The 144,179-nt window shown below is 46.0% G+C and overlaps 1 protein-coding gene and 1 long non-coding RNA gene across 5 annotated transcripts; one reads left to right on the forward strand and one right to left on the reverse strand.

Moving 5' to 3' along the window:
* Positions 1 to 4,070: 4,070 nt before the first annotated feature.
* Positions 4,071 to 76,140, reverse strand: CNTF (ciliary neurotrophic factor). 4 transcript variants are annotated; one of them, XM_075349148.1, is made up of 3 exons: positions 76,042 to 76,140; positions 17,305 to 17,486; positions 4,071 to 5,571 (listed from the first exon to the last, which is right to left on the reverse strand). In XM_075349148.1, exons 2-3 carry the CDS (start codon positions 17,401 to 17,403, stop codon positions 5,089 to 5,091), a joined length of 582 nt encoding a protein of 193 aa, XP_075205263.1. In that variant the 5' UTR covers positions 17,404 to 17,486; positions 76,042 to 76,140; the 3' UTR covers positions 4,071 to 5,088. The 4 variants fall into 4 exon arrangements, with proteins under 4 accessions (XP_075205263.1, XP_075205262.1, XP_075205264.1 ...); XM_075349147.1 differs by lacking the exon at positions 76,042 to 76,140 and adding an exon at positions 70,136 to 70,203; XM_075349149.1 differs by lacking the exon at positions 76,042 to 76,140 and adding an exon at positions 59,750 to 59,847.
* On the forward strand, positions 59,910 to 90,821 carry LOC142311079 (uncharacterized). The gene is made up of 3 exons (XR_012754238.1): positions 59,910 to 60,012; positions 84,698 to 84,816; positions 89,759 to 90,821. It is a non-coding gene; the product is annotated as an uncharacterized LOC142311079 (long non-coding RNA).
* Positions 90,822 to 144,179: the final 53,358 nt, after the last annotated feature.

The raw sequence follows: 144,179 nt of genomic DNA on the forward strand, positions 1-144,179 counted from the left end.
CTCCCCAGCGTTGAGCTGCCGGAGGAGCCCTTGGTTGCCCGCTGGCGCTGGCCCGTCGGGTGTTTGGCCCTTGGCGGTGGCGCTCACCCGGTCTCGGTGGGCTTTTGCCTTCTTTCGGGACTTGGTTGTGGATGAACCCCTGAGGTCCGGCCAGCAATCAGTCAATTTGCCTATACTCAGTGGCTTCTAAGCTAGGACAAGGTCTGAGTACACTTCTTCTGTTTCGTGCTCCGGTACACATTTGGCTCCCCGGTTCGGGACCGGCGGGCTCCAACCCAAGCCCGGTCCGTACGGTTCAGCCAGTTGCTGCACTGGTACTCCTGCAGACGGCCACCACCGCCTGCCTGCCTTATGTTTTCCAAGGGGCCTAGGCTCCTTACCCGGGTCCCTGACAGTTGCTCTTCTACCACTTCCCTCTCTCAAAACTTATCTGTCTGAACTTCCTGCCCCAGGACAGGTGGAGGACGAATCATGAAGTCTTCGCCCTCATTGGGTAAATTACCAGGATGCTTGAAGCTACTTTCCGGAATAGGGTCCACGTACCCTGCCGTGCCCTGGCCCCTGCCCAGAGATGGCTCAAGGCCGCCGGCTGCCCTTCTCGGCAGTTCCGTGCCCCTTAACACGATCCCCTGTGACCGGGGTTCCAGCTCCTACCAGGCCCAGACCAACGTCTGCCACCTAGTAACTGAGGATCCCAGCTCCTAACCTCCTCCAACTAACTTGTGACCTCTCCTCTTGAGAGTCACCACACAACTGACTGCTCCTGACACTCCTGACCCTCCCAAACCAACCCCATAAGTGGACGGCCCTATTCCCTTCAGGCTACCTATTGGTGTGTCTGGTGGGTGTGGTGCAGAGTGTTTCTAGGATCTTTGATTGGGTTGTTCTTAGCAACACCAAAGGCCAGGGACCCATAACCAAGGAGGAGATGGACACCATGCAGAAGGGCAGATTGCACAATGTCCTGTGATGACCTGATAGGCCAGGGCATCACAATTATATATCATCGTGATGACTGTGTGCTGCCCTGGCGCAGACCGGGGTGCTCGTATCTGGGGTGGTCGTGGCTCGAGGGGTCCAGACCCAGGCTCAGCAAAACACTCCAATCCTTGAAAGGGGATTATTTACAGGGGAGAAGTTCGTGACACCACCTGCGGGTTGCGGTAATGGGAGTACCGCCACTGCTGGAAGGAGTACTGGGGCAGATGGTGTGGAGCAGCATGGTGTCAGTCCCTCTGCAGGTAGGGAAGGCCCCGGCCTCTGGGGTTTGGTGGATTTGGGAAGGCAGGGTGCAGGGATCAGGGTACTCACTGTGGTAGTTGTGGTGTTGGATGAGGTTTATAAAGTAGACACACACACTGGAGGTAAACCAAAGTTTCTGTGTACCACTGTCAGGTATCCGCTTCCACCGGTGTCACTTGGTAATCCGAAGCCTGCCTCCGTGCACAATTTGTGGTCTCCCGCTCCAAAATCGGGGTACTAGTGCAACGAGGGGGATAGGACTTTCCCAATACACAGTCCAGGAAATCCCAAGCGTGAACCCTGAGAGCAAGTTCACTCCGTTAGCCATACGGGTGAGCGGAACCCGACTAGTTCTATACTACAGGGGCCAACCAGTAAAGAAAGTGCCAAGGAAAAGGTCACAAGCTAACAAGCAACACATCGGGCACGGGATCCCAGGGTGCTTGCTCTCTGCTACAGCGGTGCTAAGGATTCCAGTTTACAAGTTGTTGGTATCAGCGTTATTGGACTGAGTGAGTACGCAGTGACCCTTTCCTCCCCAATAGTGCTCCCCTCTCACTATCACCAAGCCCCGGGGCACTTCCCCCTACCCACGGAGGGGTTAAACACCTGGCTGCCATTCCATCGCCGCCGGGTGCTCCCAACAGCAGTGGTGGTACTCCACCTTCCCACCACCGTGGGTGGCGTCACAAACTCTAACCACAAAATCCCCTATAAATACCCCCTTTTATTTTGAGTGTCCGCGCGACCCCTTTCGGGTCCGGAGACCCCTCGAGCCACCGTGGATCCGGATCCGAGCAGCAGCCCGGCTGCTGGCGTGGGGCGGTACGTAATACTATAGAGGTGGTTTCTAATGGTTGGAGTTTGCTTTATTAGGTGTAGTGTTCAATGGTTGGTAGATAGAACAATACACACTTGCAGAATCTGTTTAATGAATTTTATTTAATCAATTATAATCAAGATGCAGTCACTAATTTTGCTTAGTGTTATAATATATGTGGTAATCAATTTATTTTTACTGCTGCTACATTCTGTCTTGTTCTGAAAGTTTCCTCTATTAAATACATCCAATATATCCAATCTTTACTCATATGCTATTTCATGTGCTATTTCCTCAAATACATAAATCCATACTGGTCCTCTTCAGATCAGCTAGAAGCTAATTAGTTTATTGCATGCATAATTACAGTTATTGTCAATTTTACTTAGTTTAAGGTTATGTTCACATGCAGCGTTTTTTATGCTTTTTGAACATGAAAAAAGCAAGCTACGGTCCAAAAAAATGCAACATAAATTATGTCTTATTTTAATGTGTGACTATTTTTATCTCTATGGTAAAAAACTGCAGTAAAAATGCTGAAAGAACTGATAAGTAGAGATGAGCGGACTCGCAGATAATCGGGACCGGCGGGTCCCTGCTAAAAGTTTTTAAAAATCTGGTTCCGGTTCTGGTCCGGAATCCGGTACCCATATAAGTTTATGGGAGACCAGAATCCGGTGATTAAAAATGTTGATGGAAGGGATGGGGGGATAGGAGCACGCAAGGTGTACTCACCGAAGCTCCGTCATGGCGGCAACCTGCTTCCAGGTCACACATTCACTTCCAGCGCTGCGTGCATCTAGATTGTGCACTAAAAATAAAGGTAGATGCTAGAATGTACGGGCTCCTTCCAGGTGTGACGTAATTTGTCACGTGATTGGGGGGGCATGTTCAAAATGCAGCCCGATGTTTGCCAGACTGAATAAACATTCTTTTTCTAAGTCCAAGTCAGACATGGAGTCGTTTAAAGTAGAAGCGGGTGTCTGGGGGTAAGATCCCTAGACAAGGGGTTGCAGGGGGGGACAAAGCCCCCTTGCATTGTTATAGAAGACAGGAAGAAACACTGTGGACGCAGAGATCTACTCATCCTGAGCCTCCTTGTTCATGATTGATAAACCAGGAAGCTCAGGATGAGCAGATCTCTGTGCCCGCTCACACACAGGAGTGATGTACATTTAGTCATGAACCGGGAGGCTCAGATGAGCAGATCTGTTCATCCTGAGTCTCCTGGTTCATGAGATGTGCATCACTCCTCTGTGAGCGGATGTAGAGATCTGCTCACCCTGAGCCTCCTGGTTCATGAATATATGTGCAGCACTTTAACAGTGACAGTGCTGGCAGGGGGATGCGGGCTGCACTCCCTGACCCCCGGCCGCCACTCTCATTGTGAAAGGGATAGCGGGATGTGGGGCACAGCCCCGTACTTTAAGCCAGAGTGCTTCAGGTCACCAGAGGTCATACTGAGGGAACCGGGTATGACCACCAGTGAACTGAGTGATGTCACGTCTGCCAGCTGGTCCTTCTTGCCAGTGTTTCCAGGAGCCTGGAGAGACTGGACATGTTTTCGGTCTCTCCAAGCTCGGATGTAGCAGAGCCAAGACCGTCGTGGTTTTTTGGGTTAATAAAGTGGTGAAAGAGAGTGTTTTTTTGTATTTTATTCCAAATATTTTTAAAGCTTTTTCTTGGGGCTTGTGTATTTCTTTTTACTTATAGGATTGGTGATTGAGGTCTCATAGACCGCTTCCTATCAATAATTTTGGGCTTTATCACAGTTGTGTGCTGTGATTAACCCCTCATTACCCCAACTGCCACCACATCAGGGCAATGGGGAACATCTAATGGATGTGACAATCTTGGGCAGCTACAGGTTGCTATTTTTAGGCAAGGGGACCTCATAACAATAGGCCTCCCCATTTTGAGAATACCAGCCCCAGCTGTCAGCTTTATCATGGCTGGGTATCAAAATTTAGGGGGGACTGCATGCCGGTTTTTTAAATTATTTATTTAAAAATAGTGAAAAAAAGCCGCATGCGGTTCCTCTTATTTTGATACACAGCCGTGAAAAGCGCAGGGCTGGGGGCTGCACTCTGTAGCCATATGCTTTATCTGTGCTCAGTATCATAATATGGGGGACCCTATGCCAATTATTTTATTTATTTATTTTTATACCACGATACTGACCTGCAGACAGCGCCTATGATTGGTTGCAAGCAGACGCTGTCACACAGACTGGGGGACTTTTACAGTCCGGGTCCGCTCATCACTACTGACAAGCTATGTTTTTTAAACATGTACCACTGGTCAAAAACACAAGGAAAAACTGTGGGAATGAAATGTTAGAGATCACACTATTTTGCTGTTCACATGAAAAATGTATTAAAAATCACATGAAAAGTTCTACGTGACAACAAGTCCTTTTAGTAAGGTTGTCCATGCCATAGACAGAATTTAAGATCAGAATTCTAAAATAATTTTACTGCAATACTATAGAATACTTTACTTGAAAAAATAAGTCATGTCAAAACTGCACTGCCTATAATTAAAATTCTGTTCTGAATAACAATCCTAATACTGATTCATCTTTATAATGTCCACAGTGCCACTTTTCTCATTTTTGTTAAATTAGACATTAATTTTATATAATTTATCTATATTGCTATGATTAAAGGAATTGTTCCCTACTTTGATACTGATGACCTCTTAGATAATCAATTTTAGATCAGAGGGATCTATCAACCTCATGGATCTTATCCTCTTGAATAAGTGCTGAGTTCTTGTCAACGAGCACTAAACAGTGCACAAGGTTGTGCCTCCTGCTTCCTCCAGTGGCTATATCTGGCCGCCGATACTGATGATCTAGTCTGCAAGGGACAAACTATATATATATATATACTTTTAAAGTGATTGGATTTACCTCTATTTGATTCCCTGACATACGCTGTGCAGTGTCAAACCTACTTCATGCCTTCAGTTCTATTCTAGCTTCTCCTTCATTCTTGATCCTCTGCCCAAATTCAACCTAAACGTCACTGTTCACTTGTTTCTGTGGACCTCACAGTCTTGATGGCCAAGTTCCCCCTTTCTCTATGCAACTTTCGCAAGTCTCTGATGCTTCTCACTGCCCAGATTGCCAGCTCCCTCAGAACATGATAACCCCTGACTTTCCTATCAAATATTCCTCCTACTGCACTATCCATCTCATCTACTCCTTCCTCTAGTGTTTTCTCTAGGCCCATTTCTGTTCCAAGGTACTCTAGTTGGGACCTCAGGGCTGACACTTGTGCTAGAATGCTATGAAGACTACTATGAAGATCATCCTCTCCTTGCAACAGGCTGTCGCCTTGTTCTTCTATCACGCTCATTAGTCTTCTCTCGAAGTCAAAATAAGCAGTTATATTAGCAAGTAGTCTCTCTTCCATTGCCATCTCTGCCCAGGTGGCTGAATCCATGGATGAGTTTCCTCCAGGAAGATCATAATGAGTTAAACTGTGAAGTCCATGCGCTTCCACCTGTGATAAAAAATAATTCACATATAAACGTAATGTATTGTAGATCATGCTCTTAAAGCAGTGTTTCTGAACCTGCAAGGGGATATATGCATAATGACCAAGCGTACACTGCAGAAGTCAGGAAATGGCTACTTGTAAACAAGGACAGGGAGGATGATTGGAGCATCGTTGTGTGCTCTATGGGGGATTGAAGAGGTGAATGATGTTTCAGTTTTAAATTTTAGCATTTTAATAATTGCAGCCGTTTTATTTTTTCAAGTTGATTTGCTACTTTCCCATCTGGTGTGACATCTGTTAAGTCATACCTCCCACCTGTCCCGGATTCAGCGGGATTGTCTACATTTGAGGGCTCACTCTTGCAGTCCCACTGGTCACTGCTTTTTTCCCGGGCTCCTTCTTTCAGTTCAGTGAATAGATTAACTCAAGAAGAGCAGTGCATAAATTAAATTCTCATTTGCTCTGATTTCCCACAACAGGACTAAAACTCATGAGTTTGTGAGCTTTTTGTCCATAGGCAGCAGCTCTACCTTTTAGCCACTGCCTGTACTGATGGGTATAGGCGGATTTGGTAATCCTGACTTGTATTGCAGGCAGAGAAGCAGACTATTCAGCTACATAAAGATATAGCTAGATATATACTGAATTTCTACTTAGAAGAAGGAAGAAGTCAAATTCTTTTTTCCCTATAAAACTACCATAAAGAAATTAGAAAAAAAATGACAAACCATTTCAGCATTTAGACTTCAAATCAGCAAACTTTAATGGTCTAGTTTAGGGAGAATACCTTTGTAGGTTGAAGGTTGAAAGTTATCCTTTATCTATAGGGTGGGGGATAACTTCCAAATGCTGAGGGTCTGACTGCTTAGACAAACAATGATACCAAGAACAATACTCTTAAGAAAAATGTATGGACATAACAAAGGTGGAACAGTTGCACCTCTGCTTCTTTCATTCTCTACGGCAGAGTTCCCCAACTCCAGTCCTCAAGGCACACCAACAGTGCATGTTTTTAGGATTTCCTTAGCATTGCATGGGTGTTGGAATGATCACCTGTGCAGGTGATTAAATTATCACCTGTGCCAGGGCCGGATTAAGGTTGGTGGGGGCCCCTGGGCAGAAAATCTGGTGGGGGCCCCATAAACTTTAACATTTTTAGCCATAACAGTAGAGCACGAACTGTAGCATTTAGATATAAATCCAATGAACATTTATCTTATCCTGTTCTGCCACATTCAGATTTACAGGACTACAATACAGATACAGTCCAGGATCACTCACAGCCGTCACTTATACACACAGTACAATACAGACACAGTCCAGGATCACTCACAGCTGTCACTTATACACACAGTACAATACAGACACAGTCCAGGATCACTCACAGCCGTCACTTATACACACAGTACAATACAGACACAGTCCAGGATCACTCACACCCATCACTTACACACACAGTACAATACAGACACAGTCCAGGATCACTCACAGCCATCACTTATACACACAGTACAATACAGACACAGTCCAGGATAACTCACAGCCGTCACTTATACACACAGTACAATGCAGACACAGTCCAGGATCACTCACAGCCGTCACTTATACACACAGTACAATACAGACACAGTCCAGGATCACTCACAGCCGTCACTTATACACACAGTACAATACAGATACAGTCCAGGATAACTCACAGCTGTCACTTATACACAGAAAGTAGAGTTACTCACATATTTTTTTATTCATACCAATGTGAAGGCAGCCAGGGCCGGCTCCAGGTTTTTGTGGTCCCCGGTTGAGTCTCAGTGGGCCCCATCCATATGCAGACACGCACATACAGTCATACGTACATATACATATTTGAAGACAAATTCACAAAAATACATTTAAACAGACAAATATATGCACAGTCATATACACTGACATACATGCAGACACAGATGCATTACAGGTGTTAATATGGAGAAGTCACAAGCAGCATCACTCACCTCCCCTGCTTGTTTCCGTCCAGCTCCTCCAGGACATGTGGCTGTGTTGCATGATGGCCATCACTAACAGACATGACTGCACACCATGCACACTGACAGCACTGCTGAGCAAAGAGAAGAAAAAAAAAAAAAGAAAAAAAACCAGCTAACCCTTTCAGGAGATTAGAGTATCAGCCAAGAACGGTGCACGGACTTTTGGTAGTTAGACCTTACTACCACGAATTGCAGGGAGGAGGAGATAATCCAGCATCCAGTTCCAGAAATTTAAAACATCAGATTTTATTCAAAATTTAATTAAAATTCCTGTGTGTGTGTGTGAAGCAGAGCTGAAGAAAGATGTGTGTGTGTGTGTGTGTGTGTGTGTGTGTGTGAGAAACAGATGTGTGTGTGTGTGTGTGTGAAGCAGAGCCGTGTGTGTGAAGCAGAGCTGAAGAAAGATGTGTGGTGTGAAGCAGAGCTGTGGTTGTGTGTGTGTGTGTGTGTGTGTCAAGCAGAGCTGTGTGTGTGTATATATGAATCAGAGCAGTCTGTGCGGCACCCCAGAACTATATGGGTCCCCCAGAGCGCAAAGCCACCCATCCCAGTAATGTGTACGCCACCAGAGCTGTTTGCCACTCCAGTAACATCTATGCCCCCCCCAGTAAAGTCTATGCCCCCTGCCCCGCCTGTAATGTATATAATGTAGGCCCCAGCCCCTCCTGTGATGTATATACAGCAGTGCTGTCAGTAGGGAGGAGGAGATAATCCAGCATCCAGTTCCAGAAATTTAAAGCATCAGATTTTATTCAAAATTTCATTAAAATTCCATGTTCCATGGTTGCATTAAAAACGCATCATAGCAGGTGTAAAAAGGGAGGACGCGTTTCGGACGTATATGTCCTTAGTCTAGATAACACTAAGCAAGAATGACATGTTACTATAAAGATTTAGAACAGGAAGTAGGAAAACAATCAAGTCGAGTGAAATACACAGGTTTCACACAGAGAGGCAAGGGGAGAGTGAAAAAAAAAAAATTATAGTTAGAGGACATTGGCAATCTCATTTTTCACATTCATGCCATGCGGCATTCTTGTTTTTAGTAAATACATCCATTTAGCCTCTCTACGCAATAAAGTTTCCCCCATATCGCCACCTCCCTTTGGTAAAACAATCTTTTCAGCTGCAACAACTTTTAAAGAATCCAGGTTGCCCGCATGCTGGCTCTGAAAATGTCTGGATACCGCAGACAAAGTGCGAGTGGTAGTGTGACTGACATCATAAACATGCTCACATATGCGTCTTCTTAGTGCACGTGATGTAGAACCCACATACTGGATATGGCAATGTGTACAGGTCACAACATATATCACACCACTTGTGCCGCAATTTATCATTGTGCGGATTTTAAATTCTTGTTCAGACACACTTGAAACTACTTTAGTAGTGCCTGTCATGAACTTGCAAAGTCCACAATTTTTCTGTCCACACTTATAGGAGCCAACAGTAGGCAACCAACTTTCCTGAGTATTTTTATTTTTAACATTTTTATTTTGGTGGTCGCTAGGGGCATCCATGGTTGCTATAGTTTTATTACGTTTGGATTGAATTTTACACCGTTTTTAAGGATGGTTCTTAGAGTGTCATCCACATACAGAATTGGTAAGTATTTTTTTATGACACTAACAATGCTATGGAAATCGCTGCTATAATCAGTAGAAAAAACTATAGGTGAACAGTCCTTTGAATTAAAGGGAGATGTTTTTTTCGTTTGCAAATACTGTTCCCTAGTTTTTTCATCTGATTTTTCCCTGGCTGCACTAATAATTTTAGATGAATAACCTTTTCTCTTAAAACGTCCCTCTATGATTTTGCATTGATTTTCATATGCATTGGATGATGTGCACGTGCGTCTGGCCCTTATGAATTCTCCCGTTGGGATATTATTGGTGACGTGTCGGGGATGGCAACTGGTAGCATAGAGGAGAGCATTCCCTGCTGTAGGTTTTCTATAAATATCACATACCACTGTTTCATTCTCTAAGTCTGCACTGAGACTTACATCCAAAAACGGAATAGTTATTTTATTGAATTGAAAAGTGAATTTTATGTTGCAGGGATTGTTGTTTAGATACTCCATGAAATTTTTTATGCTACCAGCTGTTCCATCCCAGATCACTATCACGTCATCTATATATCTCAAAAAAAGAAAAACATTAGAAATAAAGGGATTTTTTTTGGAAAAAATATACTCCTCCTCCCACCAAGACATGAAGATATTGGCGAGAGAAGGAGAAAATTTAGAGCCCATAGAGAAGCCTTGCGTCTGCAGGAAAAAATCATCAAGAAAAGAAAAATTTTTTGTTTTTCAGCAGAAAAAATGTCACATCCAAAATGTAGGTTTGCAATTCCATAGAATAACTGCTATACTTTTGAAGGTAAATTTTAAGTGCTAAAATGGCCAGATCATGCGGTATAGAAGTATACAAATTTTGTACATCACACGTGAGCCAACAAAATGAGTTTTGCCACTTTACGCCCTGCATTATATTTAATACATGTTTAGTGTCATGCAGGTAACTGGGTGAGACCTTCGCTAAAGGATTAAGTCTGCTATCAAGCCAATCTGACAGGTTTTCTGTAATGGACCCGATGCCCGATATAATTGGTCTGAATGGTGGGGGGGAACTGTTGTTTGTGGATTTTTGGTAAAGCATGGAGTAGAGGAATTCTTGGAAAAGATGGATTAAAAAAATCACTTTGTTTTTGATTAATTATTCCTTCCTCTAAACCATGCTGTAACAATCCCTCTAATTCTACTCTAATATTACTGGTAGGGTCCTGATTGATCTTTTTATAAACACTACTGTTTTGTAGCATGTTTTTCAATTCTTTTTCATAGAGACCTGTGTCTAGAATAGTAACCGACCCCCCTTTATCAGAGTTTTTAATTACAATGCGGTCATTTTCGGCTAATGTCCGCAGTGCTTCTTTTTCAAGGGGCGTGATATTAGTATGTTTTTTTCTTATGTTGTTATCCCTTATTTTCATTAAATCTTCCTCCACTAAATACTGGAAATCATCCATTATTTGTAACCTGGATTGTTCAGGATAAAACTTGGGGTTCGGAATTCTAGTGGGAAAATTCTTGTCAGTCAAATGGGGGATTTTAGACGCAGTTTCAGATAAGTCTCTCAAAAATTTCAATGAAACCTGCTCCTGAAAAGTCGCAGGAATAAATTCTTCCGGATTCAAGGAATGGGGCACAGGTTCATTAGTGCGGTCATAATCAGCTCTGTCCTCCTGAAAAAAATGTCGTCTCACTGCTATTCTTCTGACAAAATTTTTAACATCCAGAATAGTATTGAATGTGTCCATTTTGACTGAGGGTACAAAATTCAATCCCTTTTGTAGTACTTGAATTTGTGCTGGGGTCAGTATGGTCGCAGACAGGTTGATGACTGTGAACTCATCATACGTGGCTAATAATTTTTGTTCCTGGTCGATCTCCTGTACTCCCTTACAAGGATGGTGTTTTCTGCCAGATCTTCTCGTGCGTTTTTTCCGGTACCGTTTTCTAGACACAGGTCTCTATGAAAAAGAATTGAAAAACATGCTACAAAACAGTAGTGTTTATAAAAAGATCAATCAGGACCCTACCAGTAATATTAGAGTAGAATTAGAGGGATTGTTACAGCATGGTTTAGAGGAAGGAATAATTAATCAAAAACAAAGTGATTTTTTTAATCCATCTTTTCCAAGAATTCCTCTACTCCATGCTTTACCAAAAATCCACAAACAACAGTTCCCCCCACCATTCAGACCAATTATATCGGGCATCGGGTCCATTACAGAAAACCTGTCAGATTGGCTTGATAGCAGACTTAATCCTTTAGCGAAGGTCTCACCCAGTTACCTGCATGACACTAAACATGTATTAAATATAATGCAGGGTGTAAAGTGGCAAAACTCATTTTGTTGGCTCACGTGTGATGTACAAAATTTGTATACTTCTATACCGCATGATCTGGCCATTTTAGCACTTAAAATTTACCTTCAAAAGTATAGCAGTTATTCTATGGAATTGCAAACCTACATTTTGGATGTGACATTTTTTCTGCTGAAAAACAACTATTTTTCTTTTCTTGATGATTTTTTCCTGCAGACGCAAGGCTTCTCTATGGGCTCTAAATTTTCTCCTTCTCTCGCCAATATCTTCATGTCTTGGTGGGAGGAGGAGTATATTTTTTCCGAAAAAAATCCCTTTATTTCTAATGTTTTTCTTTTTTTGAGATATATAGATGGCGTGGATAGTGATCTGGGATGGAACAGCTGGTAGCATAAAAAATTTCGTGGAGTATCTAAACAACAATCCCTGCAACATAAAATTCACTTTTCAATTCAATAAAATAACTATTCCGTTTTTGGATGTAAGTCTCAGTGCAGACTTAGAGAATTAAACAGTGGTATGTGATATTTATAGAAAACCTACAGCAGGGAATGCTCTCCTCTATGCTACCAGTTGCCATCCCCGACACGTCACCAATAATATCCCAACGGGAGAATTCATAAGGGCCAGACGCACGTGCACATCATCCAATGCATATGAAAATCAATGCAAAATCATAGAGGGACGTTTTAAGAGAAAAGGTTATTCATCTAAAATTATTAGTGCAGCCAGGGAAAAATCAGATGAAAAAACTAGGGAACAGTATTTGCAAACGAAAAAAACATCTCCCTTTAATTCAAAGGACTGTTCACCTATAGTTTTTTCTACTGATTATAGCAGCGATTTCCATAGCATTGTTAGTGTCATAAAAAAATACTTACCAATTCTGTATGTGGATGACACTCTAAGAACCATCCTTAAAAACGGTGTAAAATTCAATCCAAACGTAATAAAACTATAGCAACCATGGATGCCCCTAGCGACCACCAAAATAAAAATGTTAAAAATAAAAATACTCAGGAAAGTTGGTTGCCTACTGTTGGCTCCTATAAGTGTGGACAGAAAAATTGTGGACTTTGCAAGTTCATGACAGGCACTACTAAAGTAGTTTCAAGTGTGTCTGAACAAGAATTTAAAATCCGCACAATGATAAATTGCGGCACAAGTGGTGTGATATATGTTGTGACCTGTACACAGTGCCATATCCAGTATGTGGGTTCTACATCACGTGCACTAAGAAGACGCATATGTGAGCATGTTTATGATGTCAGTCACACTACCACTCGCACTTTGTCTGCGGTATCCAGACATTTTCAGAGCCAGCATGCGGGCAACCTGGATTCTTTAAAAGTTGTTGCAGCTGAAAAGATTGTTTTACCAAAGGGAGGTGGCGATATGGGGGAAACTTTATTGCGTAGAGAGGCTAAATGGATGTATTTACTAAAAACAAGAATGCCGCATGGCATGAATGTGAAAAATGAGATTGCCAATGTCCTCTAACTATAATTTTTTTTTTTTTCACTCTCCCCTTGCCTCTCTGTGTGAAACCTGTGTATTTCACTCGACTTGATTGTTTTCCTACTTCCTGTTCTAAATCTTTATAGTAACATGTCATTCTTGCTTAGTGTTATCTAGACTAAGGACATATACGTCCGAAACGCGTCCTCCCTTTTTACACCTGCTATGATGCGTTTTTAATGCAACCATGGAACATGGAATTTTAATGAAATTTTGAATAAAATCTGATGCTTTAAATTTCTGGAACTGGATGCTGGATTATCTCCTCCTCCCTACTGACAGCACTGCTGTATATACATCACAGGAGGGGCTGGGGCCTACATTATATACATTACAGGCGGGGCAGGGGGCATAGACTTTACTCGGGAGGGGCATAGATGTTACTGGAGTGGCAAACCGCTCTGGTGGCGTACACATTACTGGGATGGGTGGCTTAGCGCTCTGGGGGACCCATATAGTTCTGGGGTGCCGCACAGACTGCTGATTCATATATACACACACACAGCTCTGCTTCACACACACACACACACACACACACACACACACAGCTCTGCTTCACACCACACATCTTTCTTCAGCTCTGCTTCACACACACACACACACACACAACCACAGCTCTGCTACACACACACGGCTCTGCTTCACACCACACATCTTTCTTCAGCTCTGCTTCACACACACGGCTCTGCTTCACACCACACATCTTTCTTCAGCTCTGCTTCACACACACGGCTCTGCTTCACACCACACATCTTTCTTCAGCTCTGCTTCACACACACGGCTCTGCTTCACACCACACATCTTTCTTCAGCTCTGCTTCACACACACGGCTCTGCTTCACACCACACATCTTTCTTCAGCTCTGCTTCACACACACGGCTCTGCTTCACACCACACATCTTTCTTCAGCTCTGCTTCACACACACGGCTCTGCTTCACACACACACACACACACACACAATCTGTTTCTCACACACACACATCTTTCTTCAGCTCTGCTTCACACACACACACAGCTGTTTCTCACACACACAGCTGTTTCTCACACACACACAGCTCTGTTTCTCACACACACACAGCTCTGTTTCTCACACACACACACACAGCTGTTTCTCACACACACACACAGCTGTTTCTCACACAGACACTCACACAGACACACACACACACCACACAAATTTCTTCAGCTCTGCCCTTACCTGCTCTGATGCCATCCTCCTGCTGCTCCGGTATAGGCCGCCGTCCTGCTGCTGTTCCGGTGCCGCGGCCATCCTCCTGCTCCGGTGAGTCTCCTCTCCTGGCCGCGGCACCGGTCTTCTCCTCCGCGGCCGTGGCGTCCCGCTGTGGCGGCCGCGGCGTCCCGCTGTGGCGTCCGCGGCGTCCCGCTGAGGCGGACGCGGCGTCCCGCTGAGGCGGCCGCGACGACCCGCTGTGACAGCCGCAGCATTGGACACCGCAGCAGAACAGGGAGCAGGCACACCTCTGACCCCGGAAGTACAAGCGCTAGTACTTCCGGGGTCAATCAGCGTCCTGCGCCCGCAGTTTGTTTTTGCGTCTTAGAGACGCAGATACAAATAAATGTAGGTGCGCCCCCCCCCCCGAAAACAGACTGTCTTTACAGAGGGGGAGAGGGTGTGAAAAAAAAAAAAATTGCTGACGGGTGGCAAGTATGGCCCTGGTGGTGGGGGCCCCCTTGGAAGCTTTTTTGGTGGGGGCCCCGGGGCTGAAGCCCCGCCTGCCTCGCCTATAATCCGGCCCTGACCTGTGCAATACTAGGGAAACCCTGAAAACATGCACTGTTGTTGGGCCTTGAGGACTGGAGTTGGGGACCCCTGCTCTACGGGACGGGTGAAAATTGCTGAGTATGGCGCTCAGCTATCTCCGGCAGTCCCTTTGAGAGCCCCTTCAAAGCGGCTTCAAAAATGGCGAAAAGTTTTTCTGATCATCTTCTGCTTCAAAGGCTCAGCGGGTATGCCAGCATCTATAAGACTTGATGTGCACATACCCTTACTATTATGAGTGCCAACTGAATTCAGATAACTGTCATACCACCAGTTATGTAATAAAAGAGTACGTGAGAAGCTATCATCAACCAAATGTTGATTTATAACAGATTGATCATTTCATCCCCTTCAAGAAAATACTACTGGTAACAAAGAAAATAAAAGCAATAACTGGTAATGAATCAGTGTTCCTCATTAGAAGAATATTGCACACAACTAAAATCTTACATTTCAAAAAAACTTCCCGTGCAAGAGTGCAGTCACATGTCCACACGTATATGATCTGTATAGTTTCAGGGACGTGCTGACTAGTGTCATCCAATGCCACTCAATTCTCAGCTACATGCAGTTATCTGACTGACCCTTGCACGGATAATACAGTGGAATAATGACAGCATGTACATTGCAGACTGTCATGATTTGGCAATCTCCAGTCACATAGAGGTTGCAGACTTTTCTTCTCCATATGAAAAACCCATTTAAGCTTTAAGAGTTATAAGCAGCAAGCCCCTGCTGGTTAACACCTTCCTGGTGAAAACTGATTTATTTATAGAATCTGTAGGGTAAAAAGAAAAGGTTTAATTGGAGACTCTAGAGCCATTCAATGAAAAGGACATCAAACATGACTAGGCCTCATTCAGATGTAATACGTTTTACTTATACTCGAGTGAAATAAAAAAATAGAACAATTTCCATCAGTGTTTAGTCAGTGCATCAGTTTTTACCATCCGTGTTTCATCTGTTTTTCTCATATGCAAAAAAAATCTGGTAATTTTCTCAAACTTTTCCTAGCAGTCAGAGAAAAACAGACAGCACTAGGATGCAATAAGTGTGTGGTGTCCAGCTTTTTCATGGCCCTATAGACTTACATTGGTTAGTTTGATCCTTGACTTGCATCAAAAAGTGACAAGTCTCTTAGTTTGTTTTTTTGTGGACTCTCGGCTCACGAAAATATGGACACGTAAATAGCTCCATACATTAGGTACATGGTTTATTTGGGAAAAACATGGAAAGCACTCACATGTGAATTTAGTCTTAAAGAGGTTATCCATTACTTAAACACTGATGGCCTATCCTTAAGATAGGTCATAAATGTCTGATCGGCCTCTTTAAGTGATTTTCATTAGTGTTTTCACTGATGAGAAAAAAAGACGTTTCTCCACATTCACCTATCAGTCAGTGAAAAACGACATCCGGAGGAAAAAAAATTGGACTTATGTACAGCTCTATAGACTGTCATAGGTATGACGTAGGACGCATCATCCACACGTGGCTGGGAAGAAGTACGGTGACTGCACAAGATGGAGAAGGTACCGGACTGAGAGCAGCGACTCCCATCAGACTGGACTGCCCCCTAGGTGATTATAATAAAGGTCTTTTTTACGTTCAACAGAGTGGCCTGGGCACTTATATACATAGTATTCTAGAATGCTGTATATAAGGGTTCACTGGTGGTGGGTGCAGCTTATAGGGAACAGACCTAGTGAGAGGTTCCCTTTAATATAGCGGAGACTAGCCCAGTGTCTGAAACGCACGTCACTGATGACACTTTGTTTCAGGGTGGGAGGGGAGACTGTGGCAGTGACCACAGCTTCTGCCTCCTGGTGACGACTCTTTATGAGTATCCCAGAATGAACAGGAAGTAGGAAAAAAAAATAAAGAAGTTAGAGTAGGGAGGGAACAGTAGGGACATAAAATCCACAACATAATACTGAAAATAAGGCAGTACTTTTTAAGCGATATGTTGTGACTAAAGGACTAGACGACCAATCACTATAGAGCCAATGTTTCTTAAAGGGATTGTCAAACGGTATATTTATTTCTTTTTTAAGCCATGGATTGAATAAAAATAATAAACAGAGGCCTATTCACCTTCCAGCAGTGTATGCTGCTTTGAAGGTTTTTGTCGGCTCTGTAATCAATGTGTGCTTCATTTGGAAGTGAGTGCAGTGCAGCAGCCCGTAATTGGCTGCAGAAGTCAGGTGACTAGAAAAGCACATCATGTCTAGAAGAGGGCGCTAAGACATCGCTTCCATAGCCGGCAGAGGTCTGCGGAGCGGTCTATGCAACATCTACGCAGGCTCTGGAAAGGGAGTAGGCCCATGTTTATTATTCTTGATGACTCCATGGCTAATTTCTTTTTATTATTTTTTAACTGCTGGACAACCCATTTGAATGTTGAGCTTATTCATCCATCATTTTACTGACAAGGACTCCAAGCGTTACTCTGTAAAGAACAAGGAGAACCTACATGCACACAGACAATTATACAAAAAGAACAAAATTACATATAGCTCACATATTTCTCAGTCAGGAGCAGGAGGTCCACGTGGATTTTTCGCAGTTGTTGAATAACTCGTAAACAGACGTCCTTGTCCAACACTTCAGAATCCATCATTGGCTTAGCGTGTTTTACATGAGGTAGCACAATTGCTCTGAGCCCAAGCACATTTATGACTGAAAGTTCAGCAATATTAGAGACTGATAAACAGAGCAGAGCGTGTAGGGAAAGAGAGAGAAAAAGACACTGACTAAGTGACAGCGAGTGGATAGACAGAGACACACATAGCATTAACAGTTTAATCCCACGGATTAGCGAGGGAATTTTTCATTGGTGATTGTTCTTAGTGTGTGAGGCGTGTAAACTAGGTACCATGCGCAACACCCTAGCAGAAAGATGGAATGTCCACTGAAAAGCTGATGCACTGCAGAATATAAGGTCACTATTGTGTGCTGAGCGTAGGAAGAAAGCAATTGCAAGGAAGAAAAACAGAAATGAAAAGCACAAACATCCAGTGATATAATATAAACTGACATGCAAAACGTTTTTTGTCAATATTTTTTTGTTACTATAACAAATATTGTCATCTACTGGTTTCCATAATTATTGCCTCATCTCCGGAGTTCCACAGCTATTGACATAGCAGAGCATAACAGTGGGTTCTCTTCCCTCCACAAAGCAGATGTACAATGAGTTGCCATACGCTGCTATGATCTCTCTACTGATACATCATAAGTTTATGCATTAGCAAACCTCTATCCACTTTATGAGATAGGTATAAGTCAATTCCATCCAAAACTAAAGATGGAACTATATAGACATGACTTATTTAAACTTCCCATTTGGATTAGGGCGTGATAGATTTTGCATAATGCTGCAACCATAGTTCACATGTGAAAAAATACTTATTTTAGATTTGTGACTCATGAGTTGAAACACGTTTTACTTTTGCTGTGTACCTGCAGAAGAATTTTTTTTACTTGATAAAGTTGATGGCTGTCATTTGTTTTTATCGTAAGTAAATGAGCAAACCTGCAGATGTTCCGGGTTCGGTCCATATAAGTCTATGGGGACCCTAACTTTAAAGCTATAAAATGGTGGTGGTAAGGGCTAGGGGGATGCAAAATGGAGATTAAAGCAGCACAATTATACTTACCAAGTTTCCAGGCGGCTATCACACTGCTTCTAGGTCAACTCAATTAAACCTCATGAATATTCCCTGCTTTCTACGCGAACTCTCTGTGACATCGTCTGTGATTGCTTGCAGTCAGACTGCGCCCCTAACCTCTGTGCCGACGGCTGCCCTCACACTAGCTGTCTGAGTCCCCAAAATGGAGTGTAAAAAGAAATATATAATTGGAAAAAATCATGTGCAGTCCCCTGTTTTTTCAAACCCAGTGCAGATAAAGCAGACAGCTGGAGGCTGTAGCCCCCACCTGTCAGCTTTATATTGGCTGTGTCTCAAAATACGAGGGACCCCAGTCGTGTTTTTTAAATTATTTAAATAAATAATTGTAAAAAAACGGCGCTGGGTCCCCTCCATTTTTGGTATTCAGCCAAGATAAAGCAGACTGGGGGCTGGTATTCTCAGGCTGGGGAGGTCCATGGTTTTTGTTCCCTCTCCAGCCTAAAAATAGAAGCCCACAGCTGCTTTTTTTTAGGCTGAATGCGCCATTAGATGTGCCAATCCTGGTGCTTACCTGACTCATCCCGATTGGCCTGGAGTGGTGGAAAATGGGGTACTATATGGGATTACTGACATCTGTGGTTTATCAAAAAAATCACAGCTGCCACAAAGTCCTGGATTAGTAATAGGGATCTATGAGACTCCCACTATTAATCGTGTAAGTAAAAAGAAATAAACACAAAACACAGAGAAAAATCCATTATTTAAACAAAAAAAATTCCAAACAAAAAAAAACACCCCTTCTTCAATTTTTTAACACTCAAAACACCACTGCAGGTCCAGTGTAATCTACACCACAATGCTCCATGACGATCCCGGCTCTGCCACATCCTGAGGTTGCAGTGCGCAGTCACATTATAATATGTGACTGATCACTATGTGCTGGGGGACACACTGACGGAGTCGCAGCTGTTAGAGCGGTGACATCAGTTAGTTCACCTGAGGTTAAAGATATTGTTTCCAACGGTACATCTGCTGTGATCTCAGGTGAACTCTGCTCAGGTGAACTCATTGGACTCAATGCTGGATTACCGGATTGGGTTATGTGCACATGTTGAGTACTTGGTTGCACAAATTTCTGCACCAAATCTGCATCTCTTGGCAAAAAATGCACCAAAAATACATAAAAAAGTCACTGCGTTTTGGTGCGTTTTTCTGCAAGAAGATGCAGATTTGGTGCAGAAATGTTTGCAAACAAATCCTCAACGTGCGCACATAGCCTAATGAAGTAATCCGACATTGAGTTCAATGAGTTCAGCTGAGGTGAGTTCATCTGAGGTCACAGCTGGCATATTGTGAGTACCATATTCAGTCCGCTGCTCACAATAAAGCAATAAAGGCTATTTTATGCCTCAAAAAAAAAATCTTGTGGCTACTAATTACTTGGAACATCAAAGAACAGCTATTGTCTACACACGGACCAATTACAGTGTTCGGATGAAAATCTCCAGCACCAGTCCTATGCACAGAGGTGGGGAGCATAAATTCTCAAAACTGCAAAACTTCTAATAGCCTTGATAGATGTATAATGGTCTGACATATCCTACGATCATATTGAACCCATTTTGAGATATTCATTGCAAACCCCACGTTATTAATGTTGAAATGAGCTCAACCTATCTGGCTAAGTGAAAAAGGACAGTCAGATTTAATGATTGGAATCAGCCATAGGTGAAAGAAAGTTGGCACTGATCCATTCCTGTTTTATTCTGACAAACAAGGTTTTCCATGCTTGAGACAGATAACCGAGTCAATTGGGTGTGACAAAGCTACCGGTCATGTTGAATACTTTCTGACATTACACTGGAGGCTAGACATGACAGTATGCCAATAGCAAACTAGGGCAGTTCTGGCTTCAATCTGATGACTAAGAAGTCCACAGGATCAAGGCTCAAGAATTTAACATAGCTAATACTGTTAATAAACCAATTTGGACTCCCTTTCAGAAGCCAAAACTAATTCTTAATTTTGCTTTCATAAAATGGCAATTTAATAGTTATCCCTTTCACCCCGAGTGTTTTCACCTTCAAGACAAAGCCAATTTTTTCAATTCTGACCAGTAACACTTTACATAGTTACATAGGTTGAACAAAGACCTAGGTCCATCTAGTTCAACCTTCCTCCACCAATTTTACATTTTTTCCCTAAATCATTTATAACCGACAATGTTGTGTGCACTGAGGAAATCATCCAGCCCTTTTGTAAAAGTTGTTATAGTGTCTGCCCTTACTACCTCTTGTGGTAGAGCATTACAAAATCTTACTACAGTAACTGTAAAGAACCCTTTCCTATTTAGTTACCGGAATCGCCTTTCTTCCATTCACAGTGAGTATTCCCTGGTCCTTAGTATTGCCTTTTGATGGAATAAGTCATGTGCCAGTCCCTAGTATTGACCACACATGTATTTATACATATAAAAAGCTAAACAAATCCAACTTTTTCAACCTCTCATCATATGGGAGGTCTTCCATTCCTTGCAGTAATCTAGTTGCCCACTTTTGAACTGACTCTTTGTTTCCTATCTTTTAGCCAATTCCTTACCCAGTTGCATATAGTTTCCCCTAGTCCTTGCTTCTAGAACTTCATTACAAGACTGTTATGTAGCACAGTATCAAATGCCTTTCAAAGTCCAAATAAATCACATCAGCTGCTGCATTACCAATATCCAGATTTGCCCTTACCACCTCATAGAAACCCAACATGTTGGTTAGACAAGACTTATGTTTCATGAATACATGCTAGTTATCAGTTATTATATTATTCTCTCTAATATATCGTTGCATGTCATCCCTTAAAATGCCCTCAAAAACCTTGCACACCACTGATGTCAGACTTACCGGTCGATAGTTACCTGGATCCACCATCTTAACTTTCTTAAATATCGGTACCACGTCAGCCATTCTCCAATCCTGAGGTACCAACTCTGTTACAAGAGAGTCTAAGAAGATTAAATACAGTGGTCTGTCAATTACTGAGCTCAATTCCCTCAATATCCGTGGATGAATGCCATCTGGCTCAGTGGATTTGTGAAAGTTTAATTTACTTTGCAGGCGTACTTCTTCCTGTGTTAAATTAGTTATTTCAGGGGGTGACTTTGATTTTTGCCTTGCTGAATGATAACTGGAACAGTCAGTTCCTTGGTGATGAAAAGTGCCTGTTTAATATCTCAGACTTTGCTTTGTCCTCTATAATTATTCAGTTATAATCTTTTATGGGGCCGATACCATCCTTTTTTTGCCTTTTGGCATTGATGTAATTATAGAGTCCCCTACTACCAACATCCGTCTGACCTTGCTTGCTCTCCGATTTCCATCCTTCCTACAGCATTCGTTTTCCCGGTTGCTAGGAGCAATGTCCTGCTGTAGTGATCCTATTCCTGGCCCTGCACCCTCAATATCCAGTCAAACAGGCAGATTTATTAAATTGTGCCAGGTCAGGACTAGGCTCCCTGACACGTTTCCTTTTACTCCTTCTAACCGTTACCCAGCTACCTACTTCTGGGTTTTTAACTTCCCCACCTCCACCCTCTTCCATATTTCTGGCCCCAGCCAGAGCATGCTCAGTGACTTCTAAACCCCTGTCCAGGTTCGGAATATTCCTGAGTGTTGCGAGCTGCATATTTATATCCATTACTTTGGCTTCCAAATATGTAATACGCTGGCATCAAGCACAGACATATTCACCCTCGAACAGCTGTTCAAGGCATGTATACATCTCAAAAGAAGGACACTTGGTAGGATTATCCATGGAACACATACTAAATGAGGATAAAACAGTACAGATAAAAATAATGGAACACTGGAAAGGTAAAACCAAACTATGCTGCTCTTGTGTCAAACTATGATATTGTGTTCAACTATGCTATACACTTACCTTGCAGCCACACTTGAATTGCAGTGTCCCCCGCTCAGAAGTCTCGCAATATGTGACTGGAATTTATAGTTCACTACCAAGCTAGCAAGCAAATACAATGAATCATCTTGCAGCCACACCCGCTCAGAAGCCTCGCAATGTGTGACTGGAATTTATAGTTCACTACCAAGCTAGCAAGCAAATACAATGAATCATCTTGCAGCCTCACTTGAATTGCAGTCTCGCAGTGTATGACTGGAATTTATAGTTCACTACCCAGCTAGCAAGCAAATACAATGTATCATCTGACACCAAAGCAAACACAATGAGTCACCTGACACAAATCACAAGACCCCTTTTTTTCTCAGTAACAGACAGCACAGATAGACAATACCCTAAACCATGTAAACACCTAAACAGTTATAACAAACTCTGAAATTGTGTTCAACTATGGTATACACTTACCTTGCAGCCACACTTAAATTGCAGCCTCACCCACTCAGAAATCTCGCAGTTAATAACTCTGAAACACTTCAAAGGATATCAGTGATTCTGTTTTTTTGTGACATATTGTACTTCATGATAGTGGAAAATTTAAGATGTGAAAATATTGGAAATTTGGAGAAAATTTGTAAACTTTCACAGTTTTCAAACTGAATTTTTATGCCCTTAAATCAGAGTTATGTCACACAAAATAGTTAATAAATAACATTTACCACATGTCTATTTTACATCAGCACCATTTTTGAGACAAAGTTTTCTTTGTTATAAGTTATAAGGGTTAAAAGATTATCAGCAAATTCTACTTTTTCCAACAAAATGTACAAAACCATTTTTTTAGGGACCACATCACATTTGAAATGACTTTGAGAAGTCAATGTGACAAAAAAATACCCAAAAATTACACCACTCTAAAAATTGCACCCCCCCAATCTGCTTAAAACTACATTGAAAATCAAAAAAGGTCCGTGGAGCCTCTGTTAGGAGTCTCAACACAGAAACCAGCCAGATATCCCTCCGGGAAGGGCCCAGCCAAGGGGTGACTCTTTTTAGGAGACCACCATATTAAGTGGCCCTTTTAGTCAATATCCAACTTTTTGACAAGTTTAAAGATATGACAAGGGAAATACCAAGGCCAGGTATACATCCACAGACAGCCGTTTCGGGGTATTGCCCCTCATCAGTGTGGAGTAGGATTCTGGCCGGGTGGGAGCAATGCCTAGTAGACCAACAAAACAAAACAATCACTGATCTCGGGGAGACCAGCCAGAGAAAACACTGCCAGCAGCCAGCGAGGGCGCTCAAGACCGTGAAATCCTAGGTGCATTGCCCCCTGGGAAATATGCAAATCAAAAAAGGTCCGTGGAGCCTCTGTTAGGAGTCTCAACACAGAAACCAGCCAGATATCCCTCCGGGAAGGGCCCAGCCAAGGGGTGACTCTTTTTAGGAGACCACCATAACCACCATATTAAGTGGCCCTTTTAGATATCTGGCTGGTTTCTGTGTTGAGACTCCTAACAGAGGCTCCACGGACCTTTTTTGATTTGCATATTTCCCAGGGGGCAATGCACCTAGGATTTCACTGTCTTGAGCGCCCTCGCTGGCTGCTAGCAGTGTTTTCTCTGGCTGGTCTCCATGAGATCAGTGATTGTTTTGTTTAAACTACATTAAAAAAGTATATTAGCACTTCAGAGGCTTCCCAGGAACTAAAGCAATGTGGAAGGAAAAAATGAAAATGTTACTTTTCCCCACAAAAATGTTACTTTAGCCCCAAATTTAGCATTTTCATAAGGATAACAGGAGAAAATAGACCATAGAATTTGTTGTTCAATTTCTCCGGAGTACACCAATAACCCCAGTGTTGTGGAAAACTACTATTTGGGCACACAGCAGAGCTTCAAAGGAAAGAAAAGCTATTTTATTTTTGGAGCTCAAAATTGTCTGGAATAGATAGTGTATGTCATGTTGCGTTTGCAGAGCCCCTGATGTGCGTAAACCCCCCACAAGTGATCCAATTTTGTAAACTAGACCCATCAAGGAATTTATCTAGATTTGTGGTTAGCACCTTGAATCCACATGTGCTTCATAGAAATTTATAACATTGAGCTGTAAAAATTAAAAAATAAATTTTTACCGCAAAATTGTTGCTTTAACACCAAATTTTTCTTTTCCACACAGGTAACAGGAGAAAATGGACAGTACAATTTGCCATACAATTTCTTCTGATACCGCATGTGTAATGGAATCTACTATTTGGTCACATGGCAGGGCTCAGAAGAAAAGGAGTGCTACTTGAATATAAATAGATAGCATATGCTATGTTGCGTTTGCAGAGCCCCTGATGTATACTACCGTTCAAAAGTTTGGGGTCACCCAGACTATTTTGTCTTTTCCATGAAAAACATACTTTTATTTATCAAATGAGTTACATAATGGAAAGAATATATAGTCCAGACATTGACGAGGTTAGAAATAATGATTTTTACTTGACATAATAATTTTATCCTTCAAACTTTACTTTCGTCACAGAATGCTCCCTTTGCAGCAATTCCAGCTTTGCAGATCTTTGGTATTCTAGCTGTTAATTTTATGAGGTAATCCGGAGATATTTCATCCCATGCTTCCAGGAGCCCCTCCCACAAGTTGGATTGGCTTGATGGGCACTTTTTGCATACCATACAGTCAAGCTTCTCCCACAACAGCTCAATAGGGTTGAGATCTGGTGACTGGGCTGGCCACTCCATTACAGATAGAATACCAGCTGCCTGCTTCTTCCCTAAATAGTTCATGCATAATTTGGTGTTGTGCTTTGTGTCATTGTCCTGTTGTAGGATGAAATTGGCTCCAATCAAGTGCTGTCCACAGTGTATGGCATGGCTTTCTAAAATGGAGTGATAGCCTTCCTTATTCAAAATCCCTTTTACCTTATACAAATCTTCCACTTTATCAGCACCAAAGCAACCGCAGACCATCACATTACCGCCACCATCCTTGACGGATGGCGTCAGGCACTCGGACTGCATTTTTTAGTTGTTCTGCGTCTCACAAATGTTCTTCTGTGTGATCCAAACATCTCAAACTTAGATTCGTCTCTCCATAACACTTTTTTCCAATTTTCCTCTGTCCAATGTCTGTATTATTTTGCCCATATTAATCTTTTCCTCTTATTAGCCAGTTTCAGATATGGCTTTATCTTTGCCACTCTGCTCTGAAGGCCAGCATGCCGGAGACGCCTTTTCACTGTAGACGTCGACACTGGCGGTTTGTGGGTACTATTTAATGAAGCTGCAAGTTGAGGAACTGCGAGGTGTTGATTTCTCAAATCAGAGACTCTAATGTACTTGTCTTGTTGCTCAGTTGTGCAGTGGGGCCTTCAACTTCTCTTTTTACTCTGGATAGAGCCTGTTTGTGCTCTCCTCTGAAGGGAGTAGTACACACCGTTGTAGGAAATCTTCTGTTTCTTGGCAATTTCTCACATGGAATATCCTTTATTTTTAAGAACAAGAACAGACCGTCTAGTTTCACATGAAAGTTCTCTTTTTCTGGTCATTTTGAGAGTTTAATGGAACCAGCAAATGTAATGCTCCAGATTCTCAACTAGCTCAAAGGAAGGTCAGTTTTAAAGCTTCTATAATCAGCAAAATTGTTTTCAGCTGTGCTAACATACTTGCACAAGGGTTTTCAAGGGATTTCTAAATATCTATTAGCCTTCTAACACAGCAAACAAAATGTACCATTAGAACACTGGAGTGGTGGTTGTTGGAAATGGGCCTCTATACACTTATGTACATATTGCATTAAAAAACAGATGTTTGAAGCTAGAATAGTCATTTACCACATTAACAAGGTATAGAGTGTATTTCTGTTTAATTTAATGTTAGCTTCATTGAAAAAAAAATGTGCTTTTCTTTCAAAAATAAGGAAATATCTAAGTGACCCTAAACGTTTGAACTGTAGTGTACGTAAACAGTAGAAACTCCCCACAAGTGACCGCATTTTGGAAACTAGACCCATCAAGATATATATCTAGATGTGTGGTAAGCACCTTGAAGAAACATTTGCTTCACAGAATTTGATAATGTTGAGCCGTGAAAATTAATACATTTTTACCACAAAACTGTTGCTTTAACCAGTAAATTTCTTTCATTTTTGCAATGATAACAATAGAAAATTCACTATAATATTTGTTGCCTAAATCTCCTGAGTAGTGGAATACGCCATATGTGATGGATAACTGCTGTTTGGCTGCATGGCAGGGCTCAGAAGGGAAGGAGAGCTACTTGAATTTTGGAGCGCAAAATTGTCTGGAATAGATAGCAGACACCATGTGGCTTTTGCAGAGCCCATGATGTGCCAAAACAGTTGAACCCCCCATAAGTGACCCCATTTAGGAAACTAGAGCTCTTACGGACATTATCTGGATGTGTGGTTTGCACCATGAACGCACAAATGTTCACAGAACTTTATGACTCTGAGCCATGAAAATGAAAAAAAACTTTTTCACCACAAAAATGTTACTGTGACCACAATTTTTTAATTTTCACAAGGGTAACAGGAGAAAATGGATTGTGAAATTTGTTGTACAATTTCTCCTGTGTATACTGATATCCCATGTGTGGGTACACGGCAGGCCTAGGAAGGGAAGGAGCGCTATTTGAATTTTGGAGTGCCCTTTTGGCTGGAATAGATTGTGGATGTCATGTCACATTTGAAGAGCCTCTGACTTGCCAAAACAGCAGAAATGCCCCACAAGTGAATCCATTCTGGAAACAACACCTCTCAAGGAATTAATCTTGGGGTGTAGTGAACAATATTAACCCTCAGGTGACTCACTGAATAAAAAAATTACTATTTTTCTACTAAAATGTTGCTTTGGCCCCAAAGTTTCCATTTTCAAAAAGGGTAATAGGAATAAACGGAGCATGCAATTTATTACACGATTTCTCCTGAACTTGCCAATACTCCATTTGTGGTCAAAACTACTTTTGAGGCACAGCAAAAAGCTCTGAAGGGAAGGAACGCCATATTGGAGTTCAGATTTAGTTGTAATGCTTTGAAGTGCTGTCGCGGGCGGGGAGGGCGCCGCCGCCGCTGCGCTTGCTAACGCTCGGGTCTGGCGCCGCTGCGATGGCTGGTCGGTGGCTCGAGCGGTGGGCCAGATCCGGGGACTCGAGCGGCGCTCCTCGCCCGTGAGTGAAAGGGGGTAGTTTGGTTTGGGGATTTGGTCCGTGACGCCACCCACGGGTTGTGGTGAGGTTGGGCACCGCTGCTGGTGACGGGGATCCCGGGAGCGATGGTAGGGAGCAGCTGGGATGTTGTTTTCCCCCTCCGTGGGTAGGGGTTGGTTGTCCCGGGGCCCGGTGAGGTGACGGGGAGGCAGGGTTGGGGAGGTGCAGGGTCGCGGGGACAGCGCAGCGCGGTGCCGGATGGCACGGTAGTACTCACTCAGCCACAAATGTACGCAAAGTCTCTGGTAAACCAAACGGCTGGATGGACGGGTCCCGCAGCCGGCTGCTGTGGCTTCTCCCAGACGGTTGGTGGTGGCTGCCTTTCCCTACACCTGTGCGTATGTTCGGTCCCGATGGATTCCCACCGGTAACCCGCTCCCCAGCGTGTAGATGCGCCGGAGGAGCCCTTTTGCCCGCAGGCTCTGGCCCTTGGACCTCTAGCTGTGGCGGTAGCTGTATTTCCTTTTGCTGGTTGGACGGTTGCCTTCAATCGGGTCTTGGCTGTTAGGAAAGCCCTGGGGTTCCGGTCACTGACGGATTCGACCTCTAATGGCGGCTCCAAGCCTGGTCGGGGTCCGTAGGCCCTGCCTGAGTGTGCTGGCTTCACTTCACTCCCCGGTTCGGTACCGGCAGGCCAGCACCCGACCCCGGTCCTACGGTTCCGCATCGATCTGCCTCTCCTGCAGACGGCCACCACCGTCTGCCAACCTTGCTCTTAGTGCCCGGGCCACACACCCGGACACGGTCAGTTTGCTCGACTACCACTTCACTCCTTCCTCCTCCACTTCCCTAACTGATCTGCTCCTGACTTCCTTTTCCCGCCTCCAGGACTGTGAACTCCTCAGTGGGTGGGGCCAACCGCCTGGCTCCACCTCACCTGGTGTGGACATCAGCCCCTGGAGGGAGGCAACAAGGATTTTGTGTCTGGCTGATGTGCCCGTCTCGGGGTGGGGGTGTATGTTGTAGTACCTGTGACGACCTGGCTAGTCCAGGGCACCACATTCCCCCTTGGTTTAAATGCAGACCGTCCGCGGGCTGCCCGTCCACCACCTGTTTTATTTTTCTATTTAACTGCAAAAACATTAAAACATCAACAGTTTATGCATCTTAAATCTTCCCATACGGGAGGCAGGTCACTTAAACGTTGCAAAACAAATAGATTTACATTTTTATTAACAACGGATGGACGGCTTCCGCTCTCCCACCCAAGCAACCTGGCCCTGATGCTGCCCCTAAGAAGTGGGCAGCACCCCTTGACCCCAGTCCAGATCCAGGCTGCCCAAGCGGGAACGGGTGTCTCGCACCCGGCTGTCACTTCAGGGGACCCCACGTCCATGGGGGACCCCTGATCCCCGGAGGATCGCCACCGGTTGCGGTAGTGGCGGGCCTGGGCCATCTCTTTCCTCCAGGCCCATCCTCCAAATCAGCCTCTCCGGAGGCGGCAACGGAAACATACCCCCAACCTATTTACAATCCCACAAGTTCGTGGGTGCCCTGCAAGTTCTCAGGCATGTCCATGAAGAGTCCTTCATGCAACGGTAACAAAGGGTCCCTACGGGGACTACTTGCCGGCAACGGCCGGATCAATCACGGTGTCAATAAGGTAAAACTTCGGTTTGATTACTTTTCATTTACCAGGGTAACGGTACTGGTGGTCCCAACGGGGACAACGGTGCAACGGGGAACCGCTGCCTTACTTCAAGTCTACACCGCAGGCCGGAGGAGGGGACTGGGCCGGTTCTTGAGCCTCCTGGCCTCCTCTCAGCTTGGCATCCAGGGCAAACCAGCCCCTCTCTCCACAGTGCCGTGTGTACGTCACCAGATCGCCTGGGAGCAAGTTACAGTCCGGGTGGCCCTCTGGCAGGTGGGCATTGACATCCCGGCGGGCCACAAACACCCCGGCTTCCAGGCCCGGCTCGAAAATAAATCCATACCCCCTGCGGGGGTCAAATCTTCACACCTGACCCTCGTATCTTGGGCCCCGTATCCGGAAGGTGGCTCTGCGGAGGTTCTCCTTCTCCTGGATTGTGCGGGCTATCAACTCAGCCTTCCGCTTCTCCCTCTCCGTGATTTCCCGGCCCAGCAGGCTCGGCTCCCTGTCCCAATAAGGGGCGTTTGGCTGCCCCTGCGCGCAGGTCGGGCCCCGCAGGACTTCCCCCACACTGCCCACTACTGGCGTCCACTGTGGAAGGTCCCGCAGTGTCATGGCCTGGGGTGCTGCCTCACAGCGGCGACTCGGCGCAGCCTCAGCCGAGGCGGGGGATATGGGTACAGGGGCCCTCACCTGCTGAGCCTCCACCTCCTCCTGGACGGAACGGATCACTGGAGCCGGAACGGTGCAGGGTGCGGTCACTTCCGATGCCGCCGGTGCGTCTTTGCAGACTGACGCTGCCCTCGGGAGCTTCCACGGAAGCGGTACGGGTCGTCTGCGGACTTCGTCTGCAGGCTGGTCCGCTCGGGCGGACTGGCAGGGTTCCGCTAACCGGTTGTAGGGGTAGCGGGCCTAGTGGCGGGGCGGCAGCAGCCAACACGGGTAGCGGGGGAGGCAGCAGGGTGAGCGGGCGCAGACCGGGCCCCTCAGTCGCGACGACCGATCCTGTAGGAATACAGGGGCGTGGGTCGCTTACCCGCTCCTCCAAGACTTCCTCCACCTCGCGTCTCCGTATGGCCGCCACCACGTCCGCCATGTCGGCCTCCCACTCCTCCAGGAGGAGCTGCACTCGCACCTGCAGACGGCTGCTCAGTTGGACGGTCCGGACCTCCACCCACGCTGCGGTGCTGGGCGCGGGCTCGGGGACTGCGGGGTTACTGGACGGACGGTACATGCTGGCAGGGGTATCTTCCAGGAACCAAATGGCGGCAGAGTCCTGTCGTCCTTGCCTTTATGGCTTCGGTTTACATTCGGCCGGACGCCATCCGTCCCCCTTGGTCTTTTCTCAGCACCTCCTCTTAAGGGGCGGGGCTTCGGCTTTCGCGCCTCCACTGCTCGAGAAGATGCTCGAGCGGGAAAATCTTCGCGCCCAACATGGCGGATTCTGAAATTTTTCGGCCGGACACCGTCGGCGGGACACAAGGCGCACTTCTACCAGCCGGCAGAACGGTAAGATCCTGTTCGTCACGCCAAGTTGTCGCGGGCGGGGAGGGAGCTGCCGCCGCTGCGCTCGCTAACGCTCGGGTCCGGTGCTGCTGCGATGGCTGCTCGGTGGCTCGAGCGGTGGGCCGGATCCGGGGACTCGAGCGCCGCTCCTCGCCCGTGAGTGAAAGGGGGTAATTTGCTTTGGGGATTTGGTCCGTGACGCCACCCACGGGTTGTGGTGAGGCCACACACCCGGACACGGTCAGTTTGCTCCTCGACTACCACTTCACTCCTTCCTCCTCCACTTCCCTAACTGATCTGCTCCTGACTTCCTTTTCCCGCCTCCAGGACTGTGAACTCCTCAGTGGGTGGGGCCAACCGCCTGGCTCCACCCCACCTGGTGTGGACATCAGCCCCTGGAGGGAGGCAACAAGGATTTTGTGTCTGGCTGATGTGCCTGTCTCGGGGTGGGGGTGTATGTTGTAGTACCTGTGACGACCTGGCTAGTCCAGGGCGCCACAGTGATATCACATTGGCAGAGCACCTGAAATGCCAAACCCCCCATAAGTGACCCCATTTTATAAAGAGAACCCCTCAGTGAATTCATCTAGGAGTGCAGTGAGCATATTGACAACACGGGCATCCCACATAATTGTGTGTCATTGGGCAGTAAAGGAAGCTCAGGAAAATGTTAAAGCATAAAAAATCAGAACTCGTATTGCCTTTACTTGCTAAGCATTTCTTCAGACAGATATAGCCCTTTCACGGGTTTGAAAATTATTACCTATTCATTTTATGGTATAGGGAATAACTTAATGACCGCTTAGACCCCCAGTGATAAAAACCGGGAAGGCTCTTTGATTACGCGATCATGTGCAAAGCCACTCTGGTCAAATTGTTCTCTTTAGAGCTCCGGTTCTTGGGATCATTGCAAGTCTTAGAAGTCGGACTGCCAACAATTGGGAAGTTAGCCCAAATCCATTGAACAAAAGATCATTTCCAAACTTACTATAAAACCCTTTTATGCTCACATACATATCACCAGACCAACTGTTAAAATAATAAAAGAAAAGAGGATCGGGCACTGCAGAGCAGAAACTGCCAGTCAGTGGAGCCGTACTCACTCTTTGTGTGGAATCAGATGTTTCCTGGATAGCATATGCGCCTGGATGTAAAGAGCTTAGAGGAGTGGTGCTCAGCAAGCGTCATGAAATAATAGTCCAGCGATCCAGTGTAAGAAAGCGGCAACTCACTCCAACAATTGCACAACGTGTTATTTTATTCTGCGGTTGCAGACATACACAGGAGCAACAGGGAGAGAGGGGAGTGCGGGGAGCGGAGGGTGGACGACAGCCTGTTTCGCGCTAGAAAGCGCTTTGTCGAGTCCTAGAAGGAACAATCAGCTGATCGTCTTTATGAGTCATCCCAGCTGACGTGAGTGCCATTAAAAAGCAGCATACAACTGCTGACATATACACACATTATCAACAAGCCGCAATGACGCTGCGGTAGTATAACAATCTTAAAGGCATATACTGTTATAGAAATTCATCACCCTAAATGGCATATAACTATACATTTACTGATGATTAGAATCATATTTCTGCAAATAATGCGTATTCCAGTACGTAGCAAGAGAGGAGCAGAAAAATTCACTGGGATTTATTTTTGGGGTTGTATATGCACCGGTTATAAAGAAAAAAGAGAGAGATTCAGATTAAGCCATAGGAAAGGAGCTAACACTGGCTTTTAACTGTGCAGACCACATGTGTTCTTATTTTTACTTTTATTTTTCGTTTTTATTCTCCATTTTTATTTTCTGTACTGTAATTTCTACTATGGAATATCTACTTATTGATCAAGGTACAATTCTGGCCAAAGGGTGTAGTATACACTCCCCTTGGTCGTGTTGCACCTCAGTTTTTTGCGTGTTGTGCGGCATATAAATTGCATTCCATAAACTTTTTTTTATTTATATATATTAACCCATAATCATAAGTAGCAAGTTTTTTGTGGTAATAATTAACATATCTTATTCCCGTAGTTTCTCGTCTCTCTTATACAGGGCAGGTTATTATCTTTTATCACCTAAAAGTGACAGACCTGTTTTTAACCCCTTCAGCCCCCAGCCTGTTTTCACCTTAAAGACCCGGCCATTTTTTACATTTCTGACCAGTGTCACTTTGACAGGTTATAACTCTGGAACGCTTCAACGGATCCTGGCGATTCTGAGATTGTTTTTTCGTGACATATTGTACTTCATGTTAATGGTAAATTTAGGCCGATATTTTTTGCGTTTATTTGTGAACATTTTGGAAATTTGGCGAAAATTTTGAAAATTTTGCAATTTTCAAAATTTGAAATTTTATGCCTATAAATTTGTGAGATATGTCACACAAAATAGTTACTATATAACATTTCCCACTTGTCTACTTTACACCAGCACAATTTTCGAAACAAATTTTTTTTCCGTTAGGAAGTTAGAGGGGTTCAAAGTTCATCAGCAATTTTTCATTTTTCCAACAAAATTTACAAAAAAAATTTTTTAGGTACCACATCACATTTGGAGTGACTTTGAGAGACCTAGGTGACAGAAAATACCCAAAAGTGACCCCATTCTAAAATCTGCACCCCTCACTCTGCTCAAAACTACATCCAAAAAGTTTATTAACCCTTTAGGAGCTTTACAGCAACCAAAGCAATGTGCAAGGAAAAAAATGAAAATTTTACTTTTTTTACACAAAAATGTTACTTTAGCCATAAAATTTAGCATTTTCACAAGGGTATCAGGAAAAATGCACCATAAAATTAATTGTGCAATTTCTCCTGAGTACATCGATATCTCATATGTGGGGGCAATCAATTGTTTGGGCGCACGGCAAGGCTCGTAAGAGAAGGAGCATCATTTGAATTTTTGAAAGCAAAATTGTCTGGAATAATTAGCAGATGCGATGTTGTGTTTGGAGACCCCCTGAGGTGCCTAAACAATAGAGCTCCCCCACAAGTGACCCCATTTTGGAAACTAGACCCCTCATGGAATTTATCTAGATGTTTATTGAGCACTTTGAACCTATGGGGGCTTCACAAAAGTTAATAACTTTGAGCCGTGAAAATAAAAAAAAAAAAAAATTACCACGAAATTGTTACTTCAATCAGGTAGCTTTTTTTTCCACAAGCATATCAGGAAAAATTGCAACATAAAATGTATTGTGCATTTTCTCCTGAGTACACAGATACCTCATATGTGGTGGAAATCAAATGTTTGGGCGCACAGCAGGGCTCGGAAGGCAAGGAGCGACATTTGACTTTCAAACGCAAAATTGTCTGGAATCGTTAGTGGATGCCATGTTGTGTTTGGAGACCCCCTGAGGTGCCTAAACATTAAAGCTCCCCCACAAGTGACCCCATTTTGGAAACTAGACCCCTCATTGAATTTATCTAGATGTTTACTGAACACTTTGAACCCCTGGAGGCTTCACAAAAGTTTAGAATGTTCAGCCGTGAAAATATATATATTTTTTTTTTACCATGAAATTGTTATTTCAACCAGGTAGCTTTTTTTTCCACAAGGGTATCAGGAAAAAATGCACCATAAAATGTATTGTGCAATTTCTCCTGAGTACACAGATACCTCATATGTGGTGGAAAGTAATTGTCTGGGCACACGGCGGGGCTCAGAAGAGAAGGAGCGCCATTTCACATCAAAATTGGTTGGAATTATTAGCGTACGCCATGTTGCGTATGGAGACCCGCTGAGGTGCCTAAACAATGGAGCTCCCCCACAAGTGACCTCATTTTGGAAACTAGACCCCCATGGCATAAATCTACATGGGTAATGAGCACTTTGAACCCTCACGTGCTTCATACATTGAGGCATAAAAACAAAAAAGTACTTTTTTTTTTTCCACAAAAATGTTATTTTAGGCTCAATTTTTTAATTTTTACAGGGGTATCAGGATAAAATGGACCGCAAAATTTGTTGGGCAATTTGTTCTGAGTACGCCGATACCTCATATGTGGCTGAAAACCACTGTTTGGGCGCACGGCAGAGCTCCAGAGGGAAGGAGCGTCATTTGACTTTTTAAATGGAAAATTAGCTGGAATTGTTAGCCGCACCATGTTGCGTTTGGAGATCCCCCTGATGTGCCCAAACAGTGGAGCTCCCCCACATGTGACCCCATGTTGGAAACTAGACCCCCCCCCATACAAAGAAATATTAGTTTGGCAAAATAAAAAATACAGATGTCAGTAAAAAAAAAAAAAAATATATATATATATATATATATATATATGAGCGCCTGCAACTGACACTAAAGCAAGTGCCACACGTGAGAGCAATGCACAAATCTCGCATCACATCACCCGACACAGCCGCACACTCCTGTCTGGAAGAGAGCGACCGTACCGGATAATGCGGTGTGAGACTTGTGCATCGCTCTCATGTGTGGCACTGGGCTGACCCTTACAATATTCAGTAAAAAATACTGTAGTTGACGATTACTACAGTATAATTTTACTGGCCCTAAACTAAGTTTATTTGTATTTCTTTCTTAGTTTACATAAAAAAAATTAGGACGAATGCACGGATGTGCTGCAAAAAGGGGGGGGACTAGGTGGGATGGAAAAAAGATGGATGGAGGATAGAAGAGGGCGCAACGGATGCAGGAGCAGCGGAGTTTGGGAGAGGGCGCGGCGGAGGATGGGAGAGGGGGCGGCGGAAGATGGGAGAGGGGGCGCGGCGGAGGATGGGAGAGGGCGCGGTGGATGGAGGAGCGGCGGAGGAAGGGGGGGGGGGCGAGGGGAAGGGTAGAATGGGAGTGGGAGGTGAGATTGGGGATAGCTACCTTACAGAATGGATCTAGGCAGCAGGATTGCAGCAGATCCGGGAGGGGGGAGAGGGGGCAGAGGATTAAGGGGATGGGAGAGAGCAGGCAGCAGATCAGGGAGGGGGCAGAGGCTGATGGGGGAGTGAGGTGGCAGATGCAGGGGCGACGAGGCTGATGGGGGAGTGAGGTGGCAGATGCAGGGGCGCAGAGGCTGATGGGGGAGTGAGGTGGCAGATGCAGGGGTGAAGCGGCAGATGCAGGGGCACAGCGGCAGATGGGGAGAGTGCGGCGGCTGATGCAGGGGCGGTGGAGCGGCTGAAGGGGAGAGTGCAGTGGCTGATGGGGAGAGTGCGGCGGCTGATGGCGAGAGTGCGGCGGCTGATGGCGAGAGTGCGGCGGCTGATGGCGAGAGTGCGGCGGCTGATGGCGAGAGTGCGGCGGCTGATGGCGAGAGTGCGACGGCTGATGCAGGGGCGGTGGAGCGGCTGATGGGGAGAGTGCGGTGGCTGATGGGGAGAGTGCGGCGGCTGATGGGGAGAGTGCGGCGGCTGATGGGGAGAGTGCGGCGGCTGATGCAGGGGCGGTGGAGTGGCTGATGGGGAGAGTGCAATGGCTGATGGGGAGAGTGCAGCGGCAGATGCAGGGGTGGTGGAGCGGCTGATGGGGAGAGTGCAGTGGCTAATGGGGAGAGTGCAGCGGCAGATGCAGGGGTGGTGGAGCGGCTGATGGGGAGAGTGCAGTGGCTAATGGGGAGAGAGCAGCGGCAGATGCAGGGGCGGTGGAGCGACTGATGGGGAGAGTGCAGTGGCTGATGGGGAGAGTGCAGCGGCTTATGGGGAGAGTGCAGTGGCTAATGGGGAGAGAGCAGCGGCAGATGCAGGGGCGGTGGAGCGACTGATGGGGAGAGTGCAGTGGCTAATGGGGACAGTGCAGCGGCAGATGCAGGGGCGGTGGAGCGGCTGATGGGGAGAGTGCAGTGGCTGATGGGGAGAGTGCAGGGGCGGTGGAGCGGCAGATGCAGGGGCGGTGGAGCGGCAGATGCAGGGGCGGTGGAGCGGCAGATACAAGCAGGCAGCAGAAAGCAGTGGCGTCAGATGCAGGGGGGTCGCAGCGTGAGAGCAGTGGCGTCAGATGCCTCCATGCATCTGACGCCGCTGCGCCCCCCCTGCATCTGACGCCACTGCTTTCTTACTGCTGAGTAGCGGCGTCACATGCAGGGGGAGAGTAGCGGCGTCAGATGCAGGGGCGCAGCGGGAGAGCAGGGGCGAAGCACATGGAGCAGGGCTGCGGTGGATCGGGGGCTGTGACTCACAGATGGGCGCCCGCAGGGATCGCTCTCCTCAGATTCCACGGAGGGAGAAGCTAAGGAGAGCGATCTCCTACAGCGAGCTCACCCGGTCCCAGATGCACGGTGCTGCTTGGAGAGATGGGTCACAAGGCCGATCTCTCCAATCAGAGCTGGGGGCGGGTGCAGTAAAGCACACTGAGCTCCAGCCAATGGCCAGTGCTGCAGCTGCACTGACATAGCTGGATTTCAATGCTTCAGCCATTTTCAATGGCTGAAACATAACACTGGCTGTGATTGGCTGAGCGGCGTTCGTCAGCCAATCACAGCCTCCGTAGGTCCGGGAAGGAGACACCACCCCTCCTGAGGTCAGGTACAAGTCCTCTCCTTCCCGAATCTACAGTTTTTTAAAACCGATGGCGGTGCCCGGTGCTCTGGTGCCGCGATTCCGCCATGACGGATGTATCCGTCATGGGTCTTTAAGTACCAGGGCACCATGACGGCTAGATCCGTCAAAGGTCGTGAAGGGGTTAATTTAACTAATTCTTCAAGAACGGCCTGTCACATGTTTAACCACAAATTGTGCGTTCAATATTATTAAAATGGATTTTTAATCCTGTGGTACACAACTATGCTCCATTATCTCGTGCACAATGTGGGAAAAATACATTCTCAATTATGTAATATTAGAAAACGGGACTAAGATTTCTTAACTATAAAGATGAAGAATGGGACACAGCTCAGAACAGAAAATCCGGAAAATCAGAAAAAAATCAGAAAGAGAGAGAAAAGAGAAGAAAATGCATACCATGAAAAACCACGGGGATATAATTTCCCAACTATGACCATCATGATGATAGTGGAAGGATCACGGGTAACCTATGTGCGAACCTATACTATTCTGTTGTGGTTTCATTCTATAAATTACGGCATTAATTTAGTATTTTTTAGTATTTTTCAGTTACAATCAACATCTTAGGCTATGTGTCCACGTTGCTTTTTACCTGCTTTTTACCTGCTTTTTTGCTGCTTTTTCAACTGCAGCGTTTAATGGCAAAATAGATGTGCTCTGCTTTTCAAGCAAAGTCTATGGGAATTTGGGTTTCTTGTGCCCACTATGCAGTTCAAACTGCAGCCTTTTTCTAGCAGAAATTTGGTCAAAAACTCTGCTTTGCAGTTCAAAACGCAAATGGCAAAAACAATTGACAATTTTTTTTAATCATATTATTACAAAAATACGGCCATATCATTACGATCGTTAAGGCCCAATGGGCCCATTGCTCTTGTTTTCATTATAAGACGCGATTCCTTTTGTAGTAGTACTCTATGCGTGTCCCCCCTATCACTGGATGGAGACACTCTCAAAACGCCTGCAAATCTGAGAGATTCAGGATTTCCAGCATGGTGCTCACTTATGTGCTGGATGAGTCTGGGTGAGCCATTACCAGACAGAATCGAAATGAAGTGCTCTCGAAAACGTACATATAGACAGCGAATAGTTTTTCCTATATAGAATCGTAGGCACGGGCAAAAAATAACGTACACTATATTCTTTGTTTTACACGAAATAAAATCCGCTACATCAAAGGTGACATCCCCAATGCGTAGTGTATTATCTATAAGGTGGAACGGACAAAATTTACAACTCCCACACTTGAAGTTACCCTTCAGTGGGGTTTTGTTTAACCATGTGCTTTTCTGATCCTTCCATCTATTATGTACTAGAATGTCCCCTAGGTTTTTGCTTCTCTTATAAGTCACTAGGGGACCAAGAGCCACTCTTTGTTTCAGGTCAGAATTGTTTTCGAAAACATGCCAGTGTTTTCTGATACTGGCCTTTATCTGGTTGTCCATAGGGCCAAATTTAAAAGTAAATAGAAATCTTTCATTATTAGGGTGTTTTTTGTTATTTGAACCTCTTTTACTCTCACTCGCGATTTTAGTGTCCCTACCGATTTTTTTGGGTCCCTCTGATCTCAGAAGCGTGCGCACCTTTGCGGTCTCAATGATAGAGGAAGGATATCCCCTCTCCTTGAGGCGGCCTTCAAGCTCTAGAAATTGTTTATCCCGTATCTGACTGTTATTATTAATTCTGTCAGTTCGTAAAAACTGGCTGAAAGGCAATGATTTTTTCGAATGATGGGGGTGAACACTATCAAAGTGTAATAACGTATTTTTAGCTGTGGGCTTTCTAAAAACTTCTCGAGTGAGGGAGCTGTGACTTAGGATTAGTTTTACATCCAGAAATTCCAGTTCTGTATCTCCATAAACATGGGTGAATTTCATATTATAATTATTAGCATCATTGAGGTGGACTACAAACTTTTCAAACTCCTCCTGAGATCCGTCCCATACGATGAAAATATCATCGACATATCTAAGGTATTTCTTGATATGTTTTAAAAATGGGTTTTGCATACCGTAAATTAAATCATTTTCCATGGCCGCCAAAAATAGGTTTGCGAAAACGCATGCCACAGGGGTACCCCCGCATTGCTTATACCACTGATTTCCGAACTTGAAAGAATTATGTTTAAGGACTAAATTCAGGGCTTCATCAACGAAGTCGATAGTCTTTTGTTCTACCTGGATTTTTAAAAGTAGATCCCTTATTGTTTTTATTCCCAGATCCTGTGGGATCCTTGTATAAAGGCTTTCTATATCGATTGATGTTAAGTGAAAATTATCTCGCCACTCAAAGGAATCCAATACTTCCACAAACATTTTAGTATCTCTTATGAAAGCCGGGATTTTTTCCAGTAAGGGGTTTAATGACCAGTCCAGGTATTGTGAAAGTGGTTCAAAAATAGAGTTAATGCCCGACACTATTGGTCGGCCAGGTGGTGATGTTACATGTTTGTGAATTTTCGGTATGCAATACCAATGTGGTGAGGACGGATACAGGGGGAGTAATTTTTCTGCTCTGCTCTTGGAGATAAAACCTTCTGTGACCTTTCTATTCAAGAAAGTACGCAATTTTTCTTTGTACTGACTTGTAGGGTCAAACAATTGTCTGGAATATGTGGATGCATCATCCAATTGTCTTTTTGCTTCTGCCAAATACATAGACATGGGCCAAATCACGGTTCCCCCACCTTTGTCAGGCCTCCGAAAAATCACATCATCCCATGTAGAGAGAACCTTTAAGGCTCTCTTTTCACCTGATGATAAATTATGGGGTGCCTCAGGGTATATGAGGGCCTCAATATCTCGCTTGACCAGATCTTGAAAGAGATCTATGGTATTTCCTGGTGCGGTCGGGGGATGGAAATTAGATTTTAGGCCCCCTGTAAAAGGGGTGGTGGAAACAGATGTCTCAATACTTTTACACTGATCAATAATATCGGGTTCAGTCAATTCTAATAGCAGCAGGGCATCGTTCTTTATGGAACCCATAGCATCATCGGCCTGAAAAAAAACGAGGGGTCCAATAGTTATGGGATTTTTTTCAAAAACTTGCTTTTTTAGTTGTTCAGAGGATTTTTCCGTGCTGCTATAGAATTTAGACAGGTGCATTTTACGACAACCCTTGTATAGCTCAATAGAAAAATCACAAAAATCAAATTTTTCCAGGATACAAAAATTAAGCCCCTTATTAAGGAGAAAAAGCATATTGTTATCAAGAAAGTGAGTAGAAAGATTCCAAACAGTTTCTTTTCCTTGATTGTTAACATCTAATCTCTCCATGATACTTGTTTTTCTTTGCTTGTTCCGGCGGGTTTTTCTTCCCCTTCTGATTTTCTTTCTAAAGGGGCCGATTCCGGAGCACCATCCATGAGAGAAAAGCTCATCTTTCTTTTAGGCGGGGGGGGGGAGTTTGTCTGCCCCACTTAAGTCTGAATCAGTAGTCCACGCCCCGCGCTTTTGGTATGAGTTCTTTTTTAGAAACCTTCTTTTATTATTAGTATTAGGTTTTCTATACCCATATCCACCATGGGTAGGTGCATCACCCCGAGAGGTTTTTTTCCATGAAAAGATTTGATTAGTTTCATAGTCCGTTTTATCACGTATACATTCTTCTCTTTTCCTCTCCTTTATAATGGTTTGCAAAGGTATGAGTTTTTTATCCAACTTGCTGAGAAATTGTGTCCATTGTTCAGATGATAATCTTTTTTCTAGTTCCCGTCGCAAGCGGGTGAGTTCCATGGTTATAGAGGTATGTTCACTCTCATTTTTAGCCAGAACTACCTCTAAAAACTGCAGTGAACAATCCTGCTGGACTTGTTCCCAGGCTTTTTTGAAAGCAGAGTCTTCTTGGTAGAGGGAAATGCTCTTTAAAACTCTAAGACCCCTCGGAACTCTATAACAATCTTTATAAGCTCTCAATGAGTGAATAGTCCAAAAGAGACTTATTTCTTTTTCAGCTAATTGATGAATTCTATACTCCAAACTCTTGCTACTAAGTACATCAGTGTCCGGTGCGTCATTGCAGCTTGAAAAGAACGTCCCCGCATCCTCTCTCCCTTGTAAGATGTTAGGATTGTCCAGGTCCATGCTTATAGAATCCATGGCTTCCATAAAAATGACAAAAAACTATGTCACAGATATTATTCCTGGTTAAGCTCTGCGTGCTCTACGATCAGTAAACACATGAAATATTAAAAGAAAAGAGGATCGGGCACTGCAGAGCAGAAACTGGCAGTCAGTGGAGCCGTACTCACTATTTGTGTGGAATCAGCTGTTTCCTGGATAGCATATGCGCCTGGATGTAAAGAGCTTAGAGGAGTGGTGCTCAGTAAGCGTCATGAAATAATAGTCCAGCGATCCAGTGTAAGAAAGCGGCAACTCACTCCAACAATTGCAGAACGTGTTATTTTATTCTGCGGTTGCAGACATACACAGGAGCAACAGGGAGAGAGGGGAGTGCGGGGAGCGGAGGGTGGACGACAGCCTGTTTTGCGCTAGAAAGCGCTTTGTCGAGTCCTAGAAGGAACAGTCAGCTGATCGTCTTTATGAGTCATCCCAGCTGACGTGAGTGCCATTAAAAAGCAGCATACAATGCTGACATATACACACATTATCAACAAGCCTCAATGACGCTGCGGTAGTATAACAATCTTAAAGGCATATACTGTTATAGAAATTCATCACCCTAAATGGCATATAACTATACATTTACTGATGATTAGAATCATATTTCTGCAAATAATGCGTATTCCAGTACGTAGCAAGAGAGGAGCAGAAAAATTCACTGGAATTTATTTTTGGGGTTGTATATGCACCGGTTATAAAGAAAAAAGAGTAGAATCTTTCTACTCACTTTCTTGATAACAATATGCTTTCTCTCCTTAATAAGGGGCTTAATTTTTGTATCCCGGAAAAATTTGATTTTTGTGATTTTTCTATTGAGCTATACAAGGGTTGTCATAAAATGCACCTGTCTAAATTCTATAGCAGCACGGAAAAATTCTCTGAACAACTAAAAAAGCAAGTTTTTGAAAAAAATCCCATAACTATTGGACCCCTCGTTTTTTTTCAGGCCGATGATGCTATGGGTTCCATAAAGGACGATGCCCTGCTGCTATTAGAATTGACTGAACCCGATATTATTGATCAGTGTAAAAGTATTGAGACATCTGTTTCCACCACCCCTTTTACAGGGGGCCTAAAATCTAATTTCCATCCCCCGACCGCACCAGGAAATACCATAGATCTCTTTCAAGATCTGGTCAAGCGAGATATTGAGGCCCTCATATACCCTGAGGCACCCCATAATTTATCATCAGGTGAAAAGAGAGCCTTAAAGGTTCTCTCTACATGGGATGATGTGATTTTTCGGAGGCCTGACAAAGGTGGGGGAACCGTGATTTGGCCCAAGTCTATGTATTTGGCAGAAGCAAAAAGACAATTGGATGATGCATCCACATATTCCAGACAATTGTTTGACCCTACAAGTCAGTTCAAAGAAAAATTGCGTACTTTCTTGAATAGAAAGGTCACAGAAGGTTTTATCTCCAAGAGCAGAGCAGAAAAATTACTCCCCCTGTATCCGTCCTCACCACATTGGTATTGCATACCGAAAATTCACAAAAATGTAACATCACCACCTGGCCGACCAATAGTGTCGGGCATTAACTCTATTTTTGAACCACTTTCACAATACCTGGACTAGTTATTAAACCCCTTACTGGAAAAAATCCCGGCTTTCATAAGAGATACTAAAATGTTTGTGGAAGTATTGGATTCCTTTGAGTGGCAAGATAATTTTCACTTAACATCAATCGATATAGAAAGCCTTTATACAAGGATCCCACAGGATCTGGGAATAAAAACAATAAGGGATCTACTTTTAAAAATCCAGGTAGAACAAAAGACTATCGACTTCGTTGATGAAGCCCTGAATTTAGTCCTTAAAAATAATTCTTTCAAGTTCGGAAATCAGTGGTATAAGCAATGCGGGGGTACCGCTATGGGTACCCCTGTGGCATGCATTTTCGCAAACCTATTTTTGGTGGCCATGGAAAATGATTTAATTTACGGTATGCAAAACCCATTTTTAAAACATATCAAGAAATACCTTAGATATGTCGATGATATTTTCATCGTATGGGACGGATCTCAGGAGGAGTTTGAAAAGTTTGTAGTCCACCTCAATGATGCTAATAATTATAATATGAAATTCACCCATGTTTATGGAGATACAGAACTGGAATTTCTGGATGTAAAACTAATCCTAAGTCACGGCTCCCTCACTCGAGAAGTTTTTAGAAAGCCCACAGCTAAAAATACGTTATTACACTTTGATAGTTTTCACCCCCATCATTCGAAAAAATCATTGCCTTTCAGCCAGTTTTTACGAACTGACAGAATTAATAATAACAGTCAGATACGGGATAAACAATTTCTAGAGCTTGAAGGCCGCCTCAAGGAGAGGGGATATCCTTCCTCTATCATTGAGACCGCAAAGGTGCGCACGCTTCTGAGATCAGAGGGACCCAAAAAAATCGGTAGGGACACTAAAATCGCGAGTGAGAGTAAAAGAGGTTCAAATAACAAAAAACACCCTAATAATGAAAGATTTCTATTTACTTTTAAATTTGGCCCTATGGACAACCAGATAAAGGCCAGTATCAGAAAACACTGGCATGTTTTCGAAAACGATTCTGACCTGAAACAAAGAGTGGCTCTTGGTCCCCTAGTGACTTATAAGAGAAGCAAAAACCTGGGGGACATTCTAGTACATAATAGATGGAAGGATCAGAAAAGCACATGGTTAAACAAAACCCCACTGAAGGGTAACTTCAAGTGTGGGAGTTGTAAATTTTGTCCGTTCCACCTTATAGATAATACACTACGCATTGGGGATGTCACCTTTGATGTAGCGGATTTTATTTTGTGTAAAACAAAGAATGTAGTGTACGTTATTTTTTGCCTGTGCCTACGATTCTATATAGGAAAAACTATTCGCTGTCTATATGTACGTTTTCGAGAGCACTTCAATTCGATTCTGTCTGGTAATGGCTCACCCAGACTCATCCAGCACATAAGGGAGCACCATGCTGGAAAACCTGAATCTCTCAGATTTGCAGGCGTTTTGAGAGTGTCTCCATCCAGTGATGGGGGGGACACGCATAGAGTACTACTACAAAAGGAATCGCGTCTTATAATGAAAACAAGAGCAATGGGCCCATTGGGCCTTAACGATCGTAATGATATGGCCGTATTTTTGTAATAATATGATTAACCCCTTCAGCCCCGGGGCACTTTCCGTTTTTGCGTTTTTGTTTTTTGCTCCCCTTCTTCCGAGAGCCGTAACTTTTTTATTTTTCCGTCAATCTTGCCATATGAGGGCTTGTTTTTTGCGGGACAAGTTGTACTTTTAAATGAAACCATAAGTTTTACCATATGGTGTACTGGAAAGCAGCAAAAAAATTCCAAGTGTGGAAACATTGCAAAAAAAGTGTGATGGCACAATAGTTTTTGGGATGTTTTATTCACGGTGTTCACTATATGGTAAAACTGATGTGTAGGTATGATGCCTGAGGTCGGTGCGAGTTTGTAGACACCAAACATGTATAGATTTACTTGTATCTAAAGGGTTAAAAAAAAATCACAAGTTTGTCCAATAAAAGTGGTGCACGTTTTGCGCCATTTTCCGAAACATCTAGCAATCTTATTTTTTGGGATCTATGGCTCAGTGACAGCTTATTTTTTGCGTCTCGAGCTGATGTTTCTAATGGTAGCATTTTTGCGCAGATGCTACGTTTTGATCGCCTGTTATTGCATTTTGCGTAAAACTTGCGGCGACCAAAAAACGTAATTTTGGCGTTTGGAATTTTTTTGCCACTACGCCGTTTACCAATCAGATTAACTGATTTTATATTTTGATAGATCGGGCATTTCTGAACGCGGCGATACCAAATATGTGTATAGTTATTTTTTAACCCTTTAATTTTCAATGGGGGGAAAGGGGGGTGATTTGAACTTTTAGGTTTTTTGTTTTTTTTTTAATTTTTTAAAACTTTTTTTTTACTTTTTTTATTTTATTTTACTAGTCCCCCTAGGGGGCTATAGCGATCAGCAATCCGATTGCTGATCGCTATCTGCTGATCACAGCTATACCGCTGTAAACAGCAGAAATAGTCACTTTCTTTTTTCCTCTGCTCCGTGCCAAGGAAGAATAAAAGTGAAACTTCATAGCAGCAGGCGTCATCACATGACCCTGTGCTACGATGGCAACCATCGAACGTCACGTGATCACTCACGTGACGTCCGAAGGGGGCGGCGGTAAGTAAAAAACATGGCCGCGCGCATATAGATCTCGCTGCCAGACTTTGGCAGCGAGATCTAAGGGGTTAATGTTCCGGGTGGAATGCAATTCCACTCGGAACATGTAGGCACACATGTCAGCTGTTGAAAACAGCTGATATGTGTGCCGATCCACGCCGCCTGCCCGCGGCAGGGGGCGGGGCTTACCGGGACACGATCCATGACGGAAAGATCCGTCCATGGTCGTGAAGGGGTTAAAAAAAATTGCTTCCTCTTGTTTTTACTATAAGATGTTGATTGTAACTGAAAAATACTAAAAAATACTAAATTAATGCCGTAATTTATAGAATGAAACCACAACAGAATAGTATAGGTTCGCACATAGGTTACCCGTGATCCTTCCACTATCATCATGATGGTCATAGTTGGGAAATTATACCCCCGTGGTTTTTCATGGTATGCATTTTCTTCTCTTTTCTCTCTCCTTCTGATTTTTTTCTGATTTTCCGGATTTTCTGTTCTGAGCTGTGTCCCATTCTTCATCTTTATAGTTAAGAAATCTTAGTCCCGTTTTCTAATATTACATAATTGAGAATGTATTTTTCCCACATTGTGCATGAGATAATGGAGCATAGTTGTATACCACAGGATTAAAAATCCATTTTAATAATATTGAACGCACAATTTGTGGTTAAACATGTGACAGGCCGTTCTTGAAGAATTAGTTAAATTAAAAACAGGTCTGTCACTTTTAGGTGATAAAAGATAATAACCTGCCCTGTATAAGAGAGACGAGAAACTACGGGAATAAGATATGTTAATTATTACCACAAAAAACTTGCTACTTATGATTATGGGTTAATATATATAAATAAAAAAAAGTTTATGGAATGCAATTTATATGCCGCACAACACGCAAAAAACTGAGGTGCAACACGACCAAGGGGAGTGTATACTACACCCTTTGGCCAGAATTGTACCTTGATCAATAAGTAGATATTCCATAGTAGAAATTACAGTACAGAAAATAAAAACGGAGAATAAAAACGAAAAATAAAAGTAAAAATAAGAACACATGTGGTCTGCACAGTTAAAAGCCAGTGTTAGCTCCTTTCCTATGGCTTAATCTGAATCTCTCTCTTTTTTCTTTATAACCGGTGCATATACAACCCCAAAAATAAATCCCAGTGAATTTTTCTGCTCCTCTCTTGCTACGTACTGGAATACGCATTATTTGCAGAAATATGATTCTAATCATCAGTAAATGTATAGTTATATGCCATTTAAGGTGATGAATTTCTATAACCGTATATGCCTTTAAGATTGTTATACTACCGCAGCGTCATTGCGGCTTGTTGATAATGTGTGTATATGTTAGCAGTTGTATGCTGCTTTTTAATGGCACTCACTTCAGCTGGGATGACTCATAAAGACGATCAGCTGACTGTTCCTTCTAGGACTCGACAAAGCGCTTTCTAGCGCGAAACAGGCTGTCGTCCACCCTCCGCTCCCCGCACTCCCCTCTCTCCCTGTTGCTCCTGTGTATGTCTGCAACCACAGAATAAAATAACACGTTGTGCAATTGTTGGAGTGAGTTGCCGCTTTCTTACACTGGATCGCTGGACCACTGTAAAATAAGAATACAATACAGAACACTGAGTATATGTGTAATATAGTATGTGCATGTGCAGTACACAGGAACATATATGATTTTATATATATTATATATAGAGGTGTGCGTGTTATATAGTCAGTGTGTGTGTGTATATATATATATATATATATATATATATCTATATATATAATTGCCTTATTCTGTCTGTCTGTCATGCTCCAAAATTGTGTCCTTACGGTGACACAAAGCTGATTGGCCGCTGGGCTCGCCATGGCCCCGCCCCCCCACACGGATTGGCCTCTCGCCCCGGCTCTCTGCAGGCCCCGCCCCCCTCACGCAATGCACGCTCGCTCTGGCCCAACTGACACGGAGCTCCGACTCCCAGGTGAGTACACACACACACATCAGATCACACTCACTCTCACACACACCTCACACACACCTCACACATCACATCCACACACTCACAACATCCTGGGATATCGCTTGCTTCTACACCGGCTCCGTCACGATCCCAGCAGCGCCAGACATAACCTTGCGATGCTGGGATCTTGACGGAGCCCGTGAACGCTGGTAACCATTATACACATCGAGTAACTAAGGTCCCTTGGTTACCCGATGTGTATCATAGTTACCAGTGTACACCGGCTCCGTCACAATCCCAGCAGCGCCAGACATAACCTTGCGATGCTGGGATCTTGACGGAGCCCGTGAACGCTGGTAACCATTATACACATCGGGTAACTAAGGTCCCTTAGTTACCCGATGTGTATCATAGTTACCAGTGTACACTGGCTCCCGGTACACATGTGCAGGGAGCCGGCATTATACTCCTCTCCCCCCAGGACTACTCCTCCTATTACAGTCCTCCTATTATACTCCTCTCTGAGTATAATAGGAGAACTATTATAGCATGGGGGATGTAGCACGATGGGGGGTGCGCAGCATTGGGGATGTAGCACGATGGGGTGCGCAGCATGGGGGATGTAGCACGATGGGGAGTGCGTAGCATGGGGGATGTAGCACGATGGGGAGTGCGCAGCATAGGGGATGTAGCACGATGGGGGGTGCGCAGCATGGGGGATTGAGCACGATGGGGGGTGCGCAGCATGGGGGATTGAGCACGATGGGGGGTGCGCAGCATGGGGGATGTAGCACGATGGGGAGTGCGCAGCATAGGGGATGTAGCACGATGGGGAGTGCGCAGCATGGGGGATGTAGCACGATGGGGAGTGCGCAGCATGGGGGATGTAGCACGATGGGGAGGTGCGCAGCATGGGGGATGTAGCACGATGGGGAGGTGCGCAGCATGGGGGATGTAGCACGATGGGGAGTGCGCAGCATGGGGGATGTAGCACGATGGCAGGTGCGCAGCATGGGGGATGTAGCACGATGGGGAGTGCGCAGCATGGGGGATGTAGCACGATGGGGGATGTAGCACGATGGGGGGTGCGCAGCATGGGGGATGTAGCACGATGGGGAGTGCGCAGCATGGGGGATGTAGCACGATGGGGAGTGCGCAGCATGGGGGATGTAGCACGATGGGGAGTGCGCAGCATGGCGGATGTAGCACGATGGGGAGTGCGCAGCATGGCGGATGGAGCACGATGGGGAGTGCGCAGCATGGGGGATGTAGCACGATGGGGGGTGCGCAGCATGGGGGATGGAGCACGATGGGAGGTGCACACCTCCCCCCAACACACACACACACACACACATACACACACAGGGAACCACAAACACCGCCATACACAGACATCCACACACACAGACAACGCTGCACACACACAACACCCAACACACAAACACCGCGGCATACATAAATATACGCACATACCGCACAACACACACATTGCACAAAACATACCTCCCCCAAAACACACCACAACCACACAAACCGCGCAACACACACACACACAACGCGACAGACACACAGCGCTCCACAAACAACGCAACACACATACAACACCGCTCTCACCCCCCGCCACACCCAGACAACACCCAGAACATGTACAGCGCCCTACACAAACACTTGGTAACTACACACAACAACCTCTATATATATATCTATATCAAAAATCATACATGAACTACACAATACGTAAATTCTAGAATACGCGATGCGTAGAATCGGGCCACCTTCTAGTATATATATATATATTATATATTATATATTATATATATATATACATACATACACACACACACATATACAGTACAGATCAAAAGTTGGGACACACCTCATTCAAAGAGTTTTCTTTATCTTCATGACTCTGAAAAATTGTAGATTCACATTGAAGACATCAAAACTATGAATAAAAACATGTGGAATGAAAAACTTAAAGAAGTGTGAAACAACTGAAAATATGTCTTATATTCTAGGTTCTTCAAAGTAGCCACCTTTTGTTTTGATTACTGCTTTGCTTACAAAATTCATTCTCACCCATAATTACTTTGCATTTGACAATGACATATATCTACAGGAGACTGGGACTGCAATGGGAAGCAAAATGGCACCACAATATGCAAATCTTTTCATGGCCAAGCTTGAGAGTGACTTTTTATCCTCTTGTCCTATCAGGCCTCTAGCCTACTACCGTTACATTGACGATATTTTAATCATCTGGACAGAGTCTGAGCAGCAGCTGAAGACCTTCCATGAACAATTTAATCAGTTTCATCCCACCATCAACCTAACACTCAACTACTCCTGCACGGAAATCAACTTCTTGGACACCATCATTAAACTACGGAACAATGAAATAGAGACATCCCTGTACAAGAAGCCAATTGACCGTCCAACATACCTAAAATGGGACAGCTTTCATCCAAAACACATAAAAAAAACTCTATTGTATACAGCCAGGCTATCAGGTACAATCGGATATGTTCCAACACTACAGATAGAGACAATCACCTTGAGGGCCTCAGAAAGACCTTTCTGAATCAAGGCTACCACCCAAGAACAATTGAAAACCAGATTACAAGAGCCACCAGAATATCAAGAAACCATCTCCTACATTATAAAACTAAAGAAGAAAACAACCAACCGGATCCCTCTTGTAGTCACCTACAATCCACATCTGGAGGTGTTTAGAGTAGCTGCACGGAAACTACAACCATTACTGCAAAAAGATGCCCGGTTAAAATCTATTTTTCCAGACCCCCCACTTCTGTGTTTTAGACAGCCCCCAAATCTAAGAAGCATCATTGTCAGAAGCTCCATATCCTCTCCAACAACAACAGGAACATTTCCCTGCAACCAGAAAAAATGTAAGACCTGTCCATTAATATTGACAACGGACAAGATAAAGATTCCCAGATCACATCAGGACTACAAGATCCCAGGTACCTTCAGCTGCACCACAACCAATGTGGTGTACTTAATTATATGTACCAAATGTCCAACTGGGGGTCTGTATGTAGGGGAGACAGGACAACAGCTCAGGAGAAGGATGAATTCTCACCGCCACACAATTAGAGAAAAAAGGATGGATCTACCTGTGGCCAAACATTTTTGTAACTCAGACCACAGCATCATGGACATGAAATTGCTGGTATTGAAAGGAAATTTCAAGTCCCAGAGAGATAGGAGACTTTGGGAGTACAAAGTTATGATGACCTTTGACACATTCAGAGTAGGAATGAATGTGTCTCATGGATTCATGTCTTTTTACATCAATTAAGAGATGTGCTCCTCTGACCATCCGGGGGCATCACAGCCCTGGACACTTATCAGAGGACAATAAAACTTTCACACTGAACTGCAGCAAAATGTATGGCCACAACAGTTTGCCCTCCTGCCATAGAGATAGTTCTGTTTTATATAACCCTTTTTTTTTTTTTTTCACTGCACTATTCTAAGTCCTGTTGTGTATAAATATGTGACTCTTCAGATTTTGTGTTATACCATGCCTGATGAAGAGACCTGAGTAGTCTCGAAAGCTTGCAATTATTACCATCTTTTCAGTTAGCCATTAAAAGGTATCAACCACTGAGGACTCTCTGTTCTTTTAAACAATTTTTTTATCTCTACTGGCTAACACAATACAAAGATATATTTTACTTGTTGCACACTCTAGGCATTCTCTTGATGAGCTTCAAGAGGTAGTCACCGGAAATGGTTTTCCAACAGTCTTGAAGGAGTTCCCAGAGATGCTTAGCACTTGTTGGCCCTTTTGCCTTCACTCTGTGGTCCAGCTCACCCCAAACTATCTCGATTGGGTTCAGGTCTGGTGACTGTGGAGGCCAGGTCAACTAGCGCAGCACCCCATTCACTCTCCTTCTAAGGCTGGTTTCACACTACGTCTTTTTAACATCCGTCCTTAACGTTATTTTAGCGGACAAGCGGATCCAGTGCAAATGCGTTTTCATTTCAATGCATTTGCAATGGACTCGCGTTAACATCCGTTCACCTGCGTTTGCCTGCGTTATAGTGAGGATCCAGTGACTTGCAGTTTTTTAACATGTTTCAAAAACGCTACTTGTAGCGTTTTTGAGCTCCGTCCAAATACTGCAAATTGCTGGATCCTGACTATAACGCACGCAAACGCAGGTGAACGCTGGCGTGCTGATAGACAGGATCCTGCTTTTGTACTGAGCATGCCCAGAAAGTACTGAGCATGCTTAGAACCAGTCTCGCGTGATCTGTCTATCTCTCTACTCCCTCCCTCACCCTCTCTCTCTCTCTCTCTCTCTATCTCTGTCTTTCCCCCTTCCTCTCTCTCCCACCTGAGAGCTGCGGACACTCGTAACCAAGGTAAATATCGCGTAACCACTTCTCTTAGTTACCCGATGTTTACGTTGGTTACGCGTGCAGGCAGCCCTGCTCCTAGCAGCTGCAGACACTCGTAACCAAGATAAATATCGGGTATCCAAGGCCGATGTTTACCTTGGTTACCAGCGTCTGCAGCTGTCAGAAGCCTCCTCCCAGTCTAGTTCCCCTCACTCCCGATCACATGACTCCAATGCCCGCCCCTAAACATCCAGTGCAGGATCCTGCAAAATAACATATGCGTTTGCATACGTTATTTGCTGTAAAAGCAGGATCCGTACTTCCGCTAAAAAAACGTTTTCAGCGGATGTTAAAAAGACGTAGTGTGAAACCAGCCTTAGTCAAATAGCCCTTACACAGCCTGGAGGTGTGTTTGGGGTCATTGTCCTGTTGAAAAATAAATAATGGTCCACGCAAACCGGATGGAATAGCACGCCGCTGCAAGATGCTGTGGTAGCCATGCTTGTTTAGTATGCCTTCAGTTTTGAATAAATCCCCAACAATGTCACCAGCAAAGCACCCCCACACGTCACACCTCCTCCTCCATGCTTCACGGTGGGAACCAGCCATGTAGAGTTCATCCGTTCACCTTTTCTACAAAGATACGGTGGTTGGATGTAAAGATCTCAAATTAGGACTCATCAGACCAAAGCACAGATTTCCACTGGTCTAATGTCCATTCCTTGTGTTCTTTAGCCCAAACAAGTCTCTTCTGCTTGTTGCCTGTCCTGAGCAGTGGTTTCCTGGCAGCTATTTTACCATGAAGGCCTGCTGCACAAAGGCTCCTCTTAATAGTTGTTCGAGCGATGAGAAGGTGTGTCCAAACTTTTGGTCTGTGCTAATATATAATATATATATATATATATATACACACACACTGCATATACCGTGCAGTTTGGACATGCATACTGTCATGAAAAACTTTAAGGTCACTTACACCTAAACCAAAGCTAGCACAGAGCTGAGTGCGGCCATGGCAACCTTATCTGATTGGCTATTGAAATGTGGCATTTAGGACCAGGGGGATGTATGTAGATGTAGGGAAAATGTGCACACAAAGATATCTCTTTGTTCTTCTAGGTAAAAAAAGCTACGAACCCAGATTTCAGTTGCCACGTTAATATCACAAATATGAAAAGTATCAGTTTAATTACACACAGCTGGACTCCAATGAAGGAATAGAACCATCTCAAGGAGGATCACAAGGAAATGGACAGCATGTGATTTATATACGAGTGTCTGAGCAAAGGGTCTGAATACTTATGACCATGTGATATTCCAGTTTTTCTTGTTTAATAAATTTACAAAAATTTCTACATTTCTATTTTTTCTGTCAAGATGGGGTGCAGAGTGTACATTAATTAAAAAAAATGAACTTTTTTGAATTTACCAAATGGCTGCAATGAAACAAAGAGTGAAAAATGTAAAGGGTTCTGAATACTTTCCGTATCCACTGTATGGCCAGAATCACACTTGCTAGTGCCCGCGTGTAACTCGCACGAGTCTCTCATGGTAAAACCCGGCATGGCCGCACACTATGCATACAGGAGCGTCTGAGCTGCCTAGAGATATATGCAACCAACCAGCTCCTGTCAGGGGAGTGTGCGGCCAAGCCGGGTTCTACCATGAGAGACTCGCGCGAGGCACTAGCAAGTGTGATTCTGGCCTAAATCTGATGTCCATAAAAGTACTTTACAGATTTTACACAAAATGAACGAAGAATATGGGGTCAAAGCAAGTCACCAAACTGTGGTGCGACGGCTAAGAGCAGTAGGCTTGACTGCACAAGTTCCAGTCAAGGAGCATTTCATCTCTGCAAAGAACCGGAAGGTCCAACTTAGGATTGCCAAAGAACACAGCCAAAGGACAGAGACAGACTGGTCTAAGAAGTTGTGTTTGGATGAATCCAAGTTCAATCAGTTTGGTAGTGATGGCACGCACTATATAAACCACCTAATTGGAAAATGTAATAATGTAATGTACCAAATACCTACAGTGAAACATAGTTGAGGCAATGTCATGGTTTGGGGTTGCTTTTCTGAATCTGCCATTGGTCCTCTGCAAAGAATTGATGGAAATATGAATACTACCATGTACTATATACTGGAGAATGTAATGCGGCCACTTGGTAAAACAAAACTGGGCAGGGGCAGAAAATTCCTACAAGATAAAGATTCTAAGCACACATCCAATTTAGTAAAAAAATAGTAAGCAAAGAAAAATAGTCTCCTGTTGCAATGGCCAAGCCAATCACCTAATTTACACCCACTAGAGCACCTTTGGGATGAGTTAGGGTGACAAGTAGGGGCCATACGCATAGCACTAAAGATGAATTTTTTGCAGATTTGCAAATGGAATGGAGTAAGAACCCTCAAGATGTTTTGGATACCCTAGTGCAGTGATAGCGAACCTATGGCAAGAGCCCTTTTTGCTGGCACGCGTGCTGTGTCCTCATCCTGCCGCTTTGAACTGCATGCGCGGTCGCGCCGGCAGTTCAAAGTTATGTTGGAGCGGAAGGATATTTCTCCTCTCTCTGACACTCCTCCTCTCCTGGGCCGCAGGTCTGTTGCCTAGGAGATGGAGGAGCGTCAGTTAGCGGCGCCGGCGTAATGAGGTCTTCTAGCTGCGTGGGAACTGAGGACCCAGCAGCGCGCAGCAGTGGAGCGGGTGCTGGAAGATGAGTTGTGTGTTTTTTTTGTTTTTTTTTCTTTATAACCTGTGTGCGGCTGTGCCAAGGTGGGGATGGGGGTCAGTGCCAGTATGGGGAAAACATACATGCCAGCGTGGGGGGGGACATACATGCCAGCGTGGGGGGGGGGGACATACATGCCAGCGTGGGGGGAGAACATACATGCCAGCGTGGGGGGGGACATACATGTCAGCATGGGGGGGGAGAACACACATGCCAGCATGGGGGGGAGAACATACATGCCAGCGTGGGGGTGGAACATACATGCCAGCTTGGGGAGAACAAAGATGCCAACATGGGGGGGGGAACATACATGCCAGCATGGGGAGAACATATATGCCAGCATGGGGAGAACATATATGCCAGCATGGGGAGAACATATATGCCAGCATGGGGAGAACATATATGCCAGCATGGGAAGAGCATACATGCTAGCAAGGGGGGGAGAACATACATGCCAGCATGGGGGGGAGAACATATATGCCAGCATGGGGGGCAGAACATACATGCCAGCATGGGGGGGAGAACATACATGCCAGCATGGGGGGGGAACATACATGCCAGCATGGGGGGGGGGAACATACATGCCAGCATGGGGGGGAAACATACATGCCAGCATGGGGAGGCAACATACATGCCAGCATGGGGGGGGGGGAGAATACACATGCCAGCATGGGGGGGAAACATGCATGCCAGGATGGGGGAGAAACATGCATGCCAGGATGGGGGAAAAACATGCATGCCAGGATGGGGGAAAACATGCATGCCAGGATGGGGGAAAACATGCATGCCAGGATGGGGGAAAAACATGCATGCCAGGATGGGGGGGAAAATATGCATGCCAGGATGGAGGCGAACATGCATGCCAGGATGAAGGGGGGAACATACATGCCAGGATGGAGGAAACATACATGCCAGGATGGGGAAAACATACATGCCAGGATGGGGAACAATGCATGCCAGGATGGGGAAAACATGCATGCCAGGATGGGGAAAACATGCATGCCAGGATGGAGGAAACATGCATGCCAGGATGGAGGAAACATGCATGCCAGGATGGAGGAAACATGCATGCCAGGATGGAGGAAACATACATGCCAGGATGGGGAAAACATACATGCCAGGATGGGGAACAATGCATGCCAAAATGGAGGAAACATGCATGCCAGGATGGGGAAAACATGCATGCCAGGATGGGGGAAACATGCATGCCAGGATGGGGGAAACATGCATGCCAGGATGGGGGAAACATGCATGCCAGGATGGGGGAAACATACATGCCAGGAGGGGGGAAACATGCATGCCAGGATGGGGGAAACATACATGTCAGGATGGAGGAAACATACATGCTAGGATGGAGGAAACATGCATGCCAGGATGGAGGAAACATGCATGCCAGGATGGAGGAAACATACATGCCAGGATGGGGAAAACATGCATGCCAGGATGGGGAAAACATGCATGCCAGGATGGAGGAAACATGCATGCCAGGATGGAGGAAACATGCATGCCAGGATGGGGAAAACATGCATACCAGAATGGGTGGAACATACAAGCCAGGATGGGGAAAACATACATGCCAGGATGGAGGAAACATGCATGCCAGGATGGGGAAAACATGCATGCCAGGATGGAGGAAACATGCATGCCAGGATGGAGGAAACATGCATGCCAGGATGGAGGAAACATGCATGCCAGGATGGGGAAAACATGCATGCCAGGATGGGGAAAACATGCATGCCAGAATGGGCGGAACATACAAGCCAGGATGGGGAAAACATACATGCCAGGATGGAGGAAACATGCATGCCAGGATGGGGAACAATGCATGCCAGGATGGAGGAAACATGCATGCCAGGATGGAGAAAACATGCATGCCAGGATGGAGAAAACATGCATGCCAGGATGGGGAAAACATGCATGCAAGGATGGGGAAAACATGCATGCAAGGATGGGGAAAACATGCATGCAAGGATGGGGAAAACATGCATGCCAGGATGGAGGAAACATACATGCCAGGATGGAGGAAACATACATGCCAGGATGGAGGAAACATACATGCCAGGATGGAGGAAACATGCATGCCAGGATGGGGAAACATGCATGCCAGGATGGAGGAAACATGCATGCCAGGATGGAGGAAACATGCATGCCAGGATGGAGGAAACATGCATGCCAGGATGGGGAAACATGCATGCCAGGATGGGGAAACATGCATGCCAGGATGGAGGAAACATGCATGCCAGGATGGAGGAAACATGCATGCCAGGATGGAGGAAACATGCATGCCAGGATGGGGAAACATGCATGCCAGGATGGAGGAAACATGCATGCCAGGATGGGGAAACATGCATGCCAGGATGGGGAAACATGCATGCCAGGATGGGGAAACATGCATGCCAGGATGGAGGAAACATGCATGCCAGGATGGGGAAACATGCATGCCAGGATGGGGAAACATGCATGCCAGGATGGGGAAACATGCATGCCAGGATGGGGAAACATACATGCCAGGATGGAGGAAACATACATGCCAGGATGGGGGAAACATGCATGCCAGGATGGGGAAAACATGCATGACAGGATGGGGAAAACATGCATGCCAGGATGGGGAAAACATGCATGACAGGATGGGGAAAACATGCATGACAGGATGGGGAAAACATGCATGACAGGATGGGGAAAACATGCATGACAGGATGGGGAAAACATGCATGACAGGATGGGGAAAACATGCATGACAGGATGGGGAAAACATACATGCCAGGATGGGGAAAACATACATGTCAGGATGGAGGAAACATGCATGACAGGATGGGGAAAACATGCATGACAGGATGGGGAAAACATGCATGACAGGATGGGGAAAACATGCATGACAGGATGGGGAAAACATGCATGACAGGATGGGGAAAACATGCATGACAGGATGGGGAAAACATGCATGACAGGATGGGGAAAACATGCATGACAGGATGGGGAAAACATGCATGACAGGATGGGGAAAACATGCATGACAGGATGGGGAAAACATGCATGACAGGATGGGGAAAACATGCATGACAGGATGGGGAAACATGCATGACAGGATGGGGAAAACATACATGCCAGGATGGGGAAAACATACATGTCAGGATGGAGGAAACATGCATGACAGGATGGGGAAAACATGCATGACAGGATGGGGAAAACATGCATGACAGGATGGGGAAACCATGCATGACAGGATGGGGAAAACATGCATGACAGGATGGGGAAAACATGCATGACAGGATGGGGAAAACATGCATGACAGGATGGGGAAAACATACATGCCAGGATGGGGAAAACATACATGTCAGGATGGAGGAAACATGCATGCCAGGATGGGGAAAACATGCCAAGATAGGGTACATTTACCAGGAAGGGGAACATTTACCAGGAAGGGGAACATGCCAGGAAGGCGGACATTTACCAGGATGGGGGTACATGCTAGGAAGGGGAACATTTACCTGGATGGGGGTATATTTACCTGGATGGGGGTACATTAACCAGGATTGTGAACATTTACCAGGAATAGGGTACATGCCAGGATGGAGGAACATTTACAAGGATGGGCAATATGCCAGAATGGGGTACATTTACCAGCATGGAGGACATTTACCAGGATGAAGTATATTTACCAGGATGGGGCCATGATGTGGACAAATATACCAGAATGTAGAAAATATATATCAGGATGGGGGACATGTTTACCAGGAAGTGGCCAGGAAGGGGGACAGAACTACACAATGAAAGGGGGGAGGGGGGGGGGGGAGCAACTTCTACGTCTTTATGGGATTTCAAGACACCTGATTGCATTCCAGGCTAAAATCTCTGTCTAATTTGCTGCAATTTTTTTCCAGAGGGATCAATCCAACTGCTGTGTCTGGAAAGGGCAGGGGTTCAGCTTCAATGTGTGGTAAGCATGCATGAGCGTGATGCCCCCTGCTGAAGAGAAGAGAAGACTGCAAAGGTAAGGTTACAATCAATTATTTACATAATAGGATTCGTTGGCACTTCGGGAAAAAAATTGGGTTTAGGGCTACAGTTTGGGCACTCGGCCTGTAAAAGGATCTCCATGACTGCTCTAGTGTCTTCAATGACCCCATTAGTGTGGTGCAGAAATGAAAGTAAGAGGTTATGCTACAAAATACTAAGGTATGGCATTGTAAACAATGAATTACTCTCTATGTCGTGATCAATAAATATTATATGCAAAATTTTGGACAGTCAATTTTCTTTGATTAAATAACCATACTTACAGTCAAAAGCATTTTGGTTTAAATTAAGGTCTTTTATGACATCTTCATGCACTTTCAATTCATCTTCAGGAAAATGGCATCACAACAACCAGACAGAAGTAATTACTTAAATAAAAACATACTAAAATTTTGGTCACTACTATATATAGAGAGGTGTGCTTGTGTCATATATTCAGAAATATATATATAAAGCTGAGTGTGTGTGTGTGTGTGTATATAGAGTGCAGAGCACTGTGTGTGTGTGTGTGTGTATATAGAGTGCAGAGCAGTGTGTGTGTGTGTGTGTGTGTGTAGAGTGCAGAGCACAGTGTGTGTGTGTGTGTGTGTGTGTATATATAGAGTGCAGAGCAGTGTGTGTGTGTGTGTGTGTGTAGAGTGCAGAGCACAGTGTGTGTGTGTGTGTGTATAGAGTGCAGAGCAGTGTGTGTGTGTGTGTGTGTGTAGAGTGCAGAGCACAGTGTGTGTGTGTGTGTGTATATATAGAGTGCAGAGCAGTGTGTGTGTGTGTGTGTGTGTGTATATAGAGTGCAGAGCACAGTGTGTGTGTGTGTGTGTATATAGAGTGCAGAGCAGTGTGTGTGTGTGTAGAGTGCAGAGCACAGTGTGTGTGTGTGTGTGTGTGTGTGTGTGTGTGTGTGTGTGTATGTGTGTGTGTCCGCTAAAGGAATCCGCCCCCTCACATTTACAATCACAACATTTTGCACAGACGCCTCATTAAAGTCAATGGAGCTGAGAGCTACAGGTCATTAATAGGAGCTCTGATTGGTTGCTATAGGCAATGAAGGACATTCTTTGTATAAGACAGCTTATGTGTCAGTTACTATGATTTCATAGGGGACACGCACGTACACTCAGCTTTATATATTAGATACATACAGTGCAGTTTGTTCATAGGTGTGCGTGTGATATATTCAGTGTATATATACAGTGCAGTATATACCTATGTATGTAAATACACTGATGTACGCCGGTGTTTTTACTGCCTCGTGACGTACGCCGGCCCAGCGCAACTCAAGGATCACGTGACGAAAGCCTGTGCACCTCCAGTGTCAATCATGGAAACAACCTCTTCGCTTCAGTGTCAGCCGCTCACCAGAAGCCACGCCCATTCCAGCTTGCAGGACGTGATGTGCGAGAGTGACGTCATTAGAGGTCGCCGTAGCCGCCGCAGTTTGATGACAAGCGCCACAGGAAAACGGAAAGGTAAAAAAAAACAAAACACAACATCAATAAGGACGGAGATTAGGTTATAGATTGGGGTTCGGTGAACGGACGGCTTGGAAGCAGAAACGCCGTGCAGAGCGGCAGTATAGGTAGTTACCCAGTAAGAGCCGCATTAGTACAGAGCTTACTACGAAGCACGGCGTTCAGAAACATGGCAGTAGCCGTGCAGATCTGTCTGCCAGTAGTGAGAGAAGGGGTAATATGATTATTTTGCGGTGCTCTCTGCTGTGTTCGGCCCGCTGAGTTCAGGGAACAATGTGAGCACTTTTTTGCAGGTGTCTAGCATAAAACTAATTGAAATGTTGCAAATCGTTTCTCACAATTACACAACAATCTGGCAACATTTGATGATTTTACAACAACTTTTTGGAAATTGGGAGGGGCGTGCTCAATCACAGGGCACATTCACTGTAATGTATGGCAATCAGCGGGCAGACTTGCAAACAAAGCGGGCCAGGGTCTGCAGGGGGGCTTCCTGGTGGCCCCTTCTATCCTCACTGCACAGCTCTCACAAGGGGAGCACCCAGTGGAAGAACTGACCCAATGGGAGCACCCAGGGGAAGAGCTGACCCAAAGGGAGCACCCAGGGGAAGAGCTGACCCAAGGGGAGCACCCAGGGGAGAAGCTCTCACAAGGGGAGCACCCAGGGCAGAAGCTCTCACAAGGGGGACACCCAGGGGAGAAGCTCTCACAAGGGGGACACCCAGGGGAGAAGCTCTCACAAGGGGGGCACCCAGGGGAGAAGCTCTCACAAGGGGGGCACCCAGGGGAGAAGTTCTCACAAGGGGGGCACCCAGGGGAGAAGTTCTCACAAGGGGGGCACCCAGGGGAGAAGTTCTCACAAGGGGGGCACCCAGGGGAGAAGTTCTCACAAGGGGGGCACCCAGGGGAGAAGTTCTCACAAGGGGGGCACCCAGGGGAGAAGTTCTCACAAGGGGGGCACCCAGGGGAGAAGTTCTCACAAGGGGGGCACCCAGGGGAGAAGTTCTCACAAGGGGGGCACCCAGGGGAGAAGTTCTCACAAGGGGGGCACCCAGGGGAGAAGTTCTCACAAGGGGGGCACCCAGGGGAGAAGTTCTCTCAAGGGGGGCACCCAGGGGAGAAGTTCTCTCAAGGGGGGAACCCAGGGGAGAAGTTTTCACAAGGGTGGCACCCAGGGGAGAAGTTTTCACAAGGGTGGCACCCAGGGGAGAAGTTTTCACAAGGGTGGCACCCAGGGGAGAAGCTCTCACAAGGGTGGCACCCAGGGGAGAAGCTCTCACAAGGGGGGCACCCAGGGGAGAAGCTCTCACAAGGGGGGCACCCAGGGAAGAAGCTCTCACAAGGGGGGCACCCAGGGAAGAAGCTCTCACAAGGGGAGATTCTCACATGGGGAGCACCCAAGGGAGATTCTCTCACATGGGGAGCACCCAAGGGAGATTCTCTCACATGGGGAGCACCCAAGGGAGATTCTCTCACAAGGGGAGCACCCAAGGGAGATTCTCTCACAAGGGGAGCGCCCAAGGGAGATTCTCTCCCATGGGGAGCGCCCAGTGGAAGAGTTGACCCAAGGGGAGCATCCATGGGAGGAGCTCTCACGAGGGGAGCACCCAGGGCAGGGTCTCTCACGAGGGGAGCACCCAGGGCAGGGTCTCTCACGAGGGGAGCACCCAGGGCAGGGTCTCTCACGAGGGGAGCACCCAGGGCAGGGTCTCTCACGAGGGGAGCACCCAGGGGAGGGTCTCTCACGAGGGGAGCACCCAGGGGAGGGTCTCTCACGAGGGGAGCACCCAGGGGAGGGTCTCTCACGAGGGGAGCACCCAGGGGAGATTCTCGCACGAGGGGAGCACCCCGGGAAGAAGTTCTCATAAGGGGAGCACACAGGGGAGTAGCCCACCCAGGGAAGATCTCATAAGGGGACGTAAAGTAAATCCTGCTTTACACGTTACGATTCTGCATACGATATTGTATGCGATTTGCAACGCCCCCATCGTATGTGCAGCACGTTCAATTTGTTGAACGTGTCGCAAAATCGATTAAAATCTGTCACACCTACTTACCCCTCCATACGACCTCGATGTGGGCAACGAACGTCCACTTCCTGGAGTGGGAGGGAAGTTCAGCGTCACATCGACGTCACGCAGCAGCCGGCCAATAGAAGCGGAGGGGCGGAGCTGAGCGGGACGTAAACATCCCGTCCACCTCCTTCCAGGGCTGTGGAGTCGGTAAGCCAAACCTTCGACTCCGACTCCGACTCCTCAAATTCTCTTGCACCGACTCAGACTCCGGCTCCGACTCCGACTCCGACTCCTACATATATTGCTTAGTTAGGTAAAAAATTTATTGTAGTACATGAATATGTGTATGTGAACATCAGACATTTAATAATTTTTATGATACGATAATCAAGATATTTGGATAGAACATAAAATATATTTATTGGAATACAACTTTAGAACACAAAAAACTGTAATAAATTGTAAATATGTAATACACTATGTAATATACAGTAGATTACATATATATCTTGTGTGTGTATATACACTGTGTGTATATATATATATATATATATATATATTACATATTTACAATTTATTAGTTTTTTGTGTTCTAAAGTTGTATTCCAATAAATATTTTATGTTCTATCCAAATATCTTGATTATTGTATCATAAAAACAATTAAATGTCTGATGTTCACATTGTACTACAATAAATTTTTCACTTAAATATAAGCATTATACTAAATGTTATTATTTAGTAAAATATTCAGCACATTCTGCATTGCACTCCTGTCCCCAATTTATTATATATTTGAAGAGTCGGAGTCGGTGCATTTTATACCGACTCCGACTCCGACTCCACCAAAATGAGCTCCGACTCCACGACTCCGACTCCGACTCCACAGCCCTGCCTCCTTCCTTCCGCATTGGTGGGCGGGAGCTGCGGGACGCAGGTAAGATCTGTTCATCGTTCCTGGGGTGTCACACCCTGCGATGTGTGCTACCCCGGGTACGATGAACAACCTGACGTTCAATTTTTAGGAAATGAGCGACGTGCGTGCGCTGAACGTTTTACCGTTCAATTGCACGGAGGTTTCACACGCTACAATGTACCTTACGATGCCGGATGAGCGTCACTTACGACGTGACCCCGCCGACACATCATAAGATATATTGTAGCGTGTAAAGCGGGCTTTAACTTAATGTAATCAATTTACAGATGTCCAAGCCTCCTTTAAAGAATGGTTTTATAAGCGTTCTATAACCCTGTCCAATTCATGCCCTGCTCACAAAAGTGCCTGCATTAGGGCATGTTCACATACTTACGGCTGAAATATAGGCAACTTTTCCATTAATATGAATGAATGTTGCAGAAATTGATGCTCCATTCATGTACAGATATTCATCCATAGAAATTTCTGCAAATTACAGGAGTTTCCCTGTTTTGGGAAAAAAAACCTGTCCCACAACTTCTATAAAGAAAACAAACTGTGCGTTATGCCAGATCCGGCACTGAGTCTCCACTGCTCTTTTTGGTGTCCATTATTGTCTGCAATGGTGACATCATGCCGACAGTGCTGCAGCCAATCACTGAGCTCATTGTCTCTCAGCGAATTGTACTACTGTGGCAGAGCTGCTGAGCTCACTGATTGGCGGCAGCAGTGTTGCCATCTACTGTGGCAGAGCTGCTGAGCTCAGTGATTGGGAGCAGCAGTGTCGCCATCTACTGTGGCAGAGATGCTGAGCTCAGTGATTGGGAGCAGCAGTGTCGCCATCTGGTGTGGCAGAGCTGCTGAGCTCACTGATTGGCGGCAGCAGTGTTGCCATCTACTGTGGCAGAGCTGCTGAGCTCAGTGATTGGGAGCAGCAGTGTCGCCATCTACTGTGGCAGAGCTGCTGAGCTCACTGATTGGGAGCAGCAGTGTCGCCATCTACTGTGGCAGAGCTGCTGAGCTCAGTGATTGGGAGCAGCAGTGTCGCCATCTACTGTGGCAGAGCTGCTGAGCTCAGTGATAGGGAGCAGCAGTGTCGCCATCTACTGTGGCAGAGCTGCTGAGCTCACTGATTGGGAGCAGCAGTGTCGCCATCTACTGTGGCAGAGCTGCTGAGCTCAGTGATTGGGAGCAGCAGTGTCGCCATCTACTGTGGCAGAGCTGCTGAGCTCAGTGATTGGGAGCAGCAGTGTCGCCATCTACTGTGGCAGAGCTGCTGAGCTCACTGATTGGGAGCAGCAGTGTCGCCATCTACTGTGGCAGAGCTGCTGAGCTCAGTGATTGGGAGCAGCAGTGTCGCCATCTACTGTGGCAGAGCTGCTGAGCTCACTGATTGGGAGCAGCAGTGTCGCCATCTACTGTGGCAGAGCTGCTGAGCTCAGTGATTGGGAGCAGCAGTGTCGCCATCTACTGTGGCAGAGCTGCTGAGCTCACTGATTGGGAGCAGCAGTGTCGCCATCTACTGTGGCAGAGCTGCTGAGCTCAGTGATTGGGAGCAGCAGTGTCGCCATCTACTGTGGCAGAGCTGCTGAGCTCAGTGATTGGGAGCAGCAGTGTCGCCATCTACTGTGGCAGAGCTGCTGAGCTCAGTGATTGGGAGCAGCAGTGTCGCCATCTACTGTGGCAGAGCTGCTGAGCTCACTGATTGGGAGCAGCAGTGTCGCCATCTACTGTGGCAGAGCTGCTGAGCTCAGTGATTGGGAGCAGCAGTGTCGCCATCTACTGTGGCAGAGCTGCTGAGCTCAGTGATTGGGAGCAGCAGTGTCGCCATCTACTGTGGCAGAGCTGCTGAGCTCAGTGATTGGGAGCAGCAGTGTCGCCATCTACTGTGGCAGAGCTGCTGAGCTCACTGATTGGGAGCAGCAGTGTCGCCATCTACTGTGGCAGAGCTGCTGAGCTCAGTGATTGGGAGCAGCAGTGTCGCCATCTACTGTGGCAGAGCTGCTGAGCTCAGTGATTGGGAGCAGCAGTGTCGCCATCTACTGTGGCAGAGCTGCTGAGCTCAGTGATTGGGAGCAGCAGTGTCGCCATCTGGTGTGGCAGAGCTGCTGAGCTCAGTGATTGGGAGCAGCAGTGTCGCCATCTACTGTGGCAGAGCTGCTGAGCTCAGTGATTGGGAGCAGCAGTGTCGCCATCTACTGTGGCAGAGCTGCTGAGCTCAGTGATTGGGAGCAGCAGTGTCGCCATCTACTGTGGCAGAGCTGCTGAGCTCAGTGATTGGGAGCAGCAGTGTCGCCATCTACTGTGGCAGAGCTGCTGAGCTCAGTGATTGGGAGCAGCAGTGTCGCCATCTACTGTGGCAGAGCTGCTGAGCTCAGTGATTGGGAGCAGCAGTGTCGCCATCTACTGTGGCAGAGCTGCTGAGCTCACTGATTGGGAGCAGCAGTGTCGCCATCTACTGTGGCAGAGCTGCTGAGCTCAGTGATTGGGAGCAGCAGTGTCGCCATCTACTGTGGCAGAGCTGCTGAGCTCACTGATTGGGAGCAGCAGTGTCGCCATCTACTGTGGCAGAGCTGCTGAGCTCAGTGATTGGGAGCAGCAGTGTCGCCATCTACTGTGGCAGAGCTGCTGAGCTCAGTGATTGGGAGCAGCAGTGTCGCCATCTACTGTGGCAGAGTTGCTGAGCTCAGTGATTGGGAGCAGCAGTGTCGCCATCTACTGTGGCAGAGCTGCTGAGCTCACTGATTGGGAGCAGCAGTGTCGCCATCTACTGTGGCAGAGCTGCTGAGCTCACTGATTGGGAGCAGCAGTGTCGCCATCTACTGTGGCAGAGCTGCTGAGCTCAGTGATTGGGAGCAGCAGTGTCGCCATCTACTGTGGCAGAGCTGCTGAGCTCACTGATTGGGAGCAGCAGTGTCGCCATCTACTGTGGCAGAGCTGCTGAGCTCAGTGATTGGGAGCAGCAGTGTCGCCATCTACTGTGGCAGAGCTGCTGAGCTCACTGATTGGGAGCAGCAGTGTCGCCATCTACTGTGGCAGAGCTGCTGAGCTCAGTGATTGGGAGCAGCAGTGTCGCCATCTACTGTGGCAGAGCTGCTGAGCTCAGTGATTGGGAGCAGCAGTGTCGCCATCTACTGTGGCAGAGCTGCTGAGCTCACTGATTGGGAGCAGCAGTGTCGCCATCTACTGTGGCAGAGCTGCTGAGCTCAGTGATTGGGAGCAGCAGTGTCGCCATCTACTGTGGCAGAGCTGCTGAGCTCAGTGATTGGGAGCAGCAGTGTCGCCATCTACTGTGGCAGAGCTGCTGAGCTCAGTGATTGGGAGCAGCAGTGTCGCCATCTACTGTGGCAGAGCTGCTGAGCTCAGTGATTGGGAGCAGCAGTGTCGCCATCTACTGTGGCAGAGCTGCTGAGCTCAGTGATTGGGAGCAGCAGTGTCGCCATCTGGTGTGGCAGAGCTGCTGAGCTCAGTGATTGGGAGCAGCAGTGTCGCCATCTACTGTGGCAGAGCTGCTGAGCTCAGTGATTGGGAGCAGCAGTGTCGCCATCTACTGTGGCAGAGCTGCTGAGCTCACTGATTGGGAGCAGCAGTGTCGCCATCTGGTGTGGCAGAGCTGCTGAGCTCACTGATTTGGCTGCAGCACAGTCACCATCTACTGTGGCACAGCTGCTGAGCTCACTGATTGGATGTTCACCATGATGGCAGCACTGCAGACAATAGCAGACACCAGGAGCAGCTGTGGTCTCTCACCAGTGCACCTGGGGAGGGTGAGAAAAGCACTTTGCTTTTTTGAAACATACTGTGCCAGTGGAAAACCCATTTAGGCTATGTGTGCACGCTGAGTATTTAGCTGCTGAAATTTCTGCACCAAATCTGCATCTCTTGGCAGAAAATTGTGCATTTTAGCCTCTCATGTTTGCTGCATTTTGATGTGTTTTTTCCTTGCATTTTCTATGCATTCAGGGGTGAAAAAATGCTGCAAAAACACTGAAAAAATTGACATGCTGTAGATTTATTTCTACAAATTTGCCAGGGAAAACAAAGCGACGTACACAAACTTGAGGGGTTTCATAGACTTTCCTGGCATAAGGATTTGCATGCAGTCTTTTTTTTACAAAACTGCCTTCAAAAAAGCATTTTAAAAAAATGAATAAAAATGCACTGTGTGTACATAGCCTAAATTCAATTTTCTTCACACATGTTTTTTCTTCTAAAACAACACCATTCATCAGTTTGTGTCAAAACTCTTGCTAAATTTTTGTGCTACTTGTAATTGTGCAAACATTTTTGCAAGTTTTTTTTTTTTTTTATATATATATATATATTAGCTCAGGAAATTGTTTCAAACGTGGATGGAGCCCAGTAAAAGGGAGCAGGGCCGAACATAACCTGACAAGCTCATTAGGCTGGACTATATTAGGCTACTTTCACACATCCGGATTTTTGCTCTGCGGCACAATACGGCGTTCTGCAGAAAAACCGCAACCGGCTTTTGTAACGCCGGTTGCGTTTTTTTTTGCATAGACTTACATTAGTGCCATATTGTGCCGCAGGGGCTTGCGTTCGGTCCGGGTTTTGCCGCATGCGGCAGATTTAGCCGATGCCGCGGCCGGATTGAACGTTCCCTGCAACGTTTTTTGCTCCGGCAAAAAACACCGCATCGCGCCGCATCCGGCCGCTGCGGCGCATTTTTCAATGCATACCTATGGAGGCCTGATGCGGCGCGATGCGGAAAAAAAACGCATCCGCTCGCCGCATGTGGTTTTTTCCACTGCACATGCCGCAACCGGAAAAAAACGGATGGGCCGCATGTAAAAACTTATGCAAAGGATGCGGTGTTTTCGCCGCATCCGTTGCATAGTTTTCACAGCCGGATTGAGCCGCAGTGCTCAAACCGGATGTGTGAAAGTAGCCTTACTGATACCGGTGTACGGCAGCTGAAAGATACGAATTGGACACATCTTACGTCAGCGTATACTTGAGAAAATGCCAGTCTTGGCCCTGATTCTTTATATTTGTGTTTTTCTGCAGAGGAATGGTTGTAGCAGAGACTCATATTTGCGCCTTATTCACTATTTAATTTGCACATTTTTGTTAAGTTATTTCTATTTAATTTTGGCTGTGAAATACAAAGCTGCTTTTACTGCCCCTCCCCGGGTTCAGTGAGGCCTTCCTGCCGTGGCTGTGGTCTTTGGTAATCGGCATCAGTGGTGGCGTAATCTCTACGTAGCTTGTAATTGTTTCAGCCAATCACTGGGCTCAACTGCTTTGGCAGTGTTGACGGCACAAGCTGCCGAGGCCAGGGATTGGCTGCAGCTGTTACAACGGCGGTAAATTTGACATCATTGCTGAAGTAAACATGCCTGGAAGCTGCAGGACGGCAAGTGTCTGAAATGAAATGCCTTCTGTTAGATTTTTACGGACAGTTTCCTTTAGCCATGAAGGGTGTTTTATTGAAAGAATATTCCAAGAAAGATGGTTGGCTTGTCTTTCAGTGTCATTGAACAAGTATGGCCAGGATGGACAGCCTCTGGCTATGTCGGCCTTACCATTGTTTGTTAACCCTAGAACGCATACCTGGGGCTTCGCAGGCCTACTAGGTCACTTGTTTTCTATGGTAGATTTCTATGGTTGTGCGTTCTAGAGTTAAATGATCATTCAGCCATCAACATAAACTAAACAAAATGTTTGCAAGGGCCTTTAGAGGCGCATATACCCTAATATAGGGACCGATTATCATCTGTTTCTCCCCAATCACATGACATTGCGTAAAACATTTCCACTGGGTGAGAAACTCCACATATAACACATATTAGGAACCAGTTCAATAATAATAAAAAAATATTGTGAGCTGTAATCCAGAAAACACTAATAATGATATATCAGATAGGACCACAAATTTCCATCTTCTGAGCACCTGGTATTCAAAATAAAGATCGGAAAGGCCTTGTGACTCAGCAGTAGTGTTAGGCTACTTTCACACATCCGGTTTTTTGCTCTGCGGCACAATACGGCGCTCTGCAGAAAAACCGCAACCGTTTTTTTTACGCCGGTTGCGGGTTTTTTTGCATTTACTTACATTAGTGCCGTATTGTGCCGCAGGGGCTTGCGTTCGGTCCGGTTTTTGCCGCATGCGGCAGATTTAGCCGATGCCGCGGCCGGATGGAACGTTGCCTGCAACGTATTTTGCTCCGGCAAAAAACACCGCATCGCGCCGCATCCGGCCGCTGCGGCGCATTTTTCAATGCATACCTATAGAGGCCGGATGCGGCGCGATGCGGAAAAAAACGCATCCGGCCGCCGCATGCGGTTTTTTTCCACTGCGCATGCTCAGTAGCGTGCCGCAACCGGAAAAAAACGGACCGGCCGCATGTAAAAACGTATGCGAAGGATGCGGTGTTTTCGCCGCATCCGTTGCATAGGTTTCACAGCCGGAATGAGCCGCACGGCTCAAACCGGATGTGTGAAAGTAGCCTTACTCACCCCCCTCTATTAGGTTAATTAACCATTTCAGTGCCAGTTCCCCTGAAACCAATAGTACAGAAAACCACACTACAGATTTGTTTCTCCAGCAACAAACGCACCTATCTGCAGAAAAACCGCACCAAAACGTATGCAGTTTTACCGCGTTATGCTGTGTTTTTGGTGCCGATTTACTGCATTTTTGCCTGCGGTTTTATCCCTGTGGTTTTTTAACATTGTCAATGGCAAAACACAGGGAAAAACGCAGAAAAATGCAGAAAAGAAGTGACATGCTACTTCTTTTTGCTGTAGAAATTCTGTAGCAAAACCTGAAAGGAAAAAAGACGCAACGTGCGCACAGCATTTTGGATTTCTCATAGACTTTGATGGGGACTGCTTGAAGTGTATGAACACAAACCACACCAATTCTGCAGCAAAAACCACAGCAAATCCGCGGCAAAAAACGCAGTGTGCGCACAGGGCCAAATGCCAACATCTTTCCATTTCAGCCACGCTGTAAAATAGCCGTGCTATTAGGTGAGCTTATGACAAGAATTTAGCTGTATGTTTAGGGCCTGTATGGGGCTTTCAATAAAGGAAGCATATCCTCTAGTATTCATCCCTCAGTGGCCCTATGGCGTCAGTGCTCTAGCACCACTCTGTATAGCTCTTTATCCCACTAGAAGCTGCACCATGTATAATAAAATGTAGCTATTCGGCTTTACTTACATTCTTTCTGTCTTCCTGTCTTGAATGTTTGCATGGTCAGATGGGAAATTTTACATGGTACTTATTGAAGTAAAAAATCAATGAAGATATCATTACATTTCAGCTGGGAGTTGCCTACACTCAGTATTTTGTGCTTCCTTGCAGCTAAACGTCTGTCTTATTTTTATCAATAGGCACAGTGTGTTGGATTAGTTGTATAAAGCCGGTTTCACACAGGCCAAGTACAGACTAAGATGAGGAGGCAAGCTGCTGGCTTACTATCCCGAACTCACTAGCCTCATATATTTCTTTTGAGGCTGTTCATTTCAGGTCCGATCATCTGCAACCAGTCCGTACCTCGTGGTCTGTACTCAGACCATACATTGGAGCAACACGGACCATGTTTGTATCAAAATACCCAGCCTGATGGCCGCTTCTCCTCGCCTAAGCTAACTGCATCATAGGCGTGTATGAAATTGAGCCAAACACAGTCCGTTGTTCACAGACGTGAATTTCTATATCTGTACTACAGATTAATTCACATGTGGAAACATTCCGTCACTTATAAATAGCATTTTTTAAAGTGTCATCTACTCAGCCTGTACTACAGTATACTACAGTTTTTTGGGCACAATGTGCATTCATCTTGAGAGCGGTGTGCTGAAACTAACATTGATTTTAATCCGAAATGTCTTATCGGTTTCATGTAATAATCTAATCTCATTTCTAATATACTTTCATTAAAACGTCCCTGCTGTTCCCTCACTATACTACCTGCTTTATTTATTTGTTTTGCCTATTTCCAGTTTAATGACATTCCATTTGAAAATCACCAGTACACGTCTCAGGGGGTAGATGCTGTGATCGCTGATTCAGTTTCTGTCCCCACCCTGGAATAGTGTGATCAGTTACATCCATTTGGGGTACTGAGCTAGTCCCTGCTCTACTGGTCAAGTGTTCTTTGCAAATTCCAAGGTATGCTCAGTACACGCTCTCTTGTCTCTGTGCAATACTCTTTTCAATGCACAATGACAGTGCACTCCCTCACTAGCTCTAATGAGAAGTGACGAGCAGGCAATAGAGTCCACTGTCACTGCGCATTGTAAGGAGAGAATGTAGCAAGCAGGGACCAGCCTTGTCACTTTCAGGGCGGACTGGTTCTGTTCTCCCTGCTCAACACGCTTTATTCTTAGGCTATGTGCACACGTGTGCTCTGCACCGCACACAAAAGGTCCGCTTCAGAGCGCAGCTGAAAAGCTCCACTCTGAAGCGCCTGGTGCCTGCACAATTCGTGTGCTCTGCATGCTGCCTCTCCCTATAGACAGCATGCAAAGCGCACGAAAGAAGTGACATGTCACTTTTTAGAGCGCACGCTTCGGGCAGTAGCCGAATCGCTGCACTCTAATACGCCACGTGCGCACGTCTCATGCACAATCTTCATAGATTGTGCTGGGGACGCAGGACGCATGCCGTTACGCTGCAGTGCAATACGCAGCGTAACGGCATGCAATACGCACATAGCCTTACAATGCGCACTGAGAATACTTTCTTGCCTTCTCATCACTTCTCATTAGAGTTAGTGAGGGAGTACACTGGCTCTGTGCACTGAAAAGAATATTGCACAGGGACAATGGATCTTGTGCTGCGCATATGTTGGAATACACAACCATGCTCATTAGAGCTGGGACTATCCCAGCACCCGCTGCGGCACTGACCATTCAGGCACGTCATAAAACAGGAGGTAGGTAAAAAATGAAAGCAGTTAGGCTATGTGCATACGTTGCGTTTTTTTCAGCGCGGAAAAAAACGCACCCACTGGCAGAGGGGAGAATTGTAAACAATGCGTTTTGGAAAAAACGCATCAAAAACGCATGCGTTTTCCATGCGTTTTCTTCAGGTGCGGTTTTGACCACATGATCCAGTGACAGTGCCACAGTACATCCAGTACACAGTGTCAACCTTCCTGCAGAGATGTGAGTGTTGTCCACGGGAGAACGCAGCTGCCCATGCCCACGATTTGGGTTCAGGCTGCTGTGGAGCTCTATGCTACCTGCAGAGAACACTCTTGTCTCCGCAGCATAAATTGACATGCTGAGGCTCGGAAAGCTGCACCACAGGTCAGTTTATGCTGCGCAGAAGAGAAGCGCAGTGGGCACGGGATTTCTAAAATTCCTTCCACTGTGCTTGTACTGCACAACGCAGCGTTATGGACGCAGGGAAAACACTCTGCGCCCATAACGCTGCAAACCCTGATTGTGGGCACACAGCCTAAAATGTGTCAATGGATGTCAAACATATATATAACGTCCCACCCCCCCTGCATATTCTAAGCTGGCGCCCTTTAGTGCCTTTCATGTGGCATTAAAGGGTGCCTAGCCTTGTATTTAGCCAAAAAAAAAAATAATTAAAATAAATGACGTGGGGTCCCCCCTATTTTTGATAGCCAGTCAGGGTAAAGCAGACAGCTGTAGCCTGCAAACCACAGCTGACAGCTTCATCTTGTCTGGTGATCAATTTGTAGGGCTCCCCAAGCTGTTTTTTTTTTTTTTTATTATTATTTATAAATAATTAAAAAAAAAACAAAAACGTGGGGTCCCCCCAAATTAGATCACCAGCCAAGGTGAAGCTGATAGCTGGGGTCTGGTATTCTCAGGATGGGAAGAGCCATGGTTATTGGACTCTTCCCAGCCTAAAAATAGCAGGCCACAGCCGCCCCAGAAGTGGCGCATCCATTAGATGCGCCAATCCTGGTGCTTCGCCCCAACTCATCCCGCGCCCTGGTGCGGTGGCAAACTGGGTAATATATGGGGTTGATACCAGATGTGTGATGTCACCTGGCATCAAGCCCAGCAATTAGTAATGTAACGGCGTCTATTTGATACCAGACATAACTAATTGACAGTAATAGCAAAAAAAATAGACAACCCAAAAAAATTTTATTTGAAAAAACACTCCCCAAAAACATATCCTCTTTCACCAATTTTATTGAAAAGAAAAAAAATTGTGTCCGCAGTATCCATTTTGGACGTCCCACGTCGCCTCTGGACCTTCTAGAATATGGGGGAGCACGCTCAGGGAACATGTCCCCCATTTTCTAGTAGTGCAGACCCTCCATTTGAGGAGAGTGGGTGCAAAGAATCTGCACCCACTCTCCCCGGGTCACAGCTGCATAGTGCCGAGCAGCAGCAGCCAGCGCAGCTCACACTGAACACAGGAAGCCGTCAGCTGCTCGGCACATGTGACCAGCGCGCACTGTGAAGGAGGGGGCCGCGGGGGATCAGCGCTGTGACAGGTACGGGGGTTACCGGGGGAATAGGGGGTGACCTGGCAGGGCCTGGGGAGCAGTTTTCTGTCGCATGTGTTATTGCACATGCGACAGAAACAGAGGAGCAGGGCGGCCGGTGCGCTGCTGTGTGCGCGGCCATGTTGGATTTTCGGGAGGGGGGTCGGGGCGGGCACTTTGGCGACATCGGGGGCTTTCCTGAACTTTGCCAGGAAGTGAGGTCAACAGGAAACCTCTTGACCTCACTTCCAGGTAAATGCCTGCGTTCTGGCATGCCGACAAAGCCCGCGGACCGCAACAAAAATGCAGCAAACTGCGGTGTAGCTGCATTCTGACCCGCATCATTGATTTCAATGGGGGAGAGAACGCAGCCACACCGCACAAAAGAAGTGACATGCTGCTTTTCTTTCCGCACCGATTTTTGGCATCCAAAACGCTGCGTTTAGAAACGCAGCGTGTGCACTGATTTTTCGGCTTTCTCATACACTTTGCTGGGAAAGCTGAACGCATGCAATTTGCCACTGAAATGCTGCGGTTCTAAACGCAGCGTTTCCGCGGTAAAAAACGCAACGTGTGCACACAGCCTTAGGGTAGAGAGGGAATCATAGGGACTTTTTTTTATTGAAGCAGATTCATTATTATAATAAATAGTCATCTAGGATTAAAATCAATGTTGGTTTCGGACCACCCCTTTAAAGGGAACGCGTGATGTGGTTTTTTTTTTCTATTAAAATATGTTTTACATGATGCAATGTGCATAACTAACTAAAAAAAAAAATCTGTATCTTAATAAAAGAGTTTATATTCTTCATATTCTTTATATTCAGGTGAATGCAGTTAGTACCTTAGGGTTTAGTCATATCAGTCATGGGGATGGCACTTTTGAAGGAATCATTTGCTATCAGTCAAGTTCAGGCATGATTATATTTTTAACTTGGTACATTGTAATTCTACCACAGGTCCTTCACAAATACTTCTCTGGGGAGCTCTGCCCAGAACAGTCACATGATCGGTCGTGACATCACACAGGTTGTCACCACCATCTCTTTGCATTTAGACACTTGTGACAGGATCTGGGCAAAAGTCTCACATTGCCATCTGAGACTCCTCATATTAAATGTATTTTCCTTTCTTTTTAGTGCTTCTAGGGTTTATGTCAGTTTTCCTTTCCAACAGCTTCTGATTCCTGGCCTCGGGTGCTTACCGGTTGGTGACTACTCCCTTCCCCTATATATGGATACATCTCCCAGTAGAGGGCACCGGTTATTCTGATCCATTCTGAGGCCTGGAGGTGGAAGGAGCTGCTGAGCCCTTTGTTGTTTGAAGTGGTGTAGGCTGCAGTCCTGGTATTTGGCTGTAACTGTGAAGTTGGACCTCATCCTCTGTTGTTTCGTCTGTCTGTCGTACCGTCCCTTCCTGTTGTTTTAGTGGGACTAGCGATCCTCACCTGCCAGCCCCAAGGTTAGCGCAGTGCTTACTAGGGTTTCAGGTATCCTGCTTGGCGACAGGTGCGAAACCTATATAGGACTTGCTAGGAGTGCAGGGTGCAGCTGCAGGTGAGTGCAGGAGGTGTCTCATCATCCCCATCCCTAGTGCCAGCGCCCACCATGTACCCGGTGTACCCCTTGTCTGTTGTGGTGAACCCTTTGTTTGTTGTGTCTCACCGTGTGCCGGACCTTCCTCAAGCCCGTGCGTGACACAGGTCCTGCATAGACCACTTCTAACAATGCTGAACTCCGCCCATTAGTCACACGATCGTGACATCACACAGGTCCTGCACTTCCATTTATCTTCTGCTGATCTCCAGAGCCCAGCATTTGAGAAGTGGTGTGTTGGACCTGTGTGATGTCATGATCATGTGACTAATGGGCGGGGCTCATCATTGTTAGAAGTGGTCTATGCAGGACCAGTGTGATGTCACGATCATGTGACCATAATGGGCGGAGCTCAGCAGAGAACTGATGTTGAAGGACCTGTGGTATATTTCATTACAATGCTGGAGGTGTTACCAAGTTCAAAAAAAGAATCATGGCTGAATTTGACTGAGCGTGAATGATCCCAGCAAAAGCTCCTCCCCGATGACTGAACCCTAAGGCACTGACTGCATTCACCTAAGCATATAAACTCTTTTATTAAGATAAATATATGGATTTTTTTTTACCAAGTTAGTAATGCACATTGCATCATGTAAAACACACTGGGGGCGGTTTAAAATAAAAACCCACATGACAATTTCCCTTTAAAACATATGTGTACAACACAAGTAGAACCAAATTTCTCCTTAGATCAGTGAGATATATGTTTCGCAGCTTACTGGGGACGGATTGCTGTGCATGTGCTCCGTATGTCATTACTTATGGATGGCCTCTATAATCTGTGTCTGCAACCTGTGGATCTCTGGTCTGGTGACACCAAGCATTTGTAAATCACATTTCCCTACGTTCCAGCCATCGTGACTCAGCTTCTCCAGGCTGCTGAACATAATCGGTTTGGTTTTGCAGATGTGAATGGGATGCTCTGGAAGACATACTTGGTGTCTCAGAAACAGATCTAATAAATAGTCAAATAGAATCTGTAAGCGAATAATTCCTGAACATACGGTGTGCTGGCTGGGTAGCATTGAGAATTGCATAATTAAACTCACAGCCTCAGGGATGTAGCCTTCAGTGCTGAGCTGAGCCGGCTGTCCGATGTATAGCTGCACATCCCAGCGTGTAGGACACTCCTATTGGCTCCCAGGGTCTTCTAGTGGTGAGTCACATTCTTGTCACTGACTGCATGGTGACAGCACTTCTACTGCAGATCACATGAAGAGCAAGATTCGCTGATTTTTGTCAGAAATCTGGTACTGTTCTGTATGGATGTTTTATTATGAGCCGTATTGCCACCTAGAAATACTGAACACATGCTTCTGTTGGCGGAGCGTTGATTCTGACAGGTTCCAGAAGGGCCACTTTCAGTGAAGCTGGCCATATACATTTGGTGAATGGTTGCCAAGTCTGACAATATTTAGAAAACCAGTTGATATCTGATGACTATGGGAGTCTTCCTTCTCTCCCTCAATGGAAAATATCAAGGCAAAAAATGGTTGGGCTGTTTGGAAGAATTTAAAAATGATTGTATACGGTATATCACAAAAGTGAGTACACCCCTCACATTTTTGTAAATATTTTATCTTTTCATGGGACATCAGTGACGATCTGACACTTTGCTGCAATGTAAAATAGTCAGTGTACAGCGTGTATAACAGTGTAAATTTGATGTCTTCTAAATAACTCGTCACACAGCCATTAATGTCTAAACTGGCAACAAAAGTGAGTAGCCACGTAAGGGAAAATGGCCCAATGTGCTTAAAGGGAACCTGTCACCACTTTGTTTGGCTATAAGCTGCGGCCACCACCACCGGGCTCTTATATACAGCATTCTAACATGCTGTATACTGTATAACAGCCCAGGTTGGGGGTGTAACATAAAAAACACTTTATAATACTTACCGTAACTAACGGTTGTGTGGTGGGCCTTATGGGCATTTCCGTTGTCCGGTGCCAGTACCTCCTCTTTCGGCCATCTTCATCCTCTTTCTGAAGCCTGTGTGTATGACGTGTCTACGTCATACACACTCGCCGGTCCTGCGCAGGCGCACTACAATACTATGATCTGCCCTGCTCAAAACCTGAATGCCAACGAGTGTGGATGACGTCGGAATCGTCATGCACCACAGCTAGAGAAGAAGGAGCATAAAGATGGCCAAAAGAGGCGGCACAGGACAACGGAGATGCCCATAAGGCCCACAGCGCAACCGTTAGGTAAGTATTATAAAGTGTTTTTTATGTTATATCCCCGGCCTGGGCTCTTATATACAGCATGTTAGAATGCTGTATATACAGTTAGGTCCAGAAATATTTGGACAGTGACACAATTTTCGCGAGTTGGGCTCTGCATGCCACCACATTGGATTTGAAATGAAACCTCTGCAACAGAATTCAAGTGCAGATTGTAACGTTTAATTTGAAGGTTTGAACAAAAATATCTGATAGAAATTGTAGGAATTGTACACATTTCTTTACAAACACTCCACATTTTAGGAGGTCAAAAGTAATTGGACAAGTAAACCAAACCCAAACAAAATATTTTTATTTTCAATATTTTGTTGCGAATCCTTTGGAGGCAATCACTGCCTTAAGTCTGGAACCCATGGACATCACCAAACGCTGGGTTTCCTCCTTCTTAATGCTTTGCCAGGCCTTTACAGCCGCAGCCTTGCCATTGCAGAATGTTCCACTTTTTTGCACTCATGAACTCCTGGGTAGCTTTGGCTGTATGCTTGGGGTCATTGTCCATCTGTACTATGAAGCGCCGTCCGATCAACTTTGCGGCATTTGGCTGAATCTGGGCTGAAAGTATATCCCGGTACACTTCAGAATTCATCCGACTACTCTTGTCTGCTGTTATGTCATCAATAAACACAAGTGACCCAGTGCCATTGAAAGCCATGCATGCCCATGACATCACGTTGCCTCCACCATGTTTTACAGAGGATGTGGTGTGCCTTGGATCATGTGCCATTCCCTTTCTTCTCCAAACTTTTTTCTTCCCATCATTCTGGTACAGGTTGATCTTTGTCTCATCTGTCCATAGAATACTTTTCCATAACTGAGCTGGCTTCATGAGGTGTTTTTCAGCAAATTTAACTCTGGCCTGTCTATTTTTGGAATTGATGAATGGTTTGCATCTAGATATGAACCCTTTGTATTTACTTTCATGGAGTCTTCTCTTTACTGTTGACTTAGAGACAGATACACCTACTTCACTGAGAGTGTTCTGGACTTCAGTTGATGTTGTGAATGGGTTCTTCTTCACCAAAGAAAGTATGCGGCGATCATCCACCACTGTTGTCATCCATGGACGCCCAGGCCTTTTTGAGTTCCCAAGCTCACCAGTCAATTCCTTTTTTCTCAGAATGTACCCGACTGTTGATTTTGCTACTCCAAGCATGTCTGCTATCTCTCTGATGGATTTTTTCTTTTTTTTCAGCCTCAGGATGTTCTGCTTCACCTCAATTGAGAGTTCCTTAGACCGTATGTTGTCTGGTCACAGCAACAGCTTCCAAATGCAAAACCACACACCTGTAATCAACCCCAGACCTTTTAACTACTTCATTGATTACAGGTTAACGAGGGAGACGCCTTCAGAGTTAATTGCAGCCCTTAGAGTCCCTTGTCCAATTACTTTTGGTCCCTTGAAAAAGAGGAGGCTATGCATTACAGAGCTATGATTCCTAAATCCTTTCTCCGATTTGGATGTGAAAACTCTCATATTGCAGCTGGGAGTGTTCACGTTCAGCCTATATTATATATATATATATAATTGTATTTCTGAACATGTTTTTGTAAACAGTTAAAATAACAAAACTTGTGTCACTGTCAGAGCCCGGTGGTAATGGCAGCAGCTTATAGCCAAAAAATGTGGTGACCAGTTCCCTTTTAATTAGCCATTTTCCCTCCAAGGTGTAATGTGACTCATTAGTGTTACAAGTTGAACGAGGAGTAGGGGTGTTACATTTGGTGTTATCGCTTACACACTCTCTCATACTTGTCACTGGAAGTTCAATATGGCACCTCATGGAAAAGAATTCTCTGAGGATCTGAAAAAAAGAATTGTTGTTCTACATAAAAACGGCCTAGGCTATAAGAAGATTATCAACACCCTGAAACTGAGAGGTAGCACTCAGAACAGACTATGCCATGGTCAACCAAAGGAGTTGAGAGCATGTGCTCAACATCATGTCCAGAGTTTGTCTTTTCAAAATAGACATATGAGTACTACCAGCATTGCTGCAGAGGTTAAAGGAGTGGGGGAGGGGGTCAGGCTGTCAGTGCTCAGACTATTCGCCACACACTGCATCAAATTGGTCTGCACGGCTGTCATCCCAGAAGGAAGCGTCTTCTAAAGATGATGCACATGAAACAGCGCAAACAGCTGAAGATAAGCAGACTATGGACATGGATTACTGGAACCATGTCCTGTGGTCTGATGAGATCAGGATAAGCTTAACTGGTTCAGATGGTGTCAAGCGTGTGTGGTGGTAATGAGGTGAGGAATACAAAGAAAGTGTGTATTGCCTACAGTGAAGCATAGTGGTGAGAGTGTCATGGTTTAGGGCTGCATGAATTCTGGCAGCTGTGGGGAGCTACAGTACATTGAGGGAAACCACGAATGCCAATATGTATTGTGATATACTGAAGCAGAGTATGATCCCCTCCATAAACTGGGCCACAGGGCAGTATTCCAATATGAAAATGACCCCAAACACACCTCCAAGATGACGACTGACTTGCTAAAGAAACTGAGGGTAAAGGTGTTGGACTGGCCAAGCACATCTCAAGATCTAAACCCTATTGAGCATGTATGGGTCTCCTCTAACAGAAGGTGGAGGAGTGCAAGGTCTCTCACATCCATCAGCTCCATGATGTCGTCATGGAGGCGTGGAAGAGGATTCCAGTGGCTCCTGTGATGCTCTAGTGAACTTCATGCCCAGACAGTTAAAGTGAACCTGTGACCAGATTTTCCTCCTATATGCTGCCACCATCACCAGTAAGCCTTTTTATACAGCATTCAAGAATGCTATAAATAAGTGCCCAGGCCACGCTGTATAACATAAAAACAGCTTTTGGGCTGTGTGCGCACGTTGCGTACTGACATGCATTTACGCTGCGTATAGCACTGTAGTGTAAATGCATGCGTCCTGCGTCCCCAGCACAATCTATGAAGATTGTGCATGATACGTGCGCATGATGCTTTTATGAACGCAGCGATTTGGGTGCTAAAATTTTGACCCAAATCCGTGCGTTCATAAAAGCAGCATGTTAATTATTTCTGGATGCAGCTCCCACTGTGTCTATGGTGGGGCAGCAGCCATAGCGCATGAAATCGGCTTTTTTAAAAAAAAAACCCTGCATTCATTATGCAGTCTTTCTGCAGCGATTTGACGCGCACATGTGCTGTCAAATCACTGCAGAAATTTCAGCAGTTATGAGCCCTTTAATTATACTCACCCGCAGGGTGGTCAGGTCCGATGGGCATCACTGGTCTCGGTCCTGCACCTCCTATCTTCCTTCCATCGCTGTCCCCCTTCCCTGCTCTATGTGGATGACGCGTCCTACGTCATCTACACACAGGCCACCGTTGTGCATATGCACATTTACAATTTGATCTACGCTGCTGAGGGCAGATCACTGTATTGTAGTGTGTCTGCGCGGGCGGTCTTTGACCTTTCCCCTCGTCAGCACATTACAATGCTTTGCTCTGCCCTGAGCAGAGTGCATGTGCACAATGGCGGTCTTTGTGTGGACAACGTAGGACGCACCATCCACATGGAGCAGAATGGCAATTGCAAGAAGATAGGAGGCGCTGGACCACTCCTTACCCTGTTTCCCCGAAAATAAGACACAGTCTTTGTGCTTTTTTTCAGGGCAAAAAAAAAAATATGTCTTATTTTCAGGGGGTGTCTTATTCTCGAGGAGAAATGGTTGGGGGTAAGTTTACCCCCCACAAAAAGCAGACCCCCCCCCCCCATCCCAGGATCGTCATACTTACCAGCCCAGGGCGTCTGTATGGCTCCCAGATCCTTCTGTGATCTCCCATCAGGTACGCTGCACGCCTCCCCTGCGTCTGGCTGACATCAGATCACACACACACACACACACACACACACACAAACACCCACCCCACTTCTTCCCACCCACCCCACGATCCCAGCAGCTGTGCTGCACGCCGTGCTCCTCGGCCTCCTGCCGACACTCACAGATCCGATCGCTTACGTTCACACACAGTCACACATCAGACAGTATGCTCGCACACATCTGATCGCATACACTCACACACACACCCCACTTCTCCCTGCGCCTCACACACAACATCCGGAGATACCACAAGCTTCCGGCCATGTGATCCTCTGGCAGGTCCTGGAAGGTCACTGCACCATAGTATCGCCGCCGAGAAGCAAGCGATATCACTGGATGTTGTGAGTGCGTGGATGCGATCTGATGTGTGTGTGAGAGTGAGTGAGTGTGATCTGATGTGTGTGTCTGTTCTTATGTGTGTGTGTGTGTGTGTGTGTTCCGCCGCTGCAGGACCTTGATGCGCTCACCTGCTCCCGGTCGACTTCTGTTGAGTATGATCGGGGGTCTTCTTTCTTCTGTCTTCTCTCTTCTGGGGGTGCCCGCTGCCTATAATGAAGTGTCCACTGCATGACACTTCATTATTGACCGCAGCTATGTCTTATTTTCAGGGGATGTCTTATATTAAAGCATCCCTGAAAATTCCTGCTATGTCTTATTTTCGGGGGACGTCTTATTTTCGGGGAAACATAGTAGGTGAGTATAATAAAAGCTGTTTTTTACATTATACAGACCAACCTGGGCACTTATATCCAGTATTCTAAAATGCTGCATATGAAACCTGACTGGTACTGGCCGCAGCTTATAGGGGAAAAACCTGGTCACAGGTTCCACTAAAGGCATTGCTTGATAATAATAGCGGCCACACAAAATATTGACACTTTGGGCACAATTTGGCCATTTTTGGTTAGGGGCGTACTCACTTTTGTTGCGAGCGATTTAGACATTAATGGCTTTAAGTTATTTAAATGTACACTGTTATACACGCTGTACACTGACTACTTTAGATTGTATGAAAGTGTCATATCTTCAGTGTTGTCCCAAAAGATGATGGAAAATATTTACAAAAATGTGAGGGGCATACTCACTTTTGTGATATACTGTATATATATTTTTTCTAAAGTAATACAATAATCACTTTTTTTTTTTAGCTCTTTTTGGGGATTTGAAACTGTGATTGCTTGATTATTCAGACAATAGACTCCACATACAGTGTGGGTACGGAAAGTATTCAGACCCCTTTAAATTTTTCACTTTGTTTCATTGCAGCCATTTGGTAAATTCAAAAAAGTTCATTTCTTTTTCTCATTAATGTACACTCTGCACCCCATCTTGACAGAAAAAAACAAGTGTAGAAATTTTTGCAAATTTATTAAACAAGGAAAACTGAAATATCACATGGTCAGAAGTATTCACACCCTTTGCTCAGTATTGAGTAGAAGCATCCTCCTTTTGAGCAAGTACAGCCATGAGTCTTCTTGGAAATGATGCAACAAGTTTTTCCACACCTGGATTTGGGGATCCTCTGCCATTCTTCCTTGTAGATCCTCTCCAGTTCCGTCAGGTTGGATGGTGAATGTTTTTGGACAGCCATTTTCAGGTGTCTCCACAGATGCTCAATTGGGTTTAGGTCAGGGCTCTGGCTGGGCCAGTCAAGAATGGTCACAGAGTTGTTCTGAAGCCACTCCTTTGTTATTTTAGCTGTGTGCTTAGGGTCATTGTCTTGGAAGGTGAACCAGAGCACTCTGGAAGAGGTTATCTTCCAGGATATCTCTGTACTTGGCCACATTCATCTTTTCTTCAATTGCAACCAGTCGTCCTGTCCCTGCAGCTGAAAAACACCCCCATAGCATGATGCTGCCACAACCATGTTTCACTGTTGGGATTGTATTGGGCAAGCGATGAGCAGTGCCTGGTTATCTCCACATATTCTATCTTTGTCTCATCAGACCAGAGAATCTTATTTCTCATACTATGAGAGTCCTTCATGAGTTTTTTTGCAATGTTTATGCGGTTTTTCATATGTCTTGCACTGAATAGAAGCTTCTGTTGGGCCACTCTGCCATAAAGGCCCGACTGCTGGAGGGTTGAAGTGATAGTTGACTTTGAGGAACTTTCTCCCATCTCCCTAATGCATCTCTGGAGCTCAGCCACAGTGATCTTGGGGTTATTCTTTACCTCTCTCACCAAGGCTCTTCTCCCACGATTGCTCAGTTTGGCTGGACGGCCAGGTCTAGGAAGGGTTCTGGTGGTCCTAGACTTCTTCCATTTAACGATTATTGAGGCCACTGTGCTCTTAGGAAACCTTGAGTACTGCAGAAACTCTTTTGTAACCTTCGCCCGATCTGTGCCTTGCTACAATTCTGTCTCTGAGCTCTTTGGGCAGTACCTTTTGACCTCATGATTTTCATTTGGTGTGACATGCACTGTGAGCTGAGGTCTTATATAGACAGGTGTGCGCCTTTCCAAATCAAGTTCTATCAGTTTAATGAAACACAGCTGGACTCCAATGAAGGAGTAGAACCATCTCAAGGAGGATCACAAGGAAATGGACAGCATGTGACTTACATATGAGTGCCTGAGCAAAGGGTCTGAATACTTATGACCGTGCGATATTTCAGTTTTTCTTGTTTAATACATTTGCAAAAAAAATGTACATTTCGTTATTTCTGCCATGATGGGGTGCATTAATTAATTAATGGGGTGTACATTAATGAGAAAAAAAAATGAACTTTTTTGAACTTACCAAATGGCTTCAATGAAACAAAGAGTGAAAAATTTAAAGGGGACTGAATACTTCCTGTACTCACTGTATGTATGTGTGTATGTATATATATATATATATATATATATATATATATATATATATATATATATATATACATACACAATTGAAACTAGAAGTTTACATACACTATCTAAAAAGACACAGGCATGTTTTTCTCACTTTCACGTTTTAGGTCAATTAGGATTACAAACATTATTTATATTTGCCAAATGCCAGATTGATGAGAGATAGAATGTTTTAAGGCATTTTTATTACTTTCTGCAAAGTCAAAGGTTTACATGCACTAAGAGTACTATGCCTGTAAACAATATAGGACAGCCCATATGATGATGTCAGGTCTTTGGAAGCTTCTGATAGGTTTAATAGCAACATCTGAGTTAATTAGAGACACACCTGTGGATGTATTTTAATGCACACTTGAAACACACTGCTTCTTTGTGTAGCATCACGGGAAAGTCAAAAGAAATCAGCCAAGATCTCAGGAAGAGAATTGTGGACTTGCACAAGTCTGGTTTATCCTTGGGGTGCAATTCCCACATACCTGAATACTCGTTCATCTGTACAAACAATTATACACAAGTACAAACAAGATGGGAATGTCCAGCCATCATACCGCTCAGGAAGGAGATGATTGCTGTGTACCAATGATGAACATGCTTTGGTCAGACATGTGCATATCAACCAAAGAACAATTATGAAAAAGCATGGAAATTCAGATTCTGTTTTTCAGTTATTAAGAGTTCAGCTACACTGGGCAGTGTATGTGTTCTTCAGTATTGTACAATTTTCACTTGGGTCATACATGTAATAATAAGACTACTATTATTCTGTAGGTGTCATTGTGATTCAGTCAGTAAGCCATGAACACCGCTCCATCATCACTGGGGCTTCTCTCAGGATACAGTTCTTCTGGCTCTGATGAAGATGAAGCAGCAGATGACAATACGTCCTGGTGAGCAAGTGTGACCTTGTTATTCTGTCATAAAACATATTTACTCAACAAAGCTTAGATGAGGGATGCCTATATTGCACATCATGCCCACTGTTATGATCTTATATTAACGAAGAACCCATCTAGCCCCTCCTCTAAATATCCTTATCTATCCTTATGTTAAACAGAAACATGTCATGTCTGGACACCTGAATATTGCTAGAGGCATTATGGGGTTCACAAGCTAAAGCAAGGTTCCAGTCTGGTCCACTTAAAGGGAATCTGTCACCAGGTTTTTAACACCTAATCTGAGAGCACCATAACACAGGGGCAGAGATCCTGATTCCAGACGTGTTTCACTTACTGGGCTGCTTAGTGTAGTTTTGATAAAATCACTGATTAATCAGTGATCATTAGAGGACTACTTGGGGTGCTACCAGGTAGTCCAGCATATTCATGAGCTCTGTATAACTGCTAGATCTGCAGTAGAGAAAACATTGATTTTATTAAAATAACAGCAAACAGCTCAGTAAGTGACACATCGCTGGAATCAGGGTCTCTGCCTCTACATTATGCTGCTCTGTGGTAGCAAAAACCTGGTGACAAATTCCCTTTAAAAGGATGGTGATGTTGAGGGGAGGTTCGATGAGGACAATTGGCCTACATTGGACAATGTTTGGCTTTTGTTGGAGAGCTTGAGTTATACTGGTACATCACAGTACTTAGATGTGTGGCTACATACACTAGGTCCAAAAACTGTACTTTTTTTATAATGTGAAATCTGTCTGTTTTCTGTAGGTATGCTTTTAGTGTAACTGGAAGAACGTTTATGGGGCACCTACTAGTTTGCCCTAACAGTGGACAAAAACTTACTGTGGAGGGCCAAGCTCACTACCGTGTTTTTCCAAAAATAAGACACTGTCTTATATTTTTTTTTGCCCCCCAAAAAAGCACTAGGGCTTATTTCTGGAGGAGGTCTTATTCTTGGAGAAACACGGTTGGGGGTAAGTTTACCCCTCAAAAAAAGCAGACCCCCACTTCCCAGGAGACTCATACTCACCAGACCAGGACGTCTGCGTGGCTCCCAGGTCCTCCTGTGATCTCCGGTCGGTGCTGCATGCCGTCCTACCCTGCTGCTAGCTGACACGCTGACACACACAAAAGATCCCAGACACACACAGCAGATCACACACACAGCAGATCTCACACACACACACAGCAGATCACCCAGACACACACACACACAGCAGATCACCCAGACACACACACACACACACACAGCAGATCGCAGATATACACAGCCGATCACAGATACACACAGCAGATCACACACATCCGATCGCAGGCACACACTGCCGATCACAGATACACACATCCGATCGCAGGCACACACTGCCGATCACAGATACACACATCCGATCGCAGGCACACACTGCCGATCACAGATACACACATCCTATCACAGGCACACACAGCCGATCACAGATACACACATCCTATCACAGGCACACACAGGCGATCACAGGCACACACATCCGATCACAGGCACACACATCCGATCACAGGCACACACAGCCGATCACAGGCACACACAGCCGATCACAGGCACACACAGCCGATCACAGGCACACACAGCCGATCACAGGCACACACAGCCGATCACAGGCACACACAGCCGATCACAGGCACACACAGCCGATCACAGATACACACAGCCGATCACAGGCACACACAGCCGATCACAGATACACACATCCGAACTCAGACACAAACAGCCGATTGTAGAAAAACACAGCCGATCGCAGACACACACACACAGCCGATTGCAGACACACACAGCAGGTCACACACACACACACACGCACCGCACTGCCTCTCAGGATTCTCCCGGCAAGAAGAGATCGGTGTCACTGGATGAGGTGAGTGTGTATGCGATCCGATGTGTATGCGATCCGATGTTTGTGTGTGTGTGTGCGTGTGATCCGATGTTTGTGTGTGCGATCTGATTATGTGTGCGATCTGATTATGTGTGCGATCTGACTGTGTGTGCGATCCGATGTTTGTGTGTGAGATCTGATTTTGTGTGTGTGTGTGTGTGTGATTTGATGTTTGCGTGTGATCCGATGTTTGTGTGTGCGATCTGACTGTGTGTGCGATCCGATGTTTGTGTGTGAGATCTGATTTTGTGTGTGAGATCTGATTTTGTGTGTGTGTGTGTGTGTGTGTGTGATTTGATGTTTGCGTGAGATCCGATGTTTGTGTGTGCGATCTGACTGTGTGTGCGATCCGATGTTTGTGTGTGAGATCTGATTTTGTGTGTGAGATCTGATTTTGTGTGTGAGATCTGATTTTGTGTGTGTGTGTGTGTGTGTGTGTGTGTGTGAGAGCTGATGTGTGCGGGTGTGTGATCACTGCAGGTCCTGCCGCTCAGCATCGGGAGTGTACGGTAATTGTCGGGTGCCGCTGTGTATAATGAAGTGTCCTGCAGTATCTGTATCTTTTTTAGCTGCACGGACACTTCATTATTGATCCGGGACTAGGGCTTATTTTCGGGGGAGGGCTTATATTTAAGCCTTTCTCCGAAAATGCTGAAAATCCCTGCTAGGGCTTATTTTTGGGGAGGTCTTATTTTTGGAAAAACACGGTATATACACTAATTGGACAAAAGTATTGGGACGCAACTGGGGGACTATAATAGAATGCCAATGTTGCCAGTTAGTTCGAGAAATTTCTTTCCTCCTAAATATTCCATGATTAATGGGCATTGTTAAAAAATGAAAGTATTTAAGATCCATACAAAATTCAGTCCAGAAGTGGCAGATCACAATAGGATAATGGGCCCGATTCATCAAAGCTTTTATGCAAGTATTCTGGCATAAAAAAAACCTTTGAAAAATCACATCATTTAGCGCAGCTCAGGACTGAGCTAAAATTTTCAACTTTGGCATACTCATGCCATTTTCGCCCAGCTCTAATAAAATGGGTGGAGATGCGGGAGAATAGGAAAGTGGCAACCGCTACTCATCAAATTCATGACGAGCGGCAGCATTCGCTATGCCTAAAGTGTCACTCTACCAGGTACTGGCGTAGGATTTGTGTCGAGGCACTCAGAGGTGCACGCACTCATCTGACACTCCTGATTCATGAAGTGGCATATGCTTTATGATGGAGAGTCTGACCCCAGCACATATTCTCATCAAGACCAGTGTGAACAATGGCAGTCTTGATGAATCGGGCCCACAGATTGGGGTAAGTTATCGAGTGCTGAGGCACATAGTGCATAAAAGTCACCAATACTCTGCTGACTCAGCTGCAGAGTTTCAAACCTCACTATCTACATCAGCCACTATTAGAGGCCTGAAAGCTATAACTAGAAAACCCCTTTTAAAATTCTCCAAAGAAGTGTGTGCTGGGGCTTCGTGGTGTGAATTTCCATGGCAGAGAAGCTGATGCAAGCCTTATGTTACGAGGAGTGGAGTGGTGTAAAGCAGAGAACTTGAAACTTGTTCTGTAAAGTAACACATCCCACTTCTCTAGCTGGCGTCTGATGTATCGGGGTTTGTCAATTGCCAGGAAAACACCACCTACCTGACTGAATTGTACGAGCTGTAAAGTTTGGGGAAGTAGGCATAATGCATAAAAGGGTTTTTTTTTCCCAGAGGTTGGCCTAAAGGCCCAGTCACACACAACGACTTACCAGCGATCCCGAGAACGTTGCGACCTGATAGGGATCGCTGGTTAGTCACTGGGAGGTCGCTGGTGAGATGTCACACAGTCAGACCTTACCAACGACGCAGGAACGATACAGGTCGCAGTAGCAACCTGTATAACGATCCCAGCAGTCACTGGGACCCTGTCACACACAGCGATGTGTCCTGCCCAGCAAATGGCCTGGACCATTCTGCAACGACTAGCGATCTCACAGCAGGGGCCTGGTAAATGTCACACATAACGAGATCGCTACTGCGTCACAGAAACCGTAACTCAGCAGCAATCTCGCTAGCGATCTCGTTATGTGTGACGGTACCTTAAGCCTTGGTTCGTCTGGAGGGATATCTTAATACTTCAGCATACCAGCATATTTTGGACAATTGTATGCTTAAAACTTTGTGCAAAAAGTTTGGGGAAGGCCCATTTATCTTCCAGCAGTACACAAGGCAAGGCCTGTAAAATCTTGGTTGGGTCATTGTGATGTGGAAGAACACGATGGACCACACAGAACAATGACCTCCACCCTCCTAAAATGTAGATTGCGAGTCTGGCCCTCTCTTCCTACATTGGTATCTGACCTCACAAATGCTCTTGTGAATGAATGAGCAAAAATCCCCCCTTACACACTCCAAAATTCTGTAGGAAGCTTTATAAGAAGAGTGGCAGCTGCAAAGGGAGGGCCAGTTTCTCAGTCATACCTATAGATGTAGAATCGGATGTCAGAAAAGCTTTTAGGTAAAATGTGATGTTGTCCCAATACATTTGTCTATGTAGTATATTCTGTGCCTAGGTGTCATAAATCAAATTAGTCATACCTAATGGGCTCTACAAATTCAACATTCTGACAAAAAAAATTTTCAGCAAAGACAAATTTTAGGACCTTTACTGTGCTGGCAGTTTAGCTTTTTTTTTTTTTTTTTTTACACTATTTGTCCAAGTATACCAAAATATCCTACAGATCTAATGACACTATAAAAAAAGTAAATGATTTTGGTTGATTCACGATTCTGTCCTATCACATTACAAAAGCTATGTGGGCCCTGAGATGTGTTATTGGTGTGGGAGGGGGACCAGTCATGTAGCCTATCCTTCATATGTCTAGCTAATTCTTACAAGAGGGAGCAGACCAGATCCTCACCTTTTATCCCAAGCTTTATGATAACCGATTATTAGAAAATATTTTTGTACTTGTGTTATTTTTATGCAGGATTTTCACAGTCAAACTAGTTACCTATTTTTGTTGTTGTTTCAGTCAGGTTGCATCCAGATCAAGTTTCTTTGCTGATGCAGCCTCCAGCAGTGAAGAAGATGAGGGGTGTCAAAAGAAAGACAAGGTGGAAGAATCTCCAGCACCTCTCCCATCTCCTTTGCCCTCCTTCAGGCTTCCCGCTCCATGTCTTGGTAGTGATAGTGGGTTGAGTTCTAGCAGTGTATTTTCAAACCCATTCCAAGATGAAAAGCAGGCACAGCTAAGCATCTTGGAAAGGCATGTCAAGCTGAGTGATGGCAATTGGGCAAAGGGTGGAAAAAGTGTCTGTCTTGCATACCAAAGAGATGGACGATGTCGTTATGGAACCAGATGCAAATTCAGCCATGGTAGTGACTTGCCTCAGGGAAGTACAGCATCTGCACAACGAGAAATGGTTGGAAGTGATTCAAGCAATAAAGTATTAGAAATGCACAGTTTAAAGTGTGCAGAAGAACAAGTTGAGGAACCCCAAAGTGATAAGGGAAAGCGGAAAAAGCCAGGACTTAGTGACACTCTGGTTCCCCCAAAAAGATCATTAAAAAGTTATCAAAAGCAAATGTCAACTGAGAGACCATGGGCGGTGTAATAAGTCTATCCCGGATCTAACTGCCCTATGACTGTTATGTATGAAATTGGGTCATAGACTCTTAGGTCCTATAGAATAATATTGTATTTATGAATTGGTTTTTTTCTCTCTTCTCCTAACAAATTTACTTAAATGTATTGTGTTATTTTAAAAATATGCATGATATTTACCTTTTCAAGCTTTTACCAAATGTAGCTTCAGTTCCGTGTGGTTACATGACAAACCCCATTAGAGCTCCAGACTACAGCATAGATTTCTATGAACTTGGCTTTGCTCCTCTTAATTGTTCTTTCATTTGATTTCTGGACTCCTGAAATCACTACAACCAGCTGCAAACCAGTATCAATTCTTGTATGTGGTGCCGGTAAATAAAAGTTAAAGGGTACTTCGGGGAGATAAAGAAAATATTTTGTACTGTGCATGCACTTATACACTGTAAAGCTGAGATGCCTAGTATGCTTGTCTTTAGAACACTTGAGTTATACAATAGCTACTCCTCACCCCTCCCGTATGGGTCGTTATGTCACACATCATTGCGCTGCATAAGTCAGCCTCCTATAATAGTCTGCTTCCGCATTCTGAGGGCACGGTATCCCAGAAGCTCCGTGCTGTACGTATCTGTCAGTCTCCTGTTGCTTCTGCAGTCTGAGAACAGGGGTAGTGGCTACACCTCTTTTTCTCTGCATAGAAGTACCAGGAAACTGACAGATACAGCACAATGATGTGTGACATAACGTCCCACACGGGAGGGGTGAGGAGCAGCTATTGTATAACTCAAGTGTTCCAAAGATAATACAAGTGTACTAGGCATCTCATTTTTATAATGTACTAGCTGTAGTACCCGGGCGTTGCCTGGGATAGTAACTGTCTCTCTGTCTCTCTCCCAGTCTTTGTGTGTCGCTGTCTGTCTGTCTGTTTCCTTGTCTGTCTCATTCCTTGTCTGTCTGTTTCTATCTCTCTGTCTGTCTTTGTATCAGTCTATCTGTCTCTATCTCTGTGTCTGTCTGTCTCTCTCTGTCCCCGTCCTGTCTCTCTCTTTCCCCGTCCTGTCTCTCTCTTTCCCCGTCCTGTCTCTCTCTTTCCCCGTCCTGTCTCTCTCTTTCCCCGTCCTGTCTCTCTCTTTCCCCGTCCTGTCTCTCTCTTTCCCCGTCCTGTCTCTCTCTTTCCCCGTCCTGTGTCTCTCTTTCCCCGTCCTGTCTCTCTCTTTCCCCGTCCTGTCTCTCTCTTTCCCCGTCCTGTCTCTCTCTTTCCCCGTCCTGTCTCTCTCTTTCCCCGTCCTGTCTCTCTCTTTCCCCGTCCTGTCTCTCTCTTTCCCCGTCCTGTGTCTCTCTTTCCCCGTCCTGTCTCTCTTTCCCTGTCCTGTCACTCTCTTTCCCCGTCCTGTCTCTCTCTCTCCCCGTCCTGTCTCTCTCTTTCCCCGTCCTGTCTCTCTCTCTCCCCGTCCTGTCTCTCTCTCTCCCCGTCCTGTCTCTCTCTCTCCCCGTCCTGTCTCTCTCTCTCCCCGTCCTGTCTCTCTCTCTCCCCGTCCTGTCTCTCTCTCTCCCCGTCCTGTCTCTCTCTCTCCCCGTCCTGTCTCTCTCTCTCCCCGTCCTGTCTCTCTCTCTCCCCGTCCTGTCTCTCTCTCTCCCCGTCCTGTCTCTCTCTCTCCCCGTCCTTTCTCTCTCTTTCCCCGTCCTGTCTCTTTCTCCGTCCTGTCTCTTTCCCCGTCCTGTCTCTCTCTTTCCCCGTCCTGTCTCTTTCTTTCCCCGTCCTGTCTCTTTCTTTCCCCGTCCTGTCTCTTTCTTTCCCCGTCCTGTCTCTTTCTTTCCCCGTCCTGTCTCTTTCTTTCCCCGTCCTGTCTCTTTCTTTCCCCGTCCTGTCTCTTTCCCCGTCCTGTCTCTTTCCCCGTCCTGTCTCTTTCCCCGTCCTGTCTCTTTCCCCGTCCTGTCTCTTTCCCAGTCTGCTTGTCTCTGTCTATTTTTTTCTTTCTTTGTCTGTTTCTAACTCTCTTTTTCTTTCCCCGGTCTGTCTCTTTCCAGGTCTGTTTCTTTCCAAGGTCTGTCTCTAGCCCCGTCTCTTTCCCTGTCTCTTTGTCTGTGTCTTTGCCTGTCTGTCTCTTTCCCTGTCTGCTTGGCTCTGTCTGTCTCTTTCCTGGTCTGTCTCTATTGCTCTCTCTTTCCCCATCTGTATTTGCCTCTCTGCCTGTCTCTGTCTGTCTCTTTCCCCATCTGTCTCTTTCCTCATCTGTCTCTTTCCCCGTCTGTCTCTTTCCCCATCTGTCTCTTTCCCCGTCTGTCTCTTTCCCCGTCTGTCTCTTTCCCGGTCTGTCTCTTTCCCGGTCTGTCTCTTTCCCGGTCTGTCTCTTTCCCGGTCTGTCTCTTTCCCGGTCTGTCTCTTTCCCGGTCTGTCTCTTTCCCGGTCTGTCTCTTTCCCGGTCTGTCTCTTTCCCGGTCTGTCTCTTTCCAGGTCTGTCTCTTTCCAGGTCTGTCTCTTTCCAGGTCTGTCTCTTTCCCCGTCTGTCTCTGTCTGTCTCTCAGTCTCTCTATCCGTCTCCCCACCAACATCTTATTACCTCACACATAAGCTCTTATACTATGAATGTCCTTTTATCCTATAGCAGCCAATCACAGCTCCTATTAATAACCAGTAGTTCCAGGCTCCATTCACTTTAATGTAGGCAGGTTTTTTGGAGAGTAACTGTAAAGCATGCGGTTACATTTTCCCATCAAAACATAGTCTACGACGTTCCCTGGGTCACATGAGGCGTCTGTGCAAAATTTCGTGATGGCAAATGCGACGGTGTTGATTCCTTTAGCGGACATACACACATACACCCACCCACACATACATACATACACTCAGCTTTATATATTAGACTAGAAATAGGCCCAATGCTATCGTATCAGGAGTGCGGGGACATGAACATCTGTCTATGCTTAGTGGTGCTGACAGGAGCAGTGGACATGTGTCACACTGATTGCACTTTCCAACATATCTGTTGTATGCCATCGTTCCGCATTTGTGTATTGTATGTGTTGCGTTATTTGACATCTTTCAGCCCTGTGCACTGTCTCTTCCTTGTGTGCTGTATATTGGTATCTGGTGTTGTGTTTCTTGAGCTGTGCCGTGTGTACGTGTCGTCTGTGTACATGTGTGTGTATATGGCGGTACGCTGTGTGTGCGTGTCGTCTGTGTTCATGTGTGTGTGTATATGGCTGTACGCTGTGTGTGTGTGTCATCTGTGTACATGTATGTGTGTATGGCTGTACGGTGTGTGTGCGTGTTGTATGTGTACGTGTGTGTATGGCTGTACGCTGTGTGTACGTATCATCTGTGTACGTGTGTGTATATGGCTGTACGCTGTGTGTACGTGTCATCTGTGTACGTGTGTGTGTGTGTGTGTGTGTATGGCTGTACTGTACTCACTGAATATTCACTGTACTGAAGAGCTGGAAGCAGGAGCAGTGCTGGGGACTTCAGTGCCGGGGACCGCATCGCTAGGGACAGGTGAGTATCCAGGTGTGTGCCTGTGTTTAGTGTATACATGCATTGCGTGTGTGGGAAGAGCGGTAACGTCACCGCTACTTGCGCACGCGCAGTTCGTGCAGTTCAATCTGCGCCTGCACAACTGACAGTGCCGCGGTGCCTGCCGGAATAGGGTTACAGACACAACTAGCAATTGTATATGTAGATGAATGCAGGGACAATGCAAAATGTTTTTATCTCCCTGGAGTACCCCTTTAACTTACCTTGGGGCTGATTTACCAATATGGTGTAATATCTAAACAGTGTAAGCTTAGACTAGCCTAGTCAAAAATATGCAACATATTACTGAAAATATATGTACAAAGAACACACAATAGTAATGGTATATTTTCTTAGAAAATATATTTAACCCCTTCACCCTGAGCATGTTTTCACCTTTCTGAAAAGGCTAATTTTTTCAGTTCTGCAAAGTGTCACTTTATGAGGTTATAACTCTGGAACACTTCAACGGATTCCAATGATTCTGAAATAATTTTATGGGGACATATTGTACTTCATGTTAGTGGTAAATTTAGGATAATATTTTTTTATTGGAAATTTGGTGAAAATTTTCACAATTGTAAAACTGAATTTTTATGCCCTTAAACCTTAGAGATATGTCACACAAAATAGTTAATAAAGAATATTTACCACATGCCTACTTGTCACATCTATTTGAAACACAATTTTTTTGGTTAGGAAGTTAAAAGGGTTATAGCAGAGAGTTCCCCAACTCCAGTCCTCAACAGCCACCAACAGTGCATGTTTTCAGGATTTTCTTAGTATTGCACAGGTGATGGAATCTAGGTAATGCTAAAGAAATCCTGAAGACATGCACTGTTGGTGGCTCTTGAGAACTTGAAGGAACTATGGGTTAAGGATTATCAGCAATTTCTAATTTTTCCCACAAAATTTATAAAACTTTTTGTCTAGGAACCATGTCATACACGTCATACACACACGCCGGCACTGAAGTCCTGCACAGGACCTCAGTGCCGGCGAGTGTGTATGACGTGGACGCGTCATACACACAGGCTTCAGAAGACAGAGGAGCAAGATGGCCGAAAGAGGAGGCGCCGGTCCCGGAGAACAGCGCCGCCCACCTGGCCATGCAGCATCGGAGCGATTGGTTTAGGTGAGTACCGTATTATAAAGTGATTTTTATTTGTTGTACAGCGCGGCCTGCGCTCTTATATACAGCATGTTAGAATGCTGTATATAAGAGCCCACTGGTGGTGGCCGCAGCTTATAGGCCATAAAACTGGTGACAGGTTCCCTTTAAATGAAACAAAGCTCAGACTGTAGGTCAAAATTTATTCAACTCTTTCATAATAACTCTCAACTTGTTTAGTTGTAACTGCAAATCAATACATTTTTAGTTCATTCCTCCTCCACAAATTCTTCATCTTCAGTGTCTGAGTTTAACAGTTGGGCGATTTCTATATCAAGCATTCTCGGGTCCCCCTCATCATTATCTGAGTCGGTCTCGTTGCTGCTGCTTAGCTCTTCAGTGATGATTCCAGCCTTCCTGAAAGCTCGGATTACACTGGAGACTGATACCTTTTTCCAGGCATCCACGATCCACTGGCACATAGTGGCATAACTTGCCCGGCGTTGCCTCCCTGTGTTGGAGAATGTGTGGTCACCTTCTGTCATCCAATGCTCCCACGCAGCTCGCAGTTTAACTTTAAATGACCTGTTGATGCCGATATCTAGTGGCTGAAGCTCTTTGGTTAATCCATCCGGAATTACGGCAAACTCTGAATTTGTTTTCTTCACTTGGGCTTTGACATTATCGGTCACATGGGCGCACATGGAGTCACAAACCAATAGGGATGGGTATTTGTGAAAAAAGCCATCCGGTCTCTTGACGTAGACCTCCCTCAGCCACTCAATCATCTTCTCCTCGTCCATCCAGCCCTTTAGGTTAGCTTTGATGATACCAGCAGGAAACTTTTCTTTTGGTAAAGTCTTTCTCTTGAAAATGACAATGGGTGGTAGTTTCTGGCCATTAGCCTGACAGGCGAGAAGTACAGTGAAAGAGGACTTCTCGTTTCCTGTGGTACGTATAGATACCGTACTGGTCCCTGTTTTCTCAACAGTACGATTTACGGGACTATCGAAAGTGAGGGGGACCTCATCCATGTTAGTGATGTGTTCTGGCTGGATGTTCTTTTCATTTATCTTGGTTATGCAGTAGGTGCGGAAAATGGCCAGCTTCTCTTCATAATCCTTTGGCATTTGCTGGCAGACAGTAGTTCTGGTGCGGATGCAGAGATTACGCCTTTTCATAAAACGAAAGCACCATGAAGGACCTCCTCGAAACTCTTTTATCTCCATGTCGCGTGCTAACGCTGAGGCTTTGAGTCGAATAGAGACAGTGGAGACGCTTCTATCTGTGGTTCTCTGTTTGATAACCCACTGTTCTATTTTGTCCTCCAACTGTGGCCATCTTGCTTTGTTTCCCCTGAAACTCAATTTGGTCTTCTTTACCTGGCGCAGTGCATCTTCTTGTTTCCTCCACTTACGCACCATAGATTCATTTATGTTGAATTCTCTTGCAGCTGCTCTATTTCCATGCTCTACTGCATGACTTATAGCTTTAAGCTTAAAATCTGCATCATAAGCATGTCTCTTAACAGGAGGCATTTTTAGGGCACAGATAATCCACGGGGCTCCTGCGCACAGAGCTGTACATATCACTGCACTTAGTGAGGCTCATGACTACGGTGGCCGTAATGCTCAATCCATGTACCGTACTGTATTCATATATAAGGCGCACCGAATTATAAGCCGCACTTTAGATTTCTGAGAAAATCATAGGCTTTTATGTGCGCCTTATAGTCTGAAAAATATGGTAATCGATAGCGGACATGTCGCATTTGCAGAGCTCCTGATGTGCCTAAACAGTAGAAACCCCCACAAGTGATCTCATTTTGGAAACTGGACAACGCAAATAATTTATTTAGGTGTGTGGTATGCACCTTGAACAAGGTGCTTCACAAAATTGCATAACCTTGAGCCAAAAATAAAAAAAAAAATTTCCCACAAAAATGTTTATAAAATATATACCGTATTTTTGGGATTATAAAACACTTTTCCCAACCAAAATCGGGGGAAAATTGGGGGTGCATCTTATTAGCCAAATGTAGCTTACCGGGGTGGGGCGGTGGAGCAGGGTTACAGGAAGCCGGCAATGGCACAAGTGAGGCAATGCTGTGGGCCCTTGGCTGGGAGGAAGGGTGTATCGGCGGCGCAAAGCAGGTGAGATTGATCTACCGGTGACGGACGCGAAAGATTTCAGTAAAATGGCGCCAGAGGCGGCACATGCGCATGTTTAAATCTTGACTCTACGATTTATCATTTATGGTAATATTATACTAATAAAGTGTTTTTTACACATTTAATACACATGGTTAGTGCTATTTGTTACAGGAGAAAATACACCATATAATTTGTTGTGCAACTTTGCCTTGATACACCAATACCCCTTATGTGGTGAAAAACTTGGGCGCATAGCAGGGCTCGGAAGGGAAAGAGCACCATTTGACTTTTGCAGTGCATAATGGGCTGAAATCGTTAGTGGACATCCTAGGTGGAGAGCACCTGATGTGCCTAAACAAAGGAAACCCCCTATAAGTGACCCTATTTTGTGCACTAGACCTTTCAAGAAACTTATCTAGAAGTGTGGTGAGCACCTTGAATGCCCAGGTGCTTCACAGAATTTTATAAAATTAAAGCGAATCAATCATCAGGTTTTTCGTATATAACGTAAAGTCAATGCTATACTGGCTAATTCTCTACATACCTTTAGTGGTCGCCTTGGATATATAGATTTTGAAATCCAAGAAAGTAAAGTTTATAAAATCAGCAGCTGCTTGAGTGACAGCAGCTGAGGATCAGATAATATCTGGGGGGAATTCATAGTTATCCCCTCCCCCTCTTAGAATTAGAATAAGTATTATAATTGATGTAATTTTTCACTTCCAGGACCTGTGATGAGGTCATACCCATGTGACCAGAAAGGGCAGGGCCTCAACCAATAGGAAAATGTTCCTTCCTGATATCAGCTTTGTTGGCTGAGGCCCCGCCCCTTCTGGTCACATGGGTCACACATATTATCTGCTCCTCAGCTGCTGTCACTCAAGCATGATGCCAATTTTATAAACTTTACATTCTTGGATTTCAAAACCTAAACATCCGAGCTGACCACTAATGTTATGAATAGAATCAGCCTGATAGTGCCAGTATAGCACTGGCTTTAGGTTATATATGAAAATCCTGGTGATTGGTTAAAAAAAATTGATTTAGTTTAGCCTCAAATTTTGTATTTTAACAAGTGAGAAAGGAGAAATTGCACAACAAATTATATTGTGCATTTTCACCTGAGTAAACCGATACTCCATGTGTAGTGGAAAACAACTGTTTGACTATTCGGCTGGGCTAGGAAGAGAAGGAGTGCTATTCTGGCTGTTATAGATTGTGGACATATTGGGATGTAGTGAGCAATTTTAACCCTCAAGTGATTCATGAAACTGTATAACATTGGGCTGTTAAAATAAAAAATACAATTTTTTCCCACTAAAATGTTACTTTGGCTCCAGTTCTTCTAAAAGTGTAGTAGGAGAAAATGGGGACCACGGGGGAGAACTGACAAACCAGTCTGGCTGCCAGTGAGGGGACTTACAGGTGCAATATCCCTCTGGGAAATATTCAAATTGTCTCTCCAGGGTGGAAGGAGACAAACTCTAGCGCCACCTATTGGAAGTAGCAATCCTACAAGTCAAAAGTGGGAGAGAATAGTCTTCCCTGTGGTCCCCACTATAGCTTATCATAAGCCAGATCAGTTCCCATACTTTGCACTGACGAGGGGCAATCACGCCGAAACACTGTGTCTGCAAATTGGGATTCTAATCTGGTATAAATCCTAAGTCATATGAAAAGGCTTGTTAAAAGGCCACTTTTGACTTGTAGGATTGCTGCTTCCAATAGGTGGTGCTAGAGTTTGTCTCCTTCCTGCCTGGAGAGACAAGGAGAGAATGGATCATACAATTTGATACACATTTTCTCCTTTTTTTGAGTTTGCTATGTGGTCAAAAACTACTTTTGAGGCACAGTGCAAGGTTCAGAAGGGAAGGGGTGCCATATTGGAGTTCAGATTTAGCTGGAATGGTTTGGGGGTCCCATGTCACATTGGCAGAGCCCCTGAGGTGCAAGAAAATCAGAACCCCATAAGTGATCCTATTTTGCAAAGTACACCCCTCAATGAATTCATCTAGAGGGGCAATGAGGATATTGATACCACAGTAGAGATGAGCAAACCCAAGGTTCAGTGCTCATACCAAACACAGACTTTACAAAAAAAACAGACTGCGGGTGCTTTACATATGAACACCACTCAGGTAAGCATCGCTGTGCTCAGGTATGCTTGGTGCTCAGCTAAATGTGAGCCGCTTGAAGTGTTTAAAGAGCTCACACTGGGAGGAACAACAGCATGATCAGATAATGTGTGCACCAAAGAAAAAAATTGGAAAAATCCCATCCAATTTCCCCTGGAAATGTTCTGTTCACGGCTGTCTGCATGTGGGCGGAGACCCAAACTGTCCAATAAGTGACTTCAATCTTGGTTCAGGTCAAGTCCAGGGCCTAAACCGAACTTAATCTAAAGTGCGGATGAACCCACCGAACTTCCAAGGATCCGCACATCACAGGTGTTTCACAAAATGTTATACTATTGGGCGGTAAAGAAAAAATAATTACATTTTTACCAGTAAAATATTGTTTTTACTGCAGATTTCCAATTTTCACAAGGGGAATAGGTAAGCAAACCCCATAATGTGCTACATAATTTTTCCTGAATGTGGCAATACCCCACATGTGACTGTATATGTTGTACAGTACTTTTTAACCACACAGCAGAGCTCATGAGTAGAGATGAGCGAACCGGTCGCGGTTCGGCTCGAGGTCGGTTCGCCGAACGGAGCTCCCGTTCGAATTCGGTTCGTCGAACGTTCGACAAACCGAACTCGAACTGCATAGGAAACAATGGCAGGCAATCACAAACACATAAAAACACCTAGAAAACACCCTCAAAGGTGTCCAAAAGGTGACAAACAACTCACAACACAAACACATGGGAAAGTGACAAGGACAAATTCTTTCCTGATCCCAGCTCTGTTCATCTTGGATCATTTTTAAAAACAATGTAAGTAAGGGTTACTCCAAGCGGAGTCTCCCTTTTTTCCAAAAATTGTGCCACACTGACACCCCATCAGTGGCAGCACTTGTGCCCTAGTTGTGCACTTCACAGCTAGATTTGCATCAAGCACATTCAAAAATACGCCATACTTAACCGTCCCCAGGATGACACCGGGGTAGGTAGCAAAGTCTTTCCTGATCCCAGCTCTGTTCATCTTGGATCATTTTTAAAAAACACAGCAAGCAAGGGTTACTCCAAGCGGAGTCTCCCTTTTTTTCCAAAAATTGTGCCCCACACACACCCACTCATTCAGTGGCAGCACTTGTGCCCTAGTTGTACACTTCACAGCTAGATTTGCATCAAGCACATTCAAAAATACGCCATACTTAACCGTCCCCAGGATGACACCGGGATAGGTAGCAAAGTCTTTCCTGATCCCAGCTCTGTTCATCTTGGATCATTTTTAAAAAACACAGCAAGCAAGGGTTACTCCAAGCGGAGTCTCCCTTTTTTTCCAAAAATTGGGCCACACTGACACCCCATCAGTGGCAGCACTTGTGCCCTAGTTGTACACTTCACAGCTAGATTTGCATCAAGCACATTCAAAAATACGCCATACTTAACCGTCCCCAGGATGACTTCGGGGTAGGTAGCAAAGTCTTTCCTGATCCCAGCTCTGTTCATCTTGGATCATTTTTAAAAACAATGTAAGTAAGGTTTACTCCAAGCGGAGTCTCCCTTTTTTCCAAAAATTGGGCCACACTGACACCCCATCAGTGGCAGCACTTGTGCCCTAGTTGTACACTTCACAGCTAGATTTGCATCAAGCACATTCAAAAATACGCCATACTTAACCGTCCCCAGGATGACTCCGGGGTAGGTAGCAAAGTCTTTCCTGATCCCAGCTCTGTTCATCTTGGATCATTTTTAAAAAACACAGCAAGCAAGGGTTACTCCAAGCGGAGTCTCCCTTTTTTTCCAAAAATTGTGCCCCACACACACCCACCCATTCAGTGGCAGCACTTGTGCCCTAGTTGTACACTTCACAGCTAGATTTGCATCAAGCACATTCAAAAATACGCCATACTTAACCGTCCCCAGGATGACTCCGGGGTAGGTAGCAAAGTCTTTCCTGATCCCAGCTCTGTTCATCTTGGATCATTTTTAAAAAACACAGCAAGCAAGGGTTACTCCAAGCGGAGTCTCCCTTTTTTTTCCAAAAATTGGGCCCCACCCACACCCACCCATTCAGTGGCAGCACTTGTGCCCTAGTTGTACACTTCACAGCTAGATTTGCATCAAGCACTTTCAAAATCCACAAGCATTTACTCTCCCCAGGATGACACAGGGGTAGTAAATTCCTGGTGGATCCATGACTTGTTCATTTTGATGAATGTTAGTCTGTCCACATTGTCACTGGACAGACGCGTGCGCTTATCTGTCAGCACACACCCAGCAGCACTGAAGACACGTTCAGAGACAACGCTGGCAGCTGGACACGACAAAATCTCCAAGGCGTAACTGGAGAGCTCTGGCCATTTTTCTAGATTTGAAGCCCAAAATGAGCAAGGCTCCATTTGCAAAGTCATGGCATCGATGTTCATTTGGAGATACTCCTGTATCATCCTCTCCAGCCGTTGACTATGTGTCAGACTTGTTGTCTCTGGTGGCCTTGCAAAGGAGGGTCTAAAAAAATTATGAAAAGATTCCATAAAATTGCTGTTACCAGCACCAGATACAGTCCTATTGGTGCGGGTACACTGTTGAAGATGAAGAGACCGTCCCATGTTTGTCAAGTTACAACTGTGAGATTCACTCCCTGCATCTGCACGGTTGTTTGGTGGAAAAGCCGAGCTTAGATCGAGTAACAGCTTCTGCTGATACTCGTGCATACGTGCGTCCCTTTCTATGGCTGGAATTATGTCACAAAATTTGGACTTGTACCGGGGATCTAATAGTGTGGCAAGCCAGTAGTCATCATCACTTCTAATTTTGACAATACGAGGGTCATGTTGGAGGTAGTGCAACAAGAAGGCACTCATGTGTCTTGCGCAGCCATGCGGACCAAGTCCACTCTGTGTTTGTGGCATAGAGGTGCTACCCGTTCTTTCTTCCTCTGACATCTGCCCCCAACCTCTTTCAACTGAAATTTGACCAAGGTCTCCCTCATCCGCTGAGTCTTCCATGTCTCCATTTATTCCATGTCTCCATTTCTTCATGTTCTCCTGCACCTTCCTCAACATTTCACCTGCTACTATGCGCCCTTGTTGATCCCTGTCCCCCATGGTCCCATGCCTGCCGCGTTGGTGATGATGAACGTCTGGACCTTGGTGATGTTGTTGTGTCTTGCGCATATGAATCCTCCTGTAGTTCCTCCCCTTCCTGTTGTCTCACCCCCTGACTCCGAATAGTGTTTAGCGTGTGCTCCAGCATGTAAATGACTGGAATTGTCATGCTGATAATGGCATTGTCAGCGCTAAACATATTCGTCGCCATGTCGAAACTGTGCAGAAGGGTGCATAGGTCCTTGATCTGAGACCACTCCATCAGGGTGATCTGCCCCACCTCTGCATCTCGTTGGCCCAGGCTATACGTCATGACGTATTGCACCAGGGCTCGGCGGTGCTACCACAGTCGCTGTAACATGTGGAGAGTCGAATTCCAGCGTGTCGGCACATCGCATTTCAGGCGATGAACCGGCAGGCCGAAAGACTTCTGGAGCGATGCAAGTCGCTCAGCTGCGGCGCTTGAACGGCGGAAGTGAGCAGACAGTTTTCGTGCCCTGGTCAGAAGGCCATCTAGGCCGGGATAGTGTGTTAAAAATTGCTGGACAACAAGGTTCAACACGTGAGCCATACAAGGTACGTGTGTCACCTTGCCCACTTGAAGGGCCGCACCCAGGTTTGCAGCATTGTCGCACATGGCCTTACCAGGCTGCAGGTTGAGTGGAGACAACCATTTATTAAACTCGGACCGCAGAGCTGACCACAACTCCTCAGCTGTGTGACTCTTATTCCCAAGACATGTCAAGCTAAAGAACGCCTGATGCCGTTGCGCTCTGCTGCCAGCATAGTAATGAGGGGTGCGTGATTCCTTCTGCGCAGTGAGAACGGTGGTGGCCTGACCAGGCAGGCTTGGGGCAGAGGTGGAGGACACAGATGAGGTGGAGGAGGCAGAAGCAGTGGTGGAACTTGGACAGACAGAGGATTGACACACAAGTCGTGGGGACGGCAAGACTTGTGCAGCAGACCCTTCACCATCTATCACCATAGTTACCCAGTGCCCAGTCAGCGACATGTAACGTCCCTGTCCATGCTTACTGGTCCAAGTATCGGTGGTGAAATGCACCCGTTCACACACAGAGTTTCTCAAGGAAGCGGTGATGTTGTGTGCGACATGCTGGTGTAGCGCTGGCACACCTTTCTTAGAGAAGTAGTGGCGACTAGGCATATGGTACTGGGGCACAGCGACAGACATAAGGTCTCTAAAATCCTGTGTGTCCACTAGGCGGAAAGGCAGCATTTCGGTAGCCAAGAGCTTACAGAGGGATAGAGTCAACCTCTTAGCTTTGTCATGGGTCGCAGGAAATGGCCTTTTATTTGACCACATCTGAGGGACAGAGATCTAGCTGCTGTGTGTAGACGGTGTTGAGTAGGGTGTCCCTGGAAAAATGCAGGTTTGTGAGGAAAGTGCAGGCGTAGACATGATGTTGCCTTCATCCAACGTTGGTGCAATCGATGTCTGAGAGAGCTGTACACACTCACTTGTTTCCCCTTCCAAACCAACTGACGACCTACCAAGCAAACTGCCTGTTGCGGTTACAGTGGTGGAAGTTGTGCGTGGAAAACCAGGTGTGACAGCTGTCCCCACAGTCCTAGAAGATGAAGAGCGCGCGGATGCACTGGAAGGGGCAGGCCGTGAATGGTTCGCTCCGCTAGGCCGCATTGCAGCACGGTGAACTTCCCACTGGGACCTATGATATTTATTCATGTGACGATTCATGGAAGAAGTTGTCAAACTGCTGAGGTTTTGACCTCTACTAACAGAATCACGACAAATTTTACACATCACATAATTTGGGCGATCTTTTTCTATGTCAAAAAAGGACCAGGCTAGGCAAGGCTTAGAGGGCATGCGACCTGCTGAGCCCCCCCGACTAGTGCTCAGAGGCAGAGTGGTGGCTGATGATGCAGTTGTAGATGTGCTACCAGTGCTCCGACTCTGTCCAGGAAGGCGCAAGGTAACTTCGTCGTCGGTTGCATCCTCCTCCACTGCCTCTGTTGACCTCCTCGAGTGCCTGACTGGGGGTTGACAGTAGGTGGGATCTAGAACTTCATCAATTGTTGTGTTTGCACTCCCCTCCCCCTCAGACCGAGCCTCTTCTTGCCCTGACCGAATATTTAAGTTGTCATCCCAATCTGGTATCTGCGTCTCATCGTCATCAGTATGTTCCTCATTGTCTATAACAACAGGTGTTACAGTTTGTGAAAAAGGGTCAACATTATGCTCAGAAACTTGGTCCTCACGGCCTGAATCAGAGTCACAAAGGTTCTGGGCATCACTGCAGACCATTTCCTGGTCTGTACTCACTGTAGCTTGGGAGCAGACCTCTGATTCCCAGGCTATAGTGTGACTGAACAGCTCTGCAGACTCAGCCATCTCAGTTCCACCATACTGTGCAGGGCTGATGGAGACTTCAGAGCTGGGAGAAAGCAAGTTTGATTGGGATGACAACTCAGAGGACTGGTGTTTTTTGGATGCGGTACTTGAAGTGGCTGAGAAGGCACTTGTTGGACCACTTGAGATCCATTCAAGCATTTTCCTTTTTTGGCCATCATCTACCTTTGTTCCTGTTGTTCGTGTCCTTAAAAAAGGGAGCACATCGGATTGTCCACGGTAAGTAGTAGACATCTTACTTTTGCTGGTAGATGGTCTATCTTCAGCAGATGATAATGGAGCTTTGCCACCTTCCCCACGGACAAACCCTTTTTTTCCTTTTCCACCACGCCTCTTCCCCTTTCCACCAGCATCTGTCATTTTGCCACTCATGTTGATTGCGACAAGATTGTGCACTGAAAATGTGGTAGTAAAAATTGAGAGGTGGTGTAGATTGCAGCGGTGGTCTAGCTTTATTAACAGCAGAATAATAAAGAATAAATATCCCTGACAATGCAACTACGGCCCTTAAACTGGCAGCATAAATTGCTAGTATAATGGCTTAGTTATAATGAGTTTGAGTGTGCAATGCAGGCAGACGTGCTGCAAATATCTTTGCACTACTGGGACTATACAGAAGTCCAATAGCCACGTTTAGGATGTCACTAAGTTCACTCAGTGTTTGCTAGTATAATGGCTTAGTTATAATGAGTTTGAGTGTGCAATGCAGGCAGACGTGCTGCAAATATCTTTGCACTACTGGGACTATACAGAAGTCCAATAGCCACGTTTAGGATGCCACTAAGTTCACTCAGTGTTTGCTAGTGTAATGGCTTAGTAACAATGAGTTGGAGTGTGCAAAGGGCAGGAGGGTACAGTGGCAGGGTTGTGGGTCTCTGGGTAGAGGAAAGGAAGCCTCCCTTTCTATTTCTCCTAATGGGGAAATGCAGCGAGGAAATCCCTGACCTTAGCTACACAGACGCTGTCATCTTGTGTAGCTGGTAAACTCTGTTTTCAGGACCTGTCACCTATGGCTCTGACCCTGCCGGTATTAGCCCTTAAAAGGACTGATAGAAAGTGCTATCCCTAAGCTGTCCAGCGCTGTGTATGGAGCGTATACAGCTGTATCGGAGATAGGAGCTGCGCCAGTGATGTCTGACACCAAGGACGCAGAAGAGATAATGGCGTCCGGACGGGCAGATACTCGTTTTTATAATGCAGGGACATGTGACATGGACATCCTATCACACATGCCGTTGCTTCTCTGGCTAAAAGTCCACTTAGCTGTGTGTGTGTCTGGGATTGGCTGACATGCTGGCCCTCCCCACTACACGCGCGCGCTTAGGGAAGGAAGACAAGGAAAAAAAAAAAAAAAAACAGCAGTGATCTGAATGCGCTGTTCCCGCACACTATACACTGAAATTTCATAATAGTGTGAGTCACAGTGACTTACACTACTACAGCGGAAAGCCAGCTAGGAATTAGCTGTTTTTTTGCTGCTAGAACCGTTCTCGAACGTATCTAGAACTATCGAGCTTTTGCAAAAAAGCTCGAGTTCTAGTTCGATCTAGAACAGCCCCCAAAATCACTCGAGCCGCGAACTGGAGAACCACGAACTGCTACTGATGAGGGATTTGTCATGGGTGCCCAGGGAACACAGGGTAACCTATGCTGTCCCTAAGGCTGTGGCCCCTGCTCTCACCCTCGCACCCAGATGATACCCTTGAAGATAGGGAGGTCCGGGCCCCCAACGTCTCCCTACCTCCTGTCCTTGTCCCTGATGGGAAGACTCCCCTCCACAACCCACCACCTGGGGGAAGGGGCAAGAACAGAAGTCAACAAGCCCACCAACAAATAAAGACTAACAAGTAACAACGACAACTCATACATATGGCAACCACACACAAAGGAGCCACTAAAAGTGCACACGGGGAAACAACATAAAAGGGGGGGAAGTAAACAGACTACAGGGTAACTTCCAAACCATAAAAACAAACACACCACGAACTGCTGCAGCCTGCACCAATGCTGCAGCCAACAAAACCGACAGAGGGTTTCTCCAGCTCCTTACTCCTGGCCAAGCTTCCCAATGAATTAAAATAACCGACACCCTCTGCTGGAAGTAGAGGGTAAATATAGGACCTGAGTCCAAATCGGAAACACCTAACCAGGAGTCAAGCACAGCTGGAAGGTAAACTGACATTAACCCTCTCCTCCCCAAAGGAAAGGGAATCCATTTAATCAGCAGAGTGTGATAAAGATAAAGTGAGACTCTGACCCAGAACATGTCACTAAACTCTGTAACAGATAGAAGATCATGACAGGATTTGACTTTTGGAGCACAGCTTTTCCCAGATTAGCTTGACTCCATTTGCAGAGCCCCTAAGTGCCAGAACAGCAGAAACCCCCTCAATTGACCACATATTGGATACTACATCCCTCTGGGAATTCATCTGCAAGTGTAGTGACGATTTTGTCTCTGGAAATCACCCATGAAGTCAAATGCAGTGAATATTGCAGAATTAAAAGTTGCAAGTAAGCCCTTGTAGTGCCTGTACATTAAGCCCAGCTCGTACGTCTGAAAACACACACTACGTAAAATACGTTGGCTCTCCTCACTACAACAATGCCAAACGTGAATGTTAACTATGGTTAACATTGTGGTGCTCAGAAGGGACGAGAAAATTTATTTTTGTGTGTGTGTATATGGGGGGAGCCATGGTACTTTTCCATATCTTTGTGCTACCAGTAACATGGAAGCCTTTTGGGTTCAAAACATTTTGGATCAGTCCACATTTATCCCGTGCTCCACGCTGAACACTTAATATAGGATTTCCATCTACATTTCTGAAATACATGATTCAGGGGAGGGAGGCCCCAGACAGATCTATTCACTAAAATGAGGCAGTAGAGTTACTCCAGGCTCTATTTGGCCTTTGAGTGGTTCTCGTCTTTTCAAGGGTGCACAAAACTGTTGTTGACCGCACTTTTGTGCAGGCCTAAATAGACATGTAAAAGATAGACACCGCCGGATCACAGGCCAGATGGGAGGGAGTTATTTTATTTTGTTTTTTATCTCTATCTATTCCGCTTTTTGTTAGGCAGAATCAATAAAAAACACCAATACAATTTTTTTTTTCACGCTGTTCACCATGTTGATTACAGTAAAACCATATTTATATTGTTTTTTTTATGTGTAGTTGCATTTACACCATAAAAACAATTTTATAGAAAAAAAAAAGTTTTTCCTTGCTGTATTCTGAGAGCTATTGCATTTTTATTTTTTTTGCTGACGGAGTTGTATGTCAACTTGTTTTTTGTGAGACAACATGATATTTTCAGCCATACCAGTTTTATTTACATGATTTTTTTATTGCGATTTATTCCAATTTTTTGTTAGCTGTATAATGAAAAGACAGTTTTTGATACTTTTTTCACTGAAGGTTTTAAATAGAGACAATTTTATCGATTGAGTTGCTCCATATGCGGCGATACAGAATGTGTACTTTTTTTGGATATTTTTGTTTTTACTTAAATATTTATTTATTTATTGTTATAATATTATTTTCAATTTTTTTCAGATTTTTTAAAATAATTTTACAATTTTTTTAAACGTTATTTTCCACTTTTTTTTGCCTAGTCCCTATATGGCACATTAACTTTTATTAGTCTGATCACTAGTATAATATATTGCAATACACCTGCGCTGCAATCTATATATCCAATTGCCTTATTCTGTCTGTCTGTCTGTCTTGCTCCAAAAGTGTCATTACAGTGACAACTGTCGGATTGGCCGCTGGGCTCGGCCTGGCCTCGCCCCCCCACGGATTGGCCGCTCGCCTCGGCCTGGCCCCGCCCCCCGCATGGATTAGCCGCTCGCCCCGGCCCTCCGCACGCATCGCCCGCTCCAGCGTACACCGGCTCCCGATACACATGTGCAGGGAGCCTGCTGACGCCTCGCCCACTCGCCCCCGCCACACGTTGGCACGCTTGGCCCCGCCCCCGGCGGACATAACCTTGCGATGCTGGGATCGTGACGGAGCCGGTGTACGCTGGTAACCATGATACACATCGCGTAACTATAGGAAGCGCTTCCCTTAGTTACCCGATGTGTATCATGGTTACCAGCGTACACCGGCTCCCGGTACACATGTGCAGGGAGCCGGCATATGCTGATGCCTCGCCCGCTCAGCCCCGCCCCCGGCACACGTTGCCACGCTCGGACCCGCCCCCGGCGGCCCCAGCATTGGGGATAGAGCACGATGGGGGGTTTGCAGCATGGAGGATGGAGCACGATGGGGGGTGTGCAGCATGGGGGATGGAGCACGATGGGGGGTGTGCAGCATGGAGGATGGAGCACGATGGGGGGTGTGCAGCATGGGGGATGGAGCACGATGGGGGGTGCGCAGCATGGATGGAGCACGATGGGGGTGCGCAGCATATCGGATGGAGCACGATGGGGGGTGCACAGCAGGGGGATGAAGCACGATGGGGGGTGCGCAGCATGGGGGATGGAGTACAATAGGGGGTGCGCAGCATGGGGGATGGAGCACGATGGGGGGTGCGCAGCATGGGGGATGGAGCACGGTGGGGTTCGCAGCATGAGGGATGGTACACGATGGGAGGTGCGCAGCATGGGGGATGGAGCACGATGAGGGGTGCGCAGCATGGGGGATGGAGCACGATGAGGGGTGCACAGCATGGGGGATGGAGCACGATGGGGGGTGTGCAGCATGTTGGATGGAGCACGATGGGGGGTGCGCAGCATGGGGGATGGAGCACGATGGGGCTGCACAGCATGGGGCTGGAGCACGATGGGGGGTGCGCAGCATGGGGGATGGAGCACGATGGGGATGCGCAGCATGGGGGAAGGAGCACGATGGGGGTGCACACCTCCCCCCAAAACACACACACACACCGCCACACGCGCACCGCACAACACACCACAGACACACTGGGAACCACAAACACCGCGCTACACAGACACACACAGACAACTCCGCACACACACAACACCCAACACACAAACACCACGGCATACATAAATATACGCACATACCGCGCAACACACTGCACAAAACATACCTCCCCCCAAAACACACACACACTCCACACCCACACAACACACATAGGACCACACACACAGAACGCTGCAGACACACAGCGCTCCACAAACAACACAATACACACAACGCAACACACATACAACACCGTTCTCACACCCCCCCACACCCAGACAACACCCAGAACATTTATAGCGCCCTACACAAACACTTGGTAACTACACACAACAACATATATATATATATATATATATATATATATATATATATATATATATATATATATATACAGTGCCTACAAGTAGTATTCAACCCCCTGCAGATTTAGCAGGTTTACACGTTAGGAATTAACTTGGCATTGTGACATTTGGACTGTAGATCAGCCTGGAAGTGTGAAATGCACTGCAGCAAAAAAGAATGTTATTTATTTTTTTATTTTTTTTTTTAAATTGTGAAAAGTTTATTCAGAGGGTCATTTATTATTCAACCCCTCAAACCACCAGAATTCTGTTTGGTTCCCCTAAAGTATTAAGAAGTATTTCAGGCACAAAGAACAATGAGCTTCACATGTTTGGATTAATTATCTCTTTTTCCAGCCTTTTCTGACTAATTAAGACCCTCCCCAAACTTGTGAACAGCGCTCATACTTGGTCAACATGGGAAAGTTTCCACCTGTGCCGAGGCCACGCTTGTCCGAAGAGTCAAGGCTAACCCAAGGACAACAAGGAAAGAGCTCCAGGAAGATCTCATGGCAGTGGGGACATTGGTTTCAGTCAATACCATAAGTAACGCACTCCACCGCAATGGTCTCCGTTCCAGACGAGCCCGTAAGGTACCTTTACTTTAAAAGCGTCATGTCAAGGCTCGTCTACAGTTTGCTCATGATCACTTGGAGGACTCTGAGACAGACTGGTTCAAGGTTCTCTGGTCTGATGAGACCAAGATCGAGATCTTTGGTGCCTACCACACACGTGACGTTTGGAGACTTGATGGCACTGCATACGACCCCAATAATACCATCCCTACAGTCAAGCATGGTGGTGGCAGCATTATGCTGTGGGGCTGTTTCTCAGCCAAGGGGCCTGGCCATCTGGTCCGCATCCATGGGAAGATGGATAGCACGGCCTACCTGGAGATTTTGGCCAAGAACCTCCGCTCCTCCATCAAGGATCTTAAGATGGGTCGTCATTTCATCTTCCAACAAGACAACGACCCAAAGCACACAGCCAAGAAAACCAAGGCCTGGTTCAAAAGGGAAAAAATCAAGGTGTTGCAGTGGCCTAGTCAGTCTCCTGACGTTAACCCAATTGAAAACTTGTGGAAGGAGCTCAAGATTAAAGTCCACATGAGACACCCAAAGAACCTAGATAACTTGGAGAAGATCTGCATGGAGGAGTGGGCCAAGATAACTCCAGAGACCTGTGCCGGCCTGATCAGGTCTTATAAAAGACGATTATTAGCTGTAATTGCAAACAAGGGTTATTCCACAAAATATTAAACCTAGGGGTTGAACAATAATTGACCCACACTTTTATGTTGAAAATTTATTAAAATTTAACTGAGCAACATAACTTGTTGGTTTGTAAGATTTATGCATCTGTTAATAAATCCTGCTCTTGTTTGAAGTTTGCAGGCTCTAACTTATTTGCATCTTATCAAACCTGCTAAATCTGCAGGGGGTTGAATACTACTTGTAGGCACTGTATATATAACAAAAATCATACATTAACTACACAATACGTAAATTCTAGAATACCCGATGCGTTAGAATCGGGCCACCTTCTAGTACATTATAATTGTCAAGAAACCAGGAGACACTGGCAGAAGCCTTTTAGATTATTCTCCTGGCATGGTGTAAGAGGCTTGCCATAGCTGGCTGACCCAAAGATCGTCATCACAACCTTAGATCGCCATGGTAATGATCGGGCCCTTTCGTTGAAGTCACACGGAGTTTCAATCGGACAAAAAAGGGAGCTCCTTTTCTCCCCCTGCCTCCTAAATTTTGCTATCGACATCGCCAACATTGATATCAATTTTCGGGCCAAGTGCTTTCCTAAAAAAAATGGACTGCATTCTAACCAATGCTATTCAATGAGTTAGTGCAGGCTAGCGTTTTTTTTTCCATGGATCGAATGTGTGTATGAAAAAAATTGAAGCATGTACTAGTTTCTTCTTTGTGAGACTTTCTCATTCAAGTCTATAGGTGTGCACATGCCACACGGAGCCATGACATATCAATTGTTTTTCAACGATACATTGCAATTCTTGAGCATGTGAAAATGTAAATGGTCTTATTCATAGATGCTGCTTTGAAAAAAAAACAGATTGCTTACGGGTGACAAGTGAAGAAAAAAATCATTCGAGTTTTCTGAACAAAACTCTTAGGATTTTTTTATACACTTTTGTCAACCTAACCTAAAACTAGAAGACTAGAATCACAAAGCGTATTTGTTTCTGTGGCCTGGGCAGGTAAACATTGTTGCCCTTTCTTGCTATGAAGACCAGAATCACCACTGTAGTAAAGACCCAATCTAAAATATCAGGGGTCTAAAGGCAAGATGTAAGTTTGTGACAACTTGTACTCCTGACTTTCAATTGATCCGGTGATATTGAGGGCTGGGTCTTGACTCCAACGGCGATTCTGGTCGGATTTTAAAAATTAAAGTTCTGAACTGCTGTTGTAGCTCCGATCCAGGCTGAGATATATACTTCTAAATATTCCCCACCCCTACTCCCTCACCCTTTAAAGAAAAAAGAACCATTTGCATTTTTAATGATAATAGCCATAATAAAAAAAAACCCTTCATATCCCGGTTAACGCAGTCACTTTTTAATAAAATTGAATGAAATGCAATTTAAAAGTCACAGGCCCGAAAATTCTATAAATTAAATTACAGATCGTCCCACAAAAGAACCAGATCTCAAACATCCTAATTTTTGAAAAAATAAAATAAAGTTTTGGCTCTTAGATTAGTGTGACACAAACATTTTTTTTTTTTTTAATGGGATTTTATTTTCAGAAAGTAATAAATTATAAATAAGCCATGTCCATAATGACCAACGCTATGAAATGAGCATGCTATTTATTCTACTCATTAAACAGCATAAATAAAAATAAAAAGGAAATATAGGCAAAATTGCTGATTTCTGATAATTTTGCTTAAAAAATTTAGCAAAAAGTATCATGAGCCCCAAAATGGTGGCAGCAAAATCTACTTTTCATCATGCAAAAGAAGCCCTCGTTCTGCTCCATTGATGAAAACAGTATAAAGACGTTACATGAATTTGGGAGGGAAACATTTTACTTTGTAAAGAAGTTATAAAGTATAAATAAATGATACATAATTGGTATCATTGTCGTGTCCATAACATCCCAAACTATAATATGAGCATGTTATTTCTTCTACCTACTGAACACCATAAAAAATAAACAATATTAGAATTGCTGTTATGCCATCATGTTGTCTCACATAGGATGGAAAGTGATGAAAGTCATATATACTTGAAAATGCTACCAATAACTCAAAATATACAGCTCCAGCAACAGAAAAATAAAAAAGTCATGTTTCTCAGGATGTAATAGCACAAAAATATTTTAATTTTTCCAAAGATTTTTTTTATTCTGCAAACGTAGAAAACCGTAAAACTATTTGGTATCTTATTAATCTTATGGACCCACAGAATAAAGTTAGCATATCACTTTTACTGCTTTGTCAGTTTCCTAATTAGGAAAAAAATTGTTGCAATTTTATTTTTTCCTATTTGCATATTAATATCTTGAAAACAATTTTAGGGTCAAAATGGTTTACACTCTATTTCTAAATGCCTGCTATAGTTTCCAAAAAGGAGTCACTTCTGAAGGGCTATCCATGGGGCCCTGCAAATTCAACGTGGTGACAGGAAAAGATTCCACAAAATTTGTGCTCTAAATGGCACTTAATTGGGTATTGCTGTTCTTGGGAGACATTGATTAATAAATTAAGAGGTATATTTTTTCCTATTACTGTACAGTGGAACCTTGGTTAACGAGAACAATCCGTTTTGGGAGTGTGCTTGTTAACCAAGTTACTCTTTCAGCAAAGCAAGATTTCCCATAGGAAATCATTGCAATACAGACAATTCGTTCCACAACTTGTTAAATGTCCCATCCTGGTCCCCTATTGTGCCATTCCACACACATAAAAACACGCACAAACACACACAAACACGCACAAACACACACACATATTATGCTCACCTTACCTTCCGGTCCATCGCTGGCCTCCTGGAACTTGCAGTTCGCCCATACAGGATGTGTATCGGGTAACCCTCGCGACCGATGCCGGATCTTCCGCTCCCAGCACGCTGACGTCAAAGGCAGGAGCCGCTTGCCTCTGATTGGCCAGTGCGCTGCCTTTGAGTAGCGGCTGACAGGGGAAGTTCCTCCCTTGTCGCGATGGTTACCGGATACACATCATGTAGCGCCGAACTACAAGAACCATGAGGCCGGCGATGGAATGGAAGGTAAGGTAAGCATAATATGTATATCTTCCGTTCCATCGCCGGCCTCATGGTTCTTGTAGTTTGCTGCTACAGGATGTGTATCAGCAAGCATCGCGACGAGAGAGGAACTTCCCCTGTCAGCCGCTACTCAAAGGCAGTGCGCTGGCCAACCAGAGGCAAGCGGCTCCTGCCTTTGATGTCTGCGCGCTGGGAGTGGAAGGTCCAGCATCGGTCACGATGGTTACCTGATACACATCCTGTACGGGCGAACTGCAAGTTCCAGGAGGCCGGCGAGGGAACAGAAGGTAAGGTGAGCATAATATGTGTGTGCTTGTATGTGTTTGTGTGGACTGGAAGAGCGGGTTAGAGCGCGGTGGATGTACAGAACCGGAAGTGTGTGCGGTAAGTATTTTGCTCGTACAGCAAGGCTTGGTCGTAAACCGAGTTACAAATTTACAGCAAGCTTTGCTCGTTAAGCAAAATACTGGAAAACCGGGTTACTCGTTAAGCGAGGTTCCACTGTATGTCAAACGAGGAAACCAGTTTTACAGTGAGGTAGAAGTTTCTTTAATATGCAATTTGCCAACTGTACTACTGCCAGGGTTGTTTACCTATTTAAGTCTGATTGTAAGGCAGAGTACATAGGCAAAACTAAAAGGGAGTTCAAAAAGCGGATTGGTGATCATATTGGAAACATAAGGAACGCCAGGGATACCCGTATCTCAAAACATATTAGGATGGAGCATGGGAATAACTTGGATTGCTTTAGGTTCAATGATATTGAAGTGGTGCCACCGCCGACAAGAGGGGGAAATTGGGATCGTTTCATCCTACACAAGGAGACCAAGTGGATTCACAGGATGCGTACGGTGAATCCCTGTGGCCTCAATGAGCAATTGCAATTTAACTGCTTTCTTTGATTTGGGGTCAATCATACTCATTGGGTAGGGGCCAATCATATTGACTAGGGAGCTGGTGGGGACTATCATACTTGCAGATATAACACAGTATGTGCTGGGTGAAACTGTGGGGGAATTCATCATACAGTGTGTGTATGGGTGGAGATATTTTTTGGAGCATCATACTATAAAATAGGCATAAAAGGTATATTGCTGGTGAGAACACCAAGGGACTTCAATAGGCATAAATAGTGAAGCAGTTTCAAAATTTCCAGCGAATCCAAGTGGACAAAAAAAAATGTCTTATAAAAAATTCAAAATTGTATTTGTTAATTTGATTAAAAAACACTACATTTGAATGGCTGTTAGAAAACTAACAGGGTGTCCCAGACTACGCGTTTCAGCGATATGCTACGCCTTCATCCGGCTCTTTATTCTAAATGCCACAAAAGTTCATCTACTTAAATCCTCAGATCACATGATCAATTAAAAATGGGAGTACATCCTTCTAATATGAGAGGCTAAAAACAGTTTCAAAAATCCCTGGTTCATTTTTTTGCAATATATATATATATATATATATATATATATATATATATAGCTGTACGTCGGGTTGATTTTATACATATGGACAAATATACTCATAACTTACATGAGTTTACCAATACAAGAAAATAAAAAAATATTTCTTAATAATAATAATAGAAAATGTATGAGAATCTCCACAGTTAAATAGTACAATTCATGCCATGATTTCACCTATAGCACATTATCAGATCTTATCTTATATTTAAACCTAAAACAAAAAATGGAGGTACAGTTAGGTCCAGAAATATTTGGACAGTGACACAAGTTTTGTTATTTTAGCTGTTTACAAAAACATGTTCAGAAATACAATTATATACATAATATGGGCTGAAAGTGCACACTCCTAGCTGCAATATGAGAGTTTTCACATCCAAATCGGAGAAAGGGTTTAGGAATCATAGCTCTGTAATGCATAGCCTCCTCTTTTTCAAGGGACCAAAAGTAATTGGACAAGGGACTCTAAGGGCTGCAATTAACTCTGAAGGCGTCTCCCTCGTTAACCTGTAATCAATGAAGTAGTTAAAAGGTCTGGGGTTGATTACATGTGTGTGGTTTTGCATTTGGAAGCTGTTGCTGTGACCAGACAACATGCGGTCTAAGGAACTCTCAATTGAGGTGAAGCAGAACATCCTGAGGCTGAAAAAAAAGAAAAAATCCATCAGAGAGATAGCAGACATGCTTGGAGTAGCAAAATCAACAGTCGGGTACATTCTGAGAAAAAAGGAATTGACTGGTGAGCTTGGGAACTCAAAAAGGCCTGGGCGTCCACGGATGACAACAGTGGTGGATGATCGCCGCATACTTTCTTTGCTGAAGAAGAACCCGTTCACAACATCAACTGAAGTCCAGAACACTCTCAGTGAAGTAGGTGTATCTGTCTCTAAGTCAACTGTAAAGAGAAGACTCCATGAAAGTAAATACAAAGGGTTCATATCTAGATGCAAACCATTCATCAATTCCAAAAATAGACAGGCCAGAGTTAAATTTGCTGAAAAACACCTCATGAAGCCAGCTCAGTTCTGGAAAAGTATTCTATGGACAGATGAGACAAAGATCAACCTGTACCAGAATGATGGGAAGAAAAAAGTTTGGAGAAGAAAGGGAACGGCACATGATCCAAGGCACACCACATCCTCTGTAAAACATGGTGGAGGCAACGTGATGGCATGGGCATGCATGGCTTTTAATGGCACTGGGTCACTTGTGTTTATTGATGACATAACAGCAGACAAGAGTAGTCGGATGAATTCTGAAGTGTACCGGGATATACTTTCAGCTCAGATTAAGCCAAATGCCGCAAAGTTGATCGGACGGCGCTTCATAGTACAGATGGACAATGACCCCAAGCATACAGCCAAAGCTACCCAGGAGTTCATGAGTGCAAAAAAGTGGAACATTCTGCAATGGCCAAGTCAATCACCAGATCTTAACCCAATTGAGCATGCATTTCACTTGCTCAAATCCAGACGTAAGACGGAAAGACCCACAAACAAGCATGACCTGAAGGCTGTGGCTGTAAAGGCCTGGCAAAGCATTAAGAAGGAGGAAACCCAGCGTTTGGTGATGTCCATGGGTTCCAGACTTAAGGCAGTGATTGCCTCCAAAGGATTCGCAACAAAATATTGAAAATAAAAATATTTTGTTTGGGTTTGGTTTATTTGTCCAATTACTTTTGACCTCCTAAAGTGTGGAGTGTTTGTAAAGAAATGTGTACAATTCCTACAATTTCTATCAGATATTTTTGTTCAAACCTTCAAATTAAACGTTACAATCTGCACTTGAATTCTGTTGTAGAGGTTTCATTTCAAATCCAATGTGGTGGCATGCAGAGCCCAACTCGCGAAAATTGTGTCACTGTCCAAATATTTCTGGACCTAACTGTATATCATGTAATCCCCCAAATGAAAGTAGCAAGAATTCCAATATAAAACAATTATTTTTATTGATATATATTAAAAATAGAAAAATGAATAAAACATGAAAATGTTACAGCATAAATTGGAGGACCATCAAGCATATCAAAACTAAGAGCACCTACAAAAATTTCCGCAGTAATAAATAGGGTTATATCAATTAAATATAATACTAGTAGAAACTCAAAAACACAGGCAATTCCATCAAGGAAATACTTTGCTAAAGTGCAATATGGAGTAAACAAAGATCAATTCCTATAATCTGATCCAGTGCAAAAATAAATATATATGTAGAAAAGCCTATAATTTAAGGAAAATAAGTTAAACCCCAATATTATATACAAATTGTAACACAACAGTTGTTCAGATAACTCCTAAATAGGATTAAAAGTGTCTACTGCAGAATTTGTAAAGGGAAGACAAATTGTCAATCCAGCTATATATAGCAGGTGGTCAAAGGACAGGAAAGGCTATGTAGTAAAATCAAATGTCCACAAGATGGCACTAATATGATAAATACTGTTTACAGTGTGCCCACCCATATCCTGTCCACCTCCATTAACTTGAGAACAACGGCAGCTATAGGCATAGAAGTGGCGTCTAGGTATAGTAAAGTAGCCATGCGCTATGCAATGAAACCACCTATAATGCCACCTGGTGGAAAGCAACGGAGTTAGCATTTCTATCTCAAAAACGGAACGAGATAGAGAAAAAAAGTGAATTACAAAGTTTTAGGGCATCATCAATTCAATACGAATCGACACCTTGCATACAGAAATGCTATGATTAGAACGTGTAAAAATCACAAGGCTGCGGATGTGAAGCGATACCTCATGGAGGCCTTTCTACAAGTCATTGGGTATGGTGCCTGCGTGGAGTGTCCTCCACGCTCACCCCACCTGACCCCATTGGACTTCTTTCGGTGAGGTCACATCAAACAGCAGGTATATGCGGCCCCTCCACCAACATTGCAGGACCTATGACGACATATCACAGACATTTGTGCAAACGTGTCACCTACCATATTGCATAACGTGCAGCAAGATACAGTATGCTGTCCAGAGTCCAGATGTGCATTGCAGCTGACGGTGGCCACTTTGAGCATCAAAGTTAAATGAGCGCCATATGCGTGACCACTATTCAATGTTTTGGGGGGGTCATGGATTTCATATCATAGCATTTCTGTATCAAGGTGTCGATTCGTATTGAATTGATGATGCCCTACAATTTTTAATTCACTTTTTTCTCTATCTCGTTCCGTTTTCAAGATAAAAATGCTAACTCCGTTGTTTTCCACCAGGTGGTGCAATAGGTGGTTTCATTGTGTAGTGCATGGCTACTTTACTATATCTAGACACCACTTCTATGCCTATAGCTGCCGCCATTCTCAAGTTAATGGCGGTGGACAGGATATGGGTGGACACACTGTATAGTGCAATACTATTCATGCCGAAGTCTCGTCATGTATAAGTAGCCACAATGCCCAAGAAAAGGCATAATGTGGATCAATAGTAGCCTGCAGTGATTTACCTGATTACAAAGTGCAGAGTGCCACAGTCCTCATACCCCGACATATGTTTCGCCCTGCTTCTACGAGGGCCGTGTCAGGGTGGAAAGGGCCCCGAGTTTAAATAGATGCACAGGACCAATGAGATAATCCCATATTAATTGCAGGCCTATGCGGCGCTTACGTCACAACATGGGCCGTTCTTCTGGATGAAAGGAGACTTCCTGCTGGGTAGCGGTGGAACGCAGACTGCGTGTCATCCATGAATAAAGAAATGACAACCCAGCCTGTGCTGCAATTGCACCCAACAGGAGTTTGGGAAGGACACCTGCTGCGCAAGCGCACAGCTCGCAATAATGATGCTGGTAGATGGAAAGAAGTACTACTAGTGGATGGCAGAAATACTGTAGAGATATAAAATTAGAAGAAAGTAGCAGTAGAATGAACCTATAGTGTAATAGGTGCAGTGACAATCAAATACTGTATACTGATATGTGTTATTCTGTATTTCCTATTATTCTGAAATATAAATGAGTAAATAAATAAGAGTGCATGAGCACTGTAGGGATATAGAAAAGGCTAAAGGGGGCTTTACACACGACGATATCGCTAACGAGATTTCGTTGGGGTCACGGAATTCGTGATGCACATTCGGCTTCGTTAGCGACGTCGTTGCGTATGAAACGTACGAATGACCGCTAACGATCAAAAATACTCACCTAATCATTGATCGTTGACACGTCGTTCTAATCCCAAATATCGTTGCTGTTGCAGGACGCAGGTTGTTTGTCGTTCCTGAGGCAGCACACATCGCTACGTGTGACACCCCAGGAACGAAGAACAACACCGTACCTGCATCCTGCGTCAACGAGGTGGGCGTCACTTTCTTTCGGCTGCTCTCCGCCCCTCCGCTTCTATTGGACGGCTGCCGTGTGACGTCGCTGTGACGCCACACAAACCGCCCCCTTACAAAGGAAGCGGTTCGCCGGCCACAGCGACGTCGCTAGGCAGGTAAGTACGTGTGACGGGTCCTAGCGATGTTGTGCGCCACGGGCAGCGATTTGCCCATGATGCACAACCGATGGGGTGGGTGCTTTCACCAGCGACATCGCTAGCGATGTCGCTGCGTGTAAAGCAGCCTTAAGACTAAGGATGAAGTAACCCAATTGAAAACCTTACCCAGGCATTTTAAAAAATTCCATAATAGCAATTCTCGCTTTCTCAAAGTTAAGGCTTTTGATCAAGTGGTCCTGGGCATTAGGGGAGGAGACTTAGGCAAAATTCTGGCAAGAACCGTAAGTAGATGGTTTACAGATTAGGTACTCTCGGTCCCAAGGACTTAATGAAACAATGGGGTTTGGTGCGTTTTTATAACTCATTTCATTTTTAATTAGGTCGGTATTTTATTGCCGGGTGGGGAGGGAAGCGGTATGTTGGGGTTTTTTAATTTGATATTAATTTTGTTCATTTTCCTCTAATCTAGTACACTGATCTTCTTTATATGTGATCTAGGACCATTTCTTTTCAACATCACTTATTTCAACAGTTCTGCACTTATCAAGATGAAGATTATCACCTTGGAAATAATAATGGGTGAATTATTATTAATTTTATTGTTTGTGGGGAGTGGCATAGGATAATATATATGGGTATACATAAATAGATATAGACACATGGTGGGGTTTTTTTTATATAGTTTTTTTATATATATTTTCACAGTATTTATTATAATGTTTACATGATTTATTGTCATTTTATATCTATATTTAATTTATGAAAAATGTATGGGATGTAACGTATGTAAATGTATATATATATATTTATATATTAAATCACGTAGATATATATATATTTATTCATGATTTATTAATTTTATTAATATGTTTAATTTGAACATATCTATATATTAATAATCACCACATTATGTTGTTTCACTAATTGTTTATTAATAATGTATTATCAATACTTCACATTACTGTATCCATCTTTACAAACTTCACTTACACTACAAATCCACTTTATTTATTCATTTATATTTCACAATAATAGGGAATACAGAATAACACATATCAGTATATTTGATTGTCACTGCACCTATTACACTATAGGTTCATTCTACTGCTACTTTCTTCTAATTTTATATCTGCATTTCTGCCATCCACTAGTAGTACTTCTTTCCATCTACCAACATCATTATTGCGAGCTGTGTGCTTGTGTGCCACCCCTACGTCAGTAACAGCCGGGCTGCTCGGATCCGGATCTGCAGTGTGGCTCGAGGGGTTCTCCGGACCCGGGGGTCACACGGACACTCCAAATGAAAGGGGGACGTATTTGTACGGGATTTGCCATAATCAGTCTGTGACACCACCCACGGTGTGTGGTGAAATATGGCACCACCGCAATTGAGATATTCATGGGGGTATTTTTATCCCGGAGCAACTGCGGTGGATGTGATGGACATTAATTACATGTTTTCAACCTTACTTGTATTTTATTGTTGATCTCGGAATATGAGGTGTACTGTAGTTAATGTAATTGCCCTTGTACTATGGGTTGACTTAAGGGATGGGAATTATGTGATTCTGTCACCTTGCATATTCTGTTGCTTGCTTGGACTGCACTATGCATATATACTATTTTGGATCAATTTATAATTATTTAGGTATATGTGTGGTTGCCTGGGATATACACTGTAGCGGCAAAACATCAGATAATAATACATACTGTATGGATGGACTTATATGGATGGATTTTCCCCGCGGTGAGCTTTCAATAAGAGAGTGATGGTGGTGGGCTCTCTGTTTGGAACTCGATCCATGTAAGTGTCCACGATTTCCTTTAAGTACGGCTGTTATGTAGTTACCAGATGTTTAAAAACATTGTCATTGGAGCAGGCCCTTGATGGTAGCGTCGCAGTTTCAGAACTCATGCTGTACGCGGCAAAGCTGGGCAGTGGATGAGCGATGCTTCTATACGGCCGAGGTGTCGGTGTGCTGCGCATGTGCGGCGGCTTTGGCATCGTGTTGCCATGGCCGTTGCGGTGGGCGGCTCGCTGACACGGCCGGAACTGGCTTCGCATCATTTGGACACATCCTCCTGTCATGGCGGCGCCCGGGTCGGAAAAGCATGCGTTTGGCTAGCGGCAGGATGCTCTTACACCTGGTAATGATTATGTATTACATCTGTGTATATACAGTGCCTACAAGTAGTATTCAACCCCCTGCAGATTTAGCAGGTTTACACATTCGGAATTAACTTGGCATTGGGACATTTGGACTGTAGATCAGCCTGGAAGTGTGAAATGCACTGCAGCAAAAAAGAATGTTATTTCTTTTTTTATTTTTTTTTAAATTGTGAAAAGTTTATTCAGAGGGTCATTTATTATTCAACCCCTCAAACCACAAGAATTCTGTTTGGTTCCCCTAAAGTATTAAGAAGTATTTCAGGCACAAAGAACAATGAGCTTCACATGTTTGGATTAATTATCTCTTTTTCCAGCCTTTTCTGACTAACTAAGACCCTCCCCAAACTGGTGAACAGCACTCATACTTGGTCAACATGGGAAAGACAAAGGAGCATTCCAAGGCCATCAGAGACAAGATCGTGGAGGGTCACAAGGCTGGCAAGGGGTACAAAACCCTTTCCAAGGAGTTGGGCCTACCTGCCTCCACTGTTGGGAGCATCATCCGGAAGTGGAAGGCTTATGGAACTACTGTTAGCCTTCCACGGCCTGGACAGCCTTTGAATGTTTCCACCCGTGACGAAGCCAGGCTTGTCCGAAGAGTCAAGGCTAACCCAAGGACAACAAGGAAGGAGCTCCGGGAAGATCTCATGGCAGTGGGGACATTGGTTTCAGTCAATACCATAAGTAACGTACTCCACAGCAATGGTCTCCGTTCCAGACGAGCCCGTAAGGTACCTTTACTTTCAAAGCGTCATGTCAAGGCTCGTCTACAGTTTGCTCATTGATCACTTGGAGGACTCTGAGACAGACTGGTTCAAGGTTCTCTGGTCTGATGAGACCAAGATCGAGATCTTTTGTGCCAACCACACACGTGACGTTTGGAGACTGGATGGCACTGCATACGACCCCAAGAATACCATCCCTACAGTCAAGCATGGTGGTGGCAGCATCATGCTGTGGGGCTGTTTCTCAGCCAAGGGGCCTGGCCATCTGGTCCGCATCCATGGGAAGATGGATAGCACGCCCTACCTGGAGATTTTGGCCAAGAACCTCCACTCCTCCATCAAGGATCTTAAAATGGGTCGTCATTTCATCTTCCAACAAGAGAATGACCCAAAGCACACAGCCAAGAAAACCAAGGCCTGGTTCAAGAGGGAAAAAATCAAGGTGTTGCAGTGGCCTAGTCAGTCTCCTGACCTTAACCCAATTGAAAACTTGTGGAAGGAGCTCAAGATTAAAGTTCACATGAGACACCCAAAGAACCTAGATAACTTGGAGAAGATCTGCATGGAGGAGTGGGCCAAGATAACTCCAGAGACCTGTGCCGGCCTGATCAGGTCTTATAAAAGGCGATTATTAGCTGTAATTGCAAACAAGGGTTATTCCACAAAATATTAAACCTAGGGGTTGAATAATAATTGTCCCACACTTTTATTTTAAAATTTATTAAAATTTAACTGAGCAACATAACTTGTTGGTTTGTAAAATGTATGCATCTGTTAATAAATCCTGCTCTTGTTTGAAGTTTGCAGGCTCTAACTTATTTGCATCTTATCAAACCTGCTAAATCTGCAGGGGGTTGAATACTACTTGTAGGCACTATATAGATCTTACAGCCCCATAGTAAGTACACCTGCCTCCCGAAGAAGCAGCACGTGAAACGCGTTGAGGTGTGGTGGCTGCGGGCGTATCACTCTAGCATCTGTCAGGTCTGTGACTAATCCTGGTACTAACATGTAATTGTATGAATGCAATCTAATGGCTGAGGGTTTTGTCTTCATGTGTAGCGAGCTAGAATAAAGGGTAATTTTGTAGAACCCTGACCCCAGTTGAGAAAAAGAAGTCTCTGTAATACATATGCTCCTGGACACAGGGAGACACTTATATCTATCTATTGGCCATAAATGTTAGATTGCTATTATAAGGACGGGTATTAATTTTCTCTGTTTGCCATTGATGAAATTGATCATTGGCTGATAACAGAGAGGGTTATTTTTGTTGCTCACCTATATGAAGCCCTGTGGTTGCGGTTGAGCGATATTTATTGTATACAATAATCTGGTTTTGGATTTTGGGTTCCTCCCGCGACCAATATGTGTGGCTTGTCTGGGTGGACAGATAAAAATAAATAATAATAAAAATACATCGATTTTTCGTAATACTCTTACCCTGGACCTGTTCTAAATAGCATTAAAAGTGCATTTATATTTGGATTCTGTCACATATTCTGCTAATTGTGGTATAACTGATCTTCAGATAGAGTTGATGTGCCCGTACTCACCTTTCCCCCTTGTTTACGGGAGACGCATTTGTAATTTCCACTGCTCTACTTTTTGCCAAGCTATAACTTTGTTGTTACTTTTTTGCTTTTAATATGGTGTATCAATAAAGTAGATTTTATGACATTTAAGCATCATAGTGGTTCTTATGAGGTTCTTATAAGACTACGAGTGGTCCCTAGGTTTACTTCCCTGATGAAGCCGCAGCGGCGGAAATACGCGTGGGTTCACCTGCGCACCCACTCTTCACCTGTCACGCTCTGTGGCTGCCCCGTCCTTACCAGTCCCTGCTGCAGGTTATTGCTTTCACCTCCCCTTGGCTATGCTTGCTCGAGGTGGGCTACCATTCATTATGACTGGCTAGTGACTGTGCCAGATATAATCTTTATACTTGCATGACCACGATATGGCACATTTCTACTTGGACTCTAATTGACTATGTAGAGTAGCGATAGTTATCCTTCTTGTAATATCATCATGTGCTGTCATTTTTGTATATATGCTCTTATTATAATTGGATATACTGGCTTCTTCTATATAGGGTAGAATCTGCTGGGACATATGCTGCCTGTGCGGCTATCACTTACATATGTGAATACTGACCATATGTTTCTCTGTACAAGATTCTCATGTATGTAATTCAGGCGTGTGTTGGCTTTCCACCCTATTAGTATTTCTTCTATTGTGACAAGGGATTGTTGACATTTTTGTCTTTTTTATCATAGCTATATTATTGTGGGTGCCGGGTTATGGCTGTGTGTTCATGTTTTAATTGTTTTTATATTGCACAAGTGTACTTTGAATAAAGGTTTTGTAAATTATGAATATAGGTTGTGCGGTTATGTGCAATGTCTTTTTCTTTTTTCTTTTGATTTTTGTGTTTTCATTGCATTACTAGCACCCTCTTTTTCATGTGTATACTGCTGTAGTGCACTCCCAGCACCCCCCCAGGTGGGCGTTCTCCATCCGCCTGGTCCTGCCCACTGGTGTGCCTGTCCTGCGCTAAGGGGGGGTGACTAGGGTTTCAGGTCGGCTGTATGTAACCCTGTGAGGGAAGGTGTTGTGCGGGGCCTCTACTGTGTAACCACCTGGCGGCGCCAGGGCTTCACACTTGCGAGCAGGTGCCCTTCCCAGACTCCTGCTGGGTGCAATTGCAGCACAGACTGCGTTGTCATTTCTTTATTCATGGATTACACGCAGTCTGCATTCCACTGCCACCCGGCAGGAAGTCTCCTTTCATCTGGAGGAACGGCGCATGTTGTGATGTAAGTGCCGCATATGCCCACAATTAATATGGGATTATCTCATTGGTCCTGTGCACCTATTTAAACTCATGGCCCTTTCCACCCTGACACGCCCCCCGTAGAAACGGGGGCGAAACATATGTTGGGGTATGAGGACTGTGGCACTCTGCACTGTAATCAGGTAAATCACTGCAGGCTATTATTGATCACTATTATGGATTTTCTGGAGCATTGTGGCTGCTTATACATGCCGAGACTTATGCATGAATAGTATTGCACTATATACAGTATTTATAGTATTAGTGTGATGCCCCAGGGCTGTGGGGTACTCGGTCCCGGGCGTGTGGTGCGCAGGGGGAACAGTCGTGGTTGCGGCCGATGCCCAGTTCTTTGACCCTGGGGGTTGCTACGATAAAAGGGGTGAAAACTGAAAAAAAAATAAAATAAAAGAGTTTTCGACTACGCCACTTGCGGTGTGCGGCCAGGTTATTGAAGCCGCCGCTGCAGACTTCTGCTGAGGCTGGTGGAGTAAGCCAGCTTAGGTTTTTTGGGCCCTCCGCAAGCAGAGCTAAGCCCCAGTAGTGGATGATGAGGGGGCAATAGTAGAGGACAGCCAATGTATGTGTTCAGAGGCGAGAAGGAAACAGTCCACACCAGTGTTGCAGTTTCAACTTGCCTTTTTACTTTGGCTTGGTACATGGACCCGCTAGTGCCGGTTTCAGGGGCTCCCACTCCCCTTGTTCTCCGTGCCAGCTGTGACCTGGGGTAGTTGTCCTCCATGCACACTAGTTTGTATTGGGCTCCTGTGGCTTAGAGCTTCTGGGCAAGCCTTCTGTATCAGTCTTGGTCCTATTGGAGGCAGCCTGGACTATTTAATGGGTTGACTTCTGTCCCTTGTGCCAGGTCCCCTCTTTGCTGCTGGTGCTTCAGACTCTTTGGTTGGTGAGGGACCCTGGAGATCCCCTCACCTGGCAGATTTAACAGTTGACCATAAAGTCTCCCGCTGTCCTAAGGTCTGCTCCCCGCCTTGTCCTGAGTCCTGTGAGCCTTAGTTCCATACTTCCACAGGTGCCCCGCGGTTCCTGGAGTCATATACTTCCACAGGTAAATCACGGTTCCTGGAGTCTCAGTTCCTTACTCCACAGTCCTTCTCTCCTTTACTCCGTCCTGTTCTTACTTTAGGTCTTTACACCTTTCCTTCTTTACTTCACTCTTCACTCCTTACTCTCTCACTCCTCACTTCTAACTCTCCTCACTCCTTCACTTCCAACTCTCTTCTTCACTTCTTCCCGCCAACTTCCCAACTGACCACTGGCCCGTCACCTTGCAGTCTCCCAGTCTGGAATTGGGGTTATGTATGTGGCCTGAGGGTGCTGGTGTGTTGACTTGCACGGATATTCCGGGGTTTGGGTTTCCACAGGTTACGTTTTGTGGCACCTGATACAGAAGTGTATCTAGGCTTTCTGGCATGCTGTTAACATGTTAACATGCTATTAGAATTGGGCTACACTGTTTAATTTTACAAGTAAAGGGCTTCTCTAGGTTTGAGATAAAAATCTGCAGTCACTCTATGTGTCACTCTATGTGACTGTACACTTCTGAATTCTCACATTGCACACTGTCAGGATTCTCTGGTGCCGGCGGTGAGTGGGAGGTCACGAAACTGCAAGTATGTGATTTACATACATGTGGTCACATGCTGACTAGACATGTATGGCCTCGTTCAATAAATATGAATTCAGTAAGGTTGGACACATCTAGTCAGAATGTGGCCAGAAATATAAAAATCTCATACTTGCGCTCATATGACCGTCACTGGCACCGGAGAATCCTAAAAGTGTGCAAGCGCTGTGAGAATTCAGAAGCCTGCAGTCACCTAGAGAGACTGGAAACTTTTATCTCAAACCTGGACAAGACTTTACTGATACAGTTAAGCAGTGTAGCCCAATTCTAAGTAAAGGGGTTGTCCAATCTTACATTTTATGTATTATTACTTGTGTACAGGATCAGAACTAGTAACAGCACCAGAACCACAAGAGGTACAGAAATACATAATTAGAACCCCCATCAATACAGAAACACAGCATTACAACCACCAGCAGTACAAAAATTCATTATCCGAACCACCAGGAGTACAAAAATACATCCATATAACCCCATCAGTTCAGAAACACAGCATCAAAACCCTCCTCAGTACAGAAATACATCATCAAAACCACAAGAATGTTACATTAATTGTAATGTCAGGTCAGACACATAGACATTTGTATGCAGGAATCTACAACTTCCAGTACATCCTTAAAGGGAATTTGTCACCAGGACTTTAACACCTAATCGGAGAGCAGCATAATATAGGGGCAGAGATCCTGATTCTAGCAGTGTGTCATCTACTGTGCTGCTTAGTGTAGTTTTGATAAAATCAATGTTTAATCAGCAGTAGATTATCATTACAGGACTGCTTGGCATGCTGCCAGGTAGTCCTGCATATTCATGAGCTCTGTATAACTGCTAGATCTGCAGCAGAGAAAACTTTGATTTTATCAAAATGATAGCAAAGAGCTCAGTAAGTGACACATCGCTGGAATCAGGGTCTGTCTCTACTTATGCTGCTCTTAGATGGGGGAGCAAAAGCCTGGTGACAGATTCCTTTTAACAAGAGTAAGGAGATACTTGGGAGTTATCAGTCATCATCAGACTGAGAACTATACAGGAACTACAGTAAGGCCTCGGTTCCACTTGCGTTTTGCACGGACGAGTGCAATCTGATAAAACATCGAATTGCACTCGCACCAGTGTAAAATGATGGGGCAGTGTCCATCTGCAATTGATTTTACATGATATATTGGCATGAAAAAAGAATTGCAGCATGCTGCGAGTGTCAGAGTCTCATCTCACACATCCATACAGGTCTACGGAAGCGTTTGAAATATCGCACTGCACTTGGATGTCATCAGAGTGCAGTACGATGTACGCAGAGACAGGACGTGGAGAAGGGGGAGAATTAGTCCCTCCATTCCTCTTGTCCGAAGCTGTAATCTGATCGCAAGATTGGAGCACAGCGGCATGACACTCGGCTCCTGCTCGCAGCAGAGCCTGAGCCAAGGTTCATTAGCATATCGCATCTGATACTCTCGCATGGGAAGCAATGCGCAAGTGAGACTGAGGCCTAATGATGAGAATTAGTCAGTATCACAAATAAAGGCTGGAGTCATATTAGCATATGGCATCCAATGCGAGTGCAACGGATACGACATGCTAATGACCCTTGGCTCAGGGTCTACTGTTGCTGAGTGTCATGCGAATGTGACCCGATCTTGCGATACATGCACACATAGACACATTACAGATATTATTAATATGGGGAAGCAGGCAGCAGCTGTACCGCCCCACGGGCTCGGCTGCGACCGCCGAGCCGCTTGGATCAGTACTTGTACGGTGGGTGGTGGCTCGAGCCTCTCACGGACCCGGGGGTCACGTCGCTCTGCAAGGGAGTTGGCGCTACACGCAGGGACTTGACGGGGAGGTTCCACGGCCGGGGCCGCGGTGGTTTGTTTTGGGATGTAAGTTCGTGACGCCACCCACGGGTTGTGGTGAATAGATGGACACCACCGCTGCCGTTAACTAGGCCTCCCAGGGACGATGTTCCGCAGCTTGGTGTTGACCCCTCCGTGGGTAAGGGAATGATGGTCCTGGGGGCCCAAGGGAGGTGTTGAGGCGTGGGAGCGGGTGAGTGCAGGGTGCTGATGCTGTGCGGCGTGGTACGCGGCCCAAAGGCACTGGTGTACTCACTATGACACAAGACACCGGAGTCTCTGGTAAACCAAACGGGGTGATGAACGGGGTCCGCAGCCGGCTGCAGCTTCTCCCAGAATAGGTTGGTGGTTTCCGCCTTTCTCCTGCACCTCTCTGTATGAATGTTTGACTCCTATGCCTAAGCAACGGTAGCCCGCTCCCCAACTTGTATATGCCGTAGGAGCCCATTTGCCCGCAGACGCTGGCCCTTTGGGTCTCTATGCCTTGGCGGTGGCTTTACCCTGTATAGTTGGGCTGTTGTCTTCTAACGGGTCTTGTGTGGGATAGATCCTAAAGCCCAGTCCTCAATCAGTTGATTCGACTCAGCCCTGTCGGTTCAGGGCTTTGTACTGGGTCTGAGTACCCCTCCTGGTGCTCCGGTTTCCAATCTGTTCCCCGGTTCGGTACCGGCGGGCCACCGCCCGACCCCGGTCCCTACGCTTCCACCGGCTGTAATCCCAGCTCCTGCAGACGGCCACCACCATCTGCCTCCTTGCCAAAGGTGACTGGGCTCCGACCCAGCCACCATAGTAGTCTGTTGGCAGGCCTGGGCACAGGACTGCCCTTGAACTTGACTTCTCTCTACCCTGCTCTAGAACCAGACTCTGTTTTCCCGCCTCCAGGCCTGTGAACTCCTCGGTGGGCGGATCCAACTTCCTTGCTCTGCCCCCTTGTGTGGACATCAAACACGGAGGGTGGTGATAAGGTTTCTAGGTTGGCTGTTGTCACCTGGTCGGGGAGGGGGGGTGATGTGTGTGTGACTACCTGGGACGACCTGACTAGTCCCAGGGCTAGGGCGTCACATTCCCCCTTGGTTTAATGCAGACCGTCCGCGGGCTGCCCATCCATCACTGGTTTATTTTGTTTCTGAAAAATAGAAAAAATGGGAACACAGTACAAGTATACTAACGGTTGTACAAACTTTCAAATTTTTAGATCTTCCTTTACGGGAGGCACATACTTGAACGTTACAAACTGTAAAACATTTTTATTGTTACGGGAAATGGGTCCGGGTCCTTCACTCACCCACCCACCCAAACAACCTGTACCTTGATGCTGCCCCTAAGAAGTGGGCAGCACCCCTTTTCCCCAGTCCAGGAACGGGCCCAGGTGTTTTCAAACGGGACGGGTGCAGGTTTCACAACTGCCTGTCTTTTCAGAGGCCCCACGTCCAAGGGGACCCCTGACTCGGAGGATGGCCACCGGTTGTAGGGGTGGCAGGCCTCGGTCATCTATTTCCCGCAGGCCCATCCTCCAGTCTGCCTCTCCAGAGGCTGTGAAACTGGAAGGCCGGTTAAGGGAAGGTATTATTTACAAGCCCAAAAGTTTTTGGGTGGCCTGCAAGTTCTCGGCCTTGTCTCTGGGTAAAACGGGGAAAAACAAAGTCAGAACGGGCAGTATGGTCCCAACGGGGACTGTGTCACTTTGGCAGCCGGGTTCCGCTGCCTTTAACTGTTTGGTAAATCAGGTGAAAGCCTCGGGTGATTAGTGCGCATTCATTCAGCTATTTACACAATAAACATATTGCACCCCTAAATGGCAGTCTCCCTGTACCTAAGTGGGGGCCTACCTAGGTTAGGGCGCGTGGACCTTCTGGGCCCAATGTTGTCAGTGGGAGGCAATGGGACAGAGGAGACAACCAGTCCCTCTTCCCATGTGTCAGGTATGGCAGGTAGAGACCTACGGGGGCACGGTATAGGTGGATCCCTGGGCGCTTGGTCAGGTGGCTCGCTGGCGGGCGTTTCCGTCTCTCTCTCTCTCACGGGTTGTGGAACATTATCACGGGAACAATTACCGCGCCATTCTGCATTGGCCAGTCTGCTGGGAAGTCGCCCATTACGGTATCAATCACCTCTTTCTTCTTTTCCCCGCTCGGCACGGGGACTGGAGCCTCATCCATTAGCCTCAAGGGATCTGGGAAACTCTTCAGGTGGTCCCTGGATATGGTAGCCGTGGTCTTCCCCTGATCGTGACTGATCAGATAGGTCTTCTCGTTCTCCCATCCAGTGGGCTGTAAGACATATGGGGTCCTTTCCCATTGATCATCGAGCTTATGCGTCCTCCTCTTGCGCTTCAATACCACATCCTCGGGTTCAAAGGGGGCAGCCGGAGCCCGCTTGTTAAAGCGCTGCTCTTGCTTTTCTCGTATCTGGCACAGATTCCTTTCCACATACTCCTGGATCTGTCGGTACTGCATCTGCCGCTTGGTTTCCCAGTTGTTAGTGGAGGGAAGGGCTTCGGGTGCCTCTATATCCATTTCCAGGTCCACGGGCAGCTGCGCTGGTCGGGCTCTCATCAGATATGTGGGTGTGCACTTGGTGGAACTGCAGGGGATGTTATTGTACATGTCCACCAGGTCAGGCAACTTCTCCGGCCACAAGTTCCTGTCCTCCAACGGTAGTGTCTTGAGGAGGTTCAGGACTAGGTGATTCATTTTCTCACACATCCCGTTAGTCTGGGCATGATATGGTGTAGTCCGGATCTTCTTACACCCGTACAAGTGACAGAACTCTTGGAACACCTCCGCTTCAAAGGCCGAACCCTGGTCTATGAGCACCCTCTCCGGGTAGCCGTGCGGTCGGCAGAAGTAGGCCTGGAAGGCTCTAGCTGCAGTACGGCCCATCAAATCTTTAACAGGGACAACCACCATGAACCTGGAGTAGTGGTCTACAATGGTCAGGGCATAGGTATACCCGCTTCGGCTGGGCGTGAGCTTGACGTGGTCCAGGGCAACCATCTCCAATGGCTGATGAGTGACGATCCGCTGTAGGGGGGCCTTCTGGCTGGCTTCGTCCCTCCTTCTCAGTGTGCAGGGACCACATTCTTGACACCAGGCCTCCACAGACTCCCGTCATCCCACTCCAGTAAAACCACTCTCTCAGCAACATCTCCAGCTTTTTCCAACCGAAGTGCCCTGCGTCATCGTGGTAGGCCTGCAGGACCCTGGGCACACTGGCTTGGGGAACCACCACCTGGGGGACCTTCTCATGGGTCTTCGGATTGATCATCTCCCTGTACAACTGCCCCTGATGTAAGTACAGCCAGTTCCTCTCCTTCCACAGCCGTTGAGCCTCTGAGGGGGCCGTGGGGTCCATCCTGGAGGAGCCCTGTGCGATCTTATCTTTGTCCAGCTGGACCGCAGGTTCCTGATCCTGGGCTTCTTGCCACCCCTGGCAGGGCAGCGGGTCAAGGTTCACCTGTTGTTGGTTAACGCAGGGCTTCTCATCTTGTGGCTGATGGAATGCGGGTAGTTCGATTTCTTCCAGGTCGTCGTCTTCTACCCCTTCATCGGGCAGGTGCGGCATTCGGGACAGCGCATCCGCATTGGTGTTCTTGCGGCCGGCCCTGTACTTGATAGTGAAATCGTAATTGGACAGTCGAGCCATCCACCGCTGCTCCAGGGCGCCCAGCTTGGTCGTATCTAGGGGTGTCAACGGATTGTTGTCCGTGTAGGCAGTAAACTTCGCCACTGCGAGGTAATGCTTGAACCTTTCGGTTATTGCCCACACGAGGGCTAAGAACTCAAGCTTGAAGGAGCTGTAATTTTCGGGGTTCCTTTCCGTCAGCCGGAGTTTTCTGCTAGCATAGGCGATCACCTTTTCCTTCCCATTCTGTACCTGGGACAGGACCGCACCCAGGCCCACATTGCTGGCGTCAATGTAAAGGACGAACGGGAGGCCGTTGTCCGGGTAAGCCAAGATTTCTTCTCCCATCAGGGCTGACTTCAATTGATGGAAAGACTTCTCGTGGTTCTCACCCCAAACAAACGGGGAACCGGGGGCCCTTCCATTCTTGGTCTGTCCCACGAGGAGATCTTGCATGGGCACTGCCATTTTCGTGTACCCCTTGATGAAACGGCGGTAGTAGCCCACCAGGCCCAGGAACTGGCTCACCTCCCTCACTGTGGCCGGTCGTGGCCAACTCTGGATGGCGACAATCTTCTCTGGATCCGGGCCACACCTTCTGCGCTCACCACATATCCGAGGTATTGCACCTTGGGTTTCAGCAGATGGCACTTAGAGGGCTTCAGTTTCATCCCGTACGTGGAGAGGGCTGCGAACACTTCCGCCAGGTGCTCCAGGTGGGCTTCATACATCTTGGAATACACGATCACATCATCCAGATACAATAGCACAGTCTCGAAGTTGAGATGCCCCAAGCAGCACAACATGAGCCGTTGGAAGGTCCCCGGGGCATTGCACAGCCCAAATGGTATACTATTGAACTCGTAGAGTCCCATGCGGGGAGGAAATGCGGTCTTCTCGCAGTCTTCTGGTGCAACCGCCACCTGCCAGTATCCACTGGTAAGGTCAAGGGTAGAGAAATAATTAGCAGTTTTTAGTGCAGCCAGCGACTCTTCAATGCGGAGGAGGGGGTAGGCATCTTTATGCGTTATCTGATTGATCTTCCGGTAATCCACATACATTCTCATGGTACTATCTTTCTTTTTTACCAGCACCAATGGAGCTGCCCAGGGACTACAACTATCCTGGATGACCCCTGCCCCCTTCATGTTCCTCAACATGTCTTTGGCGCATTGATAATGTGCTGGCGGTATCGGCCTATATCTTTCTTAAATGGGTGGATGTGTGCCTGTGGGGATATGATGTTGAACCGCCTTAATCCTCCCAAAGTCTAGCGGGTGCTTGCTGAAAACCTGCTCATACTCCTGTACTACCCTGTATATGTGGCGCCCTTGAGGCTTCCGTCGCATTTACCTAAGAGACTAAAAGAAAGAAGAAGATGCCAAACTGTAAATAGCCCCTGTATGTCTGTCCATTGTTCTTTACAAAGATGACACCCTATTCCTGAATCCTTGGCCCCTGTTCTTTTTGAAGATGACCCCCCTCCACTGTTTATGTGTTACCGGGCCACTGGACTTGAAAGTGGTCCACAGTTAAATGTCTATTTATATGTGTAATGTTTAACCAGGCCACTGGACTTAGTGGCTGGTTCCCCCCCCCCTAAGTTAAAGTTAAAAAGACATTAGGGCCACAGGACTATGTGTGGTCAGCCATCCCCATGTAAATATGTTGCACCAGTTGTGCCCCCTACCAGAATTCTGGTGGGAATATCCATAGCACTTGTGCACTGGACCGTAAAAGTGCACCAAAGACTTTAAAGTTCTATGTTCATGTTTGTAACGTTCAAGAAAATGTGCCAACAGAAAGTAAGTGCAGATACAGGAAGTTCAAGGTCAGTTAGCAAGAAGGGAGTTAGTGGGTTGGTTGAGAGGAGAAGGAGGGGAAGGTAGTTACATCAGCAGAGTGGAGCGAAAGTGACTGAAAGAGAAGTTTCCTGGTGGAGACCCTGGGGCCCAGCTAGGCCCAGGTGACACCACAGACAGTAAATAAAAGGATCCAGGGCCACAGAAGGCTTTCAAGCTTGTGGCCTGTTCCACTAGAACATCGAGTGGAGGGATCAGGCTGCAATCCGGGACGGTCCCTAGACAGAGGGAAGAAAGACATTTCCAGAAAGTGACACCGAGGCCCAGGGTGGTTGCAAGCGCCCCGGGCCACAACCCAACGTAGTTCCCCTGGCAAGAGGGCAAGATTCCATCCAGGCAAGCCTTCTTGACCAGACCCTATGGTGGAGGCCGAGACAAGTTTATCTATAAAGGTCAAGGCTTTGAAGTCAGTTGAGGGAGGAGACATAAACAAGGGTGCACCTTCATTTACCTCAAGAACTACCTGGGATCGGCGGAGGTCCCTGACAGTGGATCCCAGCACACCAGTGGGCAACCGGTTGTCTGCAGCAACTCAAACAGTGAGTAAAAGACCTTGAAACTGCACCCCTGGTGTTGCTTCCTTTATTTCGCCCTGCACCGCATCATTCACAAAACCACCATAGACTCTCACAAGCACCAACGGTTGCCCCGGGGTACCGCTCCACCTGTGGGGAGCAGAACCATCCCAGCTGCCAGTACATCAACCCCGGAGGCCCTATCCAGCAGCGGCGGCTCCATAGCCGCAATCCACAGGTGGCGTCACGAATACTTCCACCAACTTTAATTAAAGTTACCACCCCCACAACTGCCATATTAGTTGACCCCGGCCAGGGTCACGGAGTCGGGCCCCGCCACCACTGACTACCCCCGGACTAGTCCGGCCCGGCACCGAGTGTCCCAGAGCCCTGGGGTGGGCGAGTAAACCTTGGCGCTGTGAACAGGATTTCGTGCCCGGACCCACCGGGAACTGTGCGCCTGACAGAACTGTGCTTTATAGACTGTTTCACTTGCGTGTAAAAACTGTTACTGCCATTGAGACTGCCGAGCGCGGGAAGAAGAGGGGCGTGCCTGCAGAAAAAGCGTGAAAAAAATAAGCCCTGCCCCCTTGTCTGAGAAAAGAGCGCGAGGGGAGAGCCCGCCTCCGCTATGCAAAGTGAAGGATAAGAAATGGCGCGCTAAGAAACTGACTGTCTGGCAGTTAATGCTGCTGTCTGGAGGAAGAGAGAAGATGGCTCCTGCAAGCGGAAGCCAGGAGGAGCTCGGCTGGATCAGGCTTGTGACTGCCGCTGAGCTGAAGGCTGAGGTCGGGAGGATGGCTGACAGGATGAAGGAGCAGAGCAGATGGGAGATAGCCGTGTGGGGGAAGGAGATGGTGCTGGCCATGAGGAATCTGCAGGTGTCTGTGCAGCAAGGCCTGCGTGGAGGTGCCGCCCACACCCATCCAGAGCCCACACCAGCGATGGCGATCCTGCTGCAGAGCATCTCCGGCCTAGATCTGGGTGAGTCCTATACTGCCCCTGCCCGATCGGGTATGCTGACCCCCGCCGGCGTTAATACCAGAGGCCGCTGCGATGCCCGTCGCGATCCCTGCTGCGATCCCGGAGGAGATCCATGCTACGATGCCCATTGAGATCCATGCTGCGATGCCCGCTGAGACCCAAGCTGTGATCCATGCTGCGATCCCGACTGAAGTCCCTGCTGCGACGTCCCGTGCAGCGGCATCCCGTCCGGCCAGGCCAGACAATGACGCAGCTCCGATACCATCACCCGGCAGCAGCCCCACAACAGCTGGAGAACAGGACCAAGGGACTCAGACCAATATGAGCACGGCTTACTTGCAGTCCGGGGCCATGCCAGAATGGGACCCTCGCATTTATCCAAGAGACTAAAAGAAAGAAGAAGATGCCGAACTGTAAATAGCCCCTATATGTCTGTCCATTGTTCTTTTCGAAGATGACACCCTATTCCTGAATCCTTAGCCCCTGTTCTTTTTGAAGATGACCCCCTCCACTGTTTATGTGTTACCGGGCCACTGGACTTGAAAGTGGTCCACAGTTAAATGTCTATTTAGATGTGTAATGTTTAACCAGGCCACTGGACTTAGTGGATGGTTCCCCCCCCCAAGTTAAAGTTAAAAAGACGTTAGGGCCACAGGACTATGTGTGGTTAGCCATCCCAATGTTAATATGTTGCACCAGTTGTGCCCCCTACCAGAATTCTGGTGAGAATATCCATAGCACTTGTGCACTGGACCGTAAAAGTGCACCAAAGACTTTAAAGTTTTATGTTCATGTTTGTAACGTTCAAGAAAATGTGCCTCCCATAAAGGGATGAAATGTTTTACAGTTTTATTGTTTTAAGCATATAAAAATACTTGCAGTTTCTTCCACTGTTTTCTTGTTTCAGCCCGCGGACGTGCTGGGTTTTGCTGTGGGGGAGTGTGGCGCCCCTGAGGCTTCCGTCGCCACAGAGACATTGCACCTCAGCCAGAGGTGTGATGTCCCATCCTGGGTAAGAACAGGGGTAAACGCACAGGCATATTCACACTACACCTATTGTCAGGCATATTTTGGGACCGGGGATAGTGGCAGCTACCCCCATGCTGCATGCTGGGGGGCCGTAAGACCCATCTCTTCTCCCATAGGGTGGGACCTAGCAGCGGGTAAGATGGGAGGAGCCAACAGAAAGTAAGAGCAGATACAGGAAGTTCAAGGTCAGTTAGCAAGAAGGGAGTTAGTGAGTTGGTTGAGAGGAGAAGGAGAGGGAGGTAGTTACCTCAGCAGAGTGGAGCAAAAGTGACTAAAAGAGAAGCTTCCTGGTGGAGACCCTGGGGCCCAGCTAGGCCCAGTGACACCACAGACAATAAAGAAAGGATTCCAGGGCCACAGAAGGCTTTCAAGCTCGTGGACTTTTCCACTAGAACATTGGGTGGAGGGATCAGGCTGCAATCGAGGACGGTCCCCAGACAGAGGGAAGAAAGACATTTCCAGAAAGTGACACCGAGGCCCAGGGTGGTTGCAAGCACCCCGGGCCACAACCCACCGTAGCTCCCCTGGGAAGAGGGCAAAATTCCATCCAGGCAAGCCTTCTTGACCAGACCCTATGGTGGAGGCCGAGACAAGTTTATCTATAAAGGTCAAGGCTTTGAAGTCAGTTGAGGGAGGAGACATAAACAAGGGTGCACCGGCATTTACCTCAAGAACTACCCGGGATCGGCGGAGGTCCCTGACAGTGGATCCCAGCACACCAGTGGGCAACCGGTTGTCAAGAGAAACTCAAACAGTGAGTAAAAGACCTTGAAACTGCACCCCTGGTGTTGCTTCCTTTATTTCGCCCTGCACCGCATCATTCACAAAACCACCATAGATTCTCACAAGCACCAACGGTTGCCCCGGGGTACCGCTCCACCTGTGGGAAGCAGAACCATCCCAGCTGCCAGTACATCAGCCCCGGAGGCCCTATCCAGCGGCGGCTCCATAGCCGCAATCCACAGGTGGCGTCACGAATACTTCCACCAACTTTAATTAAAGTTACCACCCCCACAACTGCCATATTAGTTGACCCCGCCAGGGTTACAGAGTCGGGCCCCGCCACCACTGACTACCCCCGGACTAGTCCGGCCCAGCACCGAGTGTCCCAGAGCCCTGGGGTGGGCGAGTCATATACCCAGTCTTTGTGGTGTACTAGGGTAGACTCAGTGCCGACATGTAACTCCCGACACCACTCCTCTAATGGCGTAGATGGTGTGTCACTGCCCAGGTTGTGTGTAGGGGTAGTGGGGGTGGTGTCATGGATGGCGTGGGAGTCTATGGTAAACAGCTTAGCTATGGTGGCGTAGCAGGGGAGCCTAACCTCTTCCTCCCCGCAATTCAGCACTCTCACAGGCACTCTCCTTTTCTTGACGTCAATCACCCCCCTGGCTGCCATTACTGTGGGCCAGTGCTCTGAAGGCGAGGGTTCCACCAACGCCGGGTAATCTCGTCTCTGGGGGCCTACTGCTGCTCTACACCAAATCATCATCTCGCTTCTTGGCGGGACCACTAAAGGGGCTGCGTCCATCACCCGCACTCCACCAATCTCTCCACTTATCAGGTTCACTTGCTGCCGGTGCAGGAGGGCCCGGATTTCACGCTGTAGGGCCCTTTGCCGACCTCCTCCTGCAGTGGCAGACAGTTGCTGCAGCAAGCTCAACACCTCTCCCATACAGTACTCAATCACATTGGTCCCTAGGACCACTTTTGGGTTACGGTCACTGGACTCATTCAGCAGCACAATCATCCCTTGGCGTTTCAGCTGGGTCCGTCCCACGGTCAGGGTCACCTCCTTGAGTCCCACTTGGGTCATAGGGAGCCCATTGGCCGCAATAACGGTCATGCTATCATCGGGAGGGGCGAGTTCACTATCGGCCCAATATCGCTGGTACAATGAGTAAGGCATAGTAGTTACCTGCGATCCGGTGTCCAACAAGGCCATGGTCGGGACTCCATCCACTGCCAGATGATGGGGCGGCCTCAAACAAACCGGTCTCGCCAATCAGCCGGGCCACGAGGGTCTACTCCTGAGGATTGGCCCTTGGCCTCAGGGGTTGCTCTTTTAACGGGCATCGCCTAGAGTAATGGCCAGGCTTGTTGCACCTGTAGCACACAGGCGACCCGTACCGCAAATCGGTTTTCTTCCTTCGCTGCATCCAAGGGACGTCCTCTGGGCTGTCGGTGAGCTGGATCGTCTCCGGAGGCTTGACTCTCGGCGGGAGCTTGAGTGCGGCGATCACTCGGGCGAGGTCCTCACTCATGTGTTGTACTTTCTCGGCCAGCTCCTCTCTCGCCCCGGCGGGCGCAGCATGGGATGTCAGGGCCAGGAGTGGAGGCGCCACCGAGACGGGAGCAGATTCAGCTGGCCAAGGGGCCGCGTCAGGGGCGCCAACTTCAAGGGGTTGCAGGGCTTTTATGGCCCGTTCTTTCAGTACCACAAAGTCCAGTTCAGGGTGCTCCAGGGCTCACAACCGCAGCTGCTTGTGATCTTCGGCGGACCCCAGTCCCCGCAGAAACTGTTCCACTAACATCTTATTGCTGTCGGCCTCGTTGATGGTATCCACCCGCTTCAGGGTTCGGAGGATTGTCTGCAGGCGCAGGGCATAATCTCTGATACTGTCTGTGGGTCGCTGCCGACAGTGGTAGAACTGCATCCGTAGCTCGGCTTCGGTGCGGGTCTCAAAGGCTGTCTGGAGCTTTTCAAAGATGGTGGTCACTGAGGCCCGGTCCACGTCAGCCCAGGTCTCCGTCTCCTGCTCGGCCGCACCGGTCAGCTGCCCCAGCACTACCACCGTACGCTGTCTGCCGGACATGGCATACAGGTCGAGAACCGAGCATATCTTTTTCCAGAAAGCCTGTAACGTGTCAGGCTTCCCACCGTACTGGGGTAACCAGGCAGCGCCGGGCACGTAGGGCAGAGAGATCGGCATTACCTGGGCGACCGCCAGACCCGCGGCCTCCTCCGCTCGTGCGACCGGAGCGGGGGCTATTGCATCTCCATCTTCGGGCACCGCCACTCCTGCGGCTGATGTCCCTTCACCGTCTCCGGTAGGCACAGACATCTTCCTTCCGTCCCCCCTTGGTCTTTTCCGAGCACTCTCCTTGCTTTCCGCACTGCTCTCGGGGAGCGGGGTTTCGCTTTTTGCACCCTTTCTGTTCAGGGAAGACAGCTCGGGCGGGAACTTTTCGCTCCAAAGATGGTGGATTCTGCAATTTTTCAGCGGGACGCCAACAGCAATTTCAAGGCGCACTTCCACAGGTAAGTGGATGGTTCTATCCTGTTCGCAGACGCCAGAAGAGTCGATGTGTACCGCCCCACGGGCTCGGCTGCGACCGCCGAGCCGCTCGGATCCGTGCTCGTACGGTGGGTGGTGGCTCGAGCCTCTCATGGACCCGGGGGGTCACGTCGCTCTGCAAGGGAGTTGGCGCTATAGGCAGGGACTTGACGGGGAGGTTCCACGGCCAGGGCAGCGGTGGTTTGTTTTGGGATGTAAGTTCGTGACGCCACCCACGGGTTGTGGTGAATAGATGGACACCACTGCTGCCGTTAACTAGGCCTCCCAGGGACGGTGTTGCGCAGCTTAGTGTTGACCCCTCCGTGGGTAAGGGAATGATGGTCCCTGGGGCCGAGGGAGGTGCTGAGGCGTGGGAGCGGGATCAGTTGATTCGACTCAGCCCTGTCAGTTCAGGGCTTTGCACTGGGTCTGAGTACCCCTCCTGGTGCTCCGGTTTGCAATCGGTTCCCCGGTTCGGTACCGGTGGACCACCGCCCGACCCCGATCTCTACAGTTCCACCGGCTGTTATCCCAGCTCTTGCAGACGGCCACCACCGTCTGCCTCCTTGCCAAAGGTGACTGGGCTCCGACCCAGCCACCGGAGTAGTCTGTTGGCAGACCTGGGCACAGGACTGCCCTTGAACTTGACTTCTCTCTACCCTGCTCTAGAACCAGACTCTGTGTTTTCCCGCCTCCAGGCCTGTGAACTCCTCGGTGGGCGGAGCCAACAACCTGGCTCCGTCCCCCTGGTGTGGACATCAAACCCGGAGGGTGGTGACAAGGTTTCAAGGTTGGCTGTTGTCACATGGTCGGGGAGGGGGGGTGATGTGTGTGTGACTACCTGGAATGACCTGACTAGTCCAGGGTGTCACACAGCCTCACTCACCTCCCCCGCTTGTCTCCGTCCAGCTCCTCCTCGGCATGTTCACCTCCCCCGCTTGTCTCCGTCCAGCTCCTCCTCGGCATGTGGCTGTGCTGCGCTGATTGGTGGCCATGACTAACAGACATGGCCACACACAGAGCACACTAACACTGCTGTATATATATCACAGGAGAGGCTGGGGACATACAGCAATGGGGGGACATACAGCTCTAGAGGGGGGCATTCAGATCTGAGGTGGTATACAGCACTGGGGTGGGGGATGTACAGCTCTGGGGGGTATATAGCACTAGGGTGGGGGACGTACAACTCTGGGGGTGGTATACAGCACTGTGGTGGGTGACATACAGCTCTGGGGTGGTGTACTGCACTGGAGTGGGGGGACATACAGCTCTGGGGTTATACAGCACTGGAGTGGAGGACAAACAGCTCAGGGGTGTATACAGCACTGGCACTGGAGTGGGGGACAAACAGCTCTGAGGGTATACAGCACTGGAGTTGGGTGAATAGACAGTTCTGGGGGTATATAGCACTGGGGTGGGGTGAATAGGGAGTTCTGGGGTTATATAGCACTTGAGTGGAGTTAATAGACAGTTCTTGGGGTATTCAGCACTGGGGTGGGGTGAACAGATAGTTCTGTGGGTATATAGCACTGGGTGGGGTGAATAGACAGTTCTGGGGGTATATGGCACTGGAGTGGGGTGAATAGACAGTTCTGGGGGTATATAACACTGGGTGGGGTGAATAGACAGTTCTGGGGGTATATAGCACTTGGGTGGGGTTAATAGACAGTTCTGGGGGGTATATAGCACTGGGTGGGGTTGATAGACAGTTCTGGGGGTATATAGCACTGGGATGGGGTGAATAGAGAGTTCTGGGGGTATATAGCACTTGGGTGGGGTTAATAGACAGTTTTGGGGGTATATAGCACTGGGTGGTGTGAATAGACAGTTCTGGGGGTATATAGCACTGGGGTGGGGTGAATAGACAGTTCTGGGGGTATATAACACTGGGTGGGGTGAATAGACAGTTCTGGGGGTATATAGCACTTGGGTGGGGTTAATAGACAGTTCTGGGGGGTATATAGCACTGGGTCTGGTTGATAGACAGTTCTGGGGGTATATAGCACTGCGTGGTGTGAATAGACAGTTCTGGGGGTATATAGCACTGGGGTGGGGTGAATAGACAGTTCTGGGGGTATATAGCACTGGGATGGGGTGAATAGACAGTTCTGGGGGTATATAGCACTGGGGTGGGGTGAATAGACAGTTCTGGGGGTATATAGCACTGGGATGGGGTGAATAGAGAGTTCTGGGGGTATATAGCACTTGGGTGGGGTTAATAGACAGTTTTGAGGGTATATAGCACTGGGTGGTGTGAATAGACAGTTCTGGGGGTATATAGCACTGGGGTGGGGTGAATAGACAGTTCTGGGGGTATATAGCACTGGGATGGGGTGAATAGAGAGTTCTGGGGGTATATAGCACTTGGGTGGGGTTAATAGACAGTTTTGGGGGTATATAGCACTGGGTGGTGTGAATAGACAGTTCTGGGGGTATATAGCACTGAGTGGGGTAAATAGACAGTTCTGGGGTATATAGCACTGGGTGGGGGGGACAGGACATACAGCTCAGCGTGAAGTTGATGCTTCGGCTCCTGTCTGACAGTGTCTTCATCTGTGGGTTGAGCCTAGAATGTACGGGCAACTTCCAGGTTAGTGGGCGTGACCAGCTTCATGACAAGTCATACCTGGAAGAAGCCCGTACAGTCTAGCATCTACGTTTTCTATTGGACGCAGTGCACGCTGCATGCTAGCTCCGCCCACAGATGAACTGAGGCCCTGCAGACTGCAGAGAAGGCTGCGTGCAGGTGTGGATGTAAGAGCCATCAGCCAGGGAAGTGCGGCCTGCCGGCATGAGTGCTGTGGGCCCCGAAACTGGGCCCGGGGGCCGCAGCATACATTACCGCCCTTACTGAATTGTGCGGACGCCGTCCCTGGCCGCTGGGGAGACTCAGAGTGCTTCATTAGTCGGCCCGACAGCGCCCCCCCTGACACTGCGCCCGGGGCAGATGCCCCGCCAGCCCCCCTAGATACGCCTCTGCCTGATACCTCAGGGGTGCTACATTAGCACCATCTTCTGGACATTTGATTTTACTACATAGCCTTTCCTGTCCTTTGACCACCTGCTATAGCTGGATTGACAATTTGTCTTCCCTTTACAAATTCTGCAGTAGACACTTTTAATCCTATTTAGGAGTTATCTGAACAACTGTTGTGTTACAATTTGTATATAATATTGGGTTTAACTTATTTTCCTTAAATTATAGGCTTTTCTACATATATATTTATTTTTGCACTGGATCACATTATAGGACTTGATCATTGTTTACTCCATATTGCACTTTAGCAAAGTATTTCCTTAATAGAGTTGACTGTATTTTTGAGTTTCTACTAGTATTATATTTAATTGATATAACCCTATTTATTACTGCGGAAATTTTTGTAGGTGCTCTTAGTTTTGATATGCTTGATGGTCCTCCTATTTATGCTGTAACATTTTCATGTTTTATTCATTTTTCTATTTTTAATATATATCAATAAAAAGAATTGTTTT

This window comes from Anomaloglossus baeobatrachus, chromosome 5, assembly GCF_048569485.1.
Source record: "Anomaloglossus baeobatrachus isolate aAnoBae1 chromosome 5, aAnoBae1.hap1, whole genome shotgun sequence".
Lineage (NCBI taxonomy): Eukaryota > Metazoa > Chordata > Amphibia > Anura > Aromobatidae > Anomaloglossus > Anomaloglossus baeobatrachus.

What these genes read in the sequence shown, in the direction of transcription:
- CNTF (XM_075349146.1), bottom strand. Translation starts at nt 17,577, where the DNA reads ATGCTATGTGTGTCTCTGTCTATCCACTCGCTGTCACTTAGTCAGTGT. An exon ending in TGCTCCTGACTGAGAAATAT is followed by an intron (nt 5,572 to 17,304) that starts GTGAGCTATATG and finishes TTTTTATCACAG; the next exon opens with GTGGAAGCGCATGGACTTCA.